The sequence below is a fragment of the Mixophyes fleayi genome, chromosome 11 (assembly GCF_038048845.1).
Source record: "Mixophyes fleayi isolate aMixFle1 chromosome 11, aMixFle1.hap1, whole genome shotgun sequence".
Taxonomy (NCBI): Eukaryota; Metazoa; Chordata; class Amphibia; order Anura; family Limnodynastidae; genus Mixophyes; species Mixophyes fleayi.
In genome coordinates, this window is record NC_134412.1 from 89,313,631 (window position 1) to 89,442,668 (window position 129,038).

At 41.2% G+C, this 129,038-nt stretch overlaps 9 protein-coding genes, 1 long non-coding RNA gene, 1 other non-coding gene and 1 pseudogene across 11 annotated transcripts in view; 8 read left to right on the forward strand and 4 right to left on the reverse strand.

Moving 5' to 3' along the window:
- The window catches only part of THAP7 (THAP domain containing 7), a 10,148-nt gene extending 208 nt beyond the window's left edge, over nucleotides 1-9,940 (forward strand). The window contains exons 2-7 of the mRNA XM_075190169.1: nucleotides 1,271-1,377; nucleotides 3,886-4,093; nucleotides 4,956-5,035; nucleotides 6,788-6,943; nucleotides 7,711-7,845; nucleotides 8,896-9,940. Coding sequence (XP_075046270.1) covers nucleotides 1,298-1,377; nucleotides 3,886-4,093; nucleotides 4,956-5,035; nucleotides 6,788-6,943; nucleotides 7,711-7,845; nucleotides 8,896-9,553 — 1,317 coding nt within the window. The 5' untranslated portion in view covers nucleotides 1,271-1,297 and the 3' untranslated portion in view covers nucleotides 9,554-9,940. The remainder of the gene's footprint in view (nucleotides 1-1,270; nucleotides 1,378-3,885; nucleotides 4,094-4,955; nucleotides 5,036-6,787; nucleotides 6,944-7,710; nucleotides 7,846-8,895) is intronic.
- A 6,014-nt stretch (nucleotides 9,941-15,954) lies between these two features.
- TRIM28 (tripartite motif containing 28) lies at nucleotides 15,955-39,571 on the forward strand. Its single transcript, XM_075190170.1, has 17 exons — nucleotides 15,955-16,467; nucleotides 24,488-24,597; nucleotides 29,307-29,439; nucleotides 30,732-30,864; nucleotides 30,979-31,095; nucleotides 31,562-31,676; nucleotides 31,847-31,993; nucleotides 32,093-32,207; nucleotides 33,326-33,501; nucleotides 33,630-33,654; nucleotides 33,761-33,803; nucleotides 33,885-34,077; nucleotides 34,283-34,572; nucleotides 34,953-35,061; nucleotides 36,145-36,219; nucleotides 36,853-36,987; nucleotides 37,471-39,571. The coding sequence occupies exons 1-17, from the start codon at nucleotides 16,194-16,196 to the stop codon at nucleotides 37,681-37,683; spliced, it is 2,403 nt and encodes an 800-aa protein (XP_075046271.1). The 5' UTR covers nucleotides 15,955-16,193; the 3' UTR covers nucleotides 37,684-39,571.
- Nucleotides 19,937-20,077, forward strand: LOC142108078 (small nucleolar RNA SNORD94). Its single transcript, XR_012680099.1, has one exon. It is a non-coding gene; the product is annotated as a small nucleolar RNA SNORD94 (small nucleolar RNA).
- An 11,242-nt stretch (nucleotides 39,572-50,813) lies between the features above and the next one.
- On the forward strand, nucleotides 50,814-64,205 carry UBE2M (ubiquitin conjugating enzyme E2 M). Its single transcript, XM_075190172.1, has 6 exons — nucleotides 50,814-51,262; nucleotides 54,710-54,804; nucleotides 58,095-58,133; nucleotides 60,719-60,822; nucleotides 62,328-62,391; nucleotides 62,577-64,205. The coding sequence occupies exons 1-6, from the start codon at nucleotides 51,154-51,156 to the stop codon at nucleotides 62,715-62,717; spliced, it is 552 nt and encodes a 183-aa protein (XP_075046273.1). The 5' UTR covers nucleotides 50,814-51,153; the 3' UTR covers nucleotides 62,718-64,205.
- A 3,344-nt stretch (nucleotides 64,206-67,549) lies between these two features.
- On the forward strand, nucleotides 67,550-75,190 carry CHMP2A (charged multivesicular body protein 2A). The gene is made up of 6 exons (XM_075190173.1): nucleotides 67,550-67,693; nucleotides 69,117-69,299; nucleotides 70,313-70,492; nucleotides 70,877-71,007; nucleotides 71,882-71,943; nucleotides 72,959-75,190. Exons 2-6 carry the CDS (start codon nucleotides 69,132-69,134, stop codon nucleotides 73,078-73,080), a joined length of 663 nt encoding a protein of 220 aa, XP_075046274.1. The 5' UTR covers nucleotides 67,550-67,693; nucleotides 69,117-69,131; the 3' UTR covers nucleotides 73,081-75,190.
- A 2,867-nt stretch (nucleotides 75,191-78,057) lies between these two features.
- Nucleotides 78,058-91,716, reverse strand: LOC142107043 (uncharacterized). Its single transcript, XR_012679853.1, has 3 exons — nucleotides 91,443-91,716; nucleotides 78,945-79,040; nucleotides 78,058-78,693 (listed from the first exon to the last, which is right to left on the reverse strand). It is a non-coding gene; the product is annotated as an uncharacterized LOC142107043 (long non-coding RNA).
- A 6,841-nt stretch (nucleotides 91,717-98,557) lies between these two features.
- On the reverse strand, nucleotides 98,558-99,408 carry LOC142107776 (heat shock protein 30C-like). Its single transcript, XM_075191393.1, has one exon. It carries the CDS (start codon nucleotides 99,228-99,230, stop codon nucleotides 98,583-98,585), a length of 648 nt encoding a protein of 215 aa, XP_075047494.1. The 5' UTR covers nucleotides 99,231-99,408; the 3' UTR covers nucleotides 98,558-98,582.
- A 2,522-nt stretch (nucleotides 99,409-101,930) lies between these two features.
- Nucleotides 101,931-102,814, forward strand: LOC142107777 (heat shock protein 30C-like). Its single transcript, XM_075191395.1, has one exon. It carries the CDS (start codon nucleotides 102,047-102,049, stop codon nucleotides 102,692-102,694), a length of 648 nt encoding a protein of 215 aa, XP_075047496.1. The 5' UTR covers nucleotides 101,931-102,046; the 3' UTR covers nucleotides 102,695-102,814.
- Nucleotides 102,815-108,354: 5,540 nt separating this feature from the next.
- Nucleotides 108,355-109,069, reverse strand: LOC142106684 (heat shock protein 30C-like). Its single transcript, XM_075189671.1, has one exon. It carries the CDS (start codon nucleotides 109,000-109,002, stop codon nucleotides 108,355-108,357), a length of 648 nt encoding a protein of 215 aa, XP_075045772.1. The 5' UTR covers nucleotides 109,003-109,069.
- A 2,135-nt stretch (nucleotides 109,070-111,204) lies between these two features.
- Nucleotides 111,205-111,910, forward strand: LOC142106685 (heat shock protein 30C-like). The gene has a single exon (XM_075189672.1). The coding sequence runs from the start codon at nucleotides 111,263-111,265 to the stop codon at nucleotides 111,908-111,910; it is 648 nt and encodes a 215-aa protein (XP_075045773.1). The 5' UTR covers nucleotides 111,205-111,262.
- Nucleotides 111,911-114,757: 2,847 nt separating this feature from the next.
- On the reverse strand, nucleotides 114,758-115,580 carry LOC142106686 (heat shock protein 30C-like). The gene has a single exon (XM_075189673.1). The coding sequence runs from the start codon at nucleotides 115,400-115,402 to the stop codon at nucleotides 114,758-114,760; it is 645 nt and encodes a 214-aa protein (XP_075045774.1). The 5' UTR covers nucleotides 115,403-115,580.
- A 2,513-nt stretch (nucleotides 115,581-118,093) lies between these two features.
- LOC142107778 (heat shock protein 30C-like) lies at nucleotides 118,094-118,879 on the forward strand (annotated as a pseudogene).
- Nucleotides 118,880-129,038: the final 10,159 nt, after the last annotated feature.

The window sequence follows — 129,038 nt, forward strand, 5'->3', positions numbered from 1 at the left end:
CACTACAACCCCCATCCTCCTCTGCTCTGCCTTCTGCAGGTGCAAGGGATAGGAGGTTGTATGTGTTCCTGTGCAATCATAGGCAACAGGTGGCTCTCCAGCTGTGGTGGTGGTGGTACTACTAGTCCCAGCATGCCAACTAGAGTGTGATAGGACCTGTCATTCCACAATAGTTGCCTTAATCTGCTTTTATACATGATCCTTCCTTATAGCCACTTATACATGTACCATAGTATTTGTGACCTGTCCTTTTATATAGCTGTGCAAAATAAATATATTGTTGCATTTATGTTAAGTTGTCAAAACTAAGGGGGCATTTATATAATGTGTGACCTGTACACACCAACCCACTGACACTGTTTTGAGACGCCTCAATGCACAATGACAGCAACACTTACTTATTCATTGCCATGTTATTCATTTTAAGTGAATTGTACCAAAAACCGTCTGCAGTATATATAGAGACTGATCCAAAATATATCTGCAGTGCACATCTCATTTGTATTGGTAATTATAGGCTTTTTGTTGTCCTCAAGCAGATGTATGTTTATCTTTATTTTCACAACTGATAATACTCTAATTGCTAAATTAATTAACTGGTGCTAAAGGCATTTCTATCATATGCATGATCTAATTCAGCCCAGGTGATTGCATCTTGCCTTTATCAGTGTTCCCATTTACGCAGGCCTTGCCAAGCTGTAACTCTCCAGGTGTTGTTGTGAAACTTCAAGCCCCAGCATGCTTTGCCTTTAGAAAGCCAACCAATAACTGACAGGGTATGCTGGGACTTGTTGTTCACAATGCCTGGAGAGCCACAGGTTGGCTAGTCCTGCATTAACGCACTTTAATCAAGTATAAGCAAAATCTAAACAAAAAAAACAAAAAACACCGGATTTATTATTTTAATGCAGTACTGTCTACATTTTTGAAAATGTTCTGTTTTCATCAGTATTCCCCTTTTTCCCTTTGCAATTTGGATGGATTTTAATAACTGCACCGCAATCATGAATTGTTAATGCATATTCATCAGTGCAGAGGGGGCCACCAAAGACATGGTTGCACATAATTTTTGGGATAATGGGGATATGCAAGACAGAGAAAGCTAGTAAGGCATTTGCAGAACATGACTGATAACATAGAACAATAGCTTGCATTCAGCTGCAAAGTAAATTCTGATCTTCAATATTGCTGCTGCTCGGTTGCAATTTTATTGCAAGTCATTGGCATAAAAAATGAATAGTTGCTTTATTTTATATATCTGTTATCCCAGGCAAGATCCACGCCTGAGAAGAACGAAATGGTGCGGTCATGCTCTGCTGCTAATTGTGTCAACCGCCAGACAGCGCTGACCAAACGCAAGGGAATAACGTTCCATCGGTGAGTGGTATCACTTGTTATTTATTCCGGTAGTGGCGTCAGCAGTGTTTTATGGAGGTATGTATTCTGTACAGAATAATATCTACACAATAAAAACAGATCTGTTACTCTGTACAAATTGAACTGTCTGTGATGAGTAAAAGTGTTTGCAGACTGGAAAAACAGCTACAACCTGATTCTTAAAGGACTACTAGACATAAAAGAGAAGTCTATTCAATGGGGAAAGTTATATAGATGCACTGAAATGAGAGACCCATGTTACAGATGTCGAGGAGGGTGTTGTACATCTCCTGAACGACAGGGGTTCTTGACATTGGATACTTGCCATTCTGCTAGTTGTTGGCCGTGGGTTTAACATTAAATATTTGCTTTGTATGGGACTCTTTTCATTATATGTAATTGCCAAGCCAACTGCAAGCTTTTGACATTATAGGCTTCATGGGGTATCCACAGAAGGTTATTAGACAGGAAGTCTAATGTGCATAGGGAAAAACATTTCCCCCATGATATTAACTTTCTTACATATTTTTAATTCTGTGACATTACTGAATATTTGGGAGAGGTATTTGTAAATCATAGCAGTAATTCTCAATTGTGACATCGCCAGACATCTACCCTAATTGCAGAGATGACTTCAGGGGCGTGGCGTAATTTAGGTCAGGCCTTCATAGTACACAAGAGAATCCAGTGTAATCTGGATCTCACAGTAGTTGCCATATTCATAATTACTGGACCCAAGTCATTAAAATCAATGAATAAAATCTATGCACTAAGGCGGTATCTTAAGTAAAAGTACATGTATTTGGTTTGACTTAATAGTATGAAAGTAGCGAAGTATATGTTTTCCTATATATTGTGCGTAAACATCCACTAAACCTAAAGTTGTTGTTGACTTATGTTAGGGTAATTTTACCTCTCCTTTATCAAGTCCCTTCAGATATCAGTGAGATAAGATTCTGGTTAACCAGGAGATCAGTAATCAAGACACAGACATTCCAATGTCAAGATAGAACTGAGCTGTGCTCATTTATTAGTGGGATACATTTATACATGAAAAAGCGTTTGATGTGGTTATAGAATAGAAACACATGATTGACATTTTCCTGAGTAAATATAAATCTTCTGACAAAGCTAGTTAGTTCTCTTCATGTCACTTTTATGGGTTCTTATCAACTTTCACTGGGGCCAGTACTCCCAATGTCATCATCCATTATCCCATGTGCTAGGCCTCCATCCGGGGTCTTTGAGATAGTTCAAGGCTGGAGCTGGTGATTACGCTGAATGTATTTTTAAGGCAAATACCAAGATTTTTAACTCCTTCACATATCATTATTACCATTATTACTGAGGACCTAGAAATTCTTTCACACTTAAAAAAAGAAAAAAAACCAAAGTGAAACATTTTGGGACCTTATCAGTACAGAAGATATTTCAAATAACTTGTGATTCTAGTTGGGTTGTGGGGAGGTAATTTTTCTGTACACATCAGACTTCCTCTGACTGCCACTCCTAAACCAGAAATGTTTGATAACAGAAAATAGTGGCTAGCACTTGGCTGCATCATAAATGAACCAACTTCAGTTATACAGTACCATGTAATCTGTGTTTTATGGTACAGTAACACAAAAATGTCTAGTAGAAAGCTTATACAAGCTTTTTATTCTTTTACTTGTAGCGTGTGCAGAGAATTAAGGGTTTGCAACTGTTTCCCCTTTGCTTAAATTTGTCGTATTGTCAGGCATCAGCTCCGATTTATTAATATTTACATTAGACAAATGCAGAATTAAAATAATAACAAATGTTAGTATGCCTTCAGCGGCCTGTTAACCCATCATCTCCATCTTCACCTGCACCGCCTTCAGCAGAGAAACATTGTTATCTAGTGTTCCTGTTGGATTCTGTTCACGTGGTGGTTCAACTTGCTGATTAATCATCTGTAATATTCCAACCATCTCTGCTGCTTTGTGAATGTAGAACTTAGTATTTTGCATTCAGTATCTTTTATTTTGCAGTGTATCTCAGATTCAGTGTGTTTTACTTATATGTATTGTGGCAAAGAGGCATATTTGCCACAGTTCCCCTATAAGGGAACTGTTAAAAACACAACTAGTCTGCAGCAGCAGGCTGCAGACATGGTTAAAGGTTCCCTGGGATCCCCTTTTAGCGCGCACACAGGTGTTACACATGGGTGTGATTGGCTTGCTGTGATTTGTTTGTGGTGCTTGGGGTGGAGGATAAAGACATTGTCTGTATGTGTGGGTGTTACCACCGATGCCAGTAAGTGGCCGGCTTGCAGACAGGGAAGTAATGTCTAGCCAGATGTAGGTGGTGGGGATTTTTGTGTACTGTTCCTGATATGATTGCTGAACCAGCGTTGTAACTGTTTTACCATCCTGACAACTGCCAATAAACCGTTAAATGGTTCAGCATTCCTGTGTCTGATTCCTGTGAATGCTGTACTTTCTCACAGTATATTTTACGTCCATTTCCTCTTATTTTATTCTCTAGATTTCCAAAAGAAGAGTCACGGAGGACGCTGTGGGTGAATGCCGTGTCTCACTCTCATGCGGCTGTCGGCAGTGACTGGACCCCATCCATTCACAGCTCGCTGTGCTCAGAACACTTCCACGACAAACAGTTTGACCGAACTGGACAGACCGTGCGACTAAGGGACTCCGCTGTCCCTGCCGTCTTCTCAACACTCGGCTACCCAAAGGTACCATTATGCAGCTCCTACTGGCGTCCCTCTACAGCGCCAGGCGCTTTAAAACGTTCCTGTCGCTTATTTATGGAAATCTCTGCCATTTTGTGGGCTGAGCCGATATTCGTGAGAATGTCGCGTATCGTAGCTTTGCTAGGTGCCTGTGACTGAGACGTGAAGTTGCGTCTATAGTTCCTGATGAATTCATAGAGTTGTCGTGAATACTGTCTGCCGTCAAAATGATGATTCTGAATTTCTAGGCTACGTTTTCATGAGCATTGGATTATTCAATAAAAAAAGCCACCCGAAAGGTCTACATCGTCATTAATGAAACTAACAGTAGTATACAATACACAGCAAGCAACGATCCTTAATACATAATTAAACTAAACATAATTGTACAAAGCGGGACTGTGAGTTTGATGTTAACACCCAAAATGAAGTATGCCTGGGTGTAGGAAAACGGGGTTAAGGAACCAGGCCTCTGGGTACGGATGGAAGAGTAGACGGAGAATATGAGGAAAGCAGGCACTGTTCCTGAGAGCTTACATCCTAAAGGGAAGTGGAAGACACAAATAGGGTGGCAACTAGTTGGGAGCAGAGGAGTTAGGGGAATGGATGATAGAGCTGAATATAACTCTCGTTATTCAAGCCTATCAGTAAAGCTTTGAAAAGCATGAGGAGAACAGGTACACTCTATACAAGCCCCAGCCATGAGCTGAAGGTCTATCTGTCTCGTTTCCTAGGCTAACACATATGGGCTTATCTGAATGTTTGTTTGTTTTTTTTGCATGCTTAGTAATTTTACACTGTAGCGCACTTTTAATGCTTCTGATGTCTTTATTGATGGGGATCCTCTCTTTGCCGTGGTCCTTAGATGCCTCGACACTGCTCTGCCCTTGGCTGCACCACCCGAGACTCCCGGCAGACGAGAGACAACAACATCTCCTTCCACAGGTGGGTGCTGGGTCCTTTCTCTCAGCAGATGGGGAAGATTATAGATATACTGCTGCAGATCTACTACTGTTCTGCAGTATTATTCATCGGCTGGATGTATGCAGTCCTCTGTCTACGACCAGCCCTTGCAGCCTTGTTGACTGATTGACGTCAGGGGTTTAAAACAAGGAGTGCATAAAGTGATTTGGGGATCTCCATTCAAACCCTATGATGTCTGTTTTGTGATGTGATGGTGGGGGCTGTTTGTAGACAGGGGACTGCATATTCTAGGGAATATAAGTGATTATGTTGGCAGTCCCCAAAGGTGAACTCCTCTATTAAATAGCACAAGTTGGTGGTTGTGCTCATAATTATCGAGCTGTTGGTCTACACTTATACCCCGTTCACACTGCCTCAAAAACCCGGGTTATTGCCGGGGCAAGCCCAGACGACCTGGGTCTTTTGGAGGGTTATTCTAGGGTCCTACCTAGGTAGCTTCCAGTCTGAACAGCGAGACACGGGTTTTTGACCCAATCAAAGCTTCTTCTGTGATGTTGCCAGGGAGACCCGGTTTAATGTGGACACGGTCTACCCGGTAATTTAACGGGGTCTTGCGCTGTCACCTGACAATATCCTGGGTTCATACACCCGGGATATTTCCAGGGCGACAGTATGAAAGTGGTATAAGAAGCCTGATCCTCTCTGTCCTGCACGTTGACATCCCGTTAACACTACTTTTTGCCGTCTGCCCCTTTGGTACTACAAAGCTCCAATTCAAGCTTTTGCGCCATTTCATCTTTGCTGCCGCCTGCAGCGGATTGGAAAACTTAAGGCACCTCTTCCATTGCCGAAGTATTTAAACACATATGGTACATCTATCACATGAAATATATGAACGCTATAATAAACAGACCTGGGAACCCTGGGCAAGCTACAGCAAAATCCATTTGCCCCTAACTTATTAAATGAACTTCAGTACTTTGTTGTCTTAATCCTCTCCCCTCCACCATTTCCCTGGTCGACAATCCCATAGCTAACCTCAGTTTTCCTGCAATCTGAGGGAGTTTCTGATTGTTATTTATTTTGTACTCATTAATTTATCTGATTTGTATGACCTTGAATACAATAAAATCATTACATAGCACAAGTCTGGTTGACCCATAGTAATCAATAAAATATTTTAATGAGTCTATCGCAGGTTATTCTTCATCATCTTCAACATTTATTTATATAGCGCCAGCAAATTCCATAGCGCTTTACAATTGGGAACAAACATTATATAACAATACTGGGTAATACATACAGACAGATAGGTAAGAGGGCCCTGCTCACAAACTTACACTCTATGAGACAATGGGTGTTTAAAACACAAGGGCATGTGCTAATTTTGAAATATATTCTTACACTATACTGATCAGAGATAATATCCAAATGATGGCAATAGGTGGCAGAACATTAGTGCTATTATTTAGCTATTTTTTTTTTTTCTTACATGATCACGTTCTCCCAGAATCTATCGCGATGTCCTATGAATGAGTTTGAAATGCTGCAATTTATATATTTTATTTATTTCCGACGGACACTTTCGCATAATGAAGACCATGGACGACGTAATGACAAATTCCACAGATCATACAACATTTCGGTTTTCATATTTAAAGTTATTGCGCCTTTTGAAATGAACGATGATGGTAATATAAGTAGTACCGGTACTTATTACAGTGATCGGCAGAATTCTTTCTTTGTTTGGTGAAATCTTTTTCTGTTGTTTAGGCTTCCAAGAAAAGACGATCCACGCAGGAGTCTCTGGATCGCAAACTGCAGAAGAACAGACCCCAGTGGCAATGGGCTCTGGGACCCTTCATCCAACTATGTGTATTTTTGCTCCAAACACTTTGAGAAGAGCTGCTTTGAAGTGGTTGGCATTAGGTTGGTGCCTTGCGTAAATTATAGCAGAAACTGTGTCCTTTTCCTTTTGCACTTGTTGTCGTCCTCGGTGTCCATGTTAAAGGGCAGGAGCCATCTATCCTCATTTATCTTGATCAGTGGCCTTAAAATTATGATAAATAACATAATAAAACTGAAACACTCGCAGCCAGTTTATAAAGTTTCAATGTAACCGCAATGCTTCTGTTTTCTGACTTTTTCTCCCATGTGTCTCCTAGTTTTGCACTTTGAGTGTTCACTTTCCCATAATTCAAATTCGTGGAGCACCAAGATAATAAAATTGGTTAGGATAGTCTTTATTGTACTTGGAACTTATGACGTGGCCTTTTTAAATGTCGCTTCACTTGGGCATCATCCGTGTTTGGAAGAATAGCTTATACATAACTGTTGGCTTAGGACAGGCCAGCTGTTCTAGAACTACAAGTCCCACCATGTCCTCGCAGACTCTAAAGCTGTAGGCAAACTTTGGCTCTCCAGCCGATGTAGAACAAGAAGTACCAGCATGATCTTCTGGCCTCTCTGTGTCTGTCCATTGTGTGGAGCTGCGTGCTATGTAGCTGGCAGGACATGCTGGAACTTGTAGTACCACAGCGAGCGGAGAGCCACAGCTGGGCCTACCTTTTGGGTTAGAATCTTGTTGATGAGAAATAAACTGATTTCAGATGAGCAACAATCGTTTGTTAAAAGCAAATTTTCAAACCATGAACTTTCTGCCTTTATCTGAGCTGGGTCTTTTGGCTGTATTACAGCGGGTACCATCGCCTGAAAGAGGACGCTGTACCGACGATATTTCTGTTTTCAACAAAGTTGCGGAAAGCGTCCAAACTCAAACCGCAGAAAAAGAAAAGCGCAAAGTCCACAAAAACAAAAGTGAAGCGAAAAAAGTGAGTGCAGCCTTAATCTTACATGAAATTACCTGTTGCAGTTTATCACTTTTGTAATGAAGCTGCAGAGACTGCAATATTTATTTTATTTATTTATTTTTTAACTCTTATCTGCTAGAATACTTGCTGAACCTGGTTCCTCCTAATTTGCTTATAATTGCACTAGCACATTAGAGGGATTGAGAAAAATACTAATGTGTTGTGACCGAGATACCTGGGCTAATTGTAGGAATTTAAATGTTTACGTGGCTTCAAACGGTCATTGAAAACCCACCTGTTTATAACAGTCCACCGGTCCTCCACTTAACCATGTCACCATGTAGTATACCTCACCCTCTGTCATCCTCAATCTCTCCCACTCTTGCCCTCAGATCCCCTTACATTGGCTCACCCCCATGTGTCTGCCCCTTTCCCGTTAGATTGTAAGCTCTGGTGAGCCGGGCCCTCTTCCCTCCTGTTCTCATTACCTATAACTTTCTCACCAGCTACACTGTGCACCTCCTCCTCGGGCTCTCTGCCCATTGGCTCCTCTGCTGCATAGTCTTTGCACCTCTTTCAGTGGCTCTAAACCTGTTAGTTGCACCCACACTAATGGGCACAGGTTTCAGCCTGCACTGAATATACCCCTTGTGTACCAGTACCTGTGTTGAGTTGTAGTGTTATTTGTGTACTGTGTTGTACTGTTATACCATGTACGGTCTTGTTGTTTGCCCTCTGTACAGGTCTGCGGACCTCATGTGGCGCCCTAGAAATAGAATTTAACGTTAAAACCTGCTGCAGTTTTGACACCATAGTAATCAGTGTAAAAGACCACTTTAAAGGCACATTAGTTATTGCTGTAAGACGCTGCGTTCAGCTTTTTTTTTTTTTTTGTGAGCAGGTACATGGTCTGGTAACAAAGGTGTCTAATGTAATTCAAACAGAACCACGAGAGGTCTCCTCCTTATTAAAAAGCCTGAACCAAATGCCATTATGTGTTGATCCTAAGATATTGAAAATGTTTGAGTTTTGTGATTCAAAGGCTCCCATTAATTTATGTCTTCTCCACAGGGACTTTCTGCTAAACGATAACACAGCCCGGTCGGAAAGTGCCGATCCTTCTGATAACCTGTGTTTCGAGAGTAGACGGTATGACGTTGTGCCAGCACCAGACCTGGTCAACTTTCACGGACTGTGCCCTGAAAACATTGATATTCCGGGTGATGCCGCTCCAGCTGAAGGAGCCTTGGCAACCACCGTAGACCACCAGATGCACCCAGAGACCACCCTGGAAGATATGGAGGTTGCATCAGTGATTAATGGGCCCCTCTCGGACTTAGAACTGTCTCACGTACGGGACGAGATGTCTCTGAACACAGAACCAACTGATCCCACAGGGGAGGTGATCGAGCCGCCTCGTCCGGTCTCTCCCTCCACGTACATGATGCGTATCCCACAGCCACCGGGAGCGTACATTCAGAATGAACACAGTTACCATGTTGGTAACGCGCTCCTGTGGAAACGAAGGGCGGAGGCTGCACTGGAGGCTTTGGGCAAAGTTCAAAGGCAGCTGGAGGCTTGTCGGCGGCGGGAGCAACGGCTCCGACTCCGGATCTCCGCGTTGCAGCAGGAACATATGCGGGAGAGACGAGCGCAGTCTGACGTCAGAGAAAAGCTGAAGGAGCATCTTCAAGTGTTTGAGCTCCAGCTCATCAATGACTTTGTATAAGTGTCTACCGCCAGTTTAGTGGACAGCGAGGGAGACTTGGGTGACACAAAGACTGACTCCATATCAGCGTCATCTTCGTTTCCCCAACTAACAATATTCTGCTACTTCTTTTTGCTTTCAGAGATGGGTTTGTTCTCAGTCATCCATTTGCAGGACAGCTGTGTAATTATTTTAGGTTTTTTTTATGTTTGAAAACCTGTCTTGTCGCAGAATTAAAGCTTGTATCGTGTAGTTTAAAATACATTCAACTTTGCTGCTAGTTTGACGTACTAACCGTTCAAGTCAAAGAATGATCATCAAGCGGTAATATATGATGGAGTTTGGGAATTTATTTTACTAGGGTAAAAAAAACATCCATTTTTAATACACTTATCTTTATAATAGAAATTTTCTTTTGAATTTTACACCTTTTTTTTAAACTGAATTTATAATGTAAGTTGCTGGCATTGGATCAAGTTAAACTTGTAGGTTTGTTTTGGGGCCTTTAAATCAAATGTTCTACTTTGTCAATAACAGCTGTAGTCACTGTCATGTCCACAGGTTGTTGTATTGTGCTAGCCCCAACACACTAAGCAATGTAAGGTACTACAACACTAACGATAATACTAGCTTCACGTGTAATTCTCTATGTTGTTGTTTAGAATCTAAAATTTACTAATATTTATTTTTTTTCTTGGAGAAATACTTCACCCAAAACTTAAAATGTAGGTTTGGGTGGACTTCACAGTGTTAAAGTTCTACTTATGTGGTGTGCAGCAATTATTTGTTCGTTCAGGTCACCCTGAAGGCTCTAACGGTCCAGTGTCGCTCTCCTTCCTGTTCCAGCTGGCTGCCAGTTACAGACGGGGCAGTGTTGTGGATGCTTTCCTTCTCAGTCATGTGACCAGGAAGTTCAAGGGGGAGGGGCATTGACAACCAGGGGGAATTTCAAGTCCTGCTACAGAAATTTTTTGGGATCCTCCAATAGCCATTGAGAGGGGCGTGTCTGTCCCAAGGTTAGTGGCTCCGCCAATTATACAGACAATCCAGGGCCTCCAGTACTTTGTACCTGCCCCCCCCCCCCCCCCCCCCGCCTTATTGGTGCAATTGTTGACAACACAATGCTAAGCAAGTAACAAAACGCTATGGTTATAGTGATATACTGACTACTTACATTAAGGCTGTATGCTTATTGTACAATGTAGTCTGCAGATTTTTCAAGGACAGGACACAATTGTTATGTACATTTGGCTCTTATATACTTGTGCCCCTATTATTTGACTGCACTTTATATGTTTGTTATGTGGAATGACATACATGAAACAGGATCTAGAAAATTGCGATACCCGGGGCGATTTAGGCCCCGCCCCCTTTCTGACATCTAAAGCTGCCGGCGGCTGCACACTATGTGCAGGTCCTCTCGGCAGTGACAGTGTGCTGCCCGGCTGCTCTGATTGTGTTTAAAACATATATGGGTATATGGGTCACAAATCCACAAACCGTTAAGTTGCCTTTAATGTTGACTGTCAGCCAGAAGAGCACTTCAGTAGCGAATGTTTCTGTTACATCACGTGGATCTAGGAGTTGGGGGGATGCTAGTCCTCTTGCAACCAGAATGTACACAGTATAAAAGGTCAAACAAAAGAATTTAAAAGTTTTTTTTGTCTTAAATATTTGCAAATAATGCGCTCATCATAGGATAGTTGGGAATAAAGATATAGTTATGTTTTACAATCCACCGGTATGTGGAATAAATGTCCAATAAACAGTGTTTCCCTGCCTCCAACCTGATAGAGATTGGCTGAAGATGCCAACATAATTTTATATTTATTATTTTCAATTCTGTTAACAGACAAAAAGGTCAAAGTGTTTAAATATCTCTTCCTCAAGTTCATATTTATTATTTACAGCTGTGAAATAAGGTTAATCCTGCATTGACTGTCCTATTTTATCGGTGGTGGTCAGGATAAGTGTTGGTATTTCTTCCGATGGAAGAAATATTGACACTTAGCCTGTCGACGTGAAAATACTGACAGGCAAATGCCGTTGTTTCAATTTCCTCGACGCTGTTATTTCCAACAGTGAAAATGACGTCAGCCGCAATTCTGACATTAAATCGGCAATGCCAGTGGGTCCGGCAGTTATACAGCCACTGGAGCTGCCAGCAGTAAACCGTTTCAAACATAAATAAATGTTAAAAAAAAATAAAAAATTGCCTGGGGCTGGTTGGCATCATGAAAGGGCCACGATCTCCGGCTGGCTGTGCCTAGGGTTGGTTGGAGGATAATCGGGGGGGGACCCAATGCTTTTTGTTCTGTTGATTTTCCTTCGATAAGCATTAGGGTTAATATAACTGTGGAGGGGGGCACCTTTTTTTTTTTTTTTTTTTTTTTTAATAAACATTTATTTATTTGTAAGACTGTTTCCTGCTGCCGGCTCCAGCGGCATTTTCATGGCAGCCGGATAAGTGTCAGGATTTCGTACCCAATCCGTATTTTATCATGTCATGTGTCTACTTTTGTGTTATTACATCTGTTTCTAAATGGAAGCACATCCAATGATCGCATCTGCGTGGGTGCAAGAAGGGGGAGATAATTAAGTAAAGGGAGAACCAGGATGACCAGGGATCCCAAACCTTGTTGGACTTGGAGAAGTTCTCAAGGATTCTAGGCATATACTCCAGCCTCTGAACGTGCCAAATATTTTGCATCCTTTTTTTTTTTTTATCCTCGTACAAATTGAGTTGGAAGCTGCAACTTCCCAGATCTCAGCCCAGCCCTCGTTATCAAGAGACTCTCAAAGATCAGGCCAATTAACCTAGGTCCCGTACCAGAACCTTGGAAAGTGTGAGTTCAGAGTATATTGTAGAAATCAGGCCAGCATTCGGAATCTGGCGCAGGCATAGTGATTCAACAATAGTCAAGGGCCAAAGAGTCATTTTGGAAGTGTAGGCAATAGTATAAATTTATAGAGAGGATATGAAATGCGAGTTGAACGTCAGAGAATTGGGGAAAGGAGGTATCGCAGCACAGGTCATTTAGATATCGAATACCATTTTTCTGCCAAAGGGAGAAAACTTATGGGACTGGGTCAGAGGGAGTATGGAGAATTAAACAAAGGGATGATTGGGGGGGGGGGGGGGAGGCCAAATGCATGGGCAACAGAATCCCATACCATCGGGGAATGGGAAACGGAAGGATGATATCGCACCTTCTTTGGGAGTCGAGTCCAAAATTAATTTTTAATGCTGTGAGAAGAATGTATTTAGTAAGGGGAATGGACCTGTTGCTTCCAAGGACCCCATACCCAGTAGCATTTACAGTACCGGTCGAGATCATTTGCATTTTTCCCGCAATATTAACGCATTGGATTGTCCTCCACTGACCTTCATGACAAGTGCAAGCACTCGTTAACCACGCAATCTCGTTTGACATGTGGTGTCACTTAACGGAACGCCAGTGGGTAAATATCCTTAACCCTCTCCAAATGCCTGAGATACAAACCGCGCTATTTCCGTGCATTTTACCTACTCTAAACTCCTCGGTTACAAAATGCTTCTTTTCTGTGCATTTCATTTAAATTGGTAACTGTGTTAATTACAATACAAAAGCTGTTCAGCTTTATTGCTGTTATTGTAAATCCTGTTTAAATCACTCAAACATAGGGAGGTGTCATCTGCATTCTTGATCTGTGCCATCTGCTGTTCTAAATCACTGACGGTGGCTATAAAAAGAATGTTTCACATTTTATTTTCTAATGTCATTGAATCGAAGGTATTCATTTGAGAATTCTTATCACTGATCAACACAAAAGACTGTCAAATCAATGAAAAAAAACATTGTTTCTTTATATCATCGCAATATTTCCTTAGCGAGAGGACCAAGAAATTAGCTCATACACTAAAACCTTTACATAATAGATGTATTTTTGATATCACATCATGTCCGGCAGGCACTAAACATGCTCTATACCCTACAAATAGATATCCTTTGAATAGCTTAACGTACTGTTTTGCATAGAAGAATATTTGTATGTTTTCCCTGTGTTTGCGTGGGTTTCCTCCGGGTGCTCCGGTTTCCTCCCACACTCCAAAAACATACTGGTAGGTTAATTGGATGCTAACAAATTGACCCTAGTCTGTCTCTGTCTGTCTATCTGTGTGTATGTTAGGGAATTTAGACTGTAAGCTCCAATGGAGCAGGGATTGATGTGAGTGACTTCTCTGTACAGTGCTGCGGAATTAGTGGCGCTATATAAATAAATGGTGATGATAATGATTTGTAACTAGTGAAGTAAATGTTTACTTTTGTCTTTACAGATGTGTCCTAACAATGACCTCTGTGTCCTATTCCAAAGTGCCCTTTGATGTTTTAGCAATTGAATAGAATAACCAGTGAAAAATAAACAAATGTGCTGTAGTTATCTCCCTTCTAGGAAACGCATGTATAAACAAGACATGTTTAGTTTAGGCTTGATGAGAGTATTGTCTCTTACTGAAAGCCTTTGTCTGCCAGTGCCATTGTGAGATACAGCCATAAATATATAACCTATTGTAGGAGACAGTCCTAAAATTGTTTTTTTTTTATCTTAATCAACGACCACTTTAGTGAGCAGGGAAATCCTAGCTTACATACAGGAAGGTATAAGGCATCAACTTGTCACTCCCCTATCAAGGATAAAAGAAAATAAAGTTAAATGAAACAAGCAAATACAAAATAGTTACATATATTAAATATGTCATAAATAAACGTATAAATCCCACCTATTTAATATCCTACAAATGTTCAATGTTGCTGTAAATGTCAGAGATGTAGCTAAATTTATATAGATAATATATATCATATATACAGTGCATCCGGGAAGTATTCACAGCGCTTCACTTTTTCACACATTTTGTTATGTTACGACCTTATTTCAAGATGGAATAAATTCCTTTTTCCCCTCAAAATTCTACCACAATACCCCATAATGTCAATGTGAAAAATTTTTGGGGAGATTTTTGCAAATTTATTAAAAATAAAGCGCTGTGAATACTTTCCGGATGCACTGTATGCCTAAAAAAATGTACATGAATTGTCTGCTTCAACTCTGTATCCATTTGTATAAACAAACATATAAGTAAAAACTATAACCAATCATAATAATATATAGATAACCAAAATATCAAATATGTACTACAGTAGAAAGGTGGAAGTGAAAATAAATAAATAAATTAGTGTAACATTAACTGTGTTACCATAATATTGTATTAATAGCCAACAAAATGTTTTCAGCAAGTATAGACAGAATGCATACAATTTAAAACAACTAAGGAAAGAGCTAAATAGATCCAATGACTAGAGATAGCATGAGTCTATAACACTGGTGAGCAATAGGCATCCCAAAGACCATCCGTGGCTCGGTGAGCCTTCACCTGCGGTCTTAGAGAATAAGGGGTATATTTACTGAACTGCGGGTTTGAAAAAGTGGAGATGTTGCCAATAGCAACCAATCAGATTCTAGTTAACATTTATTTAGTACATTCTACAAAATGACAGCTAGAATCTGATTGGTTGCTATAGGCAACATCTCCACTTTTTCAAACCCGCAGTTTAGTAAATATATCCCTAAGACTTAATGGGAGCAGCCGACTTTGCTTCCTGCAACCACCTATCCTCAACACAGGGAGATGATGCAGTACATCCAATTAAAGGACGAGGGAGTGCAGTGTATTCTGCACTACAACCTCCTTCGTCTGTGGGCTCCAGCTATAAATATATATTTTTGGACATTTGGGGGAAGTGTGAGTGGCACGTGGAGAGGGAGTGACATAGGGAGATATGTGGGGATGTCCTTGTGGCATACGGAGGAGTTTCAGAGCATATTTAGATATCATGTAGCAAAAAAAGGAATATACTCACATAAAGTTATTATTACTTAAGTGCTAATATTTCATCAATATAGGTGAAATTAATTAGAATCTATTCTTCCACTGAAAATATTAATTTTGTTCTTATAAAACAAAGGTTAGTAGTTTGAAAAAATATAATAGTGCACATCTATCCTGTAGTAGAGAACATCCTTATATGATAGATATATATACATATATATATATATATATATATATATATATAAAATTAGCAATGTCCTTTAATAAAATTCGAAAATTTGGGAATAACATTTACATAATTTGTGTACTTTCTTATTACTATTTGTCACATATCAGTCAGGGGACATGAGTGTACCCCTCTCCTGAATGGAGTGATCCGCCCCCTCTGTAGCGCGGAGGGAGTTAAGAGAAGAAAAAATGTAGCGCCGGGCACCTAGGTTAAAACCAGTTACTCCATCGACACATGGCGCCATTGGAGAAGGCCACGCCCCCACCTGACGTCAGCGCGCTTGGAGGGCACGCACTCTTTTAATTGATTGTTCTGCCGCTGGGTTTTTTTTTGTTTTTTTTTTGTTGCCGCGCTGCGTTGAGAAACCGCGTGCGTATCCATCCGCCAGCACCCGGCTGAGGGGAAACCGCCGCTAGGACCGCGTGCGTATCCATCCGCCAGCACCCGGCTGAGGGGAAACCGCCGCTAGGACCGCGTGCGTATCCATCCGCCAGCACCCGGCTGAGGTGAAACCGCCGACCCTCCCCCTCCTCCCTGCTGTCCCGGAGCCGCACCGAGAGAACATGTCGGCCACACGTGAGAAGAGGAGCGCGGCCAGCGCCACCACGACCACCGCCGCCGCCGCTGCGGCTGCTCCCGCCGCCACCAGCAACAACAACAACGGGGATAACGGCGGGGAGGCGGCCGGCGAGGGCCAGGAGCTGCTGGAGAACTGCAGCGTGTGTAAGAGCCGGCTGAGCACGGACCGGCTGCCGCAGCTGCTGCCCTGCCTGCACTCCGTGTGTCAGACCTGCCTGAGCCCCGAGGCCGCCGAGGCCAGCACGGAGCCCGACTCTGGTAAGATCTCCCGCCATAACGGTGCGAGCAGTGTCCCGGCCCCCTCATACCGCCAGCTCCCCGGCCTCCCCTATACCCCCAGCTCCCCGGCCTCCCCTATACCCCCAGTTCCCCGGCCTCCCCTATACCGCCAGCTCCCCCCCGCTATACCCTCGGCTCCCCCCCTCCCAGGCCTCCCCTATACCGCCAGCTCCCCCCACTATACCCTCAGCTTCCCCCCTCCCAGGCCTCCCCTGTATCGCCAGCTCCCCCCCCACTATACTCTCAGCTCCCCCCCCCCCAGGCCTCCCTCCCATCTACAGGCCCACGAGGCCCGGGCTGCAGAACAAAGAGCAGCGTGTCTTCCGGGGGCCAGGCCCACACAGCCGGCCCCCTCTGCCCCTCTAGATCACACCACCACCTGCTGGTTACTGCCCTGCGTTCTGCCCTGTAGTGCAGCAGTAAGCCATCTGTGGCTCTCCAGGTTTTGTGGGACCACAAGTCTCAGCATGCTGTTAGGCTTCCAGTGCAGATGCAAGCAACATATGGCTCTCCTGCTGAACTACAAGTCTCAGCATGCTGCATTACTGGTATTGGTGTTTCACTACAACTTGGGGGTTTGTGGGCTTCCTGTGCATGCTCTCTAATCAGAGTTCTGTTACTAGATGTTCATTACACTGTTCCCTAAGGATATAGTTAGTGATTGTTGGAAAATCAGTGTGGTCCATGTATGAACAGCTGTAGTTTGCACCATAATGGTTGAAACAATGTTGCCTTGACTTTGCTGGACATAAGTTTAATTTATAAAGGTGATAGCTGTAACTTCCAAAGAGCACTTTCTTATATTTGATTACATATTTTATAGGTGTTAACTGTGATTTGAATTTACACAAGTCGCATCTCTAGGAATTGTCACTTTTGTTCTTGGTCCTTTATGACCGGAGAGTCAAGCTGTCACAAAGTGCTGACCCCCTGCCAATCTGTAAGGTTTGGTATCCTTGGTGCCTTCTAGGTGCAGCAGCAGGTATTAATGCCCATTTGTGTCTGCTAGACATGTACAATGGCAGTATGTTAAGAGATTAAGTAAAGTTCCAGATGGTGTTAAGAGTGATGGTCCTTTGAGCCTCTTGAGACTGTGCTATTTACTGTTTGTTCTACTTTTGTAGAACATTGTTGTATGTATAGCGTTAACCTTGCTCACTTAACTTCTTTTTTGCCATCTGTTAAGATTTGGATATGCATAGGCAATAGAATAAAGAGTTAGTGAAATTAGCAGTTCAGATAACTTTTCTGGTCCTTTTTTTCAACAATCTGAGATTTTCGTTAGATTTACATCTATTCCTTCCATAGTCTCCTGGCCAAGTTTGTCATTTTTAATTCATTATGTAGCAAGCGAGTGACTATTCTGCTCTGTGTTGATAACCCTACATGGCTTAGAGTTAGCAAATACTGATACCTTTAAACTATAGACCATCTTTAAGGTCATTAATAAAAGGGTTGAGAAGAGTGGGGCTCAATATTGATTACTGGTACATCGCTAATCACTTAAGTTAGAGTATGTTCTGTAACTGGTTATCCACCCATGTACATGCTTTTTCCTCCAGTCCTAGAGATACTTAGATTTAAAATACTTATTTAAAGTTGCATTACCCCCAATTACTAATGTGCCCTCCTGCTTAGGGTCACTCCATTCAGCCATTTTTCTAGGGGCCCTCTTGTTCATCTGACAGCGTCTGCTGAAAATCGTGGGGGTGTGAACAGGAGGTCTAATCAGGAGCTGCAATTGCAGTTTCAACTTGGTGGTCCTGCTCGCACAAACATCCCTTATCTGCTTAGGTGATACAGCTTTAAAAGATCAGATTTATTTTGTCTGTAATTTTTTGTATTTTTCCATTTAGTAGTGCAATATTACCTGTATATTTCTTGCTATTTATATGCTTTGCTGACTTTGGCAATGTCTTTTACCTGCAATCTTTGCTGACCTGCTTTCCTTTTTATAGAATTCTCTATATGCTTCAGCACCTCTAACCTGTTTGAACTCACTAATACCACTTTCATACTGCCGCCCCAGCAATATCCCGGGTTTTTGAAGCCGGGTTTTTGCAGGGGCTTGGGGCGTTCCAGCTCAGAAACACCATTCATACTGCACCTCGGACCAAGGAATTTCCCGGGTTGACCCCATTCATACTGCACAAGTCTGTGCCCCGGCAATTTGTGGGAGTCATCACCAGAGCACTTTTCATTGGCTGAAAAATGGTGATACACAATATAATACAATAATGAATAAAGGATACCTCCAGTTGGCTTATATATTTAGTCGTACTAGTCTAGGAGGGCTTTCTGAAAGGCATAAAGAGACTGGGAAACGTATATTTAAGGGAAGGTTGTAGGAGCTTTTAAAGCTAGGCATTGCATATTTCAATGATTACCCCAAAAGACTAGACTTCTAGATGGAAAATTAATGGCCTCTTTTTGGCAAGCATAAAATGAATGAGAAATGCCTAATTCCGAATTGAAACTCCACACAGATAAGGCTAAATCAAACCCATGCCCGCAGTGTCGTGGACCCCTGGAGTGGCTCCCACTGATGACATCAATCTCCAGAGACAGGCAGACAGCCAATCAGCTTGTTTTCTGTGCAACCCGGGTTGAAAAACCCGGGTTGCACCATTCATAGTGCAGGCGACCCGGGAATTACCCCTCGATAAATCCCGGGTTGAAGACCCGGGTTTTTAGACCCGGGATTTTTGACTTGTACCATTCATACTGCACCAAGACCCGGGTCGTTTGAGCTCGGCCCGGCAAAAACCCGGGATTTTGGTGCAGTATGAATGGGGTATTACTTAATTTTAATTGCTGTTCGATAAATGCTTCCCTTATTTGTGGATTACATATAATCTCACAGAATGCTGAAGATTTTATTACTATCCATCTAGTTGGTTTTCCTATCACCTTTACAAGGTAGTTAATTGTACAGTTAGAATAGAGAAGAAAAACTGCTTTGTTTAACCAAACCACTAGTTTCATTGTTTAAACTTTATATCTTGCAGGTTAAAATCACTGAGGGTGACTACTTCTTTTTTTTTTTTTTTTTTTTTTTCTTTGACCTTCCAATTTCCACAATTTAACTTAAATATTGTTGTGAATTATTTCTTGCATGGTTTTCCCAATGTTGTGGTGTACAATTAGAGTAAAATTATAACTTGTTATTGATTTAAGGGTGAACATGTTCTGCAGAGTTTTGTAGTAAGGTTTTACTTTGCTGCCTAATGCAAACTTTCCCCTAGAAATGCACACAAGACCATTCTAAACAAACTTGATTCTGCTTTCATTTTTTTTTAAAAAATATAATTTCAAATAGTTGTCTGTGACCTTTGGTAATGTACATATGGGTCCATTGAAAGGGAAGACTTTAAATAAAGTATTGTTTTTTGTTTTTCAATGAAAAAATGAAACCTTTTAGTATTTAAAAGAAATTTCCGTTGACATTGTGGCAATGATGAGTTGCGCAGGGGTACGGACCTCGGCTTGATCATGGGAGCCGAATGCAGGTCTGGGTTATCTAAGATGGCTAACATGTAGTTGGCTGCTTGGAACCGGCCTGTATGATATTGCTGCACAACTGAGCCACATCAATCTTTTTAAATACTTCCCTCAAATGTCTGTAGTTTAAGCATTTTTGAGTAATGGCAATCTTTTATAGAATTAATTAGCACTTTTAGCAAAGGCTAAGCCAGGCTGTGATACTCTAGTCACCAATCAGGCTTTGTTAGTTTTTAACTTTTATTCATGTTGATTTTGCATAATTTGTAATGTTTTGACCACATGACTACTATGCAATGTGGAAAAAGACAATATGCTTCTATAAAGTGATAATGAGTCAAGTTCGTTTAGAAATCAGGTTTGTGCTAGGGAGATTTGGCCTATCAGATTCACCATGTAAGTTACAGGACACGTGTACATGGAGTGTACTCCCCTATGTGAAATTAAATGTATTTCTAGCTTGAAACCATAGAAAAAAACACGTGTATACAATAAGATTTTGCTGACAACACCTGTACATTCTTTTCTTGGTTATCATCTTATCAGAATATAAACTCAACTTTCTTGAATTTAAGTGGCACAAAGTCAGACTACAGTAGATTTTCACCTCTTTTCTCCCTAGTTTTTAGTGGATCTATTAGGAACATAGAATGGATCTCATTGTACTTGTTAGAATGGTTTATCTCTTCTACACATAAGATAACTTATCTGATTAAACATAATTCTTTAGGCAGCTCCATGATATTTTACAGAAACAAGTACCAAATGAATCTCACTTTGCTAGGGCTGGGTACACACTACAGAAATTTTCTCCTCATGCATTATAGTTAATGATTATACCAAGGATGGGAAAAAAAGTTCTGATCAGCATGCACATTCATTTGTACACACACTGTACATGTTTTACACTATTTGCCTTTAGACTTGTGCTCTTCATCTGTCATAACCATCGGCTGAAAAGATTGTGACTTTGCACACTCCATAGAGATCTATGGACACTGCTGGTCATGAGTGCTTACACACTGCAAGATTGGAAACAACTTTGTTCCATCATTGAGCTAGATTTTTAGTTTGTTTTAAAGATCAAACAATACGATGTGCTTTGGAGTGATAAAACATGATCGTTGGAGCGTACACACTAATGCGATATCAGTCTGAATGGTCATTTATTATGTGATTGGCCCAATAATCTGCTGAAAAGCCTGTAGTGTGTACCTAGCTTAACTGTTCAATCCAATGGTTTTAGTGTGAGATCTGCAAGTTATGCCTGTTCAAAACTGCACTACCACCTAGGAAAAGGAGCCCTCTACTTCTAGCTGTTTCTCAGACATGGCTGAAAAGCAAGGGGTGGGAGTACCAATTAGAAGTTGCACGTGAGCTTGTGATTGGTCCTCCTGCTCTCACGACCCTCTGCTGGTGAGCCTTATTAATTTGACAAAGTAACAAGCAATATACAGAAGTGGAAGTTGCTTAATTAATTTTATTTTCTTAGTAATTCGACAAAGTCCCAGGAAAACAGCCACATGTATTAAATGTAAAGGTATTTGGCATTTGCTGCATTATAACGAGATTCTCATAAACAAATGTATGTAAACATGGTTTGAACAGGAGTTATCGTTCTGTGTATTCCGACAAGCTGTAGCACCAAACACCTGCACATCCTCCTTTTTTTTTGCTGTCCTTGTGTGTCCCCAAACTAAATAGTAATCTTATTACTTGTTCTGAGAAACATAAATGGCCTATATGTAGCATGTCTCTCCAAGCCTCAGCTAAAACACAATGTCCCTGGTATTCCATTAATTCTACATCTACAGACCTTGTTCAGGCTATTTATGGTCTTCCATTTATGAGGCCAAATCAACAATGTATCTGATGCTTGAGCTACTGGGCAGTTTAACCATTCAACCAGATCACTGAATAGCAGCTCTCATGTTCATGGAAGGCTTCTTTCCCTTCATTTTTGTTTTTGACCACACACATTGAAGGTCTAATTTTACAGTGGAAAAATTCTTGCTCCAGCCATTTGCATCCCACTTCTACCACCAAGAGGACATACTCTATTCACTGAGAGGTGGTGTCTGACTGCAATATATTTTCATGTGTGTTGAATGACTTGTACCGAAAGGAAATAGTTTAAATTGAGATTTATTACATTAAGACCTTTGTAAATGTTCAAGAAGGGCTTCATTGGCCATAGTGCCAGCAGTTGTACCACATGCTAGTGAGGTACAGTATTGGTTTGGGTGAGTGTGTGGCACAGCTAAACACTTTAGCCTCCCTCATCATTTGTCTCCACCTACTAACGCCCAACAATCAGCCATTTGCCAACATGGCCTTCCTCCTGGAGCTCCTGAATTATGACGTTTTACTACTACTTTACAGGTTGCACTAGTGCCACTATCCTGACAAAGATCAGGAAAGAGAGTCATCCCTGAGCCCATGCAGCATTTTGGAGACTAGAGATGGATATTGTACCCGAGGGGTTAGTGGACGTTTGATTTCAATTAAAGTTTGTTTACCTGTAGTCTGTGGGTAGGAGGCAAAGTTGCCACTCCAGGAGTCACTATTACTAATGATCCCGGCAAAATAAATACTAATGAAATGAATGTAAGAATTTCCATGCCATTTGCGTTTTTGACACATTTGCAAAAGTGTGAATGCAATCCCTCTATTGCTACATCACTGGGGTGAGTGACAAGTCAGTCTGTATATGGGGCAGCAAGGGGTATTTAGTCACAGGAGGGAGTGACTGGTGTATGGACTGTAGTGCTGGTTCAGTATATATCTGCACATACCTTAGAGCCTATACAGCACGACGAGCAGCATATGCACAAATGCAAACAACTCTTAACACATTAGATCTAATATGCATTTACACGTGCGTTTGATAAGCATTTGACATGTTGTATAAAGCCGTGGGTTGTTGTCATACTTTTGCAAATGTGTCCATAACACGTGGTAAGGCGCTTTTGACATTCATTTCGATAACGCATTTATTTTGTTGAGGTGATGAGGAATATTGGGACCTTGGTATAATGACACTTTATTGTGCTAAAATAGTAAAAACTAAACAAAAACCTCCCACATGATTGTTAAATCAGCTTTTATTGAAATAAACTCTGCAAACCATTGTTTGCCAAATCGTTAAGAATATAATTTGAATATCTCAATGGGATCTTCTCTTAAGTAAAGGGGAAGTGTTCTTTGCAGTCAACACCATTAAAAATAAAACTCCATAGTAGACCATATGACCTGCACTTTTACGTGCCCTGCGCTGAATGACTGAACCAAATTGATTTTGTTTCGCCTCATCCAATAAGCATTTGTTTCCACTCTAGATTCAAAGTGATTATTGATGTCTTGCCAGAGTGGAGTCTGAGACTCTGCTACATCCCCAACTAAAGACTAATTAAATCTATATTGATGTGGGGAAAGACATTTAACAATGATGGGAAGCTCCATTTATTTCAGTGGGGTTTCTACATGTAGCGCACATACAAATCGAAATGAATGATCCCTTAACAGGGAAAAATGCAGTATAACGCTGCTCTTTGCTTTCTTATGGGTATTTAGACCATCCATAGTGAAATGAGGCCTTATTTGAAGTCTGATTTAGTTTGAAAGCCCTAAAATGGAGCAATAACCAAAAAATGTGCTGCGCACAACCCCAAATATACAGCCCAAAGGCACATAAACACGGACTAGAATGCATTTTATTTTTCTATGTGGTTGCTTGCTTTTTGCCTGCATTGAGAGCAAACAAGTCAGTGGTTAAATGCCTGTCATTAAGGGCCATTAAAAAGGCCATTAAAACACGGTGTATAATAAGAGCTACTAATATTCACAAATACATGTGAAAGTTCCAGGTTTGTGTCAGAACCGAAGCTATTTGGGAATAAACTTGTAATTGTGGAAGGACATACTTTCCTACACACATTTACTGTTAGTCATTTCATTGGACACTGCAGCCCCCTAGCCTAAAACAGGGGTGTCATTGGCTGGGAATGGGTCAGTGAAGGTTCATGTGGTTGGTTAGGTTTTGGATGCAGGCAATATTTTATTAGATCACAATAGCATTTGAATGACTGAGTGTCAGAAGTAGTTTTTACCAGTAGGAAAAAATTGGTAAGAAAAGTCAGTGATCTCTAATGATATTGCAGTGCGGTTGCATGCTACAAAATTTTCAGAGCTATTACTGTCTTAAGTATTCGACAGCACCCTTTCATAGCGTCAGCTTATATCTTTCATTTACCTTTTTTTGACATATCCATTTTTCTTCTCTTAATGTAAATGTATTCCGTAAACAGTCTGTTTCTAAGTGGACCTTTTCTCGTATAATGGTTTTTGTGATTCAAGACTGAGAAACATTCATCTTAACCTTTTGCTCTGGATATATAATTTAATGCTGTGCTTCTTTGAGACCAGTGTTTTTACCAAAATATGGAATGCTCTAAACTTAACTATACACTTGTGTTGACTGAATACTTTGTATTTTCAGCTATGGTCAATTGTCCGGTGTGTAAGAACCAGTGCTTTCAGAAGGATATTGTTGAGAACTACTTTCTTAGAGAGGACTCCTCGTCTGAACAAGTGACTGAGACAATTCAGGTAAGATTCTTGTGGCAACTTGTTAAACGGCTGCAGTGTCTGCTTAAATGGACCTGTCACTTACACATACAATGGGAATTGAAGCAATATGCAGCTTATCAATTTACTAAGAACCAGAGACATCATTAAGGTACTGTCTGACTAATATTCATGAGGTACTCTTAATGAATGAATTGATAGGCCACGTTCAGCCAAATATGAAAGCCTCCACTTTGTTGTTGGTAACAGGTCCACTTTTTGCAGATGTGACTGAATACATCTTTTACTTTCCCGTTTCTGTGATGACATTTTGAAGAAATATTTTTCTTGCAGTACTCCTACTGCGCTGTTTCCTATACTTTCATAACCGTGTAGCTCAACAGACCTCGGCTAAGGTAATTGAACACTACACTACCTCTGTTTGAAATATTTTTTTCTCCCTGTCTATCCAAGTTCCCGTGTACAGTAGTATGCCAGCCAGCTGAGCTCTTTTCACTGATGTGTGAGCCATCATTTATTTTTATAGCGCCACTAAATTTCCGCAGCACTATACAGAGGATATTTGTCACGCACATCATTACCTGCCCCAATGGCGCTTAGTTTATATTCCCTAACACAGACGGACACACGCGCACGTGTCAATTTGATAGCAGCAATTAACCTACTAGTATGTTTTTGGAGGGTGGGAGGAAACCCTCACAAACGGGGAGGGGGGCATACAAACTCCACACAGATAAGGGCTTGGTCAGCCAAGCGCTATGAGGCAGAGCTGCTAACCACTAAGCCACCGTGCTGCCCATGCAGCAGTAACTCTACATAGAAATTGTTTCCTATGCAGGAGTAGATCATTGGTGTAGTTAGCAATATTTAGATATAGCACAGCGATCGTGTTAATGATCGGTTGTTATCTTTCAGTCGTGTGTAGTCTTAAAATCCTGTGAACACTGACTATTACTTTCTAAGGCACCAATGATTTATCTGCCTTTACTGACTCAGTTTTAAAGCGAGTGGCTACAGGTGGTTATTTTCACAGGCAGGTCATGGGAATGGTGATAGCTGTAGGAGATCATGTGGGAGGCAATGATCTGTCCACTGGTGTTATGTTAGGGAGGACAGGGGCAGTGACATGATGTGAGGAGGGGAATGGAGGCAGCAGGAAGTCTGTCTGTGCTGTTGGAGACTCTGCTCCTCACATCTGAGTAGTGCTGTCTGGCTTCTGCCAAACTAATGAGGGAGATTGTAGTGTCAAATATACCTCTTATGTATGTGAAGTTCACACATCCTACTGGTGTTTAAGTGACATTTTAACAAATCTTAAATTTCCCCAAAAAATTGCCTCTAAAATGTTCTATTTGTACTGTTGGCTCCTTTCATACATTGAGACTGTAGGCTGAAATGGGTTTGCTTTAAGATCACCTTACACCAGTGTTTCCCAAACTCAGTCCTCAGGGAGCCCTAACAGTGCAGGTTTTCCATATCTCCTTGTGCTGGAGCACAGGTGTATTCATTACTGACTGACACATTGTAATTACACCACCTGTGGATCTGTTACAATGTGTCAGTCAGTAATGATTACACCTGTGCTCCAGCAAGGAGATATGGAAAACCTGCACTGTTAGGGGTCCCTGAGGACTGAGTTTGGGAAACGCTGCCTTACACATGTAATGGTTTACTCGCACGTTGCATTTCAGGGCTTATTCAAATCAAATTACTAACATGCGTGGAAAATATTTGTAGAAATGCCACCATTGTCTTAGTCTCTGAGCTGTGTGTACTACACCTATTGTATACAGCCGAGGCAGTGGGTCATACAGATCGGCGAATTGCTATGCCCCAGTATGTGTTTGGTAGTTTTATTGAGAAATCTGTAATTGAATATTAAACGCTCACTCAGCATTAGTTACTTTAGTTAATAGTGCAGCCCTCAACTGCAGACTTGCATTGTACCCAAGGTAGAGATGTAGAAAGTTTTAACAAATGAGTGGTGTCTTCAATACCAGTACCTTGCAGTTAGGCTTTTTTTTTTTTTTTTTTTTTTTTGGAAGCCTGAATGGAAAGTAAATCTTATAGTATAATGCAGCCCTAAGGTGAAATCTAAGGGTATTGGAAGTCACTAAGGAGTTTTAGTGACCATATAACTAACATTCCCTGTTTTTAATATAGAACAGTACTTGGTATAGCATTAACTATGTGTTTGGAGAGTGCAGAGTATCCCTGTTTATATATATATATATATATATATATATATATATATATATATATATATATATATATATATATATATATATATATATATATATATATATATATATATATATATTTATTTTAGTATCCTCCCTTCAAGGTAAGATGCTAGCCCAAAAACTTTTGACGATTAATGGAATTTAAGTATATTTATGTACATTTGATTTAGAGCAGAATAGAATGATAATTGATATGTTTTTCATAGCAATAACTTGGCCTCACTGTCTTGTTGCTGGATAAAGCCAAATAGCCTCCCCCCTCCCTGCTTCTTGTACCCTACTTCACTGTACACTTGTAATGTGATATATATCCTAGTTTTCCTAATGTTTAGAGTTTATATGTGATCCAAGGTTAATATTTACCGTCATTAATGAAAGTCTTTCAGTCTAAAAGACTGTATTACAAACTGCAACACAGTTCAACCAGTATAACTCGTTTCCATGACCTTGCTATATAACAATAAGAAAATACCTTCTAGATTAAAAAATGCAATTAATCCAGTGGAGAATTTATTCAAATTTTATTAATTTTATTTTCAAACAAGGTAAGGTAGGCAGTCTCCTTATAATACCATAGTGTGTAAGGGAGGGGTTAGCTGTGTTTTTAATTTCCATTAAATTGAGAGTATTTGACTGGTTTCTGTCTGGTAGAGGGGCTTTGCACTCCTTTACAGATATGGCAGTGGGCACACGTACAGAATCCTGCTATTTGTCTCCCAAAGAGAACTTTCTGCATATTTTTTTGTTTTTTTTATGAAAAATATAAACTTACTGCTGCAGCTCAAAATATATACACAAGTTGCTTAACAGAAAATATTATACAAAATAAATAAGATTGCAATAACATAGTATAATGTTGCTATCAGTATGAATATTCTGGTGCTGCTCTGCTTATGTGCAGTCATCATGACTAAATGGTCTGAGCAATAATATAAATATATCTATCTATCTCTCGTGTAAGAAAAGCAAATGAAGAGGCACTAAGAGTGTAGTATAACATTTTTTGAGGTATTTTTTTCATTCCTGCCTATAAAACGTGGGCGGCTTTGTAGAAGCTGGAGTTCCTTGAATGCATGTGTCACAATGTCAGGTCTGTGGTTCGAAGGGATACAGATCATCAGAGAGAGGAACTTAAGCATAATGCAGTATTTAATTGGCATATGCTTTAATATAATAGAAACGCCCATACATTAAATATAAAACAAAAAGCTTAAAGGAGTAACTTATATTCTACCCTGTTAGAACTCATTATTTCCTATTTAGAGCCATAAGTACAGAAATACAGGAGGATGGGCAACTGGAAATAGTGTCCTTTAAACAAAAAATTCTAGAAGCATCCTGGATAGGAATTGGGTATTCAAACACTGCTCTAAATCACTGCCTTTCCTTGTTAATGTGACAAATAGAGAACGGGATATTTACCTTCCATTCTCTTGGTGTCAACTATTTGTATCAACTTGTTTAAGAAGTTTATTGGTAAACACTTTCTCAGATCTCCCTTTAAAGTTCTAAACTAAGAATTGTTTTATTTTTCGCTATATTGGATGTGAAACATAAATATAAACTATTTTTTAAAGACAATAGATTCTTGAGCACTAGCTGGGTTTTGTAGGAATATAAATCAATTGGAGTTCTCTATAGATTTTAGGTAATCGGTGGCATGAAATGGGTGAGGGGAGCGAGTCTTGTGACTTGTCATTTTTCAGTCTCCTCTGATAAAACAAGTAACTTTAGCAGTAGATGGTAATCCTTTGGAGATTTGCACAATTATTTTAAGAATTATGGAGTGTTCAAAATCTACGGTTGGCTACACAATTTACAATGTGATAAATTTTCTTTTCTTAAAATTGTTAAAGAATAAGTATTTGGTTGACAAATGATCTAGAACAATGAAATGTGGAAGGTGAAATAGATTGCTTTCTACCAAAAATTATTGAATCATTCATCCGAAGGAAATGATTGAAGTGTATTATAATCTTGTGACTGAAGTCTACAACTGTCATACACTCCAAAGTGTGATGTGATCACTTTATAATCATGAATAATCAGGTTTACCTTCATTGTGTAGTGATGGTATTGTATTAAAATTCAGTTCTTCAGAAATGAAAAAAGATTGTGGAGTGTTGCTAATAGACTTTAGTTCTTGTGTTTAGACATTGATGCACTTAAAAAGGAGCTGCTCATAGCATCCAGTCACTAACCACCATTATTCCAGTGCGCTAGAATGAAAGCTGTCTGGCTGTTAGTAGTAGCATTACATTTTTCCTCTGCACCAGTCTTCATTAAGTTTCGTATGTAAGATATGCAATGTCTGCCTTTGTAGTTTTTCTTTGCTTTGCAGTATAAACTTATGAGAAGCGAAGGTCTTCATTCTCTGTAATAATTTGTCTATTTGCCTATAAACTTGTCTGTCTTTTTTTTCCCTCTAATATTATTTGTGCCTGTTTTTATGTTAATAGTTTTTTTTTTTTGTATTTTGATTTTCAGCGATGCACAAGCTGTGAGGACAACGCTATAGCTAATAGTTATTGCATTGAGTGCACAGAGTGGCTCTGTGAGACCTGCGTTGAAGCCCATCAACGAGTCAAATACACAAAGGATCATACTGTCAAAGTAACAGGTAATTAATGACCTGATGGTAGTAATGTGCCTGACAGCCTTTGTTGGATTAAAAGACCGTTCCACACTTGATTGACTTCTCTCTCACATTTGTTGGGTACTCTATTTCTCTGTCTGATAAAACTTTGAATTTGGGCCCTACAAGATAGGTCTGACCTGGAGGCAGTATGTTAGATCACCCCCTGAGGCCTGTTATAGCACTGGTTCATCCAGCTGATACAATGACTCGTAGCAGTCCAAGCAAGGTTACTATTGTGCTGGGACTTAACATGACATTGCATTGGGAGCTGAACCTGTGGGCGTGGCTTTGTGGCCCAAATCTGTCTGGTCCCAAAATAAGTCTTTGTATTTTGACTATTTCTAATTAAAAACGTTCGTTCACTAAAATCTTCCTGACATTTTGGAGATATGTCATAATAAGTGAGATACTGAAGCAGTCTTGTGTACGCTGCGATTATGCTATTTATGGGGACAGGTATCCTTAAATAACCCTTTTAGAGACCATTGTATTGATTGTAAGATGGCATAAAGTGCTAAGAATTTAACTACAATGTGCCGTAAGTGTTCTTTGGAGTCTAGATGATGCTACGCGGAAATAAAATGTATAGAGAATTATGCAAAAAGTGTTGTGCATTTTACGCACCGTGGTTGTAAGTTAGCGGTTTACAAATATGGGCATTTGTTCCTTAAATGGTCCCATGGGTAAACCAAACCATACATGTTTCTAGTAATATATTTTAAAAAACACCCTACTTTCATGAAACATTGGTGTTTCATTTGAGCCTTAACACTGACCACTGCTTTATAATTGCATTAGTACGTAGTTCTTGTACATTGTAGTTTGGGGGTTAAGTTCCTAGTACGTTCACTCTGGTGAGAGTATTACTGCATCTCTTGCTGTTCTCTCTTGGGCCTGATTCCTTCCAATATGACAGGATTCTTAGTTGTTCATACTGTTGGAGACCACAGCTGTTAGGGCAGCTCCTCTCTTTTGGAGACTGATCAGTAACTTGCTGCTAGTGTTACATAGTCCTTGTGTAGCCTTTGTGGCCTGAGCAAGAGCATTTTGTGTGAATTGAGCAAGAAGTCATCGAGGCCTAATTGCTGAGGCTTTTATAGTGACACAATAGGTCTTTTTGCGAGTTATCTTCATCTCAGTAACTCTATTATTTTTAATTACCCATGTTACGTTTACTTGCACAATTTAATGGGTGTCAGTTGTGCACCATATGTATCATTGATGCATCCACAGCCAATGGATTTTTAAAAATTATTTTCTTTTTCTTTCTAAAGGTGGATCTAAAAAGGAAGCAGAACATACAGTCTTCTGTCCAGTACATAAACAGGAGCCCATGATGCTGTTCTGCGATACCTGTGACACTTTGACCTGCCGTGACTGTCAACTGCAGGGACACAAGGACCATCAGTAATTACATTAATGATTCTTCTACATTTGAGTCTGACCCATTCAGTGTTAGATTTTCTTTTTGTGATCAAGATGACACCTAAACATAAATCTCTCTTCATGGAAATCTTCCAGGTATCAGTTTTTGGAGGATGCTGTCAAAAACCAGCGTAAAATCCTCTCTGCTCTAGTGAAACGGCTTGGAGAAAAGCATACTACCCTACAGAAATCTACAAAGGAAGTTCGAGCTTCGTAAGTAGACGCGTTCAGGGATATTTCTGTGAGCGATACGTTCACAGTCAGCTTCAAGCTCTTGATCGCTGGGAATGTCCATTTTCCTTCTGCTCTATTTTTAAATGGGGAGGGGGGGCCGGGGCGATTTAATATAATTTCCAATGTTGGAGAAAGTGCTGCATCCTAATGCCCTTTACTTTATGTTAAGGTCCACCATTAAAAATATAAACTTTAGCAATTCCAGGATTTAGGTTTGCGATGACTTGCTAAACGGGTATCGGCATAGCATTGATCTCTGCACTGTTATATAGTCATAACAGATATGTTGGCATTCCAGGTTATAGACCACATCAGGTTCTTATAGTAAGCTGAAAATGCTGCTAACAATGTTATGCGTTTCATTGGAGAACAAATGTCTACGAGGCCTTAAATGGGTATCTGCAGCCTTGTAAAAGTTTTTTCATCTGAGCTCCTTGACTTGCAGGATTCGTCAAGTGATTGATGTCCAGAAGAAACTACAAGTAGACGTGAAGATGGCGATCCTACAAATTATGAAGGAGCTTAACAAGCGTGGAAAATTACTAGTAAATGACATGCAGGTTTGTCTAATACGTTCATCCTACTGTGAATATATTTGTTAGGAGTAAAGACCTATCCCCTCCATCTATTATGGCTATAAATAGTAATCTGTACACTCATTTGTAGGTTAACCACAAATACCCTTTTATTTAGAACCATCCAAGTTGTGTTTTTTTTATTATTTGTTTAGAAAGTGACCGAAGGACATCAGGATAAATTGGAGAAGCAGCACTGGACTATGACTAAACTACAGAAACATCAGGAACACATTCTCCGTTTTGCCACCTGGGCTCTAGAAAGTGACAATAATACGGCTTTGCTGCTTTCCAAGAAACTGGTACAAACATCTCTAGTTTTGTTTTGTTTTTTTTGGTTTTTTTTACCTACTTTTGGGTAAATCTTTCACATAACTAACAATAGCTCCCTGTCGTCTTAGATTTACTTCCAACTGCACCGTGCTTTGAAAGTTGTCGTTGACCCTGTTGAGCCATTAGGAGATTTAAGGTTTCAGTGGGATTCTGATACCTGGACAAAACATGCAGAGTTCTTCGGTAAGAATTTGAGAACTTACACACACTCCTCTACCGAAATCCTCTTAGTGTTTGTGTGCAGTCACCCTCCACAGCGTTTCCTGCGGTCGTGATGGTGTTATATACATTAAGATGACTAATTTACTGGTCTATGTCCTTCTGTGTGTTTTACTGAATATATTACTTTACCTTTTATAGCTTTACATCAATGGTTTTCAGTTATTTTTTTGTAGCTATTAGATAATGAAAACCTTGATACACTCTGTATAGAAATTTATCTACTGCAGAGCATATCCCTGAGTTATTAAAATAAGCGACCCTTCATGGTGAGGTCAACACATGACTGGAAAGCACCCAAAGAAACCACGAATATAAAATGTTCTGTAACATTTGTGAGACATGTACAGGCTAATCTTAAGATGGACCGTCCCTTTCAGGGGAATCTATTTGAGCTGACGAGTGGAGACTTAACTTAATTCTGGGGGTAAAATAATGGCAGCTATCATAATTTTGCACCTGAACTTCTTACAGTTGCTTGAACTTGCTAGGAGCTCTTTTCAATTGGGTAATTTGCATTTTTGGATTTAGGAATTCATGATGTTTCACTTGTATGTATGCCCTACTATCCATCCCTATATTCTTGTAGAATAAGAAGGTAAATTAAGTATTAATGCATAAATGAATACAAACAGCATGTGACCCAAGAGACCATCAAGTTCTTAGCATGAATGTTTGCAAACCTGTTCTATGCCGTAGCCCAGATAAGTGGGCATAGAAGAATCACCTGGCCATCTGAGTATAGGCTTGTGCGCGCAGGCATTATTTCAATTTCCTTTCTGGTTTTGGTTAGTGACAGGTTATTGGAGGAAAGCCCACAATTGTTTTCTGTTTTAATGCCAATATGAAAGTAAAACGTGCTCGCCATTCACCTGTCCCTGCGGCAATTGCTAAAACTCTTCACTGCACCAGCGTTCTCCCTTGATCTTGAGCTTCTGCCTTTGCTGTGTTCAGCGATTGAGTTTCTGCAGGTGAACAGAAGTGCACACGACCTTTACCTTCTTGGACAGGTTATACAGTAACCTCGGTGTAATGGTCTTGCTAAAGTTTTGGTTTTTTTTTTTCCTCTTTTTCAATTACAGGTAAAATCATATCTGATAAAACTGGTGTTCTGCAGTCTTCGGCATCGCCGTCTTTAAACTCAAGTCAAGTCCTGACCCCGCTCACTAACTTTAACCCACTGGTACAGAACCGATCGAGACCCGGTGCTTCTCAAGGAAGAGCCGCTGCAGGAGGTCCCGGAAACTTCATGCAGCAGGTGCAGTGTGCGGCCCGGCCGGCGGTCACAGTGTGCTCCTCTTGTTGGCCACGTTTAGACCTTTCATGACATTAGTGTTACCTCTTGGGATACATTTTATTTACTAATAAGTCTCTCTTTCTTTACAGCCGATGGATGACTATGATGGGACAGGTATGTGTTGTGGTTTTTTTTTTTTTGTTTTTTTTTTATTTTGGTTCATACTGCCCTGTTTAAGACCAACATTTTGACATGAACAATTTGATCTGATTTTTTTCAGAAGGTGAATCTTCTGGATTAGAAGCTGTAACTGGCCATAAAAGGTATATCGGTATATACAATGTACCTCACTAATACTGCATGCCTCATCTGGACTCTAACTCTTCATTTGTATTCTCTTGAAGAGGACGCAATTCTGATGGGGATGTAAATGAACTATTGAAGAAAGTTCCTCGTGTCAGCCTAGAACGATTGGACGTGGACCTTAATCCGGACAATCAGCCGCCAGTATTTAAAGTTTTCCCTGGAAACACCAATGAGGACTATAATTTAATTGTGATTGAGAGGGGGAATGCTGCTGGAGAAGCTGTTGTGAAGGTAACTCTTTGAGAATAGTTAGTGTAGGTCAGGGCATCAATTTAGGGTTATGGAAATTCCAAAAGTTTGCAGCAACCAAAAACCTTTTTAGGCACCGTGGCTATTGGGTTTGTTTTATTACATATGTCCAAATGCACATCCTAAAGACTTCAAGCCTGGTAGTTTGTTATATGCTAAAGTGCTAAGACCATGTCTTCTCTGGCAGGAGGAAGCCATGGAAACAGGAATCAGTATCCCCACAATTGAATCTTCGGAGGAAAAACCATACGTTCGCCCTGATGGCTTGCCGGAAAGTGCACCACCTGCCATCCGCCCGCCAAGCGCAGCCAGTGATGGGGCTTCCTCTGACTTTCAGGGATCTAGTACTGGTCCAGAAACCGGCACAGTCACTCGCTGCAAGGTGTGCCAGAAAGAAGGGGTCCTGCTCACATGCAGCCAGTGTAAAGCCAGCTTCCACAGAGACTGCCACCTGCCTGCTATCATGGAAATTTCAAGGTACAATAACTAATCTTATTGTTTCTATACTCTAATGGTTCTACAAGGATTCTGGTTCCCAGGTTGATTATAAATATAGCTAGAACATCATATGGATCTTTGTCATAATAACTTGTTCATAGGACATGGCCCATTTTGATTGAACTCCTGCCCGCTCCCAATAGGGCAATGTTTGGAGAGGGAGGCGGAGCAGGATTCTTAGTTGCATCCTTGTAGGGTTATTAAAGTTAAGGACTTTAAGTCTACTCCAAGTTCTCTTGAGGTTTTGTACAAGGCAATGCATTTATATGTATGCATTCTCTTTGTAATGTAGAAAATAGGTTGTCCGTATTCATACAGTCACAAGATGTAGACTACAACTTTTTTTCTTTTCTTTTTAGCGGAGAGTGGAAGTGTATGCTGTGTCAGGACATTTCCAAGAATGATCAGAGCGAGGTAGTTCCAGCAGCGGGTGCGAATACCACGAGCCTCTCGGCAACTGATCAGAAGGTTTGTTTACTTTCGGTTTCCAAGCTGTTAGAAATGGTCTTTTGCTAACTCTCAAATTACCCAAATGGCTGCAGCTTTAAAACTGTAGTGTGGCAGGTTTGGTGCACCGATGTGTAAGCTGCTCAGCTGTATTTTCATGTTGAACAGATGTGATGCTGTAGGTTCATCATCATCATCATCACCATTTATATAGCGCCACTGATTCCGCAGCGCTGTAGAGAACTCACTCATATCAGTCCCTGCCCCATTGGAGTTAACAGTCTAAATTGCCTAACATACACACACACAGACAGACAGACAGAGAGACTAAGGTCAATTTTGATAGCAGCCAATTAACCTACTAGTATGTTTTTGAAGTGTGGGAGGAAACCGGAGCACCCGGAGGAAACCCACGCAAGCACAGGGAGAACATACAAACTCCACACAGATAAGGCCATAGGTTTCAGGTTTTCCACCTGTGGAAGTGTAGACTAAAGTGGTATTAAGAGAAGGCAACAAAAACACATCACTATCCTACCTTTATAATAAAAGGAGGTGGATGGGTTATTGGTCATAAGTGCTGGGGTGCTAGTGCTTATAAAGGCATTCAAGTAAGTGAGAAAAGAAGAAATGGGTATTTAGCACTTATTTAATGTTTCTTGATTTATTAGAACAATTAAAAATGTATAAGTAAACATGCAGTAGCTGTTTTCAAAATAAGACAGGATTTAATACATTGTCATGCATATGGTCTGTTAAAAAAAATCAATTTGACAGAATATTGGTACTGGCAGAATGGTAAATTCCAGGGTAAAATTTATCTGGAGTGGAACATGATAAATACTTAATAACAAAATGACAGGCACAAATATGGGCTAAATGCATACCTAATATTCTTAATGGCAAAATACAAAACTGAACACACAATTCATAGACACCAAAGAGTCCAATATTCAACACTGCATGTTGCTCAAACAACTAGTCACTGATGTATATAAATGTGGATTATGTTTGTAGTCTTTATTTTTACTGCTTTAGAAATTTAGTTTACTCCTATTTAACTTTTATTTTTCCCACTGCCCCATCTCTCCCCTTTCCCATCAGAAATGTGAACGTGTGTTATTGGAACTACTTTGCCACGATCCTTGCCGACCCTTCCACAGATTGTCCAGCGGAGTGGTAAGTTTATTTTTCCCAAGTGGTTACATACACAAATAGCATTGTTACATAGTGTATAAATCCTTTTTTTTGTTTTCTTGGTAGCGTTTTGACATGGCAGGATACATGGCAGTTTTCTTAAATGGCAGGATACATTTGATCTCTACTGCAACAAGCAGGAATCGATAAGCACCCATAATTTGATTCCAATTTGTTTCTAGACTGGAATAAATTTCATTTGACTTGGCAATGTGTATTTCAATATATGCCACTTTGTAGCATTTTAATGTAGAGTGAAGGCATGTTTATCAAAGTTGTATGAATTAAAAATGTGACGACTTGGTCAGGTGTAAATTAAAAATGGTAGTGTTTGTAGTATGCCTTGTGCGTTAAGAGATATTGAATATACTTGTCAGACCTTTCTGTCTATATCACCTTAAGATACACCCCATCTACCTTCAATTCTGTAGTTGGAGGATCAAAGGGGACTTGGAAACGGTCCAGGTTTAAGCTCACAATCCATGTGCATGGAACTGAAACTTAGTAGTTTGAAGCTTGGTTATGTTTGAAAAAGATATCTAAGCTTCAAAGTATGTAGTTTTAAAGATGTGCATGACCCTGTAACAGCCTTAACATCTAAACTTGTGTTTCTAGGAGGATGACCCGTTAACTGACTTGACGCTCATTCGCGCCAAACTACAGCAGAAGTTATTACCTTCGTATAACAGCCCTGATGATTTTGTTCGAGATGTATGGTTGATGTTTAGAAATGTCAGCAAGTTTGCAGAGGTCAGAAAACACTTTTTGTATTTGTCTAACAATTATTTTGTATAATGAATTGTTAGCTGTGACAATTATAATTGAGGCTGGTTTGGGACCATACGTAAATGTTTGGGGGCATTTATATATTTTTTTTAAAGTAAAACAAAGCCTTGAAATTAATGGGATAATTCCTCTGGCTGTTGGTTATTTAGGAATTAATATGTACAGAGTTATCCTTTGAAAGCTACATTTACGTTGGGAGGAGTTTCTCTGACTGCTGTGCGGTGATTATCTGGAACATGTCTTGCTGCTGGTTCACCTTTGTACTGCAGTCTTCTAGGCAAATTCAGATTGCAGCTAAAGGCCTTTAGGCTTCTATTCAGTTAGTATTAGAATGGAATATCTCTCTGCAATTTCCATAACTGCTGACCTGACGTGGAAGCTTCCTTGTGTGGTGGAAAAACTTTGAAGCTCATTGTTTGCCTTTTATTTTATTTATTTTTGTTACAGGAGAAAGCTGTGGTTCAGTCCATCATCGAGCTGCAGTCTTTCTTTGAGGCAAGACTCAGCCTTCTGTTTGGTGACCGCAAGTTCTCGTGTCTCCTGGGGGAGGTTGGGGGGGAAGAGGAGCCACAAAATGATAGTGTTACTCAAAGAAGTTCCCCCGTGAGCACAACGAGTGAGAGTGTATCATCTGTCAAAAACAGCGCTGAACAGGATTAACTCAGCCCGGCTGGATGTACCCAGATAATCTTCATTCAAGTGGACATGCGCAAGTCTCTTTTCACAGTCACAACTGCGCAAATGACTGGACGGTTTAATATAGTCCTTTTCCCCCTCCTCTTTCAATAGATGAGTGATAGGTTGTCACTGGAGATGAACAACGGATGTCCTAAGCAGAGAAGACATTCGGGAGAGGCCAATGATGTAGAAATAGGGAGTTCTTATTTGTTCCATTCACTAACCTTGTGTCCCCCTTAATGAGTCTTTTCATTGTTTTTAGAACTCCTGTTACAGTTCAGCAGTGTAGAAAAACTCAGAGCAGATCTCATGGCACTGATGCGGCAGCGAAGCGGTCTTTGCTCAGACTTTATGCTGTTTGTTGTGGTGATTCACCTGTTCATGGACCCCATGATGTCTCGTTATGCTGATGAGGTGCTCTTCAGTGGATCCCTTGGTTCCTGGATAGAATTAGTGCTATGTAAAAACATTTTTCAATTAAACTTAGTTGTGTGTGGTTGGCCAGTATTTAGTTACAAGTACTGTTGGCCTCAGCGTCTGGGGATAGGGGAGAAAACAATCTCTTTGTGCCCAAAACTTTACTCTTTCCATGTGGCAGCCTAAACCAGGACCAAATTTATCACCCCTCACCCCAAGACCCCCCGTCCCCCGTCCCCCGTCCAAGATTTCTGAACCACGTGGGCCCTGGAAAAATCTGTTGGCATGTAAAGGCTTTCATTTGTTTTTCTACTTAATACAAAGCCACGTTACATAGTTCTTGCTGTAAGAATACCTTAATTTGGCAGTGAAGACCGTTCATATAGGTCAATTTTGTGATGTTGATTTAGGAGCGTGTTCCACAAGATAAAAGTGGTTTCATTTGGCCCCACATACTGGCAGACCGACACCCAATGTATGACTCGTACTGTAAGAAGAATGTAACTGTTGAAACACAAGCACGTGGGCTGTGCCGTTGCTCTATATTTTCTCTACTTGTCAGGTGCGGAAACTGCCCAGTAGAACTGTCTCTTCCGTTTCTTGTGCTCAATGTTCCCCGTTGAGATTTCTAGTCAGATTGCATAGTTGCAACTTTCAGAAAAGCTAAAGAAGACCTGATAACTGGTTGGGAGTCTTTATTTTTTAGTAACTGTAATATGAATATAAATATCCACTTGGTTCACACTTTCCTTTATTCCCCTTCCCCACTAATCTTCATTTTTCCTCCTGTTCATTTTTTTATTTTTTATTTTATGTTTTATTATACAAAACACTTGCTAGGTTGTGGCTTATGGGACTTTCTACTGGTCATACAAATGCAGGGGATTGTTTTGGCTCTTGTGAAGCGTTGGCATGTCTCATACAGAAGTGCATCACGAACATTGATGCTTAGTGACCTTTTTGGGCTAACGAGCCTCCGGCTCCAGGAATATCTGAAGAAAATTTGAAGTAAAATAACTTTCAAATGATTACCACGGAGATCATTGTTTGGAATCCTTTGAGGACATTATCCTGGATTTATTTGGGTGTTCTTGTATCATTGCTGTACTGTTTAAAATCAAAGTCTGACATGCCCCCCTATATTACTGTAGTAGCCTTTTAAAAACAATATATACTCATAAGCCAGTGTGCTGTTCTGTTTGCCTAGATATCAACTGCGATACCTGGTGAGAACATTTTGTAAGAGCAGTAAACATTTGTTAAAACAACTTTTTCCCTTTTTGTGTTTTTTTTTTTTTTTTTTTTGTATTAAATAAAGCAACACTTTAAAATGATATCAGCTAACATGGTTTCTTTCACAAAAGTAGCGCCTAGTTCAATTTCTTTTACCACTCCTTGCAAAATGCCTGTATATCTTAGAGTGCTTCATGTGAAATAAACATTTGAAACTTGACGCAATGGTTTCATTATAAAAATGGCTGCACTACAGACTCTGCTGCCATATTTAGATGTATTTGAAATCCATAAATTAGTTAAAGGCTTTCATAGTAAATGACTTCTTAATCACTCTTGGCACAAATACTTTTTTCCAGCCATTTTAATATAAAATGTGTTGCCTTGCCATTTGAACAGTGAAAATGTATAATTCTCCTATCAATTGCATAATAAGTGAGGCAATTACTTTAATGTGATATATTAATATTTGACATTTCTTTTAAACAGGTTTCAAAAATTCACTTTACAATACTCACCACTTGTTATACCTTAAGGAGCCAGTAAACAATTTAGTATTAACACACACTATATCAGGCCTGTCCAACCTGTGGCTGTCCAGGTGTTGTGAAACTACAAGCCCCAGCATGCTTTGCTGGTAGACAAACAGTTGATAGCTGGAAGGGCATGCTGGGACTTGTAGTTTCACAACATCTGGAGGGCCGCAGGTTGGACAGGCCTGCACTATGTGGACAAAAGTATTTGGCCACACTTATTAATTATTGAATTGAGGTGTTTCAATCAGACCTGTTGCCAGAGGTGTATAAAATCAAGCACCTAGCCTTGCAGTCTCCATTTGCAAACATTTGTGATACGATATGAGTTCTGAAGAGCTCGGGGGCTTAAAGCAGAGTATTGTGATCGGATACCACCTTTGCATTTAGATGGTTTGTGAAATTCCATCCCTGCTGGATATTCCACGGTCAACTTTAATCAAGCTGTTATCACTGCTAAAGGGGGAGTAACTCCATATTAAAGAATACGTATGTGAATATGTCATTACAGTCCTTGTTGGTGTAATGGTCAAGCATCCGAATACTTTTGTCCATATAGTGTATATCAAAGCCTCTTTTGTGGAACTAAACAATCCTGAAATATCCAGTATCTATGTTGCACTAAATCGGCCGAGCATGCCATGTGTCCCATCTCTGACAGTAGAGGTCTTGAAACTACTTAAAGGAAGATTATTAATTTTTTATTTTTGTATCTTGCTTTACTGGAGTAGTTCATGGGCCAAAATCGTGAGTTATTGACTTGGTCTCCTAATTATCAGTTGCTTTGTAGAGGTTAGATATCTGTTCTGTTTCAGTGAACATGTCTAATTTAAGCTTTTTGTCCCTTTATCCTTCAAGCCCACTTTAAACAATATTCAGATCAAAAGTAGAGGGAGCACAATGTATATATTTCAATCTTAAAGTGGTCTGCAAAAATGATCGTTTGTAAATGAGTATACATAGTAAAATATAATTCATATCTCTATTTGAAATATTCAAGTATAAACTTTGACTTGAGAATAAAATTCATCATACAGAACAAGTTCAGTTGTACACATTCTGAGTAACCAACCACACGTGGTCATACGGTCATCACAAGTTGAAGCACGAGACTGCTTCATCTCGGAATCTATGAATCTTTGGCCACCTGAATTTTCCATTCTGGATGATTAAATCTTGAATTTGTACTCCAAAGTCTGCTCAATGTAAAAACAACAGTACTGTAACACTGGTAGGTAATATCCAAGACCAGCTAACTCTAGTAAAGCTAGAGACTGCTGGACTTGAGGAAAGGATCTAAGCTGCAGTAAGCATGAGTTTAATAGGCTTGATCTAAGGTTAAAAGACACAAATAGAATGTCATTTTCAACTCCATGAAAGCCTACAAAATTGGTTATCTCGTCAGCTGAGTAGTAACAGGAAAAAAATAATAAAAAATACTACTATATAGTGTAGCTCATGTCCCCTGGTGTTGCGCGTGACAAATCTTTGTCCGATGAGTATGAGGGGGCGTTCTGTCTGGAATGTATTCCTCAGCCCACAGGCCTTTGCTCAGCCTCCTCCTATGGATAGGAAAATTCAAGAGCTTTCACATTTTGTTTGAAACTACTCAAGTCTACTGTGGCCGCCGGTGTCTCCTGGGCTCTCAGTATTGGTTGCTACACTGCATAAGGGTGTGCAGGATAAAGTAAGCATCGATTTTATGTGAAAAGAGTGAATTCTTTGAAATGTCACTGGATATTACTTTTTTCCGCCAGGAGAGCTGTCTGGTTACGGCCTTGGGTGACTGATCTGCAATAAAAAAAAAAATAGATTGTTCACACTTCCTTTTGAAAGGCACCTTTTGTTTTTAGTGATGAGCTTGATTCTTGCTGCAAGACCAGGTGTTTTCAGTCCTTCTCTTGGGAGCACACGGTCCTGGGAGGCCGTATTCTAGGCAGTATAGTGCTAGCGTTCTTGAGTAACAGTTTTGTTCCTGAAGGGTTAAGGAAAGGAGGCCTGAATCCTGTGGATGGCAAGATTGTAAAGTATGCAGAGTCCTGGACACCTGCTACTCAGGATTGCCGAATCCACGACAAGATCTAATTCCACTTGGTACCTAGAGAAGATAATTTTGTAAAGTCCCGGTTTCCGTCGTCTCCAGTGGAATGGGAGGCATCAAACATGGCAGATTTTGCTAAAAACAGAAGTGTGTTCTCCTGTGCCTTCGGCTTTTATTCTAAGCTTTTCCTGGTTGAAAGATCATGTGAGGGGGTTCCCGAACCATCTGTTTGCGGCAGCTCAACCTGTTCATTTACACAAGGTATTTCTGAATGGAATTTATTGTCCATTCTCCGTGCTATACAGAAGGAGAGATTACTTTACCTCCATAGATGTACTGGACACTTATTTCTACATTCCTATAACAGTTCAGCATCACAGATTGTTTCAAGTTTTTGTGTTTATTACGGTCCGTATTCTGTCTATCAGTAGGAAACCTTGTTGTGGTCAAAACAGTAATGCAATATTATGCACAAAGACTCTCAAGGCAATGGCTATATGGTCACAATGCCAGTGTATATTACTTTATTGGACTATTGACACCGGTCAATCGCTTATCCACAAATTGGCTCAAAGCATAGTACTTATTTAAAAACATACTTAAATACTAAATACAAAATTTGAATGCTTAAAAAACAAATAGAAGTTTTTCACATTAAAAATTCTGTGGTGGGTTTTGGCTTCTGGCTGGCTGGAGCCTGCGTAGTCCAATTACAACTTTAGATTGTTCGCTCCTTTGAGCAGGGCTCTCCTACCTTCTGTTTCCATCACTTTTAACTGCGCTCTCCAGTTACTCAGCTCACCCCCTCTCGGTCCCTCTGCCCTCTGTCTCCTCTCGCTTCTCTCCGCTCCCCTCAGTGACTCTCAACCTGTCATCCGTGCCCACCCTCTTGGGCCATAGTTACCTGCCTGTACTCACTTTTCCCCTCCCTCTCTTTCATGCTGTGCCTGAGCCCCCAGAGTTATAGTGCTTACTGTTACTTGTACTGTGCTGTTTCACCTTGTACTGTGCCATTGTTTGTCCTTGTATGGCGCTACGGATACTTTGTGGCGCCCTATAAATAAAAATTAATAATAATAACTTAGTTGCCTGCACACACGGGCATATCAAAGGCTGAGGGACGCAAATGGTAAAATTATATCTCTTATGTGATACTGCTGGTGGAAGTGGAATACACATTCTGTGTGCTTGATTTTTGATTTCTTAGTCCAGATGCATTGGGCAGACTTGTTTTGTAAACGAGGATGCCACAGTAGAGCGCTCTAGTCAGAAGTTTTAAATCCTTTGTATATCTCAAACACGTTTCCCACCCAGGGATATTGCAAGTCTGCTTCTTTGGTGACTGATTCCAAGGTTGAAGATCATAGGGTCTCTCTCACAACCAGAGTGGTTTGTGCTCACAAGATTCCAGTTTCACAAGATAAGGTGTTTGCTTACAGAATTAGTGAAGGGGACATGGCTGTAATGACAGATACCTACATGTAAATATTCTAGAGATGTGCCCAAGTGACTTGCGACTCACCATTTTGTTCTCTTATGGAATGGGAGCTTTTCTGACCGTAATTGATTTCATAAACTGACAAGGCAGGACTATATTGGTAGTGTTGGAGGTCTTGTGCTAGGCAGAAGATCATTTGATAACTTTGCGTTTTAAATGGCAGGCCTGGGCACCAGCGCAGCTGATTATCTCCGCAGATGTCCAACCCATCCGGGAGAAGGGGCTTTACATGAAGAAATTTTCCAGTTATTGGTCCGGAAGTATGGTCTTCCCCAAATAGATTTGATAAGTCGGTGCACAAATTTAGCGAAGTTCTGCTCCCCTAACAGAGAACCATGGTGGAAGGAGTTAGACGCTCTGTCCGGTACCATGGAATTTCCTCCTGGAATAGGTGTTCACTCATTTCCCGTACCATATGGCTGATAAAAAGTGGAAGTCATAGCTGTTCTTCCATTTTTGCCTTGTCGGTTGGTTTTAGTAGCTTGGGGGGAATGCTTCTGGAACAGCCTTGGCCTCCACCACATCAGTCAGATCTTCTGCACCAAGGACTAATTCTTCATCACATCTGGGTGTCCTGTCTTTCTTGACGTGGAGATTGAGCGTTTGCTGCTGAGATGCAAGGGAGTCTCTGACAATCTGATTGAGATGTTTCTTCAACCTTGAATTAGTCTTTCTCTATATACTATAGGATTTGGAAGAGATTCACCCTATGGTGCAAACCTAAACTGGTTGATCCTGCTTTTGCTAGCACTCCATATATTCTTGATCTTTTTCAGGATGGCTTCGACAAGGTCCTTCCTCTCAATTCCATGAAGGTTCATGTGTCTGGTGTATGACTTCCTTCTTTCTATATTTTATTTTGCTTTTTTCAAAACATTAAAACCAATTTGTCCAAGTATCAAGTATTTCTTGGCACATTGGGATCTCAACATTGTTCTGGTTTGTCCCTAACATCTGAGCTTACTGAGCCTTTACAAGACCAAGGCCCAATTAATCATCCAAATCTTGAAGGGCCGTCATTTAGAGGCATGGAGATTGAGCAGTTGCTGTTGTGACGTAAGGGCATCTCGGATAATATGATTGACATAATCCTACGTGAGGATTTATGATGCAAAGGGCACTTTTTGAATCTATATGGAAAAAATGGTGTTCAGGACTAATCCATCCTTCTTGCCTAAAGTGGTATCCACCTTCCATTTACATCACGAGGGGCTACGGTATCCCAACATCACCTTATAGAGGCACAAGGAGAAATCTATGATGTTACATCGCCATGGAGAACCCATGCAACCGTTCCAGAGGCACTCCAAAAACAAATGAATTACCTCTTGGTGTTTACTACTATCCTTTTGATTTGCAGCAACATAGAAAATTTAATTAGAAGGCAAATAAAAACCGCTTGGCCCATCTAGGCTGCCCATTTTTTTTAACCTATGGTAACTTTAAACCATATTTGATCCTTCGTTCTTTGTAAGGATATCCTTCCGTCTATCCCAAGCATGTTTAAATTGCTCTGCTGTATTATCCTCTACCACCTCTGATGGGAGGCTATTCTACTTATCCACTACCCTTTCTGAAAAGTAATTTTCCTCTGAACCTACTTCCCCCCCAGTGTCAGTACATGTCCTTTGTGTTCTAATATTTCTCTTCATTTGAAGAATGTTTCCCTCCTGTAAGTTGTTGAAACCCTTGATATATTTGAACATTTCCATCATGTTCCCCTTTTCCCTTCTGTACTCCAAACTATACATAAGATCATTTAGTCTTTCTGGGTAAGTTTTGTGCTGTAGGCCATGCGCCATTTTAGTTGCCCTTTGTACAGTCTGTAATGTATTTATATCCTTCTGGAGATATGGCCTCCAGAACTGAACACAGTATGCTAGATGAGGCCGTACCAATGTAGACTTTGGGGACCAGATCACTGCTGGACTATACAAGGGATTGTTGCAGCGGATGGAGGATTACCGCAGAAACGTCTCAATAGTGGTCATCTTCCAACCGTATTCTCCAACATGACCAATGATCATCCAATTACTTTATTATTGGCATCATGGTAGGTTGGGGGAACACTGACACTGCAATACTGTAGTGTGTGGTGTCAGGCAGACAATGGTGGTATTTATTCAAATCCAATAGATCAGTGCAGCAGACTTTTGGAAGGAGAGAAGGAAAAAAAATGTGATTTTATTAACAATTACGTTATGTATGACATACATGTTGCTGCTGGAGATACCTTGTACTACTCTACATAATGGATATTCCAGGTACTAATGCCCTCAAATTCTCTAAATGTTTTTTCCATGTAACATTGATTACTTAGAGCTCAAAATATGTATTTCACATAATAACAATTTAGTGTTAACTTTAATTATGACCCCTTTTTTTTTTTATAAGACTCCATAACATGCTGTTCAAACCACAGATGATATCCAACTTGTTGGTCAAAGTTGGCAAAAGCCACACATCAACATTTAAAACTATATTTTACTAATAATGTTGTTATTTAAAATGACAGGTATTTTATTCTGCATATGTTTAACTTATTGAACTCCACCTCAAAATACTTTACTAAGCAGGGCTGTCTAAATTGGTGAGAATGATCCAACAGATACAGGGATTCCTTCTGTTTTGGCCAATCCTAATAAGGATTATTCACTAAGTATTTTAAAGGCTCTTTTTGGAAGGAGCAGAGTGCCATTGTTTGCATCTTTTAATTTGTACTGACCTACGACATTCAGTAAATATCAACATGAACAGTGATTTTAAGCAAATCTGGTCATTGGTCATCCAAACCATATCCCACACATTTATACCGGTAAAGATATTATAAACGCTGATGCCCAATGACTTCATTGTCAACATCAAACACTTGGATACAAATGTCTAGTGGACATACCAATGGTGGGCACTCCCCCTGAAAACTGAGTGCCCTGCCTGGAGATGTGTTCTTATCACTAACCCAGTGGCAATGTCTGACAGCTCAGTCACCCCCCTAAATGAAGGAGAGGGTTCATAGCTACCATGCAAACGCAGGATCCAATGGTATGGTGCATGGGATTTGCAGTTGAGCAGTAACTGATTGTTTTCATGGCAATAACATCTCCCTAATGTTCCTCTGTTGGACTCAAATCCCCTATTCCAATTTATATATCTGTACACTCAGAGATTTAGGTGTCTCTCAGAATCACCTAACCTGGTGTGCCTTATGCCATGTATTTCACGGACTTTCTGTTGTCTGGTACTGCGACTGCAAAATAAATGAGAAACGAAGGGGACAGACAGTGTTGCACAGAGTGAAACGGGACATGTTTAACATTGTCAAAACCAGAGAATAAATAAGACCGTGTTCGATTAATCCCATATTATACATGGTACCAGCTGCATGGCAATATAATTGCCCTATATGTATATAAAACAAAATGACAATTGTGGTCAACGCTTATCCTTAACACTGCATATCTGTGTGTATCGAGCAAAATTAAAACATGAGGTATTGGTTCATTTATTGATCAAAACATTAAGCCAGCATCCAGGATACCTCATTCTATGCAGGTCCTACTGTAAAAGGACCTGTAGTTGCGCCTCACATGCGCACGCTATCCTCTTATTCTGTTCTCAGATACACTTGTTATAAAACTCACACTTTTATGCACTTTTCCTTACACAATGTTGCCTTACTCAGTCTTTTGACCACACTAAATAACACTTAAACTTTACAGAATTATGTATCCAACAACCACTGTATCTCAGCAGTACTTCACAGTATATATTTGTTACAAATAACCAATACTCACAACATATGTATATATTTAAATCAAAGTATTTTACTGTAAACACAGAAAAGCTTGTATTCACAGTTCACACATATATCATAACACTGTTCAACATAACATAGTATATCAATATAAAATTATCCCTAGGTTCACCACCTTTGTTCATTACACTATCCTTGCTTTACATATGTATCATTAAAAAGAATTAGTATTTATAATATTGATGCAACTATCACAGATATCATACAATAGCTACACAGTTATATGTTTATAAATAGTTAAATCCACATTACAAACACATAGCTTTATATATATATATATATATATATATATATATATATATATATATATCTCAATATCAATATATATCAATGATACTTATCAAATCCTTGTATCCTGGATTCAATTCTTTATCTGCAATGTAGGGAATGTTCATGTAGTATAGAATCCTTTCCTGTAGTATAGTGTATTTTCTGTAGTGCATTGTATCCCTATATAATATATATTCTCTGTAGTGTAGTGTGTGTCCCTAGTGTAGTGTAGGACAGTGCTCGTTGTTCAGAGGCAGGCAGCAGAGAGAGGGCATGGGGGAGTCCCGCATCTGGCTTTTATAGACCAGACCCGGAAACTCCCAGCCTTTCCAGCAGCAATGTGTGTGGTGATTCACAACACACACATGAATTTGTGTGTCCATGGGGATGATGTCATCACCCCTGGCGGTTCTCCACACTGTGGGGTTCTGCTATGTAACTGCATGCACGGTTGCAGTGTGGCCGTGCACCATAGGTACTGCGCATGCGCACAGTTGTAGTATGTACATGTGCTCGTCACGCACGCACACACCGCGGCTCCCCCCTTCACACCTACACTGACCTATATGCTTCAAACACCATTAGAATGCAGTTAAAATCAGATGCACTTACCTCCCAGGTATAAGGGGTTTACATCTAGCAAGGGCTGGCTTGTGAGCCACACCTAAATGTGCCTTAAATAGGCTTGATGGACAGCTGCTAAAACAACATGGGGCAATATTATAAACATAATATAGCAATATTATAAATTAAAACAGGAATACCTGCTTGGTTCACTTTGTGACAATTTGTATATGTTTCTTTAAGCCATGCTATAAACTCCGTAGGTACAAGAAATACTTATTCATTGTACTTCTGGGCGGTTATAAATACAACCGCTGTGTGTTGTCCTTCAGTGCATTGAGCGATGAGGATGATAAATGTTTAAACAATGCTCACTATGTTTTAGCAAACACTGGACAGACAAAAACACAGCAGGCAGCGTTTATGGACCATCTGCATTTACTAAAAATAACTGAGTGTTGTTAAAGTAATTATATTAATGTATTGATCATTATTTCACTCATGCTTAAGCTGGGTACACACTGCACTGTTTTCATCCAATAATCGGCTCAAACAGCCGACATACGACCGCTCGTTTAAAAGTCGGGTCAGTGTGTGCAGTGACACGCTGGTCGAAAGTCTGCCCAAATGGATGATTGTCGCCTCATTTGGTTGGTTGTACCATTTAATCATCATCATTTATTTATATAGTGCCTCTAATTACGCAGCGCTGTACAGAGAACTCATTCACAACAGTCCCTGCCCCATTGGAGCTTACAGTCTAAATTCCCTAATATAGACACACACTGACAGACAGGGAGACAGACAAAGAGGGAGAGACTAGGGTTAATTTTGATAGCAGCCAATTAACCTACCAGTATGTTTTTGGAGTGTGGGAGGAAACCCGAGGACCCGGAGGAAACCCACGCAAACACAGGGAGAACATACAAACTCCACACAGATAAGGCCATGGTCGGTCCAATCTCGTTTCCGCTGTGCAGTGTGTATAAACTTCCGACCGATCCACAACAGTGAGTACGAAACTACAGTCATTGCTCACCACAACATGGCTGTAAAAAGTCGCTATAGGAACGTCCGCTCTTCCCTTTGTCGTCCTAAACAAGGCTAGTGTGTATGCAGTCCATGGACCGAGCGATCGGATCATCGATCGCATGTAAAATCGCTCTGCATAAAAAGTTGGTCGAAATTTCTGTAGTGTGTACCCAGCTTTACAGTGACTTGAGCTAAGTAGAGAAAAATGTGATATAATGGAAATATTCCAATAAACAGTGTAGAACGTTTTACCCATCTTTAGTGGCTAGTATACAAAGCTGACCTGCCCTGCCCTGCCCCATTCCTGGTTGCTAGTATATAAAGGTAACCTACACATTTTTGGTGGCTAGAATATAATGGTCAAGCATGCAAGGCAGGGGAATTTCCCAGCTATTCTGCTGGCCTTATTTGCTGTTTTAACTATTATTTAAGCTCTGGACATAATTTAGTTAAGGTATTGTGGGGTATTACACCATAATTTCATAGGATAACTCCCCTCCGTGACAATTGGGGGTGTTATGATGATGTAATTAGGATCATCACTCCCTCCTGCAGTGCAAATGCCGTGATTCACATCATTGGGGGCATTGCCATAATGACACAAATTGCCTAAAATGACATTATTATGTAATTAAGCAGATCGGGCAGTATCTGGAAGGGTGGTCCACCCTTCTGGGAGAACTCGCCAATATTCCTGAGTCTCCCAGACGTTCCGGGAGAGTAGGAAAGTATGCAATACACTATAGACATGTATATCACTGCCTGAAAATAGGTAGCTTTAGGCAATGTCAACATTTTTATTAAATGCCATAGGCATTTGTTTTTGGAACACCAGGGGGTAAATGTATCAAGCTGAGAGTTTTTCGGCGGGTTTAAAAAGTGGAGATGTTGCCTATAGCAACCAATCAGATTCTAGCTGTCATTTTGTAGACTGTACTAAATAAATGATTATTAGAATCTGAGCTTGATACATTTACCCCCATGTCTAGATGCAAGAAAAAAAGTAGCGGTTTATTTGCATTTTATTCAGATGGTCAATACTGTTTATTGCAAAGCATATCTGAAGCGTCAAAGCACTTCAAATGTGCTCCAAAAACTGTCTGTCAGGACACACCCTTAAAACATATATAACCAAACTAAGGGAATCATATACAGCACCAGTCACCTTGTCTGTTTATTATTACATTTTAATGCACTGTAGTTGTCCACTATAAGCCCCTTTTCCACACAGTGACATCAATGAGTGTCCAGTGACGCATATTATGGCTGTAAATGCCCTATAAACTAATCTCCAACCAATCAGCTGGAGGTAACTGCGTCATTTCCGACATTTGCGCGCGCTCTCCGACGCTGCCAGCAGCGTTTCCGAAGTTCCACGAAGATTGCCGAGCGGGTCCGAGCTCTCCACCCCCAACAGCAGGAATAGCGTCGCCGGAGTTTGCCGAACGTTCACGAAGATTCTCGAGCGGGGTTCCCGAGCTCTCTCCCCAGCAGCAGGAATACCGTTGCCGGAGTTTTCCGAGTGGTTCCCGAAGTTCCTCGGGCGTGTTCCCGTGCTCCATCACTACCGTTGCCGGAGATTGCCGAAGTTCCTCGGGCGTGTTCCCGAGCTCCAGGACTACCGTTGGCGGAGATTGCCGAGCGGTTCCGAGCTCTCTCCCCAACTGCAGGAATAGCGTTGCCGGAGTTTGCCGAGTGGTTCCGAAGCTCCTCGGGCGTGTTCCCGAGCTCCAGGACTACCGTTGGCGGAGATTGCCGAGTGGCTGGTTACGAGTGATTCCGAAGCTGCGCAGTAGCAGTAGGGGCGCCCGAAGAGCTCAGTGTTTCCGCTGCCGGGCTCAGTCTGAGAGCTGTACAGCCGGCCTAGTACTCAGCAGTGTCCCCGGCCTGTGAGCACACCGCTGTCACCGGATAGAGCCCCGGCCGCGGTCTGGCCTGTACGTGAAGCACAGGGAAGAAGGGACGGAGGGAGGCCGGGAGCTTCCCCCGGTGCGGGACACAGGGAGAGCCGGAGGTGGGTGAGGGAGGCCCGCGGGGGGAATCCAGCACGATGATCAAACTCTTCTCCTTGAAGCAGCAGAAGAAGGAGGAGGAATCTGCCGGCGGCACCAAGGGGAGCAGCAAGAAGGCGTCAGCCGCTCAGCTTCGCATCCAGAAAGGTGAGAGCAGGGCCTGGTGCGGCCATAGCGCGCCGCCACTGGGGGGCGCTGCCGCCCTCCACATTCCCCCCCTCACCCCTCCTGAGGTCTGGGGAGGGTCTGCCTGGAGACCCCCCCAACCTCTACCTCTCCAGCTGTGACAGGGACTGGAAGTCCCAGCATGCCTTGCCAGCCCTATGCTGGGACTTGTAGTTCCACAACAGCTTGAGAGGCACAGGTTGCCCCCAACCTCCCCCCTTAGACTATCATTACATGCTCAGTGGGGATGCAGTTTTGTTTATGCAGAATTTGTGCTAGTCATGGTCTCTATGTGCATCATACTTGCCACAGCCTGGACATTGGTGTCATCCATATTGCCGGAATGGTGATATTGGGGACATGGATGTCTCTGAGAGACTATGTTGAATGGCTGCTCTGGTCTGTGGCACGCTATGTAAGTAATACCCCAGGCACCTTTCCCTCTCAAAAAGTTGTAACATGGTGCGGCCATTGTGTTGCAACCCACCCCCTAGTCCATGTTTAGGCTGAGTACACACTACAGAAAATTTCTCCTGATGCAATACAATGACTGAAAGGGCCGATCAACATGTCAATTCATGCGTACACACTATATATACGTTTTGCAAGATTTACTTTCAGATCTGTGCTCTTCATCTGTCATAACCATCGGTTGAAAAGATCGTGACTCTGTAAACTCTATTGGATCTGGAGCGTACACACTGCCCAATTGCAGCAACATCGTTTGTTCTATCCGTGAACAAGATTTTTTATTTGTTTATAAAATCAAATGATATGATGTGCTGTGCTTTGGACGGTAATCGTTGAACGTGTGAGTGTACACACTAATGCGCTATGGGGCCAAACTCATTTATCATCTCATTGGCCCAATAATCGGGTAAAAGCCCTGCAGTGTGTATCCAGCCTTAGGCAAACTGCGACTCTCAATCGGCTATACTGTCACAACGTCCTAAGTGACCTGTTGTCTACCTATGTCTTAAAATGTCCTCTTCAGTTATGCACAGTGTAGACAGCTGGTTTGTGGGCAGCACTAATATTTATCTTGTGAATTCACCCAGTGACATCAGTGAGCCATGAAACAAATATTCTCTTACATTTTTAATATATTCCCAGTTTACGTTGGCATTTAAGAACAGTGCTGAAATGGAGGTCCCCTACCAATGATGCCACCCAAAGATATAAACTTGCCTTTTCCCCTGTCAGTGATGTTAGTTTATATGCCAGTGTTGGGCAGCACAGTAGGGGCTGCTCATTATCCTAACCTCTGACTACTTGGTCAAATCAATGAGAAGACCTCATTGACTGTGGACTAACCTACAGCATAAATGCACTGTGCTTTCTCTGTGGCATCAGACCAACAGGGAATATGCCCCAAGAGATCTGCCTATGACCTCTTGTAGCTCACCCATTTACCCAACACTATATGATGCCACTGAGGGCTGGTGTAGGGGTGACTGCTTGTTCGTCTGTGCTATTGCTATCACTGTGACACTGACGGGACTAAATGGCCTCCTACAATAGTGGTAAGGTTACTAGTCGGTGGTTCGATGACCCAAGTCATTGTGCAATGGTCCAATCTACTTACTTTTCTAATCATAAATAATATATTCAGTTTAATAGAACTGATGGGCCGGTTAACCAAGATGGTCACCCAGTGAAATTTTGCTGGCATATCAAAAGATGAAACTGGAATTTTATAAACCGCTTTGTGATACATTCGGTGTCCCCGATAAGAAGTAGCTGACTTTTCTAAATTTCCTGATACCGTTTGTTGCTCTTTAGTGAACAGCACTGGTTTGCTTCCATTTGAATTCACAATTGACCCCTTCATTTAGTCACCTAGACAAGCACCCTTCCTGGCCTCTCACATTCCTTAACTCCCAATGTAAATCGCTTGCACACATGCAAAAAAACCTAATTCCAAATTACACTGCAACCTCAGCAGCATGTGATTGTAATAATTATACCTTTCCTTTTTTTTTTTATTTCCGTCAGTGACAGAATCTTTTTTTTTTGAGCCACGAAAAGTTGCTAAAAAAAAAACAGGTCCCGTTTTCTTTTTTTTATTTTTTTTTTATACTGAAATTATCATAAGAGTTGAAGATTAATTTCCAAGAAGTCCTAGAAAGTGTAAGAGCCTGGTCAGTGAAAGCATTTATCAACTGCTTCCTCTCCCAGCATGTTCATAGTTGGAAGTACGAGAATCATGAAAATTGCATTGTCAAATTCTATAGGACCAGAACGTGATGGGTATAGGGTGCTGGCATAGCCTTAAATATATGCTGACTATAGTTGGTGTACACACCTCTACAGACTTTAAATGTAAGCTCAGGACGAACCTTGTTAAACTTTTTTTTTAGTTGTCGATGATTAAGAAATCTGACATTTTTAGAAAATGACTTTTCCACGTGCAAAAGTTATTTGCATGCAACAAATAGCAGAGAAGTCGGATATTTTTGAACGAATGAACCGTACTCTGGATATGGAAACGCCTGCTGGTGACATCCGCCACCTTAGTACTTTGAAATGACCTGAAGTGTCTCGAAATTGTCTTGTAGGTGTCCACAAAGACCACCAATATGATCCAGATCTATCTGATGTGATCCTATAATTACCAAGTCAGACCGTGCTAATAGTTCTATGTCAGATCCAGCCTTTAGCTAGATCACCAATTTGCTGGATGTTTTGTATTTGACTACTAATATCACCATCATCATCACCATTTATTTATATAGCGCCACTAATTCCGCAGCGCTGTACAGAGAACTCGCTCACATCATTCCCTGCCCCATTGGAGCTTACAGTCTAAATTACATAATATAGACACACACATAGAAGACAGACAGAGAGAGACTAGGGTCAATTTTTTAGCAACCAATTAACCTACAATTATGTTTTTGGAATGTGGGAGGAAACCGGAGCATCCGGAGGAAACCCACTCGAACACGGGGAGAACATACAAATATACGTGTATGCTAAATCTGTATGTATGGCTTCGGGCGTCAGGTCTTGGGGGTGATGGAGAAAGCTTTTGTTTCCATTTCGGATGCACCTATAATACGGTGCACAGAGTAACTATGTACACCATAAGATAAAACACTCTAGATGTGCTTTAAGTCGGACAACCGGCATACATAAGCTGAAGTCTACCTGTGAGTGCCTGAACCACTCGAACTGAAGGGTCATTACAGCGCACAGGAACAAATTAGCATATAACTTAACGAGGTGCTGATATAGTTCCTCTTTGTGTGATTGGAGCCAATGTTTAAAAAAGAAGGGGGGAAAAATTTTTTAAAACGTTCACAAACATGTTTGTCTGTGGCATTAACTATAATCTCATCTGCAGTGTTGTATTAAATTGCTAGTACTTGGGAACAGTGACATAGTACAATAAACACAGCATTTATATGGCCGGTGTCTGTTTTCCAGATATTACCGAACTGAATTTGCCGAAAACATGTGAAATAGAGTTCTCAGACCATGACGACCTTCTTAATTTCAAACTAGTCATCTGCCCCGATGAGGTAAGTGTCTCTAATGATCATTTATGTTCCCTAAAGAGAGCTTGGATATAGGGAATTTCTATTACTATCTGCAAAAAGCACATTAGCAAGTTTTTATAGGTGGAAGATTAATAAATCTGACTTTCTGGGGGAGGTTCAGTTGCTGGCGGTGTGCGGACATTGCGGTAGAAATCTCTTCTCATTTCGCACGGAAAAATGAGCAGAGATTTCTGTCAACTGTCCACCGCGAGGTGTCGAGGGGACGTTTCTGGAGACACCTCGTGGCTTATTGATTTCCCCCCTTTGAGCTCATAGGGTGAATTATTGAAACCAATTCATAAAAATGTATGATGCAGTTAATCTCTGTATCCAGGAAAAGCTCTGATTGAATATACAATTCCTTCAACTGAACTGGTTTAATAAAATATATATATATATATATATATATATATTATTAGTGAGATCCATTGTTATCCTTGAAACTGCTTTTTTTCACAGTGCTGTTTTTGTTGTATGACCGCTATAATCCTGTCCACACTCTCACAGGTTCATAGCTGCTAACGCCCTCTACGATTATCCTTTATTTTTTTGTAAATCCTTTATTAAAGGTCTATAATTAACAGTCAATTGCGAGCAAATGTATAGAACATAACCTCAGATAAACAGGAGCACACTGAGATCACATTGTTCAACAGGGGAAAACGGCAGCAATAAAGTAATGTGAGTGAAAGAGAACTAGTTCTACTGGCCTAATATAAGTATATGGGGAGGGTGGATGGCGTAGCTAACGGTAAGTTGGAGAGGTCAGTGGGTATTTAATAAAGCACTAACGTATTACATAGCGCTGTACATTGATGGGAGCATAATACAACGTCCTGAAACAGAAGTATATAATATGCATTTAATATTTTTTATTCTATTTAAAAAGAGCTTTCCATACGTAGGATCTCACCACCACCCATTATATAGGGAGCTAAAAATAAAAATGGACTCACATTGGTTTTCAGTCAGATATGTGTGTGAGATAGGGCAAGTGACGTACTGACGCCCTCGCAATAATACAAAGTATTAAGGTGTGTATGAGGGAGCATTTCAATCACTGTCAATATAAAAGAGATAAGTCTGTTTATGCGGTGACTAGTTGATTACCTCAATGTTTCCTTTTTAAAATACTTTATTTTTTAATTCCTTTTTTTTAAACCAGTATTTGTCAAACTTTTCCAACTAAAAATAATATTCTGCAAACTAAAAAATAAACAATACCCTTCAAAGTAAAAACATTGAACCAGAGAAGGAAATGTGCTATGTGAAGAGAACATGACGCTTTAAGTGACCTGTTCTGTCCCCATGTGTAATGTAGTTGAGCTCTGCAGTGTTGTAACATCATTGCAGAGAAGCCAGAGCTATGGTCCCTGATAAAATGGCGGCAGCGCTGACTAACTGCCGGTTGTCATGGTGATCCGATGAACTCCCTGTCCGGCACCCATGTAGAAAATCTGTGTTTGTCTGGGTATAAAGTGCATTGTTGGTGAAATCTGTGACAATGTTTAATTTATCCAGTTTGGATGTATCCAGCTAACTGTATACTCACTCAAGGCCGTTATATTTGCTAATTTAATGTGGGATATTCAAAAGAAAGAAGATTTAAATCTGTAAGTGATTCAGAAAGTCTAGGCATGAAGTATCCCTGTTACTACCTTTTTGAATGTTTATTTTTATTCTGTTTTCTGTGGTGGTAGAAAGAAATGCTTATAGTGCATCTGTCAGTTACTGTGGTGGCGGCCATTTTGTGTGCTGACTCGGTAATCATGAGAATGCTTCCTATTCCCAGGCAGCCAGTGATGTCACCGGTTCCTTGTGAGTTGATAGGCTGGCGCCTTGGGATTATGGGTGCCCTTTAATGTGTGTGCAGGAGGTCGGCCTCACTCTCGCATGACACATTCACTATGGCTGAAGGCTTTTCACCTATTGGATGAGGCGGCTGCCGCGTCTCAGAGCTGCCCCGCTTGCAGGAACCTCACTGTTCTGGTATATGGGCATTGTAGCGCTGGTAGATTGGCAGCTCGTACTTACATGCCCTGGAACTGTTTTTATCAATAAAAATTACTTTTAAGTCGAAAGTAATGTTACTAAACATATTCCTTATAACCATTTTTGTTTAACAGCTTACCTCAAGTATCAACTCGGCTTTAACTGATTCAGTTGAATGTGATAAGTTGTGTGTGAATAAATAGGCCTTTCTTTTTGTAGCCTATATTAATAAATAGTAAATATTTCTGTAAAACATTCAAAGCCTAAGGATAAAAGAAAACATTTTGCTTCCTTTTTGTCACATAATAAACCTGTAGCCAGTGCCTCTTTGTTTCCCACCAGAGTGATTTTGGAGAGAGATTTGCTCCCTACAGACTTTTCACTTATTTCCAAACCACTATTAAGCACTAACCGGTCCGTTTGGATCCTGGTTTGACTGGCTAGTTAAAGGGTGGTCTCAAACATCGCAGTATGAACACAATAATATCTGGTGCAGCTTATTTAAAGGGAGTTAGTGATAGGTGAGCTCTTGCCTAAAATATCTGCGGGCGGTCTTGAATAGGTTAAATTGGGAATGCCATTCTCAGCCAGTCACCACACGCTACAGTAAGAGGGCAGAAGGACTATGAGATAGGGGGTGACCTGGGGTACTCCCATGTCTGAGGATTGCTATGTTCAGAGGTTGCTACAAATGAACTTAGTCCTAGAATGAAAACTCCCTCTGCCTCTCACACTTGGCTTTATGTAATGGGATTTTATAACACTGATTAAAACTTTAATGTCCGTAACCCAGTGTGGGGTCTGAGAGTAGAGAAGGGGCAGCGTTGTCTGAGCACTATTACATGATGGCATCAAATGAGAACATTCGATAATCTCTTCCCCAAGCGACAGAGGCTAATATTCTATCAATACCAGTAGTTTGTTGCTTCATCTGTTTTCCCTAACACTTTATAGCACATACATAAAGATGATCTACAGGTAACTCCACATAGGACAAATCCCATTAACAGAGTATCAATGTATTTAAAATACAATTTCTTGTAGCCATTTCTGTTGGTGGCAATGGAGGAATCTTCCTGATGTATCCTGAATTCTGCATTATTGTGACTCCGCCTGGTTACATAATACGTGATCTGTTAATACATTTAGAGATCTATGTTAAATAGGGTTGAACTCGCTTTTAATTTTTCGTCTGCGTCCTTCTGTCACAGTCAATCCAGAGCTTTAATCTGTCTCTATCTGTGTTGCTGACTCATGTTTGGTTTTTTTGTTTGTTAAAGGGCTTTTACAAGGGTGGAAAATTTGTCTTCAGTTTTAAGGTGAGTTATATAACATTCTTACCTGTGTGTTAGTGACTGTACATATACTGTACCAATGATGATGATTGCAAAGCAGATGTGCGGGATACTGGGGTGTATGTCAGATCTCCAGCCATGTTGCTCATTATCCTTGCAAAGATGTTTTTTCTGGATACACAATACAGAGATTACAGCAGTAAATGGCTCTCGCTGATATAATACATGGCTGGAGATGACCCTCATGAGAAGCCATGACTGAGCATGGACATAGTATACATCTGTGGGGTGACAGGGAATGTCCACCTAGACGGATTCAGTTAGCCCTGTGGTGCCGACGGATATTGCCTCGATATGTGGCTGTGCACCTTGCTGGTTAATATGGTATTCCTCGCATCTCTGTGGGACATGTTACGGGATGCAGGTTGCCTTTTTTTAATATTTAATTTCTAAAATGTTGTATTTTGTGGAGACCACTGACAAGGGTTATCCTGCATCAAATAGTGATCGTGCCTGGGGAGACCTCGTCTTACACCTCCCTTGTATTGAAAGCAGTTTTCTAGAGAATTCTGGAGCACAGGGCTCATTAACAGTCGGAAAATGATCGAAACATTTGACAGCAGATAAGAACCACTTGTCCCATCTAGTCTGCTCATTGTTTAACCTATGGTAACCTCCAACCTTATTTGATCCTTAGTTCTTTGTAAGGGTATCCTTATGTCTGTCCCAAGCATGTCTACATTTTTCTACTGTATCAGCCTCTACCACATCTGATGGGAGGCTATTCCACTTATCCACTACCCTTTCTGTGAAGTAGTTTTCCTCAGATATCCTCTGAACCTACACCCCCAGTGTCAGTACATGTCCTCGTGTTCTAATACTTCTCTTCCCCCCCCCCCAGTGTCAGTACATGTCCTCGTGTTCTAATACTTCTCTTCCCCCCCCCCCAGTGTCAGTACATGTCCTCGTGTTCTAATACTTCTCTTCCCCCCAGTGTCAGTACATGTCCTCGTGTTCTAATACTTCTCTCCCCCCCCCAGTGTCAGTACATGTCCTCGTGTTCTAATACTTCTCTTCCCCCCCAGTGTCAGTACATGTCCTCGTGTTCTAATACTTCAGTTCCCCCCCAGTGTCAGTACATGTCCTCGTGTTCTAATACTTCTCTTCCCTCCAGTGTCAGTGCATGTCCTCGTGTTCTAATACTTCTCTTCCCCCCAGTGTCAGTGCATGTCCTCGTGTTCTAATACTTCTCTTCCCCCCAGTGTCAGTGCATGTCCTCGTGTTCTAATACTTCTCTTCCCCCCAGTGTCAGTACATGTCCTCGTGTTCTAATACTTCTCTTCCCCCCAGTGTCAGTGCATGTCCTCGTGTTCTAATACTTCTCTTCCCCCCCAGTGTCAGTACATGTCCTCGTGTTCTAATACTTCTCTTCCCCCCAGTGTCAGTACATGTCCTCGTGTTCTAATACTTCTCTTCCCCCCAGTGTCAGTGCATGTCCTCGTGTTCTAATACTTCTCTTCCCCCCAGTGTCAGTGCATGTCCTCGTGTTCTAATACTTCTCTTCCCTCCAGTGTCAGTGCATGTCCTCGTGTTCTAATACTTCTCTTCCCCCCAGTGTCAGTGCATGTCCTCGTGTTCTAATACTTCTCTTCCCCCCAGTGTCAGTGCATGTCCTCGTGTTCTAATACTTCTCTTCCCTCCAGTGTCAGTGCATGTCCTCGTGTTCTAATACTTCTCTTCCCTCCAGTGTCAGTGCATGTCCTCGTGTTCTAATACTTCTCTTCCCCCCAGTGTCAGTGCATGTCCTCGTGTTCTAATACTTCTCTTCCCCCCAGTGTCAGTGCATGTCCTCGTGTTCTAATACTTCTCTTCCCTCCAGTGTCAGTGCATGTCCTCGTGTTCTAATACTTCTCTTCCCCCCAGTGTCAGTGCATGTCCTCGTGTTCTAATACTTCTCTTCCCCCCAGTGTCAGTACATGTCCTCGTGTTCTAATACTTCTCTTCCCTGCAGTGTCAGTACATGTCCTCGTGTTCTAATACTTCTCTTCCCCCCAGTGTCAGTGCATGTCCTCGTGTTCTAATACTTCTCTTCCCCCCCAGTGTCAGTGCATGTCCTCGTGTTCTAATACTTCTCTTCCTTTGATTGTTTCCCTCCTGTACCCTGTTATAATCCTTGATATATTTCATTATTGCACATACAGACTTATCACAGTCGCCTTCTAACAGCAATTTTAACATCCGTACGATTATTATTGGGAGCTTTGGTTATCACATGTGCAAATATCGCTGTTTTTGGTTAAGAATCCATGAAAAGCTGTTTTTTCTTATTTCTTTTGTTGTCGAATATTATTAGTCTATAAGATGTTTAGATCAGCAAAGATTTATTTGGTTGTCAGAATGAGAACGTAAAATCCCACCAGAAAAGCTGACTGTTCTGTCCTGGGCTCCAGGGGTGTAATTCCTCCATTCATATTGCCTGTTACATTATCACCAGCTTGTGTGTACGTATGTGATAGGCTGGTTGTTCTGTGGGTAATACATTTACCTCATGCAAAATGGCTGCTCACAGTTCAGTGGTTGTAATATATTTGCAATGTGTTTTTCTACAGGTGGGACAAGGCTACCCTCATGATCCACCAAAAGTGAAGTGTGAGACAATGGTATATCATCCAAATATAGACCTAGAGGGTAATGTCTGCCTCAATATTTTAAGGTATGTATGTTATCCAGAATTTAGTTCAGACCTTGACATACAGTCCTGTTATTTAATCATGGTTCAGAGGTCATGTATCTTATGACACCATATATTAATCAGTGGAACTAACCTAGTTGGTGACCTTGTCACTGGATCCAGCCTTCTCTGGTGTCTTGTTAGATCTACCAACACATTTCTTTCATGACACAATTAAAATACTGTCATAAAATCAAAATCCCAATGTAATATGTGTCTTGAAAGCCAACGTGAATTAAAGCTAATTTGTTAAATAACTAACAATTGATGTATAGTTCACGTGTAATCCAAAAGGCACGTGTTCAACTTTCTGTATTTTAACTTGTGACTCCTAAATTATTGTAGCACATCCAGTCCAGCGTTGTGATAGATTTTGGACTCCTCACACATTAATTTAATACCAGCTAATCAAAAAGGATCAGCAGGCAATAAATAGGGGGGTATCATCATTTGAAACGGGGGACTTCCTTCTTTCAAACAAGGGTGCCCCAGCTTTCTAAGGGCCGTGGATAGGAAGGTCAAGCTTCTAAAATATCCTCCCCCTATCCCTGGCATTTCCCACTGACTTTAGTGGACTGTGCGAGCGCACACGTTTCTGATGGAACAAAGAAGCATTTCCTCTGTCAGTATCTGCAAATCCACAGTGGGAAGTGATCTATGGTTGTTTTTTTAACCCCTTGAATGCAGAGCATGAGTGGGACTAGGCCTTAGCACTTTAGGGGGTTATTTAGAGCATGAGTTCCACTTGTCTTTGGCCCTCAAGGGGTTAAAGGGACAGTAGCCTCTAAGTGTTTCTTTGCTTAGTTCTGCAATGTATGTGCTTGGGATGACCCCAAACTGAGTTAACTCTGATGTCATCACTTCTGATGACATCACGCATATCATTGCCACTAAGCCACGCCCTCAAGCTATTGTGATAGCATGGATGGGAGAGTGCTGAATGAATGGCTGCTCCCTGCCTTCTCCCATTACATGCCCAGTTCTGGGTTCCCACCGTAGCTCTGGTAGCAGAGATGACGCAATGGCCTCTGGAATAGGTTGTGATTTGGGGGGGTATAGAGAAGCAAAGAGCTGCTTGTCTCCAGTAGTGTAAAAACAAACCCAATCCATACACACACAGAATTGCACTTACTAGTAGAAGTAGTAAGAGGTACATGTAAGAAAACAAATTCTTATATTTTGGGCAGGATTTCCTCTGACGTCCCCTATGCGTACACTACCTTACAGCTGATCTATGGCAGTGTTACACTAAGTGGTCACTTTAGAACACTGCCGTTTCCTGGTCAGAATACTCTGAACTTGCCCTAAGGGCATTTAATAGATCTTATAGTATAATCTACTTCTATAAGCTTAGTGTTCATTTATCATTCTTCAGTTTGGATCTAGACTTGCGTATATGTAAATTAGCCCTACATAGCCTGTGTTTGTATTTTCGTGATATTATTTCTGTGGACGTGGTAACATTGAAATATCTTCTGTTTACACAGAGAGGACTGGAAGCCTGTACTCACAATAAACTCTATAATATATGGCCTGCAGTATCTTTTCTTGGTAAGTATGGAACCATAATCGAATGATAGATTTCCTTGTGTTGTGTAAAATATAACATTGTAATGTATTTGGGGGTAAAATAAATGACTTGTATGTTGCTAACATAGCGTACGTTGGGTGGTGCCATCTTGCGGCACGCTGATGTTACTGTAACGTTTGTAGTGATTAACTCTTTTGCCCGCTAGGAGCCAAACCCGGAAGACCCGTTAAATAAAGAAGCTGCAGAAGTTCTTCAGAACAACAGACGCCTGTTTGAACAGAACGTGCAGCGCTCTATGCGGGGCGGTTACATAGGATCCACCTACTTTGAGCGCTGCCTGAAATAGAACTACGCAGCTTTGAGTGCAAAACCCGCCACCCATCCGACCCACCTTTCTACCCTCATCCTTCCATGTTCCCCTCTCGTTGCCTCATTTATCGCGCCTTCATCCAACCGGCCCCCTCCTTAAACCCCCCCCCTTACCCCCCGCACAAAATCTGGGCTGAGCTCACCATGTGGACAGACCTATGCAAGGTCCTGCATCTCTCGGCCCCGCTGCTATCCCATTGTATTGGGAGGGAGCACTGTGTGTGCCCGTATAACAGTACCACCCGGCTCTTCAATACCTCACCTCGCTCTCCCTTCTCTAATAGAGCATCTATTTACCCTTAGGTTAATAAATATTTTGTGTCCTTTGTTCTCCCACATTTTGTCTGCTTTTGTTTTGCCATCAAGAAGAATGATGAACTCTGACTGAGATAGTTTGTACTTCCAATATATATATTTTCCCACATAACTCCACCCACCATAAGTCATTTCAACATTTTTGGTGGCCTTAAAGTATTGTTTTCTATTTTTGTTTTTTTTATTTCTTTAATTTATTTTTTATTTTGATTGTTTTTTGTTTTTTTCACTACCCCTTGTTGCTCCCTTACATCATCATTTTATTAAAAGACGAAAAAGAACACAGTCCCATTTAACAAGTGTTTTTTGTTTGGTTTTTTTGGTCTGTGTTGACTTGTCCATTTCAGTGGTAATTAAGCTGTTTCTAGTTGTGATTGGAAATGGTGCAGACATTCGCTTCTCTTTGGGGGGGGGACTTATTAAGCTGCTCTCCATTGCCTGGGAAAACTTTCATTACAGCAAAACGGCATATAGACCCCCCAATACTGTTTACTTGAGGCCTTCTTAAAGGGGTCTTGGTGGGTATGTACTTCCAAAAGCTCAGCTGAGTGGCAGATCTTTGTTCTGGGATAGAGAGATAGAGTGTGAATAAGAACTGTCCATTTTATGTCCCCTGTGTATTTATCTGTCATTACTCCACATAACACCTCCCCCCTCCTTTTGTGTGGGATCAAGGCTTCTTTAAGTGCACGTATTTATTAATGAATGGCTTTGTCTGGTTTACACAAGCTAGACGAATAACAGGCTCTTCAGACCTGACTTACATTTTCAACGTACCATGGGAGGATTGTTCCGGTGATCCTGGGTGGCGCGGGGCTCTGTACTCAACCGGGTTAAAAGGACCCTATCAGTTTAAACAGGTTTTTAAGGCCGCGATCTCTCCGGCCCTTCTTTGTGACAGCCATGTTGCCCTACGCCCTGATAACGTACTTTAGTGTGCTGGGGCCAAAAGGCACTCTTTCAGTTTCAGAACCTCATTCACAAAACGTGGCACCTTTTTTTTTTTTTTTTGGTTCATGCAAAATGACGATTACTGTGCAGTAATGGAGACCTGTGTCTTGTGAATGAGACTCTTAGAGTCCACTTATTGACGTGTATGGTTTTAAATAATAAAACAAAAAGACAAAAAATAAATAAAATGTAAACCTGATCCTGTGGCCTCTGCTTGTTTTTTAATGTGTGTTGTGTTGTCGGAGGGGGAAGTCTGTGTGTGCGGGTAGTATCGGGAGCAGCCTGGAGTGTAGGCAGCAGAGCGCGTGTGATTGGTCGTGTGTGCAGAGGCCTGCTTGCTGTGGTTTGTGTGGCATTGTGGAGAAACCTGCTTGTTTGTGAAGAATTCTGGATTAAGGTTCATTGTTCTACTTATACGAATGTGAAGGAAGCACTAAAAATATATTTACAGTGCAGATATTTTAATTTGGCTGTGATATAAGATGACCCACACACTGTACAATACTGGTATCCCACCTGAACACTGAGAAACGGGGCTACTATCCAGAATGTCAGCGTATGGTGTCTGTTGGCGCTTTTGGAACCTGACCCCACACACAGGTTAATAATTGTCCATCTACCACACTTTACAACTTACCTGATGTTCTGATTTGATGACTGATTATTATACTAGTTGTAGGGCAACTTGCACCGATAAATTGTTCATTGGCTGATATTTCAGTGTACACCCAGCTTTAGAAAGATTGTATTCTCCTTAGAATTAGCTGCATTCCTGCAGGAATTTACCCTAATGTATTGCAATAAACCATCAGACCCTGATTACACAATTAGCAAATAAAGTCAGATATGCCAATAAAGTGGAAGACCCTTGGATGTGTGTTAGTGTTTCACTATTAAAATGACTAGGTGTGCTGTATTCCAAGAGGTAACAAAGAACCCCAGTAATAGAGGCTAAGAATGTACCAGCCCGGGATGTGGGTCATGGAGAACGTCATCTGCCCCAAACGCACAAATCCACAACACAATGGCTGCAGTAGAATTTTTTTTTTAAATGACTGACATGAAGTGCTGACTCAACTGCAATCTTATGACCTGAAATGAGCAGTTCATACAGAGTTGGGCAAAAGATCAGTTACTTAATCCAAGTCTTTAAAGAGGAATGTGTCCAATTACTTCTGAGCCAATGTGCGGGACTGACCAGCAGGTACGGGAAGCATTGCTGTAAAATGAGTTGCTTAATCTATAAATTGCAACAGTTTTCAAAGAGAGTGCATTTTATCTCAAAGGTATTTATAAAAAATACGGGGGTGCTGTCCATCACAACCCATAACATTTTAAATGGCATTTTTCTATTGCACTTTAGACTGAAAGCAAACACCTCTATCACCGTGGGCAACGCTATATGTGTTTAATAAAACTTGTATGTATTTGCCTTTATAAGTAGTGCTCTCAAACACACAACATTAAAATTAGCTGCAGACCCTGCCCCCCTCGCACACAGACACTTGTTTCTCAACGTGTCACACACTTGCCCAGGGCCGGTGCTAGGGTCCATGGCGCCCTAGGCATTTTGAAAAAATCGGCGCCAGCGCCCCCCTCACCCCGTCTTTCCTTACCTTGTCACACCGCCGCCTCTCTGCTCCGTCTCTTCCCCTCCACTCACTGACACTAGTAAGTGGAGGGGAGGAGACGGAGCAGAGAGGCGGCAGTGGTGAGCAATAGCCTCTCCCCCCTCCCCCGTGCATCTGAATGCTGTGCGGCGGCCGTGACAGGTATGGTCAGCGGTCGCTGCACAGTTTTAAAGTAATTTACATTCTTGTGGCGCCCTCCAGAGCCTGGCGCCCTAGGCAAGTGCCTAACCTTGCCTAATGGGAGCGCCGGGCCAGCACTTGCCCTTTGACACCGCAACTTTGTGTTTCTTCAACATTGGGACACACGTCTGTATCTATTTAATACTTTATGATTGTCATCTAGTTTCACAAAGTTTTGCAAATTGAAAAACAAAGTGTAATTCAGAACCACTTTAGTCTGATCAAGACAGACGTACTCAAATCAACAACAAAGTTCCCTATACAAATAAATGCCTTCCATGGTTTATACGTTACCACTTAGGAAAAATGTGTTGATTTCTTTTCCTGACTGATATTGTATAAAGCACAACACAAATTCAAATTGGTTTAAGTGTATTAAAAACCAATCTAAAGGACTACTGAACCCCCAAAATGTAAGTTTTCAGATATGACATATTGAGGTACTTTATATTGTTCAGGATTAACCTGGCAAAAAGTAAAGTATCGCCCATAAGTGATCCTCGATGGTCCCTTCTACCCCCCCCCCCTCTCAAGAGAGTTGGCTAACATTCAAAGTTGAGAGGTATGGATAGGACACTACAGTATTTCTGTCTACAATAAGGGAGTGGTGTGGATGGAGGTTGTTGGAGCATTAGAGCGCACACACACACACACAAGGTATTATTGAACGATGATGGCGCTTCAAGTAAGCTGTTTACCTTACACTAGTAGCAGACGATGTTACAGGATGTACAGGAAGCCTTTTTGTACAATATTTTATCTAAATGTGTTTCTTTATAACAACATTTTGATGAATTATAAGGGAATGCTATAGCTGTGTTAGTATGCCTTTAATGTCAAATAGGTGCTTTACCTGCTCTTTAACCCGTATTTTTAAAGAAACAATTTGATTTTCAGCACATTGAGTCCTGGTCCTGGTCTGCTGCAGCTTCCAGTTTGGGGTCTAATACGTTCAGGTGGCTCCACGTGCCCACCGATCCATCAGTATAATTCAGTCTTCCAGCGCTCCATGATGCCCAAAGCCATTGTTATTGTTTATATTGTACAGAGATTATTTATTATTCACATCCATCCCTGCCCCACAGGAGCTTACAGTCTAAGTTCCCTAACACCCAAGCACACGCTAGGGTCCATTATAATCAGTAGCCAGTCAATCTACCATGTATGTCTGTGGAGTGCAAGAGGGAACTGGAGCACTCGGAAGAAACCCACGCAAACACGGGGAGAACATACAAAGTCCATGCGGACATGGGGCCGGTTGGGAATCAAGCTCGCGACACCAGCATTGGGAGGCAGCAATGCTAACCGCTGTGCTGCCCATGAGCCCATGTCCACCATTCTGGTACTATGATGGGTGCTGCTCCTATTTATAGACTGAAGTTTAATTTTTCACATCAAATATTTAATTTATCCCAGGATATAGCAAGCAGAAGCTTCCAGGTAAAATATAAAAATAAAATACACAGTACCAAGGTCTTTATAACCCAAGACTGTATCTGTCAATCAGGGGAAATGACAGCAATGACTCAAACAAACAATACAACTGGGCTCACCACTCAGTCATGAGCCATTCACCACTAGAGAGAAAAGTGAACTCTTCTCTGGCGGCGGCCATTTTCCTGAAGACCACTTTCAGTTCGGGGAAACGGGCAGCAGACTGTACAGGCGAGTACAGCACAATATCATACTGTTTCTCTCCTAGTGTCCGGAGCTGTCAGATTAGAGTCTCACCTCGCAGACAGCTCACTGTGACCAGCAGTGACGCGGCGGCGGCGCTCCCACGTCCACTCGTGATCGTGACGTCACAGACCGGCCAAACAGGAAGAGAGCGAGAGAGAGAGAGGAGCAGTTACTGATCCACCGTCCCCGGGCAGAGGTGAGTTACCCCCCTGTGCCCTCCACTGTACACTAGGGGTATGTGTTGGGGTCACGGGGTGTATGCTGGGACTTGTAGTTCCACAGCAGCTGGACAGGTAGTGCCTGGCCAAGTCTGACCTAATATGTCAGCCCTGGGGGTCCTGTACCCACTTATCCCACCCAATAGGGCAGACCCTCCCTGGGGGTATAGCAGGGAGGGGACATAGGGTCTGTATTGTCTTTATAATAGGAGAGAAAAATAAAATAAAAGCTAAAGTAATACTTAACCTTATGTATAATAGGTGCTAAGATCCACAATTAAGTGTTCTAACAATACAGCAATGGTTCATCATCATCATCATCATTTATTTATATAGCGCCAACATATTCCGTAGCGCTTTACATTTGGGGACAAACATAGTAAACTAATAAACAAACTGGGTAAAACAGACAAAGAGGTGAGAAGGCCCTGCTCGCAAGCTTACAATCTATGGGACAAGGGGAGTTTGACACATGAGGTTAAGTCTACATTTTGCATTTCGGCCCAACCAGACTGCAAAGGTAAAGTTAGACTCCTTTGAACACCGGTGACAGCGTAGACGCCATAGATAATAAACATGGTGTTGGAATAATGTATTACTGTAAAACTCACGATTACTGAAAATATTTAATATTAAGTTGCCATCATAAAGAAGTTAAAAAAATAAATAAACAAATATAAAATTTGTTTTACTGTACACAGCAGATGTTGTGTCTTTAAAATCATCCAAGTTGATGACGCTGAAAGAGTAGAATAACAAGGAAGAATAACAAAAACTATCCAGTAATAGTATCGGTAATGTCTGGAATTTCAAGCAAATCAAATAATATAATGCTAGCTTGTGGTAACAATTTATCTACTACAAGTGTTTTACTTTGATCACATTAAATGGAAGAACCCCCTGTCTCTTAGAGGTAGTCCCCTCTTATATGCTGCAGGTCCATTGTTATTGCTGAGTTGAATACCTTTTATTTTAGTATTTCAATTCTTCACTTGAAGAAAGGTGCTAGACAGTATTTTTAACTGGAGTTGCAGTATAGCACAGTGTTGGCTAACCTGTGACACTCCAGGTGTTTGTGAAACTACAAGTCCCAGCATGCTTTGCCAACATATAGCAGCTTATTGCTGGAAGGGTATGCTGGGACTTGTAGTTTCACAACACCTGGAGTGTCACAGGTTAGCCAACACTGGCCTAGCACAAAGAAAATTTTACAGCTTTGATTTTTTTTCATTTATCCCAAATTAAATTCATTCTCTGGTTCAAACAGATATGTTTTTTTCATAGATAGTAAAATATGCTTAAACAGTTGTCATGGTGCTGATACTCTTTAAGACTATACTTGCTCTTACACGAGAAATCTAGCAGTGCCCATAATACGCTTTTAATGTCTTGTCTCCGCAGATCTGAGAAGCAAATATGGATTTTTTATTTGGACGCCGGAAAACCCCAGAGGAGATGCTGCGGCAGAACCAGCGCGCTCTCACCCGCGCCATGAGAGAGCTTGATCGGGAAAGGCAGAAACTTGAGCAACAGGAAAAGAAAATAATTGGAGACATCAAGAAAATGGCGAAACAGGGTCAAATGGTGAGACTTAAGAGTATCTAAAAATGGGTGAAATCACGCACGTCTCATTATTCAGTTTGTGTGGTATTTCTACTGTTTGTTTTTTTTATATAATATATTGTATACCCACAGGTTAAATTGTATTGAGTTTGCAACCTACATACAGTGGATGCAGCAATTTTATGAGCTTAACCAATATTCATGAGAATGTAGATTATTGATTTACTTGGAACTAGTGACATCTGTCACACTATGACCTTGTGATGTCACTGGTAATTGGTGAATTGATAGGCTGCACTGTCATGAATATTGATGATGCTGTGATGTCACTGGTCCTTGGTGAATTGATAGGCTGCACTGTCATGAATATTAATGACTGTGATGTCACTGGTCCTTGGTGAATTGATAGGCTGCACTGTCATGAATATTAATGACTGTGATGCCACTGGTCTTTGGTGAATTGATAGGCTGCATTGTCATGAATATTAATGACTCTGTGATGTCACTCGTTCCTAGTGAATTGATAGGCTGCACTGTCATGAATATTAATGACTGTGATGTCACTGGTCCTTGGTGAATTGATAGGCTGCTAATACTGATATAGTATAGACAGGTAAACTATTGAGTTGTAGGGGATTTTCTGCTCTGACATCACATTTAATCTACCCCTCAACTTGAAATGGCTACCTATAGAAGGACAAATACATCCAAATAAAAGGACTATTTACTAACGTGACACAAATAGTCTGAATGTACTGTAAACAAATAACATAAAGTAGGTTTGATGAGTCGGGTGCATGTTATGAAAGCAGATATCTTCTTGCTATGGGTTGCAGTACGTATGTTTTACCATGATGTTAAATATCTCAGCTAGCAGCCAAATATTATAAATAAATAGCAATTACAGTGCTGGAGAGTAATATTTGACTAAAGTGTGAAAGTAGCTTTTATTTACCCGTACATTTATAGTTTTCCAGTATTACTAGTATCTCTGTTAATGACATGCTTCTTATTTTAATCTTCTCTTCTATCAGGACGCTGTTAAAATTATGGCTAAGGATTTGGTGCGTACTCGCCGCTATGTCAAGAAGTTCATATTGATGCGGGCAAACATCCAGGCTGTGTCGCTGAAGATCCAGACCCTGAAGTCTAACAATTCCATGGCTCAGGCTATGAAAGGGGTGACCAAAGCCATGGCTACCATGAACAGACAGGTGAGGTAGCCATTCACCTGTACCGTGGGGTGTCGCAATCTTGACGCGAGTTATTTTGTGTCCTTTCCAAGAATCTTTATAGACAAGTCCTCAATACGTGTATTGACGAGAGCTAAATGCAATCACGGCCCCCTCCGGCCATTTCCGCAGGTATTAGAATTGTGGGAGGGGGTTTATACCCAGGACCACTGTTCACCCATCATCCTCTATGCTCATAGGGGATTTTACATATGATTTCCCTTTACTCTAAGCGTTGTTGGTTCGCTTCTTTTCCTGTTGAGCTTACAGTGTGCTGTTTATATGTACATGACGTTGATAAATTAAGAATGTCTTCTTTTCTGGTCTTCTGATATGAAATTCTACTTTTCCTGCATTTTCTTGTAGCTGAAATTGCCCCAGATCCAGAAAATAATGATGGAATTCGAGAAACAGTCTGAAATTATGGACATGAAGGAGGAGATGATGAATGACGCCATTGATGATGCAATGGGCGATGAAGATGATGAAGAAGAGACGTATGTACCTTGTATATATTCTCATCCTTTATTTAAAGGGGACACCAAATTCAAATTGATTAAAGAATAGTTTATATTTAAGATTGCAAATGGATTAAAGAAGGGTATGTGTGTTACTTTATAGCATTTTAAATCTATATTTTTAATTTGATTATTGGGATAAGTCTCTGCATGGTAGATCAATGGTTCTTCTCTGTAGCTTTTTGTGACTTTTGTCTCCGTTGTCACTTTTTCCTGTGCTGTAACAGGTAGCTGTACTATCATTAACTAGCTGATGTGTTTTTATGTGTTAACCACCAATAGAAGGATAGAGAACAGGCGGATAGAGAACAGGCGGATAGAGAACAGGCGGATAGAGAACAGGCGGATAGAGAACAGGCGGATAGAGAACAGGCGGATAGAGAACAGGCGGATAGAGAACAGGCGGATAGAGAACAGGCGGATAGAGAACAGGCGGATAGAGAATTGAGTGGGGACGAGAAAGACAGACTGACATAAAAGAGATAGTGAAAGAGCTGCTTGGGTGTAACAGTCTTCTGTCTGCAATAGTCAAGTTGCAGGAGTCTGGTCGCTCACGTGTTGTTGTTGTGGGATACTGAGGGTCTGTTGCGTCCCAAGAAAAACTCGTCGGAGCTGTTCAGCCCTACGCCCAAAATCCAGACCTGCTCCATCGTTGATTGGCGTCTTCCCATCCACTGACCGTGTGATATGGATACATCGGATACCTGTGGGAGCACGTTGTTCATAATATGACCATACTACAGATATTGCAGTCAGCGTTGTTCTCTGGTCTTACTTAGCCCCCTGTAGGGCTGCAGCTGAGATGAAATACAGATAAGTTGCAGAGTTAATGGCTCTGATCTTTTCTCTCTAGTGACGCTGTGGTGTCCCAGGTCCTGGACGAACTGGGTCTGAACCTGACAGATGAGCTGTCCAGTGAGTATTTATTAGAAAATAAGCCCTTCTCCTACATATGTTCCTTTTCCTCCTCCTGCTGAGTGGTTTATGGTGAGCTTATCCAGTGACTGTCATTCATACTGACCAGGTAAGATCTCACTGTACATGACCTGGTTATAGCGCCTTACAAAGAGGCTATGAGGCAAGGATCAGGCCTGGCCAACCCGTGGTTCTCCAGGTGTTGCGGAGCTAAAGTCCCAGCATGCTTTGCCAGTAGATAGCCAGCTGGCAAATCATGCTGGCACTTGTAGTTACACAACACCTGGAGAGCCACAGCTTTGCCAGCCGTAGACCAAGTAAACCAGTCTGTGTGCATCTGCATGATCACCCTGAATATGCACAAGTGTGGTACCACGTTTTATGTGGCAGCATTCGAGTGAGTATCAAGAGACACAGGAGACTCCCGCTCATACAACAGATTAAACTATGGGCATAGCATTATTAGACTGGTACACTAGCCAGCTGTATACTTCAGGTAAATGCATGCATTTCCACTCAGCCACTGTGTTGCACACTGCACTAGTTGACGTTGTTTCTACAGTAATGGGTTTACTTAATAAACACCTAAAACTTAGTTATTCAGAGCCTCTGAGAATAGAGGACAATGTTTAAACAACAAAACTTCTAGGATTTCCCCAACATAGCTGCACACTCTGTGTGTTTACAGTTTCCCAGGCGAAAAGCAACAATTCACCCAGATTTATTACTCCCTGTGCTGTTAAATTCCTATGATGCTCAGTGTCAATCGTGTCACTCCCCCAACCCACTCGTGGGTTCACTTGATGGCTTGAAGTACCAATGAGGTTAGGGGAACTATCAAAGCCTCTTTGTCAATGGAACCATTTGAAGTAAGCTCACATTTTAGAGGGAGCGATGTCTGATGTGTAAAATTTGGACCGTTTTTAATCCAAATAAAGATATGATATATTCTCGGGTTATCTTTGATAGTAGTTGCAATAATTTGGTCTTCTGATGACTTCTCTGTGTCTTGCAGACCTGCCCTCCACCGGTGGCTCACTTAGTGTGGCCGGAGCGAAGAAAGGAGAGCCCACCGCCGCTTTGGCCGACGCTGATGCAGATTTGGAGGAGCGCCTGAACAATCTGCGACGGGACTAACTTGTCAAGCACTATTCTACACAGACTGTTGAGTTTTATCTTTATTTTTTCTGTGTTCTGGATGGGGAAATGTAGTTTAGTGGCACGGACATCATTGTCCGAGAGATCGAAAATCCCAATGTTGGAATTTAAAATTGTTGGCCTACTGTCGGCCTTAATCCGACTTATGCAGGGTGTTCAACGCTAGTGCCAGCCTTTGCCTATTCCCGATATCTCCCGTGCCGCACACACTCCCATCCACACCGCTCCTTGTAGTAACTATATCGGAAAGAGAAGACCGTTCCTCTTTTTTATTTTTTTTGCAGGCTGCTTGAGACAATTTTTGCGTTCCTACGTTAAACCTTCATAGGGCAGCACATGTTCTTTATAAATATAGTCTTGTCTGGGGAACCAGAGGCTTTGTTCCCCCTTTGTTGTTATTCACTACAGAGTAATGGCATGATTGGCCCTGTTGTTAATGGCGCAGTTAGAGCCACCTGTGGTAACTGAGGGTCCCGTGGGCGGACTGGGCTCTGTAGTGGGTAAACGCTGTTTGTTTCCTAATAGGCACATGTACAGATGCAGGTTTGTAAAATATGTTTTACTCTTAATAAAACACCTTATTACTAAATAAGAAATCCACATGATGTCACTTATATTTCTAACCGTCTCCAGCTCCCATCCCCGTCTTTAATGTCTACCATCTACAAAATGCTATTATCCAAATGGCCGAAGCCTGGTACCGAATAGCAACCAATCAGAGTCTTCGTTAGACTAGCACTAGATTGGTCAAAGGTAAGGTCTGGTCAGTTGCTACTGGTTGCAATTCACATCAGCTTTGTTTTCCTTTAATGATTTAGCACCAAATTACCTTCATATTCTATAGTAATTTGATTATTTATCATGGAAACCATCTGATTTGTAGTATTTGTTCTTTAAGAATCCAGTTTGAAGTGAAGCAGGTTTTTTTTTTTTTTTTCACTTCCAACTGGATAGAGACAAAATGGCCGCCACGTCTAACATTCAGAGATAATCTTTTCAAATAGAGGTGCATACGTCTGACTAGATCTGGAAAACCTAAAGTTATTAGTGGTGATATATTTATACTACAATTTTCTTGGCAGTGTTTTACTCATTATTGCATAATTATAATTACATCCCTGTTTTAAAAGAACAATGGTTGTTAGAAATGATCATAAAACTGCTCATCGGTTAGATCGTTTGGGGTATTTGGCTGTACAGTTTTAATATGATGTAGCCTAATATAATTTCCTCTCCTTTTCAATCACCACGTTTCTGTGAAGCAACGAATGACAATCGGTGTTATTTATGAAAGCTACCTAATTTATCTGTGTTGTATCTGGGTAAAGTCATATACCGGATAATAACTACAAAAACTCTAATCTGAGAATAGGTCACAGAGTAATTCTAGTTCTTCTCGTTCATAATACTTACCCCTGGAAGGGAATTCAGAATTCATTTTGACTATATTTACCATCCCTTGTTGCACTCGCACGTTGTAGGCAGCCATCTTGTCAGCTGAATCGCTTCACCGGGAACCACTGGCAATGAAGTACAAAATGGCTGAACCAATGTCATGAGAGTGCAGCCTATTAATTCATCGGGAACCAGCGATCTCACCGGTTTATAGAGGGTTGATAGGCTGCGTTCACATGAACATTGATTGTGCTCCCAAAAATGTCTTCCTATACTGTGTTTAGATGGTGGGTGCAACCTAATTATGTGCATGTAATGTAGATTTCTGTATTCATACATGGCCCTAAATGTGTAAAATTCATACGTTGGGTGTTTTATCTGACATCTTGTATCTGTTCAACACTTATAATGGGTCTAAAACTGAAACTATTGCAAACTTTGTAAAATCCCAACCCGTAATGGAGATTGTGTATTACTCCGTGTGTAAAATGCTAGGTACTTATTATAGAAGTACTGTATATTTTTAGCCTACAATGTTTGTTTTTATGGTTGTTGCACATTTCCGTATGTAAAAGGCTAAATCACGGTGACTCCGCTCATATACAGACCTTGTGTGAGATTAGAACTGCTGGTCTCTCAGTGAATGGTTGCTATCTATTTGTATGAGAAGTAAAATGTTATTTTGATTATTCTATCCAATGCGATTTCCTGCTTCTTCTATCGCTCATTAATCCACTGGAATATTCTGAAGTATCAGATAGTTACCTCACCTGTTTAGGGACTGGCCGGGCCTGGTTATCCAGTTATAAAGCATTGTTTAATGGTCATGTGTCCCGTGTCCTGAGTGTGAGGTAATCTGTGCTATTCAGAGAAGGGCGTGTTTCTGAAATAGGTTATGTAAAGGGCAATTAAAGCTATTACTTCACGTTGACATACACAGAAGGCTGTTTATTACTGATCTGAATAATAAATATGAAATAAGTGATTTGTATATACTAAATCTATCCAATGCCTTTTAAATCCTTGGCAGCAGGCTGCCCTGTTAGGGGGGATGTGCTTCTCTAATAGAACAGACAGAGAGTGACTGACAGCTTGGCAGACTTGTTCTACAGAAATACACTGTGTGGATTGATCGATTCATACACAGGAGCAGTGAGGTCAGCAATTGAAATACCTCCAGACGTGGGTTTTTGACCTGTATCAGATCCCATTAGACAATCTGCAATTTAAAGGATTCTGAGGCACTTATGAACCGATAGGCTCGTTCTCAAGGACGTTGGTTCAGCCTAAAAAATGTCTCCCCTTCTGGGAGAGAGTGACAGGTCAACTTTAAATACATATCTGTGTATTCTCAAGTTTTCCAAGCAAGCATAGCTCACATTTCCTATTGGACAAGACCGGCCACGCCTTTGATCTGCCCAAACCGTACCTCTGATCTGCTGATGGCACTCTCTTTCCATCTTTGAAAATCAGGAGACTTGTGAAAACTGGCATCCCGTAGGAGGGTAGGCAGGAGTAACCTGCTGGCTGGGAAGGTTTTCACTTCATAAACTGACATTGAGCTGTGTGATTTTGTTTTTTATTTAGAAAAAAACCCAAAACAAAATAAAACTAAACACAATGATCATAAATAACTAGAATTGTATTTTCTGGGTACATTTCTGAAAAAATTATTTACTACTGACTTCTCTCATGTAGTAATCGTAAAGTTCACCTAGTGTGTAAATGTAAATAATGTAGAATTAGTACTGAGTGCAGAGTATAAGTCACTGGGGTCTGGGGGTCCTTCACAAACATGGATAAAGGTGAACTTGGATGACAGGTGCTTTTTCCTCCTGCGTCAACTGTATTGGCAAAATTTCATCAATGGCAGGAACAATTCTGTGTTTCATAAGATAGGTCAAAATGCAGAAGTGGAAGTTGCTCAATCAATTTATAAGCTCATAGGTGCTTGAAAGGGTGCTGTTATCCTAAAAGGAACAAACACACAGAGAAATCCCCCAGCACACTGCTATAGCCAGCAAAAGACATGACATTCCTAATGTAGATAAAAATGCAAAAGTCTTAGTTGCACACATTTGCAAATGTATGTTAAAGCCACCGGCCACTCCATGGCGCTTTTGCTAATAGGATGGTCATAACTCTAAACAGTGAGAGTTCCATATATTTGGGCCATACATATGTGTTTTTAAATTGAGAGCTAACATACCAAAGAGGTACCTCAAATGTGTGCAACGAAGACTTTTGCATTTTTATCTACAGTAGAAATGGCAGGTCTATTGCTGGCTATAGCAGTGTTCTGGGGGAACTTTCTTTGGATAGGTGAAAATGATCAGGAATCAATGGTTTGGAATGCAGATAACCGAGTCATGTGTCGGATTCTCTGCACAAACACAAGCCTAATATGTCGCTGTGCAGGATGACTTGGCTTAACGACTTGTAGTGGTGAAGATTACACCCGATCTAGCTGGCGTCTTTTTAGTTTTGGAAAATGACAGGAGTTTTACACCACCTTTTGTAGTGCTGGTAATTGGAATTTGGTCATTACTTACTTCGAAGCTTTAGATAGACTCCTAAAACACCTCTACATTAACTTGGATAGTAATAAAACTGTGACATTTCAATCATTGATGTTCTCCTTACTCTGTGGTCTAAGAATAATGAGGGTCAAACAAGCAGAATTTTATTAGAATAAATATAATTCAGTTGTGCTTGGCAGTATTTTGAGGGGTGGACTGTACTTTTGCTCACCTGCAAATCCACTTAATGGCGTGCAGTGTCTGCAGACTAACAAATAAACATTAAATTAAGCTTGCACCATATGGACAGATTTTTTGGAGGCACCATAGGCATCATTGTACAAAATTGGTTGTGTGATAGAAGTCTTAAGTACCGCTTGTAGTACGGGAAGGGGGAGGTTCCAGTGGGAAACCTCTGATTGATGTGCAGAGCGACACACTGGGCCCAGTCCCCACCATGTCTGCATTTATTTAGTCTACCTTGTATGTCCCAGTTTTATGCATTTCCTGTTTTCCCCAGTGTATGGCGCTGCAGAGCACAAATACAGCAACACAAAAAAGGAGCTGATGTTTGACAAGCAGGGGTCCCAAATTAAAAAGAAGCTGAGCTTGCACGACCAGACAGCATATACAATATATAGTGACACTGAACCACCAGTAAATGCCATAAAAACAATTTAATTCGACTTCCCCATAGTGTGCATGATGTGTGATTTTCTTCACTGACCATGTGACAGAAGAGATGAATCCTTCCGCAATGCACAATATCAAATGTTGGCACCATGCTGCAGGTTGGGACTAGACCGATTCTATATAGTTCATGCTGATTTTTTCAGTTGTTTGCTCAGTGGAGCTTGGCTGGTACCTACGTTCATGTCCCCTCCTCCCAAATTCTCAAAGACAAAAATGTTGTGTGTCCAGGCCCTTAACCTCACTGCTGTGGGTGGGCGGTGTCTCTGGATTAACGTGAACCACCCAGAAATTGTGTAGAAATATAAGCACTAGTGGTACCAGAGGTATTTGATTCATACACACAAAAAAATTTCATCCAACAAGAAAACCTCTTTTTATTTATTCATCGATAAAATTTCGACACTTCTAACATTTTCAAATAAAAGTTCCAAATTTCTTGTTTTTGACAGTATTTGGGCCTTAAGGGTAATACGGAAAAAAATACTTCATTATGCCTGAGTTTGATTAGCAGTACTAGCGTACACGTAAATATTACAAATCCAGCGATATATGGACAACACTGATCCACAATAGAGAACAGGAGAATACATATTTTTTACTAAGTCCTGATTTATCCCGGTTTCCCATCAGTCTTTCTTGTTGGACCTTTTTCTACAGAACGCTGCATATGCAACCACTCCTATATGGGAATTTAAATAAATGCTAGATGTAGAAAGTTTCATTTTTTTTAAATTATTCTAGTGATCATTCCAAGGTATTTTGCATCCTGCTAGGAGTCTGCTTTTGGCCCAGTTACATGAGGACTTGGCGCTCATACAAGGTAAACGGATGTCCTGCAGTTGGAACATGATTAAACAGCGCTTCACCACATAGAGTAGTACACCCCATCTGTTCGTCCCAGGGTAATGGTCGGATTTGGAAAGGACAAGATGACTGGGTACGTAGAGGACTCAAAACACACAGACTCTCTCAGGAATAACTTTACCTGTAGAGGGAAAAGGAACATATGTAAGAATAATGCTGTTTTGGCAACGCTGGACTTTAGATATATGTGTTCCGGTACAGGAAGCCATTTTGTCATTGTCCCCATATTTAGGAATTAACTTATGCCTCAGCCAACAAAATGGCTGCCTCCACTATATGCAAGTTTTGTGTGGATTTCCTGAAAATAGACCACATTGAGGGAGCTTTCCTCGCATTATACTCTTAAAACCTGGTGAACGGGAGTAGATTTACCTAGGCATACGTTAGATTTTCAGTCCGAGGGTTTTCATACATTCTTTATAGGCTTGCATTAGTTCCTGGCAGTTTTCTTCTCCTTTCTCTGCTGTGCTGCATGAGAAATAAAACATGTACAAGCAAATCAGTGCCAATAGTGCCTATTATTGTTATCACAGTCTGGGAGTAGCCTATGTGACTGGGTGGTGGGCCCGGCCATTCTGCTCCTTGCACGCTGGATGCCCCCTGGCTCCGCGATTCTGATCATGTGCAGGGACTGGCGCTTCACTGCGCCTGTGGCGGTCATTCTGCATGGTCAGAATAGTAGAGTGGGGCTCCTCAGCGGGGATGGACACTCTCAAATATTTTTTTCAATAGGCAAACCTCCCAACACGGATTCGGGCCAATATAAGCCCTGCACAAACCCTGCCCTGAGAAGCCCACTTGCTGCCCAGAAATGCTCACTTTGGGGGCAAATGCTGGGTTTGTAGGCCCCACCCCTTTTATGGCCGTTAAATCGGTGCAGTTGGCAGTGTTGGCTAACCTGTGACACTCCAGGTGTTGTGAAACTACAAGTCCCAGCATGCTTTGTCAATATATAGCAGCTTATTGCTGGAAGGGTATGCTGGGACTCGTAGTTTCACAACACCTGGAGTGTCACAGGTTAGCCAACACTGGTATAGGGCCTGGGGATCGTGTGTTATACCCCTGGTAAAGGGTGCAACTAGATATTAATGTGGCCCATAGCAAAGTTTTGTAATGGTCCCCATGTACCACCAACAATGTAAAAACAAAAACATATACAGTAGGGCCCTGTCACATCTGCACCCCTTACTACTATAGTAGTTATACATTTCATTACACTCTATCTAAACCAGACACACGTAAATAGAGTTAGAGAGTTTAGAATGGACCTGTCTCCAATACATGCAGGCAGCCATTTTATTGGCTGAACTTGACCTCTTAACAGTCACGAGTTTTAGAAGTCAAAAGCAGTGCGGCCTATGGGGGAAAAGGACATGGCACAGGTGGAACAAGTTGTTGATTGAGTGGATGGCAGCAACATTTTACTGGCAGCATTTTATTTCCACTGACGAATATTCTATTTTAAAATGGGTCTAGAACTGAAGTTGCAAGCAGTGTCCACAACAAAATGGCGCCCAGGTGTTTTACATAAAGGGCTTTACAGCCTGATGCGATCTCACAATCACTGTTTCTGCATTTCTGCACATATTGCTGTAGAGACAGGTGAGGACTGGTATTTACCAACCATTACTTTCCTTCTTACTGACATGGATCAATTTGATTTGTGTCCGTCTTACAGTTGGCAACCCTGACAGGAGCTGTGGCTTAATATGTTATGATCTTTCTGATGTGAGGTATGGCTGCACCAATATTATATATATATATATATGAGTGCAGCCTATCAAAGAGGAACTAGTAATATCCCTGAACTACAAAACTTTTAATGCAGATTTACAAAGATGTCTTGAACACTGTTGCTTTAGCAAAAATCAGCAAATAAAGAAATAGAACCAATACACTAAGGACTAGTAATGTGATCATAATCATCTATGATACACATGATCCAAAGCACTGTTTCCCTGGTAATATACAGAATTATTGACAGCTCTGTAATTATATATATATATACATATATAGTATAGAAAGAAGCATGATGAGTGCTATAGCTCCACCTGGTGGTGCAATACGGCTACACAATACTAATAAACAAGTTGCTGCCGACGGCAACCAATTGAATATTATTAAAATTGAAGTAAAGAAAGAACAGGTAGAATCTGGTTGCTATGGGCAACGCCTCCCTTTCAACACCGTTACTTAGAAAACAGTTTCTATCAATGTCACCTGCAGTATCCTATTTACCGACAATCCCCGTAGCTTTCTAGGTCAGCCATGATTTTCAGAGGCCAAAAGGGTGTTTGTGGGTTTTATTTATTTAGAATACTTCCCAGCTGTTCCTATTTAGGGGGGATAGCCCTGATTTGAGGGTACTGCCCCATCTTCCTGCCATCCCACCTGCTCATTTCCATGAGAGTATCTCCCATAGCCCAAGTCGCTGACTTGAATCAATAAACCAATATCTTTATCTATCTGTGTTATAGCAGAGACATTTGCACGATCAAAACAATGTCTACGCTCTCGTTATACTGAGTAAGTTGTCGCCAAATTTGATGTACAGCGTCAACAAACCCCCAACCTCCAACAAATCCCCAACCTAAAGAAATCATTATTTATTAATCATTATTTTAAAATGAATGAATATAGTCTTCTATTTTGTTTTGTTCTATTCTGAAACATAAATATTTCTTTTGAACGTCTTTTATTGTGGGCTGGAATTGTCTTGTTGAAAAATAATCAACATTTTTTTCACCAGGACCTTTGTGATGTTGCCAAATAAAGGTTGTTTATTTAACCGTTCCATCTCCAGAGTACACTATATTTCATTGCAGCTATTTTAAATAATAATCAGATCACTCTGTACAATTAGCGTGGGTAAGATATTGGTTACTTGGAAGGTGTGAACTTCAGGAGCACCTAAACTCAGTAACACACACGGTGTAATAGGAGATATGCTGCTGGAATCCTGAGACGTCTTACAGGACATACTCAGATTTTCAGCCCGCAGGCCAGACCGTGCTCTTCATTTCCTGCTGGGATTACCAATGCCAAGGACATAGGTCAGGAGCAGAATGGCAGAATCACATCAGACAGCTGAACATGTAGCACACGTACGTCTTCCGGCTTTAGTAAGACCGCAGGAACCGTTAAACGTTTATTTCTAGGACTTTCTAAACCAAATTAAACAAAAAATCTATCTGGTTTTCCTTTGGTTAAATCATTTAACACTTATTACACAGAGAATTTGCCTCCAAGTTAGAAGCTTTCTCAAGAACAGGGTTCTGTCTGCTCTCTAAGTATGTTCTAAATTATTATAAATCTATAAATCACAGCGCTGGGGTCATGAGTTCGATACCCAAACATGGCATTATCTATGTGGAGTTTGTATGTTCTCCCCGTGTTTGTGTGGGTTTCCTCCGGGTGCTCCGGTTTCCTCCCTCACTCCAAAAACACATTGGTAGCTTAACTGGCTGCTGACAAAACTAGTCCTAGTCAGTGTTTGTTACAGTCGCAGCCAATGAACCTACCAATATGTTTTTGGACTGGAAACTGGAGCACCCCAATGCAAACATGGAGGATGCACCACTCCACACAGATAGGGCCCTGGTCGGAAACAAACCCATGACCCCAGAGCTGTGAGATAACAATGCTAACCACTATGCCACCACTGTTGCCTTTTAAATGAGAAGGTTGACAACAAGCATTTTAAAATGACTATATTTTATTTTTACATTGACACTCTAATTGACGCTGGAATATCTTAGACATATTGGGCTTTTGATGTACTCTGTGACTGTTACTGACAATTTTATAAATATTTTGTGACGGTTCGCATTTGTAACACAATATCACACTATTGAAATCAGAACCAAACATTAGAAGCAGCAGAGGGTGAGGTAGGGGGTTGTATGTAAGGGGTTCACTACACCATGTCAGGATAATTGGTTTGACACTTCTGTGTGTACTATCACAGTGTCGGGAGAAGAGGGGGTGGGGGGGGGGGGTTGCTTCTATTTTGCTATCAGTAAATTTGCTGACGGTTGGCAAAACTATAGGTTCGGTCTGGGTTAAGTTGTCTCATCCATGTGACTATTACTAGATATGAAAATATGCTCACATCTGTAAGTGCAGATAGGACGGTACATGGGGACATAGTGAAGAGAGAGGGAGGTAATACACTTATAACAAGTTATACTCGCTCTCTATCAGCCAGCAACAGTGAGCAGGGAACGGGGGATGAAAATTCTCCATCTCGCTCTGTGTACGGGGTAGAAAACTTGACTCTACGCATTATCCCTGCATAACTGTGCTCAGGCTATCTTACCCGCTTTATCTGCAGCTAATGAGGCCCAAACTGACTCAGCAATCTCCCCCCCTGTCTGCGAGCAGGGAGTGTCTGCCCTGGGGTGATATTGTCAGATCAACAGCTCCCTGTCAGTCCGCATCAGCCAGTCATGCATGTGTATGGTTCCAGGGTGCCAAGTAATCTCATGCATCGTGAGGATAGGAAAATACCTCACACGTACCATACCCGAAATAAATACAGCACATGTTATTTTTCTGGTACCATTTGCCTTACCCACAGAATATAATGGAGAAAAACTTCTGATAAAATGGAATGAAATGTGTCTTTAATTCACAGTTCCATTTGCTTAATTCCACACGGTCGCTGTGCTACGTGTTTAAAAAAATAAATGCTACACATGTGGCTCTTAAATAGAGGCTTCCAAAAAAGTGGAGATGTTGTCCATAGCAACCAATCAGATTCTAGCTGTCATTTTGTAGAATGCACAACATAAATGATAGCTAGAATCTGATTGGCTGCTATAGGCAACACCTCCACTTTTTCTAACGCGCAGTTTAGTAAATCTAGCCCTTAGAATCTGATTGGTTGCTGTGGGCAACCCCTCCACTTTTCCTTTTTAGAATGTTTGATAAATCTACCCCAAGGTGGAGACCCCAAAAATAGTTGCCATGCCATTTTGGGCAAGTAGAATAGCTTTATTAAAAATCTAATTTTCATTCTCTTAATTTGATGTTGTAAAATGACTTTTGGTAAAACTTTTGGGGCTAGATTTACTAAGCTGCGAGTTTGAAAAAGTGGGGAAGTTGCCTATAGCAACCAATCAGATTCTAGCTATCATTTTGTAGAAGGTACTAAATAAATGACAGCTAGAATCTGATTGGTTGCTATAGGCAACATCCCCACTTTTTCAAACCCACAGCTTGGTAAATGTAGCCCTCGGTCAGAAAACAAGTGCAAAAACTGATGGCGTTCCAACATATTTTAGATAAAAATCCACTTTATGGCTCCTTTTCGCATGGAGCACAAATTTCTTGAAACCCAGATGCTGAAAGGGGGCGGCTTAGGCACACCAGAAACATTTCGCAACACATCTAAGCCCCCCCCAAAAGTGCACCGTGTATGTCCGTGTAAAGACTTGCCGCTTGAGCTATTTATTGCTTTGAAATTATTTTAGCTGCTTGAAAGCAGCCTACAGAGCATATGCTGACATGTGGCCTCTCGCCAAAAATTATTTAAACTAAGATTCTAAACACACGGGGTTGGGCCTACCCAAACTGCTGCCTGAGGCGGCTACTGAAATGGTGCCGTGCCTTGTCCAAAATACCATAAACGTTCTCTGCACTTTTAAAGGCAAATATTGTAATTTTTAATAATTATTAGATTTATCAACATGGTAAATACCCCAAATGTAATTTTCTCATCAAGCAAATAGTTCTTTTTAAATTAATTATCTCTGGTTGCCACATTATGGGTCTGATTCATGTTCGGACGTAAGTCCGTTTGCGTGACGTATCTTCCGTTAAATAGCCCTGCGTGTGCGCAGATACGGAGCTCACGCCCATGAACGCGTTGCGTGCAAGTCATGTCTGAATGCAAATGACCCTTATGATAGCCTACGACATGAGAGGTGGAACGGGGGAGGGAAGGGACCGGATAAATGTCATACTAGCCAACTTTTCCTCGTTGGCTTCAGGGAGATCCCGGGGGAGGTGGGCATGCGGGGGCGGGGCTTGACAAATCACATCATTTTGGCACCGCCCCTAAACGATTCTCACAATTTTGGCCAATTACAGCAGGGGGCTAAGATGACTCGATATTTGCGTCATTAACCACCGCCCCCACCACTTATCTATTGCGGGGGCGAGATCCGGGAGGTTGCCCTGCTCTCCCGGGAGTCCAGGAGGTCTCCCAGAAATTTGTGAGTCTCCCGTACATTCCGGGAGAGTAGGTAAGTATACGTTAAAGAAAAGCAGCTAATGAATCTCTAGAGACTGAAGTGTCTTTCACATTTTTGTCTGCCTTACTGAAGTCATGTTGTCTTACCTGTCAGTCTTTGATTAAACCTTGGTCTCCATGAAAAATGGCCACCCCCATAGGCATCAATACATGGATATAGGACACAATTTCTGAACTGTGTCATCATGCCACAGATGGCGAAGCCAACCACGTCTTGTACTGGCTCAGCATCAGGGAGAATGCCAGACTCTTCAGGGAGTGAGGGAGATCACCCCTAGTTCAGGGTGTCTCCCTGACATTCAGGGAGAGCTGGCAAGTATGAAGGATGTAGGTAATGTACATTAAGGACGTGCTGATACAGATGCAGATGCTTCAAGTCCTGGGTTTCTCATAAGTACGCCTGGTTTAGCCACATCACTTGCCCCAGCTACAGGGCAGTTGTCAGTGCCGGCTGATAGTGATCACTGACACGGCATAGTCTTTGCATTACAAACTACACGTTTTCATGCCACTAAATAGCACAGAACATGTGTATGCAAGTAAGATAGACTATATAAACGCATTGTATGCAGGGCTGTCTTAACGCATGGGCACGCTGGGCAGTTGCCCGGGGGCCCCACATGCATTGGGGCCCCATAGGCTTGCCAACTTTTCAGTATATTATTCCAGGAGATGTATGCAGAACTTTCAAACCCTCTTTATTAAAACATTTAGGTGGACTAATCACTCCAGTATCAGCTGTTGTCTGTACGGGCGATCTTGCTGTTGCGAATACATATCTTGACCTTGACTAAAACAAACATACGCATAGTAATTGTCCATAAGTGGGTGAGTGGATGTGTAGGTAGGGCCCCAGTGCACTGCTTTGCCCGGGGGCCTATAATGCTGTTAAGATGGCCATGATTGTATGTACAGGAAGCATTGAAAACATCTTTATATATAATAAAAAAAATGTATATATAAAAAAAAAATGTAAAATACATATTATATATACATATATATAATTAATTTACTTTATAATTTACATTTTTTTTTAAATGTGTTCTGATGTGACCTATTAGTGACCAAACGCTTGTGCGTATCGTGCAGTCTGCTCTGTCTATGTAAGGCAAGTAACGTTCAGAGCGTTCCTATACCCAGATACAAATGGAAACGTATCTTGAGATCCGTTTGGTTTCGAAATACGGTCGGAACTACACTCAAGTTCTGGGATCTTCTGTAAAAGGCAAGGGGCCTGATTCATTAAGGAAAGTAAAGCATAAAAAAAGGAGTAACTTTGCACCTGGGCAAAACCATGTTGCATTGGAGGGGGAGGTAAATTTAAAACGTGATGACAGATTTATAGTTGGGGTAGGACATGTCCTAGATCAGCTTTACATTTCAGTGTAAAAATAAACCTATGAAGTATTTGTGTACTAGATGGAAAAACAGCCAGTATTTAATTTATGTGCAAAATAATAAACTAATTTGCACCCCTTGCATTGTAACATGGTTTTGTCCAGGAGAAAACTTTACTTAAACATGTACTTTTGCCCATATGGTAGAGTTACCAGATCAGACATGGACACGTATTTTATATATGTGTTACAAGTGCTGCTTGGTTGTATTGCAGTTCACATACATGCACCGTGCGTGAGTCAAGACCTATGATAGACCTACTATAGGAAACTATGTTTTGTTTATGTATTTCCTCAATAATATGTTCCAACCAGGAGCTAAAATGGTTGGCATAGCCTTTGCCATCTCCTCCTTGTACGACTGGCAGTGCCCAGTTGCTGGGTAGGAAAAGGCCAATCCAGTTGACAAGCAGAAATCTGTAACCATGGCGACGTGCCCAGGAGAATGTGGGTCAGCTAAAATGCTGCTTGGTATAGACAGAGAGCGGGCACCAGCAAGTTGTATTTCTAATGAGGTCGTTCTTATATAGCAAAATATCTAAGTTTCCAAATATAAGAGTAATATTTGCACGGAAGCCTCACATCAGTAGGATCTGACACGTCTGTGGTATTTTGCACACAGCTGACTGTTCTCAGAGACAATGCCGTATGGCAGTCACCGACGTAGGCTCCATCTGTCCTGGTTTTTTGAGGACAGTCACCTTTATTTTTGCCCTTTCAAGGGCCTGATTCATTAAGGCACACAAAACGAGTGCAAATTGCGCTTTTTGTGAAAACGCTGGTAATTTGGGCATAGGCACATCCGTATTCAACAAGGATCGGATCGGAAGAGACGTCTCTTGTCTAATAATGGTTTAAGTCCGCTCTGCTCTGACAGACAAGACCCTGCAGGATCATCATCATCACCATTTATTTATATAGCGCCACTAATTCTACAGCGCTGTACAGAGAACTCATTCACATCAGTCCCTGCCCCATTGGAGCTTACAGTCTAAATTCCCTAACATACACAGACAAAGAGAGAGAGAGAGACTGAGGTCAATTTTGATAGCAGCCAATTAACCTACCAGTATGTTTTTGGAGTGTGGGAAGAAACCGGAGCACCCGGAGGAAACCCACGCAAACACGGGGAGAACATACAAACTCCACACAGATACGTGCAATACATATGTGGGATATAAAGTTCCAAGAGAACGCACAGAAAAAATAAATAAAATGAATGTCACCTGCTAATAATATAGTCATTAATAACAAATCATTAAAAAAAAAGTTTTTATTTCCAATTTCCATGTGATATGGATGTTATTAATTTCTACTGTTTGTTGTGCACACACGTGTTCTATCATGTGTACATGGCCATCATCACTAATGATCGGCACTTACACCTGACCTGTAGCCGGTGTAAGTGATATGACAGAGAAACGTGAACCTTTGAGATGCTCAAAGCTTGAATTGGACTCCGCTGCGGGCGCTCGAGCTTGGCACGTCCTTACTGTACATTGACTAGATGCATATGTCCATTCCCCTCCCCGTTCCGCCCATAAAATCGTAGGATGACGGAAGTGTGCTTTGCGTTTGAAGATTAATTGGACGATGCTGCGTTCATTTTTGAGCATGTGCAGAACAATTTTACGCGAAATACTTCACGTATCAGCGCTTACGTTCCTTAATGAATCTAAAATCTTTAACCGATGATGCATATTTCACCGTAATTCAGACTAACGATGCACCAAATGACCAGGATAAGTGGGAACAGGTTATAACTGTTTTACCTTATTCAAGAACTAACTATGGGGTGGAAATTTAAAGTCACAAGATGTCCCGGTTTTCCATTTGGAAATGATGGGAGTTCTTTCCAATCTGCTATTGTACAGTAGATACTTACATGCATTATTATATTATTATACACTAGTTCTATAGTGCTGATCTTTTATACAGTTATCACCACTCAGATCTGGATTTCAGACTTTGATAAGTAGGTGACAGGAGTGGCAGCGTGACATCGGGTCACTGAACTAAGTGGCACTGGCAGAGTCGTACTATATACATCAGTGAGAGAACCTCTTGTATAGTGATAACTGAGGGAGCTGGCTACTACTATTATTCAGAACTGCCTTAGCCAACCTGTGGCACGCCGTATGTGGACTGCCTCTCCCATCATGCTTTGCTAGAAATCGCTTAAAGACTGTTTGAGAATGCTTTAATTCTATTTTTATTTTCTTTGTTAAATTACCCATTATTGATTATTAGCATACTTGGAGGGGAGACGGCACAGTGAATGGTGTAATTTTGGCTCTGTCCCACGACACAATGCTGTGATCACGTCATTTCTCCGCAGTGGGCGGGGTTAAAATGAGGCGATTCACGGCAAATCACGTCATGGAGAATTATCAAACATTCCGCATTAATGTTTTTAGCATTTTCTGTATTTGAATAATATTTACATCCACCGCTTTGTGCTACTACCGATGCTCTATGTTCTCATCGCAGTTTCATTTCTGTACATATTTTCTGTATCTCCACCCCCAGCTTTGATCATCTCATACAGATTTTACACCATGTAATATCTGACAAGCCTCCATAAATATAAAATGCTGTGTCGGTATTTCCATGGTGCTTGAATTACACTCTGAGTTCCTCAAACACGTGTGTGACATGTGCACTGTCTGTAGCCAAGTTCTTGCCATATAAATATGGATGTCCTGTACAGTCTACAAGTACAGGACAGTATGTCTCGGTTTAGGTAGGTAGGAGGAGGCACTATGTGATCATGCCTGTGTGTATCATATTGTCTTTTCTCATTATATAATGTTGCAGTGCTCCTCACAGTTACTATAGTTGAAGGCACTTCATGGCTACATCTGTGTATGTGTGGCATTATCTTATATAGCAGGGCTCCTCATAGTGACTGCAGGAGGAGGCACTTGGTGATCATATCTGTGTGTATGATAATCCTCTTTCTCATATTGTGTAGCAGTTCTCCTCATAGTGACTGTAGGAAGACACACTCTGTGATCATGTCTGTGTGTGTGACATTACTATCTATTGTTATAATGTATTGCTTTCTAGTTTTCTTAACTTTATAGGTTTTTAGAGAATGGTAAGAATTTAATTCTCAGATTGCAGCTAAATATGAAGACTAGGGGGTATATTTACTAAACTGCAGGTTTGAAAATGTGGAGATGTTGCCTATAGCAACCAATCAGATTCTAGCTGTAATTTATTTGGTGCATTCTACAAAATGACAGCTAGAATCTGATTGGTTGCTATAGGCAACAACTCCACTTTTTCAAACCCACAGTTTAGTAAATATACCTCCAGTAGTCTTACTTTGATAACGATCTTATGCTAATTACACATGGGCAGATCTGGATTGCATTGTATAGCGGCACCACACAGATTAAAATCAGGCAATCTACATCTTATCCTAAACCGTGAGATTCAATGTTATGAAAAAAACAAACCCCTAGCCAGTCCTGGTTCTGTTTTCTCTTAATGCGTCAAATGCTTAAATTGGAGGGAGCTGTTTTGTGGGCTGAACCAATAAGCACAAGAAAGTAGCCTCATGTGACCTCTGAGGCATGAGGTACCAAGTGGCTGCTCACACTGAGTCTGCTGATTTTGAGCGTCTCGCACGCAAAATCACTCAGCACATGTCCAGAACCGGGATATACGCCAGTAAACGCAGCCCTGTCCGATACATCTTTGAATGCAAAGGACACTAACCACAGCCTATGTTTTTAAGGAGGGAACCGGGCGGGTAATGGCGTTTGGCCTTAGTCAATGTACAGTAGGGGCGTGCCAACCTCAAGAGCACGCTGACACGTCCGAATCAAACTTTGGGCATCTCAAAGCTACTTTTCTATCTCCCGTATCTCTTGCTCCAGTTACAGGGCTAGTCTGAGTCCTGATCAGTAGTGATGACAGTCTAGTATGCATGCTATAACATGTGTTTGCAATCAATAGAAACTGTAAAAAGGTTCAGTAGACATTAAGATCATCCTTAGCCGTATTGACCGCCATGCGTTACGTCTCTGAAAAGAGTACAACTAGAAGCATCTCTAACCATGGAGTACAAAACATTAATCACACCAAATACCTATGCACCGTATCACAGAAACTGTGTGCCTAAACATAAACTTAAATGATACAGTTTTAATGATCATGTCTCTTTAAATCTCTGAATATTTTAATAGGTCTCATGTTACATAGACATGTTGTGTATGTTACACAATCATCAGAGACACGGATGCAGATGATATATATTTCTCTATCTATTTTCACTTGTAATCTGTTCACGTATAGAAATAGGAAAATGTGATTTTTAATTCGGACATCTGAATAATAGACCGGTCACTTCAGCAAAGAACAAGGATTGGTTAGATGCCGTCCGAGGATATTGCAGACTAATAGCAGTTAATGCACCAAGTTATTTGATAACCCAGATTATCTCCTGATCCTTCACATACGGAGAAATCCACAGCTGTATTTCCACCATAAACCTGATGCAGAAATGGGTAATCTCCATAGTGGAGTATCTGCCATTTTAGGAGAAGCATTCATTTTGTAATCAAGTATTTCATTACGCTAGCACCATATCAAAACATACACAGTATATAATAATCATCAATCTAAAAACGCAGAGAGGGGTTTTCATTCCCATCTTGTGTCTTATTAACTCTTTGCACTGGAAAACCAAACAGCGGAAAACACTCTGCCAGAAATCACACAACGCAGCGCACACTATAGACAAACTGGAACCGACAGGATTTCGGCTGTTGTGGGTCAGGGTCGTAAAGTAAAAGTGTACGAACCAGTGTGCCCGAAATCATTCAGCTATCAGTTGACTCATTTGGTAATGATAGCATTAGGTCACGTTACGGAAAATGCAAATATTTATAGCCATGAACCAGTTTGATGTTGAATTCAATAAATGCTGAGGGACGGAGAAAATTTGGGCTTGTCTTCTCAAAATTATGACTTATATTATCTTTAATCTCATCGGCATGATATATTTTTCTGAACGGTTCAGTAGCATGCTCCTAGCATTCACATTTTAGTCCGTAAAACGCTTATAGATAAATGACTTTGAATCTAAAATTGACATTTGCGTTAACGATTTTTTTTTTAATATTTCTAAAAATCCAGCCATGACGTATCTTGCAAAGGCGACACAAAACCTCCACCCCTTAAGAACCAACGCGTAGGGTCACTCACCATTTTTCCATAGCGACTTTGAGTTCAATACAAGGGTTTTCCGCAGGTGCTGAGGTCAGTTCTTCTGCGCTCTGCGCCGACCCTTCGTTTGGACTGTCGGACATGTTAGCTGGTTGGTCTTGGCACGCAGAGGTTGTAATGCATACACACAGCTGTATTTTAGGAGCTTTCTCTGCGTGACTGGCCTTTCTCCCCCTCTTCTGATCCCTATCAGTGTCTGGTAGGCAGTGTACTGCCTGAGAGAATTTGTGTCACACTGACAGGAGGTGAAGCTGGGACTGCCCAACTACAGGGAGGGGGGAGATAAGAGGAGCGAGAGGTCTGGGAGGAGTGCTGGCTTTGTATTAACTTGGGTGTAGTTATTCACAAAACCAAACTAAAAATAAAAAAAAAGCAACTTGCAGTTTTGACAAAGGGTTGTTCAGAAGCGACCTTTTGGTTTCTACGTTATTTAATGAGGTGAATTAATCAGTAACAGAAGAGATGGGTTCAAACTTTAATGTTTCACGAAAGTTACTTTTTCAGTGCAGAATTATAAAATATTTTGGCCACTTCAGTTTCAACAGATATGTAGCTCTCTGCAGTGGCCTAGCCGAGACTGATGGCAGGTTCTGGGGCCACTGTAGGGTGCAGTAAATGGGGCCACACTCAGTATAGGGGGTTCTGAGTTCTACTAACATGATTTTTACTCTTTGTTATAATAGACACTAATATTTGTGGTATGCTTTGAGGCACAGGGCCACAGTTGGCATCTGAGGAACGAGAAATGTGACGTACTTGCACAGGGGGGATTGTGATTGGTCAGAGACTGGCTTGGAGGAGCCAGTCTTGGTGTCAACTCTGGTAAGGATATATTTTGGTGGGGAGCAGTGATCCAGCAATAGAGAAGAGGACCAGAGGTTGTATCTACCACTAATAGGAGGTAGAAAAAGACAACCAAGTCCTTTGAAGCCCTCGGTGGAGGCACTAAATGCTTGCACCAAGTAGCCTTTTTGCCCTCTATAATCATCATCATCATCATCATCATCATCATCATCATCATTTATTTATATAGCGCCAACATATTCCGTAGCGCTTTATAATTGGGGACAAACATAGTAAACAAACTGGGTAAAACAGACAGAGAGCTTACAATCTATGGGACAATGGGAGTTTGATACATGAGGTTATGTCTACATTTTGCATTTCGACCCAGCGAGACTCCAAAGATAGAAGTGACTCATAAGCTAAATGATCCTGTTACACAACAATGTTGGTCAGGGGGTAGTTGTCTTGTGTGAAATTGTGTAACGGGTGGTAATAGGGTAATGTACTGAGGTTAAGAGGGTGGTTGAGGAATATTATAAGCGTGTCTGAAGAGGTGGGTTTTCAGAGAACGCTTGAAAGTTTGTAGACCAGAGGAGAGTCTTATTGTGCGAGGGAGAGAATTCCATAGAGCGGGTGCAGCCCGAAAAAGTCCTGTAACCGGGAATGGGAGGATGTAATGAGGGTGGATGAGAGACGCAGATCTTGTGTCAACTAAGTAACCACTTCTACTGCTGCCCCAGCCAGCTTCTGCTTAATGACTTCTCCTCCATAATAGAACCTCTATGTCTGGTAGGATTCACCAATCTCCTCGTGCTGTGACTGCCGGAAGGAGCTTATGGCGACACACAGACCAATCACCATGTGCTTTCTCCTGCACTTACTGTATATAGACTGTGTACAACAATAGCAGGTACAGAGGAGAGAGAGGTAGTATCTTTTTTGTAACTCTGGGCTTCCACCACTTACCTCATGATGGCTTCTCACCTCGACTCATGGTTGGAAAAACTTTGGTTCAGCTGGCCAATGTTCGGACTTCGCCTCTTGGTAGGGTTAATTAGGGTTCATAGACTTACATCTGAGTACAAAGGGATCAAGACAGAGTATGCCAAACACAATATGTTACACTATTTGTTTCCACTCTAAAGTACATTGATTTATAAGAACATTGCCCAGTGGTCAGTTGCTTCCATAGAAATAAAGACAGTATATATTCTTCCTGGAGGGGTAGATAACATTCCGGTGGGGGCTGTCATTAGTAGACACTTGACACTACTCACTATTGCTACGTTGGCTAAACTTAATGAAATCTCGGTTTCTGAGGCACATTGGACAGTTTTATTTCTGGGCTAGTGACTGAAGGCTCACTCTGACACCAATGGCTCATTTGCAGTGTATTATAACATGCCAGAGTATTATGTAAATACGTGTATGTAATTTGTTATAGGTGTGTAATTGGAACCACATGAGGTCCGCAGCGCCGTATAGAGGGAAAACAACAAGACAGTACTGGGTATAACAGTACAATACAGTAAACAAATAATGCTACAACTCTCAGCACAGCTACTGGGGTACAAGGGGTATATTCAGCGTAGGCTGAAACCTGTGCCCATTAGTGTGGGTGCAACTAACAGGTTTAGAGCCACTGAAAGAGGTACAAAGACAATAGAGGAGTGGAGTCAGTGGGCAGAGAGCCCGAGGAGGAGGTGCGCAGTGTAGCTGGTGAGAAAATTATAGGTAATGGGAACAGGAGGGAAGAGGCCTGATCACCAGAGCTTACAATCTAAAGGGAAAGGGGCAGACAAACGGTTAACGCAGGGGGTGAGCCAATATAAGGGGATTTGAGGGCAAGAAGCAAGAGGGGAGCGATGGAGGATGAAAGAGGGTGAGGTATACTACATGGTGACACGGTTAAGTGGTGGACTGGTAGGCTCTTCTAAACAGGTGGGTTTTCAATGACCGTTTGAAGCTATACAGGCTAGGGGATAGTCTGATATAATGAGGGAGATCGTTGCAGTGGTGAGGGCAGCATAAGAGAAATCTTGGATAAGGGACTGAGATGTGGTTACCAGAGACTAGGAAAGGCGACGGTCTTTGGCTGACTGGAGAGGGGACGGAGTATGTATGGAGATGAGGTTGGAGATGTAAGGAGCAGGGGAGTTGGAGATGGCCTTGTACGTGAGGGTGAGGAGTTTGAAGAGGATTCTGTAAAGGAAGGGAACCAGTGTAAGGTTTGGCAGAGAGGGGAGGCAGATGTGGAGCTCCGAGAGAGGAACATGAGTCTAGCTGCAGCATTAAGTATAGATGTAAGAGGAGCGAGATGGGAGTGGGGGAGGCCAGTAAGGAGAAGTTTGCAGTAGTCGAGATGAGAAATGATTAGTGAGTGGATAATAATTTTGGCTCCATCCTGGGAGAGGATGGTCTGTTACAGGTGATGTTGTGGAGCTGCAAGCGACAAGACTGGGCAAGAGATTGAATGTAAGGGGTGAAGGAGTGGGAGGAGTTAAGTATGACACCCAGGTAGTGGCGTTGGGGAACAGAGGAGATATCGGTGTTATCAACAGTGATAGAGAGGACAGGAGGGGAGGAGACATTTGACGGAGGGAAGACAATGAGTTCAGTTTTGCCCATGTTAAGTTTGAGACGGTATCCTTCAAATCACCAAGATCTGCAATTTTTTAATGGCTTTTGAAAAGGAAAAGACTGGCTGAATTCAAAGGTGAGAAATTGCAAGAGATTTACATTAATCCAGGCATTAGGTTGGAAATCTTGTATCTGATATATGGTTTTGACATTTACCTTGATCGTAAACATATCTATTCTTTTTTAGAACCAGTCCAGCTACAGAGTGACGTCTCAGGATGAGCAATCCCTTGAACCAGAGAGACAAGCGGCCACGTATTCGGTCGACACTTTCCTGTCAGAAGGGAGACGGTGTATGGACCTCGTAACATGGGACCAAAGCCCAGCCAAGGCTTCCAAAGGTCGGTGTAGCACACGGTTTTGTTACGCAAAGCATGTTGTTTTTTTCTCTTATTCGTAGTGGACAACTCTTCTTCCTTTCAGGTCGTATAGAAGTGCGGAAACAAACCTGCGACAGAGACGAGATCCAAGCAGTGGAGAAGCACATGATGAAGTTTCTCCAGATATGTAGGGTGCCCGGAAGCCATGATTATGATGCATGTATCATGGCTGAACCATCCGTATTAAGAGATCGAAATTGGTTAGATGTGAAATTCTTCAAAAATTACTGGATAACAACTATAAAGAGAAATAAAAATTGTTCAATCGATACACAATGATTGACTATGACCATAACCCGTTTGACTAGTCGCGGCTAGGTGTTGGTGAGCACGGGTGGATGTATGGATGTCCTCAGATGGCCGGAATTCATTAAACTTTCCCCACGGCGAGGTGTCAAATCTTTGGTCTATGTCAAACTGCAACCTTTAAGTGGTAACTGTGGTGACAATCAGCTCCGGTTTTATAACTTTTTTCTGCTTTTTTGATATGCAATGATCTATAAAATGTATTAGTATATGTATGTGTCAATGGGTAATTATAACATGCAGTGAGAGATTATTATTATTATTTATATAACGATCATATAACCTAACGCTGACATAATATGTAATTATTCAAAACAGTCCCAGCCCCATTGGAGATTACAGTCTACTTTTCCAAACACACATTAGAGACCATTTTTATTTAAAGCCAATTAACCTACCAGTATGTTTTTGGAGTGTGAAAGGAAACCGGAGCACCCGGAGGAAATCCATGAAAACACGGGGAGAACATACAAACTCCACATAAGTTTAGAAAATCCACAATAATTAAATTAAGCTAGATGTTTAATTTACTTATTGATGCTATTTGAGTGGAATTATGAGGTTGTGGATGCTGCACATTTATATATAATACACTTATGATGTAAATATTACAGAAGTTCTATGACCCACTAAAAGCAGAATTATTTTATAAAGCTATCACAGGTGACTTCTAATATCCATAATAATTTACAGTAAAGTACATATATTGTCCTGATGAACACTGAGATGATGACATAAGAAGTCACAGATTATAACACAATGATATCAGAAGTTAAAATTTATACATATATTAATTACAGGAGTTATTGGTATTAAAGCAGAAAACTCACGAAAAAATTAGGGTTGTTTTTTTAACATAAATCATTGTGGCAGGCTAAAAGAACATCTCGGTCATTACCATTTTCCTTGGTTTGTTTTTTCAGGTTTCTATTAATGATTTAAAATTCTATACAGTGTCATGTGACTGCCATGGTAACCACAGCCACATGGCACATGATGTAGTGAATTGGAAGGCTTGGAACGCCCCTCTGAGCTCTGGTTGCACTGTAAAATCCTCCCCCCCCCTCTACTATCACATGACATGCTGAGAACTGTGAGCCTGTGTGTGTGTGACAGGCAGTCATACTTGTTGCCCTCCAAATTGATTTTGAAAAGGAGATAAAGATTTGTAGGAGGAAAGCTAAGACAAAAGATGCATGCTTAAAAAGTACTTAACATGCTATTTAAAAAAAACAAAACGTTGTATGTGGGATTGCTGCTTTGGCATCACTTGTGTATTATAGTTACCTGTGTGGAGTTTGTATGATCTCCCTGTGTTTGCGTGGGTTTCCTCTGGGTGCTCTGATTTCCTCCCGCACTCCAAAAACATACTGGTAGGTTAATTGGCTGCTATCAAAATTGACCCTAGTCTCTCCCTGTCTGTCTCTGTGTGTGTGTGTCTATATTAGGGAATTTAGACTGTAAGCTCCAATAGGGCAGGGACTGATGTGAATGAGTTTTCTGTACAGCGCTGCGGAATTAGTGGCGCTATATAAATAAATGATGATGATGATGATGGATGGATTGATACAGTCAGTTACTGTAAAACAAATTTAACTCTCTGGAAATGGTCCTAATGATGAGGAACAGGTAATGGATGAAATATTTGGAACATGCCAAATGCTACAGGTAGAACTAACAAGTACCGTTGGGTGATACTCAGCCTTTTACCACTGTGCAATGAACTATTGTTAACAAGCCCTTAATGTTTATATTATTCCTTTTGCTTTTACATGAGGCAATTTACATTTTAGGTATGGTAGTATCATTTATACTGAAATGTTTGTTACCAGTGCCCTCTACTGGTAAAGTTTGGTAATGCTGGTTTCATTTTTATGTGTCACCATAATTCTGACTAGCAATGGTCAAACAAAAGTTCAAGGTTCACATTTAGTGTTTTTCCATTGCTCTAATCTATTGGTCACAGGAACAAAGCAGGATCTTTAGCAGTGAAGATGTTTATTGTTCAATAGCTCTTATTAGGGCTGTTACACACATCAGAGATAGTGATATTCTACACCCTTTACATGGGCTACAAGCCCCTTTATGTACAATTTAACACAACATGAGGGCAGTGCCCTGTCCTCATTAGCCAGCCACACTAATTATCTTGTTTTAAGGACAAGTTGGGCTCATGCTTTTCATTGACTTCAGTGGTCTGGGGGTATTTTTACCTCTGCTGTCCATAGACTACTCCAACCAAGCGCCAGTAAATCTTGGTAGGGAAATTTAATCTTTAAATCTCCCACCTAAACTAATTTGGGTCCCTGGGGTCCAACCACTTTCTACTAGGGGGCACTGTACTGCAATATACAAACCCTTATGGTGCTCCAGAAATAACGTTAATATATTTATATTATATAGTTAAAACCAGCATCATCATTGTTTTTCACTTGATAATATTTGTATTGTGATGTTTTCCACTATATTTTCCCATCCTCTGTGTAGGATTCTGTGTTTGTTTTTTTCTTCAATAACATGTTAAAAGAAAATAATAATATTTTTTTTAGTATGAGACTTCTCTCTTCCCTCTAAATCAAGGTCATTGTGGTCATTTTAGTTTAAATATCCTTATATTTTGCAGTGTAGATAAACCACTGATCATTAACTTCAATCACTTTTAGGTACATTTTTTGAAACAACATGTTACATTATACACAACATTGCTAACTAGATTCTGCTGTCAGTTTAGGAGACCCATTAAGGTAATTAGGGTTAACTTGTAAAATGTTATTTTAGCCCTATTCCCCCATTAAAAATCTATGACCTATGATTAGCTTTGAGTTTGGAACATTAGAGGGATCTAATTTCTCCTGTTTCACAGTTTATACAAATGAAGACGGCTAATTACAGTTAAACTGTTTATTAAGAAAAAAATATAATTTTCCAATAAAAAGTCAAAAGTTATTTAAAATCATGAACATAGAAATATAATGACACTGATTTATAGAACAGTCCCATAATGTTATCAGGAAGAGATGGGACCATTCTCTGTGTCCTGCGCTCCCTGGATGTTCTGGGTCTCTGGGGGGATTCCTTGTCCTTCTCCTGGGGTCACAGTGATGGGAATGGGTCTCTGTGTTGCAGCTGGCAGTGCCAGGCGAGGAGCCTGGAAGTGGAGCTGCCCATCCTGGGAGAGGGAGCACAGCACGTCCTCAGGACTCACATCTTCTGGGATCTCAGCTTCTCTCCTCCACTCTCTGTACTCATGGAAGTAGCTGCCATTCTCAGTCTCCTTCTTCTTGTCATGTTTTCCCATCACAATCAGTCTCCTTCCTTCTGTTGTCACTGTCAGCTCCTCAGGAGAACAGGGACTCACGTCCAGGGTGAGCTCATAGTTCTCCTTCCCCTGGTTGCCTGTCCTGGGAGACTTGTTCTCAGTGTCTGCAGAGTGTCTGCTCTGAGCTGCTCTTCTCCTCATGTCCATGACCTGGGCCTGGAGCTGATCAGCCTGGGTGACCCGCTGCATTCTCTTCTCCAGGTCCTTACTCAGGCTCAGCAGGTCACCTTCCAGCTGGGCACAGATGAGGCGTGTAGCTGGCCAGAGGGTGAGTGCAGGCTGACAGCAGACACACAGAGGGCTGTGCGAGGACTGGAGGAGGCTGAGAGGAAACATCTTCTGATGATTGTCCTGGAGCTTCTGGTCACAGTTCAGCTGCAGACAATCTGCTTTGTTGCTGCTCAGTACTGCAGCCAGTCCCAGCTCCGGCTCCTTTTATACTCACTGGTCCCAGTTCTGGTCTCTTCCTGACACTTCCATGTGTGCTCTGTATATGGTGTGAAGGGGAGGGGACTGTGTGTACACAATGAGTAATACATGAGGGGGAGGGGCTAGCAGCTTCTAGTATGTACTGGTGACATCACAGGTGGGCGGTGCCAAGGTGTCTCCTGGAAATTACTAGAGAAATCTTTATCCTGCAGCTGTTACAGTGATACTGACTGATACAAAGTATTGAATTTTTCCACTGTTATTTCTATACACTGTCATCTGTACTTGTGTTTGCCATAAACAATGCTGAATGTAACATTGCACATTTTTCTATATATATATATATCATCATCATCATCATCATCATTTATTTATATAGCGCCAACATATTCCGTAGCGCTTTACAATATATATATAATTTGCTGGGGATATGTTATGTATACAAATTAGCATAAAGAATATTTTATTCTCTGACATTAGAACACATTGCTGTGTTTCTGTTGTATTAGTAAATACGGAAATAGCCAAAACAAAATAGTTCTTGGCAATTGCCTCTAGCAATTGTTTAAGCCAGTGGTTTCCAAACTTTCTCAGTTCGAGCCATCCTTAGGGTCTCCATAATGCCTCCATTATTTTATCAAGGCACCCCTAAGACAAAAGAATTATCAAGTTTCCCATTTTTTAAGTAGTGGTGTTAAAATAATGTAATAAACATTAAGGACCCTTCACCATCACACTGTGTCTCTTCATCATCACCCTGTGCCCCTTCATCATCACACTGTGCCCCTTCATTACCACACTATGCCCCTTCATCCTCACACTATGGCCCTTCATCCTCACACTATGGCCCTTCACCATCACACTGTGCCCCTTCACCATCACACTGTGCCCCTTCACCATCACACTATGGCCCTTCATCATCACACTGTGTCTCTTTACCATCACACTGTGCCCCTTCATCCTCACACTGTGTCCCTTCATCACCACACTATGCCCCTTCATCATCACCCTGTGCCCCTTCATCATCACACTGTGCCCCTTCATTACCACACTATGCCCCTTCATCCTCACACTATGCCCCTTCATCCTCACACTATGGCCCTTCACCATCACACTGTGCCCCTTCATCATCACACTGTGTCTCTTTACCATCACACTTTGCCCCTTCATCCTCACACTGTGTCCCTTCATCATCACACTATGCCCCTTCACCATCACACTGTGCCCTTTAACCATCACACGGTGCCCCTTCACCATCACACTGTGCCCCTTCATCCTCACACTGTGTCCCTTCATCACCACACTATGCCCCTTCATCATCACCCTGTGCCCCTTCATCATCACACTGTGCCCCTTCATTACCACACTATGCCCCTTCATCCTCACACTATGCCCCTTCATCCTCACACTATGGCCCTTCACCATCACACTGTGCCCCTTCATCATCACACTGTGTCTCTTTACCATCACACTTTGCCCCTTCATCCTCACACTGTGTCCCTTCATCACCACACTATGCCCCTTCATCATCACACTGTGCCCCTTCACCATCACACTGTGCCCTTTAACCATCACACGGTGCCCCTTCACCATCACACTGTGCCCCTTCACCATGACACTGTGCCCCTTCACCATCACACTGTGCCCTTTCACCATCACACGGTGCCCCTTCACCATCACACTGTGCCCCTTCACCATCACACTGTGCATTTCATCAGTTTCCCTCTTATTACACTGTGCATTTCATCCCAGTGCTGTCCTTCAGATTCTGTCATTTTTTAGTTTGGTTTTGAAAATTAAAGAAAATCAGCCAGCATTTTTCTTAAGTGCAAAGTAATAAACTAATTTTCACCCCTTGCATTGTAACATGGCTTGTCCAGGATCATATTTACTGCATTTCTTTGCATTTCTTTCCTCAGACCCAATGTCCCATTTATTATTATTATTATTATTATTATTATTATTATTAATAATAAGAATAATAATATTCTTTTTATTTATTTTAAAAATAAATAAATAAAATGTGATATTATTATATACAGTAAGCTACCAGTGTAAAATAAATAAATACATAAATGAACAAGGTGGTCAATCCCATTAACAATACAACAAATCGTCAGTATGTGTAATATAACTAATAATGCATAACAACCACAAAGGGCTTAAACACAAATGAAAGTAATTACGCAGACTGTGGGAAAATTCAAGAAAATGTGTTTGCAGTTATTTCATTATTTACTACTACAGCAATAACATCTACAAAGTATCCTAATGTTATGTCCAGGAAAGATATTTATAGATAGAAAAATGTTCAATTCAGTATTGTGTATGGCAAACACAGGTACAGATAACAGTGTACAGAATCAAGAGTAGAAAAATAAATTTGCTACTTTGTATCAGTCAGTATCACTGTAACAGCTGCAGGGTAAAGATTTCTCTAGTAATCTCCAGGAGACACCTTGGCCCCGCCCACCTGTGATGTCACCAGTACATACTAGAAGCTGCTAGCCCCTCCCCCTCATGTATTACTCATTGTGTACACACAGTCCCCTCCCCTTCACACCATATACAGAGCACACATGGAAGTGTCAGGAAGGGACCAGAACTGGGACCAGTGAGTATAAAAGGAGCCGAAGCTGGGACTGGCTGCAGTACTGAGCAGCAAGAAAGCAGATTGTCTGCAGCTGAACTGTGACCAGAAGCTCCAGGACAATCATCAGAAGATGTTTCCTCTCAGCCTCCTCCAGTCCTCGCACAGCCCTCTGTGTGTCTGCAGTCAGCCTGCACTCACCCTCTGGCCAGCTACACGCCTCATCTGTGCCCAGCTGGAAGGTGACCTGCTGAGCCTGAGGAAGGACCTGGAGAAGAGAATGCAGCGGGTCACCCAGGCTGATCAGCTCCTGGCCCAGGTCATGGACATGAGGAGAAGAGCAGCTCAGAGCAGACACTCTGCAGACACTGAGAACAAGTCTCCCAGGACAGGCAACCAGGGGAAGGAGAACTATGAGCTCACCCTGGACGTGAGTCCCTGTTCTCCTGAGGAGCTGACAGTGACAACAGAAGGAAGGAGACTGATTGTGATGGGAAAACATGACAAGAAGAAGGAGACTGAGAATGGCAGCTACTTCCATGAGTACAGAGAGTGGAGGAGAGAAGCTGAACTCCCAGAAGATGTGAGTCCTGAGGACCTGCTGTGCTCCCTCTCCCAGGATGGGCAGCTCCACTTCCAGGCTCCTCGCCTGGCACTGCCAGCTGCAACACAGAGACCCATTCCCATCACTGTGACCCCAGGAGAAGGACAAGGAATCCCCCCAGAGACCCAGAACATCCAGGGAGCGGAGGACACAGAGAATGGTCCCATCTCTTCCTGATAACATTATGGGACTGTTCTATAAATCAGTGTCATTATATTTCTATGTTTATGTTTTTAAATATCTTTTGACTTTTTAATGGAAAATTATGTTTTTTCTTAATAAACAGTTTAACTGTAATTAGCTGTCGTCATTTATAACCTGTTTATTATCTGTGATAACCAGAAACTAGATTGTGTCCCTCTAATGTTCCAAACCAAAATTAATTACTGGGTGAAGGTTTTTTTTTTTTGGGAAAATGGCTTAAAAAGAATATTTTACTAGTTAACACTAATTATCTTAATGTGTCTCCTACACTGACAGCAGAATCTAGTTCGCAATGTTGTGTATAATGTAACATATTTTTTTTCTAAATGTGTACTTAAAGGTGATTAAAGTTAATGATCTTGGGATTAGTGACACATACAACAATATATAAGGATATTTAAAGTATTTGAAATAAAAAAATCCTGATGACATTGGTATAAGACAACTTTACAGGGAAGGTAGAGGATAAACTTATAGTAAAAATGCATTTTCCTTTCTTAAAACTGTATTTTGTAAAACCTTGCACTAGAGGACTTGTATATTGTAGCACAGTGCCCCCTAGTGGCGAAAATTTAATTTACATAGCACTCTGCATAAATAGACATAAAACAATTATTGCAATTCACATAATGAAATTCAGTATAAAGACAAAGATTACAATGGTCCATAGGCCAATTTGTTCGAAAATAAAGAGGAGAAATGGAAAGATGGTTCTCCCAAAATTAAGGACACATTGGTTTTATGCCTACATAATAACGCAATGTTTTTAATTCACATTTTATATATGAGCTGTTTCAGCTGTTATATAAATTGAGAGATTCATTTACTTATACATGTGACTGATATCTTATAGTAGGTATATACCTTGTGATCTATAGACTGAGTTAAGAGCCCTGCCCATCGTGCCCAATGGAAAATATGGCCCCTGATTGGAGAGTTATTAGCTGAGTAGCAGAAAGGAGTAAGATAACTGTCCAGGTTTGAATACACAGGCAGTAGTAGAGGCTCTGGTTTGATTTTGCAGGTAAACTTCCATTTAGTATCTTGGATGTTGCGCTAGTCTCTGATGACATTGAGAAGCTAGGCTCATTGATGCCATTGAGAAAAGTCTCTGTACTAACATAACAAGCAAACTGGTTTGGTGGACTAGTAGCTTGGTGCTCTACTGACAGCGATAGAAGTGTTCCTGGTTTGAGTCCTAAGGCAGTGGTGGACTGGTAGGCTCTTCTAAACAGGTGGGTTTTCAATGACCGTTTGAAGCTATACAGGCTAGGGGATAGTCTGATATAATGAGGGAGATCGTTCCAGTGGTGAGGGCAGCATGAGAGAAATCTTGGATAAGGGAGTGAGATGTGGTTACCAGAGACTAGGAAAGGCGACGGTCTTTGGCTGACTGGAGAGGGGACGGAGTATGTATGGAGATGAGGTTGAAGATGTAAGGAGCAGGGGAGTTGGAGATGGCCTTGTACGTGAGGGTGAGGAGTTTGAAGAGGATTCTGTAAAGGAAGGGAACCAGTGTAAGGTTTGGCAGAGAGGGGAGGCAGATGTGGAGCTGCGAGAGAGGAACATGAGTCTAGCTGCAGCATTAAGTATAGATGTAAGAGGAGCGAGATGGGAGTGGGGGAGGCCAGTAAGGAGAAGGTTGCAGTAGTCGAGATGAGAAATGATCAGTGAGTGGATAATAGTTTTGGCTCCATCCTGGGAGAGGATGGTCTGTTACAGGTGATGTTGTGGAGCTGCAAGCGACAAGACTGGGCTAGAGATTGAATGTAAGGGGTGAAGGAGAGGGAGGAGTTAAGTATGACACCCAGGTAGTGGCGTTGGGGAACAGAGGAGATATCGGTGTTATCAACGGTGATAGAGAGGACGGGAGAGGAGAAAACATTTGACGGAGGGAAGACAATGAGTTCAGTTTTGCCCATGTTAAGTTTGAGATGGTATCCTTCAAATCACCAAGATCTGCAATTTTTTAATGGCTTTTGAAAAGGAAAAGACTGGCTGCATTCAAAGGTGAGAAATTGCAAGAGATTTACATTAATCCAGGCATTAGGTTGGAAATCTTGTATCTGATATATGGTTTTGACATTTACCTTGATCGTAAACATATCTATTCTTTTTTAGAACCAGTCCAGCTACAGAGTGACGTCTCAGGATGAGCAATCCCCTGAACCAGAGAGACAAGCGGCCACGTATTCGGTCGACACTTTCCTGTCAGAAGGGAGACGGTATATGGACCTCGTAACATGGGACCAAAGCCCAGCCAAGGCTTCCAAAGGTCGGTGTAGCACACGGTTTTGTTGCGCAAAGCATGTTGTTTTTTTCTCTTAATCGTAGTGGACAACTCTTCTTCCTTTCAGGTCGTATAGAAGTGCGGAAACAAACCTGCGACAGAGACGAGATCCAAGCAGTGGAGAAGCACATGATGAAGTTTCTCCAGATATGTAGGGTGCCCGGAAGCCATGATTATGATGCATGTATCATGGCTGAACCATCCGTATTAAGAGATCGAAATTGGTTAGATGTGAAATTCTTCAAAAATTACTGAATAACAACTATAAAGAGAAATAAAAATTGTTCAATCGATACACAATGATTGACTATGACCATAACCCGTTTGACTAGTCGCGGCTAGGTGTTGGTGAACACGGGTGGATGTATGGATGTCCTCAGATGGCCGGAATTCATTAAACTTTCCCCACGGCGAGGTGTCAAATCTTTGGTCTATGTCAAACTGCAACCCTCAAGTGGTAACTGTGGTGACATCCAGCTCCTGGTTTATAACTTTCTTCTGCTTTTTTGATATGCAATGATCTATAAAATGTATTAGTATATGTATGTGTCAATGGGTAATTATAACATGCAGTGAGAGATTATTATTATTATTATTTATATAACGATCATATAACATAACGCTGACATAATATGTAATTATTAAAAACAGTCCCAGCCCCATTGGAGACTACAGTCTACTTTTCCAAACACACATTAGAGACCATTTTTATTTAAAGCCAATTAACCTACCAGTATGTTTTTGGAGTGTGAGAGGAAACCGGAGCACCCGGAGGAAATCCATGAAAACATGGGGAGAACATACAAACTCCACATAAGTTTAGAGAATCCACAATAATTAAATTAAGCTAGATGCTTAATTTACTTATTGATGCTATTTGAGTGGAATTATGAGGTTGTGGATGCTGCACATTTATATATAATACACTTATGATGTAAATATTACAGAAGTTCTATGACCCACTAAAAGCAGAATTATTTTATACAGCTATCCCAGGTGACTTCTAATATCCCTAATAATTTACAGTAAAGTACATATATTGTCCTGATGAACACTGAGATGATGACATAAGAAGTCACAGATTATAACACAATGATATCAGAAGTTACAATTTATACAGATATTATTTACAGGAGTTATTGGTATTAAAGCAGAAAACCCATGAAAAAATTAGGGTTGTTTTTTAACATAAATCATTGTGGCAGGCTAAAAGAACATCTCGGTCATTACCATTTTCCTTGGTTTGTTTCTTCAGGTTTCTATTAATGATTTAAAATTCTATACAGTGTCATGTGACTGCCATGGTAACCACAGCCACATGGCACATGATGTAGTGAATTGGAAGGCTTGGAACGCCCCTCTGAGCTCTGGTTGCACTGTAAAATCCTCCCCCCCCTCTACTATCACATGACATGCTGAGAACTGTGAGCCTGTGTGTGTGTGACAGGCAGTCATACTTGTTGCCCTCCAAATTGATTTTGAAAAGGATATAAGGATTTGTAGGAGGAAAGCTAAGAGAAAAGATGCATGCTTATAAAGTACTTAACATGCTATTTAAAAAAAACAAAAACGTTGTATGTGGGATTGCTGCTTTGGCATCACTTGTGTATTATAGTTACCTGTGTGGAGTTTGTATGATCTCCCTGTGTTTGCGTGGGTTTCCTCTGGGTGCTCTGATTTCCTCTCGCACTCCAAAAACATACTGGTAGGTTAATTGGCTGCTATCAAAATTGACCCTAGTCTCTCCCTGTCTGTCTCTGTGAGTGTGTATCTATATCAGGGAATTTAGACTGTAAGCTCCAATGGGGCAGGGACTGATGTGAATGAGTTCTCTGTACAGCGCTGCGGAATTAGTGGCGCTATATAAATAAATGATGATGATGATGATGATGATAGATGGATTGATACAGTCAGTTACTGTAAAACAAATTTAACTCTCTGGAAATGGTCCTAATGATGAGGAACAGGTAATGGATGAAATATTTGGAACATGCCAAATGCTACAGGTAGAACTAACAAGTACCGTTTGGTGATACTCAGCCTTTTACCACTGTGCAATGAACTAGTGTTAACAAGCCCTTAATGTTTATATTATTCCATTTGCTTTTACATGAGTCAATTTACATTTTAGGTTTGGTAGTATCATTTATACTAAAATGTTTGTTACCAGTGCCCTCTACTGGTAAAGTTTGGTAATGCTGGTTTCATTTTTATGTGTCACCATAATTCTGACTAGCAATGGTCAAACAAAAGTTCAAGGTTCACATTTAGTGTTTTTCATTGCTCTAATCTGTTGGTCACAGGAACAAAGCAGGATCTTTAGCAGTGAAGATGTTTATTGTTCAATAGCTCTTATTAGGGCTGTTACACACATTAGAGATAGTGATATTCTACACCCTTTACATGGGCTACAAGCCCCTTTATGTACAATTTAACACAACATGAGGGCAGTGCCCTGTCCTCATTAGCCAGCCACACTAATTATCTTGTTTTAAGGACAAGTTGGGCTCATGCTTTTCATTGACTTCAGTGGTCTGGGGGTATTTTTACCTCTGCTGTCCATAGACTACTCCAACCAAGCGCCAGTAAATTTTGGTAGGGAAATTTAATCTTTAAATCTCCCACCTAAACTAATTTGGGTCCCTGGGGTCCAACCACTTTCTACTAGGGGGCACTGTACTGCAATATACAAACCCTTATGGTGCTCCAGAAATAACGTTAATATATTTATATTATATAGTTAAAACCAGCATCATCATTGTTTTTCACTTGATAATATTTGTATTGTAATGTTTTCCACTATATTTTCCCATCCTCTGTGTAGGACTCTGTGTTTGTTTTTTTCTTCAATAACATGTTAAAAGAAAATAATAATATTTTTTTTAGTATGAGACTTCTCTCTTCCCTCTAAATCAAGGTCATTGTGGTCATTTTAGTTTAAATATCCTTATATTTTGCAGTGTAGATAAACCACTGATCATTAACTTCAATCACTTTTAGGTACATTTTTTGAAACAACATGTTACATTATACACAACATTGCTAACTAGATTCTGCTGTCAGTTTAGGAGACCCATTAAGGTAATTAGGGTTAACTTGTAAAATGTTATTTTAGCCCTATTCCCCCATTAAAAATCTATGACCTATGATTAGCTTTGAGTTTGGAACATTAGAGGGATCTAATTTTTCCTGTTTCACAGTTTATACAAATGAAGAGAACAAATTACAGTTAAACTGTTTATTAAGAGAAAATATAATATCCCAATAAAAAGTCAAAAGTTATTTAAAAACATATACATAGAAATATAATGACACTGATTTATAGAACAGTCCCATAATGTTATCAGGAAGAGATGAGACCATTCTCTGTGTTCTCCGCTCCCTGGATGTTCTGGGTCTCTGGGGGGATTCCTTGTCCTTCTCCTGGGGTCACAGTGATGGGAATGGGTCTCTGTGTTGCAGCTGGCAGTGCCAGGCGAGGAGCCTGGAAGTGGAGCTGCCCATCCTGGGAGAGGGAGCACAGCAGGTCCTCAGGACTCACATCTTCTGGGAGCTCAGCTTCTCTCCTCCACTCTCTGTACTCATGGAAGTAGCTGCCATTCTCAGTCTCCTTCTTCTTGTCATGTTTTCCCATCACAATCAGTCTCCTTCCTTCTGTTGTCACTGTCAGCTCCTCAGGAGAACAGGGACTCACGTCCAGGGTGAGCTCATAGTTCTCCTTCCCCTGGTTGCCTCTCCTGGGAGACTTGTTCTCAGTGTCTGCAGAGTGTCTGCTCTGAGCTGCTCTTCTCCTCATGTCCATGACCTGGGCCTGGAGCTGATCAGCCTGGGTGACCCGCTGCATTCTCTTCTCCAGGTCCTTCCTCAGGCTCAGCAGGTCACCTTCCAGCTGGCCACAGATGAGGCGTGTAGCTGGCCAGAGGGTGAGTGCAGGCTGACAGCAGACACACAGAGGGCTGTGCGAGGACTGGAGGAGGCTGAGAGGAAACATCTTCTGATGATTGTCCTGGAGCTTCTGGTCACAGTTCAGCTGCAGACAATCTGCTTTCTTGCTGCTCAGTACTGCAGCCAGCCCCATCTCTGGCTCCTTTTATACTCACTGGTCCCAGTTCTGGTCCCTTCCTGACACTTCCATGTGTGCTCTGTATATGGTGTGAAGGGGAGGGGACTGTGTGTACACAATGAGTAATACATGAGGGGGTGGGGCTAGCAGCTTCTAGTATGTACTGGTGACATCACAGGTGGGCGGTGCCAAGGTGTCTCCTGGAAATTACTAGAGAAATCTTTATCCTGCAGCTGTTACAGTGATACTGACTGATACAAAGTATTGAATTTTTCCACTGTTATTTCTATACACTGTCATCTGTACTTGTGTTTGCCATAAACAATGCTGAATGTAACATTGCACATTTTCCTATATATATATATAATTTGCTGGGGATGTGTTATGTATACAAATTAGCATAAAGAATATTTTATTCTCTGACATTAGAACACATTGCTGTGTTTCTGTTGTATTAGTAAATACGGAAATAGCCAAAACAAAATAGTTCTTGGCAATTGCCTCTAGCAATTGTTTAAGCCAGTGGTTTCCAAACTTTCTCAGTTCGAGCCATCCTTAGGGTCTCCATAATGCCTCCATTATTTTATCAAGGCACCCCTAAGACAAAAGAATTATCAAGTTTCCCATTTTTTAAGTAGTGGTGTTAAAATAATGTAATAAACATTAAGGACCCTTCACCATCACACTGTGTCTCTTCATCATCACCCTGTGCCCCTTCATCATCACACTGTGCCCCTTCACCATCACACTGTGCCCCTTCACCATCACACTGTGCCCCTTCACCATCACACTGTGCCCCTTCACCATCACACTGTGCCCCTTCATTACCACACTGTGCCCCTTCATCCTCACACTATGGCCCTTCACCATCACACTGTGCCCCTTCATCATCACACTGTGTCTCTTTACCATCACACTGTGCCCCTTCATCCTCACACTGTGTCCCTTCATCACCACACTATGCCCCTTCATCATCACACTGTGCCCCTTCACCATCACACTGTGCCCTTTAACCATCACACGGTGCCCCTTCACCATCACACAGTGCCCCTTCACCATCACACTGTGCCCCTTCACCATCACACTGTGCCCCTTCACCATCACACTGTGCCCTTTCACCATCACACGGTGCCCCTTCACCATCACACTGTGCCCCTTCACCATCACACTGTGTGCATTTCATCAGTTTCCCTCTTATTACACTGTGCATTTCATTCCAGTGCTGTCCTTCAGATTCTGTCATTTTTAAGTTTGGTTTTGAAAATTAAAGAAAATCAGCCAGTATTTTCCTTAAGTGCAAAGTAATAAACTAATTTTCACCCCTTGCATTGTAACATGGCTTGTCCAGGATCATATTTACTGCATTTCTTTGCATTTCTTTCCTCAGACCCAATGTCCCATTTATTATTATTATTATTATTATTATTATTATTATTATTATTAATAATAAGAATAATAATAATATTTTTTTTATTTATTTGAAAAAAAAATAAAAAAAAATTGATATTATTATATACAGTAAGCTACCAGTGTAAAATAAATAAATACATAAATGAACAAGGTGGTCAATCCCATTAACAATACAACAAATCGTCAGTATGTGTAATATAACTAATAATGCATAACAACCACAAAGAAACACAAATGAAAGTAATTATGCAGACTAAGGGAAAATTAAAGAAAATGTGTTTGCAGTTATTTCATTATTTACTACTACAGCAATAACAACTACAATGTATCCTAATGTTATGTCCAGCAACGATATTTATAGATAGAAAAATGTGCAATGTTTAATTCAGTATTGTGTATGGCAAACACAGGTACAGAATCAAGAGTAGAAAAATAAATTTGCTACTTTGTATCAGTCAGTATCACTGTAACAGCTGCAGGGTAAAGATTTCTCTAGTAATTTCCAGGAGACACCTTGGCACCGCCCACCTGTGATGTCACCAGTACATACTAGAAGCTGCTAGCCCCTCCCCCTCATGTATTACTCATTGTGTACACACAGTCCCCTCCCCTTCACACCATATACAGAGCACACATGGAAGTGTCAGGAAGAGACCAGAACTGGGACCAGTGAGTATAAAAGAAGCCGGAGCTGGGACTGGCTGCAGAACTGAGCAGCAAGAAAGCAGATTGTCTGCAGCTGAACTGTGACCAGAAGCTCCAGGACAATCATCAGAAGATGTTTCCTCTCAGCCTCCTCCAGTCCTCGCACAGCCCTCTGTGTGTCTGCAGTCAGCCTGCACTCATCCTCTGGCCAGCTACACGCCTCATCTGTGGCCAGCTGGAAGGTGACCTGCTGAGCCTGAGGAAGGACCTGGAGAGGAGAATGCAGCGGGTCACCCAGGCTGATCAGCTCCTGGTCCAGGTCATGGACATGAGGAGAAGAGCAGCTCAGAGCAGACACTCTGCAGACACTGAGAACAAGTCTCCCAGGACAGGCAACCAGGGGAAGGAGAACTATGAGCTCACCCTGGACGTGAGTCCCTGTTCTCCTGAGGAGCTGACAGTGACAACAGAAGGAAGGAGACTGATTGTGATGGGAAAACATGACAAGAAGAAGGAGACTGAGAATGGCAGCTACTTCCATGAGTACAGAGAGTGGAGGAGAGAAGCTGAACTCCCAGAAGATGTGAGTCCTGAGGACCTGCTGTGCTCCCTCTCCCAGGATGGGCAGCTCCACTTCCAGGCTCCTCGCCTGGCACTGCCAGCTGCAACACAAAGACCCATTCCCATCACTGTGACCCCAGGAGAAGGACAAGGAATCCCCCCAGAGACCCAGAACATCCAGGGAGTGGAGGACACAGAGAATGGTCCCATCTCTTCCTGATAACATTATGGGACTGTTCTATAAATCAGTGTCATTATATTTCTATGTTTATGTTTTTAAATATCTTGACTTTTTAATGGAAAATTATGTTTTTTCTTAATAAACAGTTTAACTGTAATTAGCTGTCGTCATTTATAAACTGTTTATTATCTGTGATAACCAGAAACTAGATTGTGTCCCTCTAATGTTCCAAACCAAAATTAATTACTGGGTGAAGGTTTTTTTTTTTTTGGAAAATGGCTAAAAAAAGAATATTTTACTAGTTAACACTAATTATCTTAATGTGTCTCCTACACTGACAGCAGAATCTAGTTCGCAATGTTGTGTATAATGTAACATATTTTGTTTCTAAATGTGTACTTAAAGGTGTTTAAAGTTAATGATCTGTGGATTAGTGACACATATAACAATATATAAGGATATTTAAAGTATTTGAAATAAAAAAATCCTGATGACATTGGTATAAGACAACTTTATAGGGAAGGTAGAGGATAAACTTATAGTAAAAATGCATTTTCCTTTCTTAAAACTGTATTTTGTAAAACCTTGCACTAGAGAACTTGTATATTGTAGCACAGTGCCCCCTAGTGGCGAAAATTAAATTTACATAGCACTCTGCATAAACAGACATAAAACAATTATTGCAATTCACATAATGAAATTCAGTATAAAGAAAAAGATTACAATGGTCCATAGGCCAATTTGTTCGAAAATAAAGAGGAGAAATGGAAAGATGGTTCTCCCAAAATTCAGGACACATTGGTCTTATGCCTACATAATAACTCAATGTTTATAATTCGCATTTTATATATGAGCTGTTTCAGCTGTTCTATAAATTGAGAGATTCATTTTCTCATACATGTGACTGATATCTTATAGTAGGTATATACCTTGTGATCTATAGACTGAGTATTATTGTCTATTGTTCCTATTAGGAGCAGAGACACTTACATTTTTCTTATTCTGTGCAGCACAGACCTTCAGATGTGTTTATGTCTGCTGGGAAACCTTGGGTCCTGACATTGATATGGATGCTACTTTGACACGTACCACCTACTTAAACATTGCTGCAGACCATGTACGTCCCTTCATGATAACGGTAATCCCTGATGGCAGCGGCCTCTTTCAGCAGGATAATGCGCCCTGCCACACTGCAAAAATCGTTCATTAATTGTTTGAGGAACATGACAAAGAGTTCAAGGTGTTCAATTTGTCTCTCGTTGTAGCAGCTGGTCCCATTTAATTGGGGCATCCTTGTTCTCTTTATTCATCTCAGTGAACTTTTGCTGAGACAGCCATACCTCTGCTGGGGATTAGAGAGCTACCAGCTGAGTAGCAGAAAGGAGTAAGATAACTCTGTCCAGGTTTGAATTCACAGGCAGTAGTAGAGGCTCTGGTTTGATTTTGCAGGTAAACTTCCTTTTAGTATCTTGGATGTTGCGCTAATCTCTGATGACATTGAGAAGGTAGGCTCATTGATGGCATTGAGAAAAGTCTCTGTACTAACATAACAAGCAAGCTGGCTTGGTGCTCTACTGACAGCGATTGAAGCGTTCCTGGTTTGAGTCCTAAGGCAGGTTTCATTTTTAGGCATTTAAATTTTGCACCAGGCTGGTTGATATAACATTGAGAAAAATATCCAGAAACACTGACAGCATAAGCTGGTTTAGTTGCCTAGAAGCCCAGTACTTACCTGGCTATGATGTGGATCTCTAGAAGCCAGGTACTCATTTGGCTGTGATGTTGGAGCTTGTTACTTGAATCCCTAGGTGTGTTCTCTCTTACTACCATGAATGTTGCACCAGTATGGTTGGTGACTCAGAAAATTACATGAGCTGTCCCACCAAGCCACTGCCAGTGGTGGTAGAGTCCAAGGTGTGAATCTGCAGACAGGTATCATTTTAGTACTTAGGATATTGCTCATGCTTGGTGGCATTTAGTAAAGTCTTACCTCCCAAAGATACTGTGCTGGGTCACTGGACCAGTACCCATGTGCTCTACTAACAGAGATGTTGAAGTCCTGGTTTATGTTCCCTCAGACAGCATTCTGTTATTACCTTGGATGTTGCTCCCGGCTGGTTGATGACATTGAGCATAATCTCCCCACTTACTTAGCAAGCAAGATGGCTCTGTAGACTTGTAACCAGCTTCTCTGTTCACAGCTAATGGTAGAGACACTGTACTGCAATATACAAACCCTTCTGGTGCTCCAGAAATAACGTTAATATATTTATATTATATAGTTAAAACCAGCATCATCATTGTTTTTCACTTGATAATATTTGTATTGTGATGTTTTCCACTATATTTTCCCATCCTCTGTGTAGGACTCTGTGTTTGTTTTTTTCTTCAATAACATGTTAAAAGAAAATAATAATATTTTTTTTAGTATGAGACTTCTCTCTTCCCTCTAAATCAAGGTCATTGTGGTCATTTTAGTTTAAATATCCTTATATTTTGCAGTGTAGATAAACCACTGATCATTAACTTCAATCACTTTTAGGTACATTTTTTGAAACAACATGTTACATTATACACAACATTGCTAACTAGATTCTGCTGTCAGTTTAGGAGACACATTAAGGTAATTAGCGTTAACTTGTAAAATGTTATTTTAGCCCTATTCCCCCATTAAAAATCTATGACCTATGATTAGCTTTGAGTTTGGAACATTAGAGGGATCTAATTTCTCCTGTTTCACAGTTTATACAAATGAAGACGGCTAATTACAGTTAAACTGTTTATTAAGAAAAAAATATAATTTTCCAATAAAAAGTCAAAAGTTATTTAAAATCATGAACATAGAAATATAATGACACTGATTTATAGAACAGTCCCATAATGTTATCAGGAAGAGATGGGACCATTCTCCGTGTCCTCTGCTCCCTGGATGTTCTGGGTCTCTGGGGAGATTCCTTGTCCTTCTCCTGGGGTCACAGTGATGGGAATGGGTCTCTGTTTTGCAGCTGGCAGTGCCAGGCGAGGAGCCTGGAAGTGGAGCTGCCCATCCTGGGAGAGGGAGCACAGCACGTCCTCAGGACTCACATCTTCTGGGAGTTCAGCTTCTCTCCTCCACTCTCTGTACTCATGGAAGTAGCTGCCATTCTCAGTCTCCTTCTTGTCATGTTTTCCCATCACAATCAGTCTCCTTCCTTCTGTTGTCACTGTCAGCTCCTCAGGAGAACAGGGACTCACGTCCAGGGTGAGCTCATAGTTCTCCTTCCCCTGGTTGCCTGTCCTGGGAGACTTGTTCTCAGTGTCTACAGAGTGTCTGCTCTGAGCTGCTCTTCTCCTCATGTCCATGACCTGGGCCTGGAGCTGATCAGCCTGGGTGACCCGCTGCATTCTCCTCTCCAGGTCCTTCCTCAGGCTCAGCAGGTCACCTTCCAGCTGGGCACAGATGAGGCGTGTAGCTGGCCAGAGGGTGAGTGCAGGCTGACTGCAGACACACAGAGGGCTGTGCGAGGACTGGAGGAGGCTGAGAGGAAACATCTTCTGATGATTGTCCTGGAGCTTCTGGTCACAGTTCAGCTGCAGACAATCTGCTTTCTTGCTGCTCAGTTCTGCAGCCAGTCCCAGCTCCGGCTCCTTTTATACTCACTGGTCCCAGTTCTGGTCTCTTCCTGACACTTCCATGTGTGCTCTGTATATGGTGTGAAGGGGAGGGGACTGTGTGTACACAATGAGTAATACATGAGGGGGAGGGGCTAACAGCTTCTAGTATGTACTGGTGACATCACAGGTGGGCGGGACCAAGGTGTCTCCTGGAGATTACTAGAGAAATCTTTATCCTGCAGCTGTTACAGTGATACTGACTGATACAAAGTAGCAAATTAATTTTTCTACTCTTGATTCTGTACACTGTTATCTGTACCTGTGTTTGCCATACACAATACTGAATTAAACATTGCACATTTTTCTATCTATAAATATCTTTGCTGGACATAACATTAGGATACATTGTAGATGTTATTGCTGTAGTAGTAAATAATGAAATAACTGCAAACACATTTTCTTGAATTTTCCTTTAGTCTGCGTAATTACTTTCATTTGTGTTTAAGTCCTTTGTGGTTGTTATGCATTATTAGTTATATTACACATACTGACGATTTGTTGTATTGTTAATGGGATTGACCACCCATTAAAATGATGTAATAAACATTAAGGACCCTCTACCATCACACTGTGTCTCTTCATCATCACCCTGTGCCCCTTCATCATCACACTGTGCCCCTTCATCATCACACTATGCCCCTTCATAATCACACTGTGCCCCTTCATCATCACACTGTGCCCCTTCATCACCACACTGTGCCCCTTCATCATCACACTGTGCCCCTTCATCACTACACTGTGCCCCTTCACCATCACACTGTGCCCCTTCATTACCACACTATGCCCCTTCATAATCACACTGTGCCCCTTCATCATCACACTGTGCCCCTTCATCACCACACTGTGCCCCTTCACCATCACACTGTGCCCCTTCATTACCACACTATGACCCTTCATCATCACACTGTGCCCCTTCATCACCACACTATGCCCCTTCATAATCACACTGTGCCCCTTCATCACTACACTGTGCCCCTTCACCATCACCCTGTGCCCCTTCATCATCACACTGTGCCCCTTCACCATCACACTGTGCCCCTTCATCACCACACTATGCCCCTTCATAATCACACTGTGCCCCTTCATCACTACACTGTGCCCCTTCACCATCACACTGTGCCCCTTCATCCTCACACTATGGCCCTTCACCATCACACTGTGCCCCTTCATCATCACACTGGGCTCCTGCTTCACCACACTGTGTCTCTTTACCATCACACTGTGCCCCTTCATCCTCACACTGTGTCCCTTCATCACCACACTATGCCCCTTCATTATCACACTGTGCCCCTTCACCATCACACTGTGCCCTTTCACCATCACACGGTGCCCCTTCACCATCACACTGTGCCCCTTCACCATCACACTGTGCCCCTTCACCATCACACTGTGCCCTTTCACCATCACACGGTGCCCCTTCACCATCACACTGTGCCCTTTCACCATCACACTGTGCCCCTTCACCATCACACTGTGCCCCTTCACCATCACACTGTGCCCCTTCACCATCACACTGTGCCCCTTCACCATCACACTGTGCCCCTTCACCATCACACTGTGCCCTTTCACCATCACACGGTGCCCCTTCACCATCACACTGTGCCCCTTCACCATCACACTGTGCATTTCATCAGTTTCCCTCTTATTACATTGTGCATTTCATCCCAGTGCTGTCCTTCAGATTCTGTCATTTTTTAGTTTGGTTTTGAAAATTAAAGAAAATCAGCCAGTATTTTCCTTAAGTGCAAAGTAATAAACTAATTTTCACCCCTTGCATTGTAACATGGCTTGTCCAGGATCATATTTACTGCATTTCTTTGCATTTCTTTCCTCAGACCCAATGTCCCATTTATTATTATTATTATTATTATTATTATTATTATTATTATTATTAATAATAATAATAATAATAAGAAGAATAATAATATTTTTTTTATTTATTTAAAAAAATAAATAAATAAAATTTGATATTATTATATACAGTAAGCTACCAGTGTAAAATAAATAAATACATAAATGAACAAGGTGGTCAATCCCATTAACAATACAACAAATCGTCAGTATGTGTAATATAACTAATAATGCATAACAACCACAAAGGGCTTAAACACAAATGAAAGTAATTACGCAGACTAAAGGAAAATTCAAGAAAATGTGTTTGCAGTTATTTCATTATTTACTACTACAGCAATAACATCTACAATGTATCCTAATGTTATGTCCAGCAAAGATATTTATAGATAGAAAAATGTGCAATGTTTAATTCAGTATTGTGTATGGCAAACACAGGTACAGATAACAGTGTACAGAATCAAGAGTAGAAAAATAAATTTGCTACTTTGTATCAGTCAGTATCACTGTAACAGCTGCAGGGTAAAGATTTCTCTAGTAATCTCCAGGAGACACCTTGGCCCCGCCCACCTGTGATGTCACCAGTACATACTAGAAGCTGCTAGCCCCTCCCCCTCATGTATTACTCATTGTGTACACACAGTCCCCTCCCCTTCACACCATATACAGAGCACACATGGAAGTGTCAGGAAGAGACCTGAACTGGGACCAGTGAGTATAAAAGGAGCCGGAGCTGGGACTGGCTGCAGAACTGAGCAGCAAGAAAGCAGATTGTCTGCAGCTGAACTGTGACCAGAAGCTCCAGGACAATCATCAGAAGATGTTTCCTCTCAGCCTCCTCCAGTCCTCGCACAGCCCTCTGTGTGTCTGCAGTCAGCCTGCACTCACCCTCTGGCCAGCTACACGCCTCATCTGTGCCCAGCTGGAAGGTGACCTGCTGAGCCTGAGGAAGGACCTGGAGAGGAGAATGCAGTGGGTCACCCAGGCTGATCAGCTCCAGGCCCAGGTCATGGACATGAGAAGAGCAGCTCAGAGCAGACACTCTGCAGAAACTGAGAACAAGTCTCCTAGGACAGGCAACCAGGGGAAGGAGAACTATGAGCTCACCCTGGACGTGAGTCCCTGTTCTCCTGAGGAGCTGACAGTGACAACAGAAGGAAGGAGACTGATTGTGATGGGAAAACATGACAAGAAGAAGGAGACTGAGAATGGCAGCTACTTCCATGAGTACAGAGAGTAGAGGAGAGAAGCTGAGATCCCAGAAGATGTGAGTCCTGAGGACCTGCTGTGCTCCCTCTCCCAGGATGGGCAGCTCCACTTCCAGGCTCCTCGCCTGGCACTGCCAGCTGCAACACAGAGACCCATTCCCATCACTGTGACCCCAGGAGAAGGACAAGGAATCCCCCCAGAGACCCAGAACATTCAGGGAGCGGAGAACACAGAGAATGGTCCCATCTCTTCCTGATAACATTATGGGACTCTTCTATAAATCAGTGTCATTATATTTCTATGTTTATGTTTTTAAATATCTTTTGACTTTTTAATGGAAAATTATATTTTTTTCTTAATAAACAGTTTAACTGTAATTAGCTGTCGTCATTTATAACCTGTTTATTATCTGTGATAACCAGAAACTAGATTGTGTCTCTCTAATGTTCCAAACCAAAATTAATTACTGGGTGAAGGTTTTTTTTTTTGGAAAATGGCTAAAAAAGAATATTTTACTAGTTAACACTAATTATCTTAATGTGTCTCCTACACTGACAGCAGAATCTAGTTAGCAATGTTGTGTATAATGTAACATACTTTGTTACTAAATGTGTACTTAAAGGTGATTAAAGTTAATGATCTGTGGATTAGTGACACATATAACAATATATAAGGATATTTAAGGTATTTGAAATAAAAAAATCCTGATGACATTGGTATAAGACAACTTTATAGGGAAGGTAGAGGATAAACTTATAGTAAAAATGCATTTTCCTTTCGTAAAACTGTATTTTGTAAAACCTTGCACTAGAGGACTTGTATATTGTAGCACAGTGCCCCCTAGTGGCGAAAATTTAATTTACATAGCACGCTGCATAAACAGACGTAAAACAATTACTGCAATTCACATAATGAAATTCAGTATAAAGAAAAATAATACAATTGTCCATATGCCAATTTGCTGCTCTTGAAAATAAAGAGGAGAATTGGAAAGATGGTTCTCCCAAAATTAAGGACACATTGGTCTTATGCCTACATAATAACTCAATGTTTATAATTCACATTTTATATATGAGCTGTTTCAGCTGTTATATAAATTGAGAGTTTCATTTTCTCATACATGTGACTGATATCTTATAGTAGGTATATACCTTGTGATCTATAGACTGAGTATTATTGTCTATTGTTCCTATTAGGAGCAGAGACACTTACATTTTTCTTATTCTGTGCAGCACAGACCTTCAGATGTGTTTATGTCTGCTGGGAAACCTTGGGTCCTGACATTGATATGGATGCTACTTTGACACGTACCACCTACTTAAACATTGCTGCAGACCATGTACGTCCCTTCATGATAACGGTAATCCCTGATGGCAGCGGCCTCTTTCAGCAGGATAATGCGCCCTGCCACACTGCAAAAATCGTTCATTAATTGTTTGAGGAACATGACAAAGAGTTCAAGGTGTTCAATTTGTCTCTCGTTGTAGCGGCTGGTCCCATTTAATTGGGGCACCCTTGTTCTCCTTATTCAACTCAGTGAACTTTTGCTGAGACAGCCATACCTCTGCTGGGGATTAGAGAGCTACCAGCTGAGTAGCAGAAAGGAGTAAGATAACTATGTCCAGGTTTGAATTCACAGGCAGTAGTAGAGTCTCTGGTTTGATTTTGCAGGTAAACTTCCTTTTAGTATCTTGGATGTTGCGCTAATCTCTGATGACATTGAAAAGCTAGGCTCATTGATGGCATTGAGAAAAGTCTCTGTACTAACATAACAAGCAAGCTGGCTTGGTGCTCTACTGACAGCGATTGAAGCGTTCCTGGTTTGAGTCCTAAGGCAGGTTTCATTTTTAGGCATTTAAATTTTGCACCAGGCTGGTTGATATAACATTGAGAAAAATATCCAGAAACACTGACAGCATAAGCTGGTTTAGTTGCCTAGAAGCCCAGTACTTACCTGGCTATGATGTGGATCTCTAGAAGCCAGGTACTCATTTGGCTGTGATGTTGGAGCTTGTTACTTGAATCCCTAGGTGTGTTCTCTCTTACTACCATGAATATTGCACCAGGATGGTTGGTGACTCTGAGAAAATTACATGAGCTGTCCCACCAAGCCACTGCCAGTGGTGGTAGAGTCCAAGGTTTAAATCTGCTGACAGGTATCATTTTAGTACTTAGGATATTGCACATGCTTGGTGGCATTTAGTAAAGTCTTACCTCCCAAAGATACTGTGCTGGGTCACTGGACTAGTACCCATGTGCTCTACTAACAGAGATGTTGAAGTCCTGGTTTATGTTCCCTCAGACAGCATTCTGTTAGTACCTTGGATGTTGCTCCAGGCTGGTTGATGACATTGAGCATAATCTCTCCACTTACTTAGCAAGCAAGATGGCTCTGTAGGCTTGTAACCAGCTTCTCTGTTCACAGCTAATGGTAGAGACTCAGGTTTGAATCCCAAGACAGGTGTATTTTTAACTGCCTTGCCTGATGCACCAGGATGAATTATGACACTAAAGAAAGTCACTTATATAAGCTTAAATGGCTCAGAGGACTAGTATCCTTGTTCTCTGCTTGTAGAGATGGTTGAGGTGTTAGTTCTCATCCCCAAACAGTTGATGCTTTTATACTTTGGATTTTACACCTGGCTTGTTGAAGACATCAAGAAAAGTCTCACCACAGTTGCTTGCAGCCTATGTTGGCTCAAATGACTAGTAGTCAGCTGCGTAGCTGACATTAGGTGGCTGAGGTCCTGGTTCAAATCCCCCTTTGTACATTGTTTGATGCACCTGACTGGTCACATGGAGAAGAGTCTTCCTACTTACCTGAAGGATGCTCTGTCTTTAGTCACACTGAGGGCATAAGTTAGTGGGCAATCAGTAAAGTGTTCAACTGACAGTAGAGTTCCTAACAATGTTAGGAATGTAATCAATGTTAGGAATGTAACAATGTTGAGAAAAGAGTAGTAACAATGTTGAGGAAAGAGTAGTATAGTAGCAAGTTAAGTATGTAAAAAAAAGTTAGTGTTTTTATAGTTTGGCTGCTGTAATACAACAGCCAGGTTTATTAAACAATGCTAGACAATCAAATTAATACATCATTACTTTCAGAAGGGAACCCAACAATCAGCCCAGTGAGCAGGATGACAAGGGGGGAAAGACAGTCAAGCCTGTGCCAGGGATTTGAACTGGGACCTTCACCATCACAGTCAGCAATCTGGCTATTAGTCAACTGAGCCAACCAGCCAGTACATGGTGTAAGCAGCAGTAAGACTTTATCAATATCATCAAGGGGCCTGGAGCAAAATCAAAGGAGATATAAATGTTACCTGGTTGGGGATGCAAACTAGGAAACCCATATAAACTGTAAACAGATCACCTATCTGCTGAGCCACCAAGCTAGAACACTTATTGAGTGATATGGAGAGACTTTTCTCATGAACTTCATCAACTTGTTGCAACATGAAATGTGCTAAAAAGGAAGCCACTCGGTATTCCAAGCAGAGTCTCTACTATGACTGTCCACGGGCACATCACTATTAGGCAGCTTAGCTAACTTAAACTTTGCTCAATGTCGCCATTCAGCCTGTTGAAAAATTCAATTTACAAAGATGAAGACGGACAGGGGATTCAAACCAGAGACTCCTCCATCTCTGTAAATAAAGAACCTGGCAACTAACCCACTGAGCCATTTCTTTCTTTAAGTGATTTGTGAGATGTTGAGGTCCTGCTTTATGTTTCTCCAGACAGCATTCTGTTATTACCCTGGTAATAGGGTAATCTAGGGAGAGTAAGATGATGCTCCAGGATGGTTGATTACATTGAGAATAATCTCCCAATTTCCCTAGCAAACAAGATGGCTCCATAGACTTGTGACCAGATTCTGTTCCCAGCTAATGGTAGAGTCTTAGGTTTGAATCCCCAGACAGGTTTCTTTTTAACTACCTTGCTTAGTGCACCAAGATGAATTATGACATTGAGGAAAGCTACTTATATAATCTTAAACTGGCTCAGAGGGTTAGTATCCTGGTTCTCTTCTTGTAGAGATGATTGAGGTCTTAGTTCAAATCCACAAACAGCTGTATCTTTTGTACCTTGGCTTTTACACCTGTCTTGTTGAAGACATTGAGAAAAGTTTCTGCAGTTACTTAAGTCATGTGTTGGCTCAAATGACTAGTAGTCAGCTGCGTAGCTGACATTATGTGGCTGAGGTCCTGGTTCAAATCCCCCTTTGTACATTGTTTGGTGCACCTGGCTGGTCACATGGAGAAGAGTCTTCCTACTTTCCTGAAGGATGCTCTGTCTTTAGTCACACTGAGGGCATAAGTTAGTGGGCAATCAGTAAAGTGTTCAACTGACAGTAGAGTTCCTAACAATGTTAGGAATGTAACAATGTTGAGAAAAGAGTAGTAACAATGTTGAGGAAAGAGTAGTATAGTAGCAAGTTAAGTATGTAAAAAAAAGTTAGTATTTTTATAGTTTGGCTGTTGTACCACAACAGCCAAGTTTATTAAACAATGCTAGACAATCAAATTAACACATCATTACTTTCAGAAGGGAACCCAACAATCAGCCCAGTGAGCAGGATGACAAGGGGGGAAAGACAGTCAAGCCTGTGCCGGGGATTTGAACTGGGACCTTCACCATCACAGTCAGCAATCTGGCTATTAGTCAACTGAGCCAACCAGCCAGTACATGGTGTAAGCAGCAGTAAGACTTTATCAATACCATCAAAGGGCCTGGAGCAAAATCAAAAGAGCTGTAAATGTTACCTGGTTGGGGATTCAAACTAGGGGACCCACATAACCCATAAACAGATCACCTATCTGCTGCACCACCAAGCTAGAACATTTATAAGGTGATATGGAGAGACTTTTCTCATGAACTTCATCAAGCCTGTTGCAACAAGAAATGTGCTAAAAAGGAAGCCAATCGGAATTCCAAGCAGGTGTCTACTATGACTGTCCACGGGCACCTCACTATTAGTCAGCTGAGCTAACTTATACTTTGCTCAGAGTTTTCAATTAGGCTGCTGCAACATTCAATTTACTAAAATGAGACCAGACAGGGGATTCAAACCAGAGTCTTCGCTATCAATGCAAGTAATGAACTTGGCTACTAACCCACTGAGCCATTTCATTCTTTAAGTGAGAGGTGAGACTTTTCTCAATGTCTTCAATCAGTAACTTTGTATCAGGAATGGCCCCTCCCAGCACCAGGTGCCCTCACTGAAAAAAAAAAAATAATCCCTCCTGGCTGGCCTGGGTCTATTACTGTGGAGAGGCCCGGGGGCCGCAGTCCCATCAGGCCCATTGTTAATCTGTCCTTACTGCCGTTGCAGCTTTGAATCAGATTTGACCAGTCATTTGTCTGCATTTGTACCAGTGCGTCTAGGTTTCTGCCAAAGTGCATGGTTCTATGGAGCCAGATGGTGTGCTCACAGAGGAGAAGGAGTCTGCACAGAGCCAGCATGGTGGCTCACAGAGGAGAAGGAGTCTGCACAGAGCCAGCATGGTGGCTTGGTGTTTAGCACTTCAGCCTCACAGCACTGGGATCATTAATTCAATTGCCAACTATGGAACTTGTGTGGGTTTGCTCCCATATGCCAAAGACGTAATGGTAGGTTTTATTGGTTGCTGAAAAGCTTAAGCTGGCTCAGAGGACTAGTATCATGGTTCTCTACTTGTAGAGATGATTGAGGTCTTAGTTAAAATCCCCAAACAGTTGTAGCTTTTATTCCTTGGATTTTACACCTGGCTTGTTGAAGACATCAAGAAAAGTCTCACCCTAGTTGCTTACAGCCTATGTTGGCTCAGATGACTAGTAGTCAGGTGCTTTGCTGACATTGGATGTCTGAGATCCTGGTTCAAATTCTCTTTGTACATTGGTTTTTGCACCTGGCTGGTCCACATGGAGAAGAGTCTTCCTACTTACCTGAAGGATGCTCTGTCTTTATTTACACTGAGGGCATTAATTAGTGGGCAATCAGTAAAGTGTTTAACTGACAGTAGAGTTCCTAACAATGTTGAGAGATAGCAGTGTAGTAGCAAGTTAATAATGAAGAGAAAAAAAGCTAGCATTTTTATAGTTTGTCTGTTGTACTTTTAGACACACAACAGCCAAGTTTATTAAACAATACTAGACAATCAAATTAACACATCATCACTACCAGAAGAGAACCCAATTTTCAGCCCACTGAGCTGGATGACAACTGAAAAACAGTCAAGCCTGCCTGGGGATTTGAACTGGGACCTTCACCATCACAGTCAGCAATCTGGCTATTAGTCAACTGAGCCAACCAGCCAGTACATGATGTGAGCTGCAGTGAGGCATTAGCAATGTCATCAAGGGGCCGGGGTCAAAAGTAAAGGAGATATAAATGTTACCTGGTTCTGGATTTGAACAAGGGAATCTATATAAACTGTAAACTGATCACCTATCTATTGGACCACCAAGGTAGAACAGTTGTGGAAGATATGGAGACAATTTTCTCATCTAATTCATCAAGACTTTGACAACATGAAATGTGCTTAAACGCAAGACACTCGACTGTCCACGGGCAGCTAACTATTAGTTGTCTGAGCTAACTTGTACTTTTCTCAATATCTTCAATCATCCTTCTGCAACATTCAATTTACTAAAACGAAACCAGAGGAGGGATTCAAACCAGAGACTCGTCTATCACTACAAGTAAAGAACCTGTCTACTAACCCGCTGAGCCATTTCTTTCACTAGGGGAATTGTGAGACTTTTCTCTCTTTCCTCAGTCAGTAACTTTGTATCAGGAATGGGCCATGTTTCTGAACTGTAAGTCCCAGAAAACTCAATAAACCTCTGTTTGACCATCGGTGGAGAGAGTCCAGACACAGCTGGAGTCCTCTATTTCTCTGACTGCAAAAGCCTTTGGTATCTGAATATGTTACATATCTACATAGGAACCTTTCGAGCTTTGAAACATTAGTGTCAAATCATTCTGCTCTGTGGTGGGGTTTGTACATGTCATGGACTATAGGATGGGGAAGGTGACCAGTGATATGTGGAGTGATGAAGATGATGATTTTGGTTCACCTCTCCAACAGACAAATCGCGGCTGGGGGCAGTTTGTAGCAGTGGTTAAAGTGAGACCTTTGGGGCCTTCTCACATTTGGAGCAGTTATAGAGAGAAACAAATATATAAGTTAGGTACAATAAAATTATAACTAAGTTAGATACAAACCTGAAAATACCTTAGTGTGTGATGAATCTCAGATATGACTCTATAATATAGACATTCAAGTGCTGATCTGTGCCGTATTTTGTGCAGGGGTGGATCAGGGACTGATATGCCCGTAGTGAATGTACAATAAGGGCGTGCCAAGCTCGAGTGCAATCAGCAGCGTCTGATTCAAGCTTTGGGCATTGCAAATGTACATTTTTTTTCTGTCATATGACTTGCACCAGCTACAGGTCTGAGGTAAGTGCTGATTACGAGTGATGACAGCTCTGTATGAATGCTACAACATGTGTTTGCAATCAGGAGTAACTGTAATTTTTATGTAAAGTAGTCATTAATAACATCCTAATAAATCTATTTTATGGAAAGATTTTTTTTTTTTTAATGTTTTGTCATTAATAACTATAACAGGTGATATTAATTGTTTTTTCTCGTTCTGTGAGTGATTTTTTTTCCTCTCAGCCTCCTCCAGTCCCCACCCTCTGGACAGCTCACAGAATATTGTTATTTTAAACCTTTTGCCATAATAACAAAATCTTCATACGGTAATTGATTTTGGTTTGGAGCATTAGAGGGACACAGTCTAGTTTCTGGTGATCACGGACTGTTATATAAATCAGTGTCATTCTGTATTTTCTTTCTCATCTTTGTAAACAATCCTTGACTTTTTAATGGTATATTATATATTTGTACTCAATAAATAGTTTAATTATAATTTGTGTTGTTTATTTGTATATACTGTAGGAGAGTATAAAGTAGAATATGTCCCTCTAATACTCAAAAATAAAACTGAATACAAATTGAAGATTATTTAACAAGGGTAAATGGAGAAAATGACAACATTTTACAACTTATCTTCATTACCCTAATGATTCTACTACAGTGACAGCAGAATCTAGTTAGCATTGTTATGCATAATGGGGATGCAGTCGGAATGTTGACAACGAACATGGCGACATTCACAATGTAGACATCCTAAGGTCAATAGTCAGAATGCCAACATGTTCACTAGGTCAACAGGGTTAAAATGTCGACACTGTGAATGTCGACAGGTTGTTAGGTCGACAGTTGCAACGTCGACATAAACTGGCAATATCACCGCCGGCAATTCTGCGGAAAATACAGTAAAAAAATAAAAAATTAATTAAAAATATATTAAAAAATTTGCATTAACCCGAAACAGCTTACTCAACCTTAGTGCTGCGAGCCTAGGCTGGTACTAGTAAAATTGGGTGAAGAAATGGCGTGGGGTCCCCCAATTTTGCTATTACCAACACTAGGCTTTGCCAGCAGGGACTGGAAGGTGATTGCAGGAAAACCCGCAGAGTGGGGTATCTCAGCCATTATGTCAAACCAGCCCTCGCTGGTCAGCACGAGCTGGATTCCCTACGGAGGTCGGGTCCATAAAAAACAAAGAATGCAGACCCCACCCCCTAGGTGTACCCAGCCCTCTGCTGAAGGCACTAGGGCTCTTCCCATACCCCTGGGTGGTAGGTGTTTTGGTAATAATAAAGGTTTAAATTTAGAAAAACATTTTTTCCCTGGTTCACTATAGATCCCAGCATGGCCCGGCTGCCATTAAGTGTTTTTTTCTAAATGATGATTCATGCAAGTTTTGGAAAATCCCCGAGCAAGAACCAAAATCTATGGACAAGTTGGGAAGCTACATAGAGGAATCTTATAACTATTATACATAGCTAGACTATTGTAACTGATCTCTATGCAACTTATCTGATTGAAACACATATTACTACAATCAATATCTGTCATTTTCATATATGCATTCAGGTGTGCAACTTCCGGTTTACTAGATAAATGTGTTTTAAAAAAAAGTTCTTGAATCAGATCCATGTACATGGCAAAGTTTATGGGAGCTTTAATCTATCTTGTATCAAAGTTCAATTTCCTTAACTAATCCGTTAGTTCTCTTTAACTTACTAAGAAACACATTGCTAAATCCTCAGCACAAATATCAATATCATCACATTAACATAGGTGATTGTTTTGTCATCATTTAATCTAGAGTGAATTCATTGTTGTCATGCGATAAATATATAATTCATAAAATACATTGTCAAAGTAACAATTAACAATATATATATATATAAACTTATATATTACTAATACAGAACTAATCTAAGTTTATGTGCCTGTGCTTTTAAGAGGAAAAGTGCTGACTTTTATTTTACATATTACACGAAAGACGACGAGAGACACACTTCTTGTGAATCTCCCTTACTTCACAAGGACAAAGCCAAGCACATGTTTGCTCAGAATAAGGTCAAAAAGACCCTTCCAAAAGACCCCTCCAAGAACATGTCACTTTAATGATGAAATGTTAGCTTTGCCAAAAACATTACTTGTACTTGCCAAACCAAACCTCATGACCCAGGTCAATGATAAGTAAGATTTTCCAATAAAAGAATGACTTAATCAAATATAGATTGTCAATTGGCATTTGATTACCCTGTCACGGAATTGCAGAGATGGCGCAACTGAACAGGGAGGCTATGAGTCTAACGACAGGCGTAGTCAGGCAATCCAGATCAGAGCCAACCGAGCGGTGCAGTACACAGGGAGGATCCAGAGAGAAGTCAGGACAAGCCAAATAGTCAAACCAGCCGGGCAGCGAGGTACCACAACGAAACACAGGAGAATAGTCACAGGAAGCCGAGTTGGAACTGAATAAAACACTGGATCAGAAGTTCAGGAAACGCTGGAGCAGGAGTGAACCAATACTCTGGCACTAGACATGTGTCAGAGGCTGCTTTATATACCCTAAGGTGCATCCTGATAGGGTTAGGGAGATTTTGGCGGTCAGACCTGCTGGCTGCCGACTGGTGAGCAGAGATAGCGTCCCGCTGCTAGGCAACAGGACGTGGTTGCTGAGAAGGTGCAGGCGTCCATCTCCTGCACCAAGTGTCAGTGCAGAGACGGCGCCTGACAGACCCTGTGCGTATGTTTGCTTCATCCAGTAATGGCTGTATCCATGCACAATATCTTTTAATAAAAAATAGAAATATTATATTTTGGAAAACTGCTCATCTGAATTATTATTTAAAGAGAAGAATAGAAAAATCTTATACAAGCTGGGGGCTTTCGTCCTACGGGCATCACATACCACACCCTACTCTCATCATGACTGCTTCAACAAGGGGGAGATGTTGATGCCTTACAATCCTCTGCACTTAGAGTTGTGTTCAGAGCAAATATGTAACAATCATCATCATCATCAGCTTGATAACA

Excerpts from the sequence above, each read along its gene's own strand:
- UBE2M (XM_075190172.1), top strand. The coding sequence starts at position 51,154 with ATGATCAAACTCTTCTCCTTGAAGCAGCAGAAGAAGGAGGAGGAATCT. Across the intron at positions 58,134-60,718 it reads AATTTGTCTTCAGTTTTAAG|GTGGGACAAGGCTACCCTCA; the intron begins GTGAGTTATATA and ends GTTTTTCTACAG. Across the intron at positions 62,392-62,576 it reads GCCTGCAGTATCTTTTCTTG|GAGCCAAACCCGGAAGACCC; the intron begins GTAAGTATGGAA and ends TTTGCCCGCTAG.
- CHMP2A (XM_075190173.1), top strand. The coding sequence starts at position 69,132 with ATGGATTTTTTATTTGGACGCCGGAAAACCCCAGAGGAGATGCTGCGG. Across the intron at positions 69,300-70,312 it reads TGGCGAAACAGGGTCAAATG|GACGCTGTTAAAATTATGGC; the intron begins GTGAGACTTAAG and ends CTCTTCTATCAG. Across the intron at positions 70,493-70,876 it reads TGGCTACCATGAACAGACAG|CTGAAATTGCCCCAGATCCA; the intron begins GTGAGGTAGCCA and ends ATTTTCTTGTAG.
- LOC142107776 (XM_075191393.1), bottom strand. The coding sequence starts at position 99,230 with ATGTTTCCTCTCAGCCTCCTCCAGTCCTCGCACAGCCCTCTGTGTGTC.
- LOC142106685 (XM_075189672.1), top strand. The coding sequence starts at position 111,263 with ATGTTTCCTCTCAGCCTCCTCCAGTCCTCGCACAGCCCTCTGTGTGTC.
- TRIM28 (XM_075190170.1), top strand. The coding sequence starts at position 16,194 with ATGTCGGCCACACGTGAGAAGAGGAGCGCGGCCAGCGCCACCACGACC. Across the intron at positions 16,468-24,487 it reads CAGCACGGAGCCCGACTCTG|CTATGGTCAATTGTCCGGTG; the intron begins GTAAGATCTCCC and ends TTGTATTTTCAG. Across the intron at positions 30,865-30,978 it reads CAGGGACACAAGGACCATCA|GTATCAGTTTTTGGAGGATG; the intron begins GTAATTACATTA and ends GAAATCTTCCAG.
- LOC142106686 (XM_075189673.1), bottom strand. The coding sequence starts at position 115,402 with ATGTTTCCTCTCAGCCTCCTCCAGTCCTCGCACAGCCCTCTGTGTGTC.
- LOC142106684 (XM_075189671.1), bottom strand. The coding sequence starts at position 109,002 with ATGTTTCCTCTCAGCCTCCTCCAGTCCTCGCACAGCCCTCTGTGTGTC.
- LOC142107777 (XM_075191395.1), top strand. The coding sequence starts at position 102,047 with ATGTTTCCTCTCAGCCTCCTCCAGTCCTCGCACAGCCCTCTGTGTGTC.